Source organism: Rhododendron vialii, chromosome 8a, assembly GCF_030253575.1.
Source record: "Rhododendron vialii isolate Sample 1 chromosome 8a, ASM3025357v1".
Lineage (NCBI taxonomy): Eukaryota > Viridiplantae > Streptophyta > Magnoliopsida > Ericales > Ericaceae > Rhododendron > Rhododendron vialii.
In genome coordinates, this window is record NC_080564.1 from 27,028,787 (window position 1) to 27,169,322 (window position 140,536).

Below are 140,536 nucleotides of genomic sequence, written 5' to 3' on the forward strand. Positions count from 1 at the left end.
TATGTTTCTAATACAAAAAATTGCACGAGCCATTTTGGAGGGGAGGATATTATTGGATTGTCCATAGAAAAAATAATTAGAAAGGGAGAATATTAACTGAATATGGACAAAAAATCTAGTAAAAAGGAGAAGTAAGAAATAAAATCTTTTGACCATATTTTTCAGTGGCATACGCAAAATTGAAAAATCTAGTAGTAAGAAAAATGATATGTGATCAGAATTCAAAAATTTCTTCCAATAAAAATAAAAGTAAACAAATGTGTATCCAGTAATTTAATCCACGTTTATAGTTTGGAGTTTCTCATGAATTTGATATTACTCCCCTTTTCTAAATAAATATTTTAGATTGCAAACCTATGCTTTTAAAAAGATGTATTTGTTTCGCAAAGAATTAAATTTTTTCCATGAATCAATAAATATTAATGAGTTCTTTCGAATTGTGAAAAAGTTTAAATTTTTTAACTAAAAATTGCATGTTTTTAATGGCGTAAATTTACAGACCGGATATTTATTTATGCACTGAGGGAGTTTTACGTAAGAAATACTAAAAAATACTAGGAAACAGGTAACTCCTGATTGCCTGCCAGCCAGCCAAAGCACCCACCCACGACCCCACCTAGTATCATCTATCTTGTGTCTCATCTCTCCTTCTTGGCACCAATCCAACATCTCTCTCTCTCTCAAAGTCTATCCCAGACATGTTCCTTCGGAAATCTGGGACATGGGTTCTGATTTTTCTGGTGATCTCTCCCACCATCTTTTGCAAATCTATGTCTGCCCCCGATCCTCGTTGGGCAGCGAAGAAGAGACGCATGAGTCAGAAAGTTCGCAACATGTGAGTCAATTTCAATTCTATTCAAATTTATAAGGACTGTTGATTGATGATCTGTAAGATATAGTTGGAACACCGTCACCATCTGGCAGTTATATCTGAATTGTTGCTTTTCTGTTTCTTAGGGTTATATCTTGTTTATAGGTCCACTTTTCATTATGTCATTTACGTTAGGAACTCTCACAAAATTTTGTCTTGAAGGAGTGAATTCTCCTGTACAGACTCGGATTGTAGTTGGGAGTGTGTTGGTTCCATTTAATGGGCTTCTTCAAAAGACATTGTTTAAAACCCAAGATTTTTGGGTTTCGTTATTTACAACCCCCACTTGATTGCTGGGTTTTTTAGACATCGAACCTCGACTTAATTATCAGTTTATATAGAGTTCCTAGCGATCAAAGGAAATATAGAGTTCCTTGTTGACAACACTTTGGAAGCTAGCTGATAGAATAGCATGTTTTTTTGTGTGTGGTGAATATAGTGTTAAGGGTGTCAAAGGGGTCATTTTTTTTCCCATTTGGCGACTTGGAACTTGGAGGAAAGGAGTGTAATAATTAATTATTGTTATTAATATCTTTAATTGAAAACTAGTCTACTTTGTCTTTCGCTCGTACTATGTAGTAGTTAGGTTTTTGTTTTCTCAAGAACCAAACTGCCCTTGAAAACTGAATTGAGCTTAGGGGTCATACTGGAAGTCATTTTCTATCCGATTGCTCTGACCCTCTAATTATATTTTTAGTCTAATTGAGTACAAAACTGAGTAGACACTTCATTTGATTTGAATAACTCTGCTGGACGAACTCAAGCATAAATTTGAGAAAAAGCTTCATTACTAGGTCAATTTGAAAGCCCCAAACTAGCCTCTATAACTTCAAGTTGAGGAAGCATTTCCCTTGCCCTGAGACAAAAAGTGAGTAAAAGTAAAACTCATTTTGCTATGAGTTTGAGTAGAGGAGCAGGTATGGCTTTGGTTGGTTTTTACTCAGATTAAGGTTGAGTCAAGATGTTAGCATAGCGTTGGAGATGCCCTTAGTGTGAATTTTTCCAAGTAAAAGAGAAAAGGGTAGAAAACCTAGTGGCAAAAGCCGAAGAACAAAAATGGAGGACTAAAGAAGCATCTTTGTTGTTGATGTCTGGCATCTCTTTCTTAATTGATCAATGTGGCAAACTAACAGTATAGTGCTTCCTCCCTTTTCCAGGTTTTACCATGCTTATGACAACTATATGACTTACGCTTTTCCGGTCAGTTCAGGTTCCCTGCGACTGTTCTGTTCAAAAGTTAAACTTTCTCTCATTATGAAAAATATATGAATGTTCTATTTTATTTTTTCTTGTAGCACGATGAATTAAAGCCTCTCACCAAAACACACACTGACTCCCTAGTTGAGCTTGGAAATTTGAAGGTAACTAGTTTTTCATCACTGATGTCATTTGCACTAATAGCTTTAATGGATAGTTTACTTGTTTACTGTCTCATTTTTTAGCTAGAACGTTTGCCGCAAGAGTATAATGGATCAGCCCTTACACTTATAGAATCACTGTCCAGGTACTATATAGTTTTTGTACAGATAAGTTCATGGACACAACGACGTAGTTAATTTTTTTGTCTACGTCTTTATGTTCTGCCAAAAAATACTTATATTTTAGGATTTTCATATTATTTCTAAATTGAAGTGTTGTAGCAGAGATCACTCTAACACTCTCTCTCTTCTTTCTTCTTTCTCTCAGCCTTGTTATCATGGGGAACAACACAGAGTTCGAAAGGGCTGTTCTTTGGCTTTCTGATTATTTAACATTTGATGTTGATGCAAGGATAAATCTTTTTGAGGTAAAAATTTGTGAAATTAAATGTAAAATTTTAGATACCATGAACTTGTTTGACCCAAAGCTTCATCTAGCTTGGCTACACTGCTACTGGATGAAAGCTAGAGTCCGTCGCACTTTTTTTCTTTCTTTCTGTTATTTCCTCCTTTGAAGGAGTGGTGTTTATGGTAAATAAACTTGAATTTGATGTGCTTGAATAATGTTTAATGGTGTTTTCGCTATTGTGTAGTGCAACATAAGAGTTCTTGGAGGACTTGTTTCTGCTCATATTCTTGCAACTGATTCTACGAACAGGTTGGTCCAAGGAAATTACAAGAATCAACTTCTTAATCTGGCTGATGATTTGGGGCGGCGCCTTCTACCTGCTTTTGACACCCCCACAGGCATGCCATATGCATGGATTAATTTGAAGGTACTTCTTACATCATGCTTAATTAAAAGAATGCATCGTGATTCTTAATCAAGCAATTTTGAGGTATTCAATGTGTTTCATTCTTTAAAGTAGCTTTGAATTTCTTGCTTCCTTCATAATCCACATAGCAGTTTGTGCTTGTTGCTCCTGTGTGGTTTCTAATGTTCCCATCCTAATCCCTCATTGGCCTACAATTTAATTGGCGAACATGGGTTCTTGATGAACATATGATATATGTGCAGTAATTGCCTTATACCATGATAGTTTGAGAAGTAGAGATTAGAGGACATAATCAGCAGATTCAGAAGTTGACTAAATGCAAGTAGAAAAGATACCTATTCAATGTAATCAGTTTTCAGTGGAGATGATGAGGAACAAGAGATAGTAGCAAGTATACACAACCCGTCACAAAATGCTGTCAGGCTAGAACTCAATTTGTTTAAACTGATGAGATCTGTTTCACAATGGGAAAGGAATACCCTTTGCCGGGATCCTCTTACCTTATTTACATGAGGTCGCAGAAATAAAGATGATAAACCTGTTGAAGCATTCGCCTTTCGTTTAGAGATTTGATTTATTTCTTTTGACCTAAGCTTGTGTACCATACGTAACTCATGGCAAATCGACTAATAGGCAATGCATTGCTGTTGTGTTGTGCTTTAATGCTGGGACTTGTAGGCTGAAAAATGGGCCGACTTCAGGCTAATAGTAATTGTCACGGGCTGGCAATAAATAGCTTTATGATCACAAAATTGATACGAGTATTGGAGTTTGGTTTTGTACATTTTGACGCTATTTGAAACCCATTATCATGAACACCTATGGAGCTATTGTAAGAAATATTAAAGACTCGTGACGAGGATCCTCCAAATTGTCATCCATCTGTATTTTGTATGGTCATGTGTTGCTTTTCTGAACCTACTTTAGACTGGGAACATGCTTCAATTGGAAATATTTTGAATACAGTATACTCTTTTATCATATAGACCTTTCAATAGTTCCGAAAGGATGAATATGGTTTGTTTGGTTTTGTTTTAATAAGGATTTATGACACCACATCAATGCAAAATTCTGTGGACAGTATGGGGTGATGGACAATGAGACAACTGAAACAAGCACGTCAGGGTGTGGTGAGGAGCCCATTTTTTGCAGTTTGAATGAATCCTTTAGAGGATGTCCCCCAATAGGCTAATTTTCCGTTGCCGGATTCAGGTTCACTGATTCTTGAAATGGGAGCTTTGTCTCGATTAACTGGTGACCCTAGATTTGAGTCTGCAGCATTGCGTGCTCTTCGTAAGTTATGGAGCATGCGGAGTTCTTTGAATCTTCTAGGAACTACTTTGGATGTAGAAACTGGAGAATGGTTAGAGTACTCATCTGGCATAGGTGCTGGTATGTTCTTTCAGCTTTGATTCCTTCGTCATGATGTATTTTGTGCATAAAGTTCATAGATTTTTTTAGGAGCTTCAGCATTTCAGAATCCATTTTTTCAGATTTTGTTTTAAAGTTGGATCTAAAACATAAGCCCTCATCATTTTCATATTGTACTTAGGTTTTAGTGAAAATAATTTTCGAGGGTGAAACCATGTTTTCAAAAAAGATGATTTTTTTTTTAATAAAAAACCTTTGTAAATATGTTTTGAAATCCATCGGCCAGACATTTTTTTTAAAAATTTCTAGAATTGATTTTGAAGCAGTTGTACCAACAGAACAGACTGATCATCTTTCTTCAGTTGCGCTTGTTAGTCTGGTGTTTGGGACATAGTCTCTGTTAGTAACATGAAATGCTCCTTATTATTGCATATGCATTATTGCATTCCTTTGCTGTTTTTGATTCTGGGTTCCTTGTGGTTTCTTCAGGGGTCGATTCATTCTATGAGTATCTAATAAAAGCCCACATTCTTTTCGGAAAGGATGAGTTTTGGAGGATGTTTCAATCTGCTTATCTTGGGGTGCAGAAATATTTTAGACATGGGCCATGGTACAGTACAACTGATATTTTCCTGTTACAGTGTCAGTTCTCCCCCCTATAAGCTACTTCAATTCCGAAATGCTTGTTTATGTATATACATTTGTTTGTCCGTTTGTTTGTTTGTTTGTGTGTGTGTGAATTTTACTGAACTAAATCCATGTTTACAAACCTGGATCATCTGCCATCCATCGGACGGAAACCGATTTACGATTGGATAGTTACATTTGTCCTCTTCAAAGCTTCTAGTCTAAAGAAGCAATGGAATTTCTTTCCTTTTGGTTGATACATGAGTTTTATACTTCTTGTTTAGAGGTCAATGTGATTTGTGAAATCTGTCGAACTTTGAAGGGCATTCAAATTCCGAATTTTTAGCTTTTATGGTGTCTGAAAGTATTCCTGTTTTCTCTAAGCCCAAGTCTCAAATCATTGAGTTATTTGATTCACATTGGGTAATAAATCTCGAAATAAAAGTCCTCGCCTCCTGTTGGAGTGTTTGAAGACTTTCTAGTATTTTCGTAGCGAGGAGAAAAAATCTCCAATTTATTATACAAATTGGCCAAAAAAAAAAACAACCTATCTGGCAAGTTTAGGATTATTTGCTTTAGAAGTTATATTTTCTGCGCCTGCAAATGAAATTTATGATTATCCAGACCAGTAGTGCGCAATGTCCTCAACTCTCCGATTCAAGTTTTATGTTTGGCCACTTACTTCACATTTTCAAATTAAAAACACTTTCTGCATGTTTGTGACAGTCACTTTTTAAAGTATCTGGTATACATAGTACAAGGCTCATCCTCAGAGTAAAATTATTGCTGTTATGGCACAATCACATCGAATTGGTCCACTGGGCGGTCTACTAGATTTTGGGAGTGACATGGATCATTTCACTGTAATTAGGTACCATGAAGCTGATATGAGAACGGGACAAGCAACTTATTGGCAACTAACAAGCCTTCAAGCATTTTGGCCTGGTCTACAGGTAAGTAAATGAAAACCATTACTTGTTCGTGGATATGATTTAAAGGTAGAGTCCATTTTGATCTTCCTGATTGTAATTAGGTACTTGTTGGAGATATTACAGCTGCTAACTCATCGCACCGTGAGTTCTTTTCTGTATGGGAGAGGTTTGGAGTATTACCAGAAAGGTGTCCGGCTTCTTGTCCTAGTGAAGTTATCCCCCTTCAGCATACAGACAGTGGTTCAATTAGCTTACAGTGGTTGCCTTTTCAAATGTACTAATAAGAACCTTAAAAAATTATAGGTATTTGCTGGATCGTCAGATGTTGCACCCCACAGAAAAGTATTATCCTCTGCGCCCTGAATTAGCGGAGTCCACGTTTTATCTTTATCATGCAACCAAAGGTAAGCTCATTTCCTATTCTGATGGTGTCTGTTCATGGCTTCTATGTGGCAGCTTGAATCTTCAACTTTGTGTGACTAACTGGAAGTTGGAGGTGGTAGTTTTATGGCCTTCTTGGCTTGGTAGTACGTAAAACCATTATTCTGTTACTCTTGATGCACAAGAATTCATGTGGAAAACTCTGCGTGGACCTTCCTTAAGGCTTGCAAATCTGGCCATTTTGAAATAGAGACCCCCTTTCTTGCTTGTAACCAGTGTCAACTGATGTTTTTTTCTCTACATTTTCAATTACACATGTTACACTTTCAAAAAGGAGGTTTTAAATGCAATTCCTTACTCTTTCTTGTTCTTTCTGTCTCTGAAGAGTTTAAACCCTAAAGATACTTTCTCTTGAGCCTGAAATTGGTTCTGGCTGTTCCATTAAAAAAAAAAGGTGCTGGCTGCCAGTCTCTGCCGAAACCACCTCCTTGATTGAGGCCATCTTTCCTTCACCTATGCCACCATTCAGCTACCCATCCCAGCTCAAAGACATCACCAGTCCCTCCATATATCTCTTGATGTTGTTTCTACACTTTAACTCAACACTATGGCTGTGTAGTGCATAAGACTACTTCAGCTTCTCTCATTACTAATTCCTTCTTATAAATTACTACTCGATTGAAAGCCAAAATGGCATATTCCCAAAGCCCACTGGATAAAAATCAAATTTTGCAGAGCGATTTTCAGGGAACTGTTTTTGAAGCACACCCACATTGTTCATATGTTTATTTCGAGGGCGATCATTTTCAAGAATTATGGAAACACCCTTTCGATGTTGTCTTAATGTATGGTTCTTTTCCATAAGATTCTCAAAAACGAGTTTCAAAAACTGTCAAGCAAACAAGTTCTCTTATTATTAGAATTAAGTTCTCCTATTATTACAGGAAATGAATTCAGGAAACAGTTCTGAAAACTAAAAGCGTTTATTTTTTTAATGAATTGGATGATCAACTTTGGAAGTTTTCGTTCTCTCAATCGGGGACCCTCAAACAGTAGATTCCGGGAGACCTGGGCTTTTCTCTGCCCCATTCATATAATCCAAATGAATGCTTGCAAGGCAGAAATTGCAGAATCAGGTGGTGCCCTATTCTGTTAATTGGCTGTTGAACCTTGGTGAATTTTGTGTGTAATGGGATCTCTGGAATCATGCATTGAAGTCGTCTCAGTTTCATGTCCACTGCTTTGGTTAGGTTAGGACCTTCTTTAATAAATAGCATCTTTCTTGTTCTCACTTCTCAGATCCATGGTTCCTGGAAGTGGGTGAATCAATTGTAGATTCGCTTAATTTATACACCAAAGTTGAAGGCGGGTTCGCAAGCATTAGAGATGTCACTACCATGCAATTAGAAGATCATCAACATAGTTTCTTCCTTGCTGAAACGTGAGCATTCTGAAAGAACTACCTCAAATGCACATTTCGAATTGCATTTGTTATAATGTCTGCGATACTTTTGTAGGTGCAAGTATCTATTTCTTCTCTTCGATGATTCATTTTTGGTTGATGGCAATTATATTTTCACTACGGAGGGCCATCCTCTTCCGGTATTGAGCACTTGGCACGAGAGGCTCCCCGAGGCCTACATCCCAAGCAACTGGACGTTTGTCAAGGTGAGCTGTCTCCTTTTTGTCTGTTGTGTTGTGTTTGATGGTTTGAAGGTTATCAGTTGCTTTGTGGAGAATTCTCTCTTTTTCTCTTGGCTTTCTCTGTGAGCATCATGTCATCGTTGACAGTTATTTCAGCAATTTATGGTGGGTTTACCAACTAGCTGAAATCACACTGGAACATATTTCAATCTAAGAAATGAATGTCTTGGGGAAAGCTTACATTAGTCTTGTCAATACTCCTTTTGGTCTTTTCTGTGAAATGCCCTTGGCCGGTAGTTGGATGGTCATTTTAGATGACAATGGATCTTGCTATTTGGTGGCTCTGTCTGACAATGTTGATGTTTTCGTTTATTTACTCTCTTTTTATTTTGTTTATTTGTGTTGAAACAGAAACCATGAAAAGTTCAGAAACACTCATAGTTTTCAACAAAAAGGTTATTTTTTGTGAGAAAACGTTTAGAAATTCACATCTTTTTGGTAAGTGTGTTGTTTTAAGAAAAGTTCCTTGTAAGTAATTTTTCAATTTTAATTACAGTTTGTTGACAAAGTTTCTCTGCTACATAAAACAGAAAATGTTACCAAACCAGGCTGAAAAACTGAATGTTCAATTTCTGCCTGCATTGCATTATCAGGGATTTTTAATTGCTTCTTGTCCGCCCCCCGAGTGTTTCAGCGTTACGATGACACCATTTTTCACAGGATGAAAGCCCATAATTTTTGAGGTCTCTAAGTATTAGGTTTTTATTTCCTTGCAGAGTGAACAAGCAGCAAAAAGAACGAGTGCAATGTCTATGCAAGTCTGTCCAGCAACAACGTTGAAATATGGGGATGGAATTGAACAACAGGTTCAGAGTGCTTGCCACATCACTGACATTCGTGGCGACCACAGGTGTTTGGTAGATGAGGATTGTGGGGTCGATGCAATCACTTGTAGGCGAAGGTCTTGCAGCATGGCTGGATACTGTGGCCTATGGTTGTCCATATGAAACACTGTAAAACCCGATATTCTTTTTGCAAGAAGGAAATAAATGCTGTTTCTGAGGTCAGAGAGTTGGCGGGTATGTATTTTAACACCAGTTCTGTGAGATAGGGAAAGGAGAAAGAATAGACTTGTTGCACATATCCCCGATACTTAATACGTACTTTTGTTTACTCAAATCTGGTTAGATAGTATAGGAAACAGTTTTTTGGTTGTTCTGAAAAGGGTTTGTAAAACTGTTACTTGCATTCTGCTTAGATTAGCAAGCTCAGAAGAAACTAATTCAATGTGAGATCTGTTTTAAGGATTTATTTTTGAAATGATGCTGTGCGCTTCATTCTTTGGCTCTTGGATTTAGCATTTCACAGTATTTGGAAAAACAGATGTGTGTATTAAGACTATGTTTGGTTTATTGTATATTGAGTTATATATCCTATGCATGTTTAATTCGGGCTATAATGTTAACCAAAACAGGTAGATGGAGCCTCTTTGAATCTGATGTCCAATTCAATATTCAAAATTTGGAGGGGAAGAAAAATGCAGGGGTTGAGTGTTCTCTATCTTACCCAAAAATCAATTATCTATATTGTCTCAATCCCGTTAGTGGACGACAACATTGGTCCCTTAGAAAGTAATTAAGGTGCACATAAACTGTTTCAAGACACTTTGAGATGTGTAAAAAAAAAAAAAAAGATTCAAATAATGCGGAAGATTAACCTTTCCTTCCTCCATGCCCTTTCACTTCTCATCCTTTGTGTTGTCAATCAACTCCTTTGGGATTAATCAATACAAGGTTTTGCTCGTATTTACTGGGTTCCCCGGGTGGCTGGTGGGATTAATTCCTCAGGATTAATCGAAGTGCACGTAAGCTGGCCCGGGCTCTTAAAAAATTATGATTCTTTCAATTGTGGGGGAAATTAGATGCGACAGTGTGAAGATAATATTCAAGTACTCTTCAGAACAAAATACAACGTGATGGTCCAAAATAGTGAACCCTAGCTTCAAAAATTGTAGTAGCTCCTTTATTAGACAAGACGACAATATAATAGTTGATAAAAAAAAAAAAAAAAAAGAGGACAAGATAATCTGCATCATTTAAGGGCGGAGTTGGATAAGGATGGATTATTTCTCCATTATGTGGAGGATTAATTAAAACTAATTTGAGGGAGGGGTGGTATTAGCTTATTGTAGCTCCTTCCCAGGATTATCTCCCACGTCTAATGGTAAAAAATAATCCAAAAATGCTATGAGTACCAACCATGGGGGAGGGAAATCGTACCGCCGGCTGCCGGCGGGCAGTCTCCGGCTACCGGACGGCCGATCCGAGCCGTCCAAAAATTCTAAAAAAAAAACCCGATGGGGCTCACACGGGAATCAACAGCATCCGAGGTGTGTAGGGTGCTTGATCCGAGCACCCTTTTTTCGTGTATATATGTATATACGTGTATATACACGAAAAAGGGGTGCTCGGATCAAACACTCTACACACCTCGGATGCCGTTGATTCCCACCAAAGCCCCATTGGTTTTTTTTTATAGAATTTTTGGACGGCTCGGATCGGCTGTCTGGTGGCCGGAGACGGCCCGCCGGCGGCCGGCGGTATGATTTCCCTCCCCCATGGTCGGTACATATAGCACAACTCAAAATAATCCTCATCATTTTTATCTCATCTTCATTGCACTCTAATGAAACACGATATAACTAATTCAGTATTCCCCATCCATCATCTCGTGGACCCACGTGTACCCTCTATTCTCATCCTTAATCCCGTCTTTTCCAATCCTTTATAAAAATAATCTGACAGACAATCAAACATGCCCAATAATCGCTCATAAACGATACATGTTAGCATGAATTATTAATCGGCTACTCTTGCAACACCACCACATGATTTTTCAGGGATTTTTTTTTTTTCACTAAGGACTTCACCGCACAATGCATGGTATTGAAGAGTGTTAAAAGACCATGCAACGATGGACCCAAGGCTACTGAATAATTACTCGTAGGTTGCAAGTGACCTTTGAGAATTGAGACAAAAAAGGTACTGCAGTATATATACTAACTGGTGTGAGAAGGTTCAAAGTAATTTCCAACTATCTATCTAAAATGTTTTAACTAATTCAGTTGCCCATTGCTTGTGATCTTCATTTGATATAGTACTACTAGGTCGCAAGTCCCTATCCCAAGCGATTGTCGGCTGGTTAAGAGTAATCCAACTCTCGCTCTCTCTCTTGTCTGCTGGTTAAGAGTAATCCAACTCTCTCTCTCTCTCTCTAGATTACTGCCAAAACAAAAACTAAAGCCCTTAAAGCAAGTCCAGTGGTAGCCAATTGGGTGCTGCTGTACTAATAATTTTTTGGAACAAAAAAAAAATAGAACTTGGAGCTCCAATGGGGAGGCAAATTGGTTCTAAAAGGGCTTGGCTTCAAAATTGATAGTACCATATCTTGAAGGAAGCAAGGGAGGCATCCTTGCCACATCACCAATCCAATTGAAATTAACCATAAAAATCCAACACAGAAAGCTACCAAACTTCACACGGCATCGCGAAGCAGTATCACACTCCACCAACAATCTCTTCGATGCATGCATCACCAAACTTTATGGTTCATGCCCAACTATATATTCAAAAAAAACAAAAGATCATGCCCAACTTCCATACTCCATCACCAATCTTTACACGGCAACACCAATTTTTACACGGCATCACCACTCATTGTTACACCACTAGGAAGGTCTCTACACTAAATCGCTAAACTTTACGTGACATCACCAAAAGTACGACTTCACCACAAATGATGCCAAATGTACGACTTCACCACTAAAGTCATTACACTGAATCACCAAACCTTACGCCCCATTGTCAATCTTGAGATTGTGACCTTCCTGGTGAAGTTGGCGTGTAGATGTTTGTCATGAACTATAAAGTGTAGTTAATATTTAAAACTGTTTGAATCAAACCAGAAGAAAACCATGGGAGACATGGCGCCAAAATTTGATTTAAAAAAACACTTTTTTTTTTGTCGAATTATTGCATTGGCTATAGTCATTTTACATCAAACATTGGGCTTCCTCTTACATGTGATATAGAACATCACGTACTGGGAGGGAAACTGATCTTTCAAAGCCTCAAGCATGCACCTTCACATTTCGTGTATCGGGTTATCATGATCTTATATTTCTAATGAAACATTCATAGAATAAGATAATCACTGTTTAATTACTAATATCTTCTTTCTTGTAGTTAATTGCTTCTCCCTTTATGATTCAGAGCATGCTTGTTTTGGAGCCGGATTATCTCATTACGCATTGTGGTTTCGGAATTCATCCGTCAAAACATTATCGGAAGAATTACATTCAAAAGGAGCTTTTTGAATTCTCGTTATATATACTCTTAAACACTACTTGATTTTCCTGCCAAAGTTTATGATCTGAACATATTATTACTCAATGCTAATACAAAAATTATACTCCTACGTTGCCTTGTTCTCTTCACTTTTCAAAAAGAATTTTTCAAAAAATTCCCCCTAGATTCTCCCTACTTCCAATATTTTTCTCTCTATCTCTTTCCACTTATTACCCTTACTATTTTTCAAATTTTTTTTCAAAACCCAATCCAAACATAGCAGTAAAAAACTACTATAATTCAAACCCTTAAAACTTTGTTTTAAAAAAGAAGAGTGCTAGGTACCCCGAAAAAATATCCAGAAATTATCTCGAATTTGAAAATCAGTAGTCCAGATTCACTTAAAGTCAATCTGGACCATCGATTTTTAAATTTGGAATAATTTCTGAGTACTCTTTCGGGATACGGAGAATTTTCTTTAAAAAAACAAAAAAAAAAAACAAAATTGACTCTCAAAACATGCTGGCCCCAAGCCTTCCAAACTCCGTAGTACGTATTGTCCTTTCAACATGTACGTGTTGATGACACGGACGGAACCAATTATTGGTATGGTCCCAGTACTGCTCTTCTGAAATTAAACTATATCTACACTTAATAATAAATTAGTAATTAAGGAAAGCGCCGGGCAAGCACGAAACTATTCTTGAATGATACTCCACACCCATTATTTTAATAGGGTTTGCAACCTTCTCCACATACGTACGGTCGGACAGTTGAGAAACCGGGGTAGTTTAATCCCGGCCGCTGATCATCATCTTAATAATTAATTATGGTCTAGATTGTAAAAAGCATCTTATCTTGCATTGAGAATATCTTGCATTGATAAAACACCCACACTCATACAAATATATTACAAAAAACACAAAAAACACAAAGGTATGAGGACCACATAAACACAAGTTGAAAGACGGGCTGAGATTCATTTGATGTAAGGGCTGATGTGTACTCTCCAACTCTCTTAAGAAAACATCCATATTCTTACAAATATATTACAAAAATACCATCAGTTCTTTTTACCCATCGCTCGGCTTCTAGCGTTGGCATAAAAAAAAACAAAAATAGATTATAAAAATGACCATGTTTATGACACTACAGGGATACATAGTGCCGTAGGCACGAGCAAATACTAACGTGTGTATATATATATTCTTTTAGTTGCCAAGTTGTATGTTTCTAAGTAGAAATGTGATGTCATTTTAAAGGGTTTAAAATCTATAAGAAATGTTATATATGGAAAAGAGTAGTTGGTATTTGGACAACCACAAAATGTAGGAACAAATACGCAACTACGGATATTATATATATATTTTATAAACGAGGAACAGCTCTACAGCCGAGCCACAATTGGACTCGATTGCACAACTCAAACCTCGGAAGGAACTAGCACTGCCACACCAGTCACGGCTCCTCACTTACTATCAGGGTACTCACCCAGTGGCGATGGGGAATCGAACCCCTGATCAAAAAGAGTACTCTCAATGTCAGTCATTCGCCATTACTACTGGAGCAACCCCTAGGTGCGTATACACAACTACGGATATGGACTGTGCTATCAGATTGATCTAATTAAACTACTGCAATAATGATTTCCCTGATGCAATCAATAAAGTTAGGTACTATCAATCAAGACTTCGGCCTCATGTGCCTTGTTTTTTTGGAAGTCTTGTGTTCAAAAAATTTTCAAGTACTATCAACTCTTGAATGTAGGGACCGGCAATTTACAGAGGACTTTATCCCGATTTTAATCAGCTCACTCGCTAGTGGTGACGGAATTAGTCACTTAAAAATTAGTTGAGGTGCACATAAACTGTTATGAAAGAGGAGGAAAAATGGTAGGCACTACTAATAAAGATATAGAGTTTGGTGGTTCTGGACGGTAGTTTCGATGACGATCTGGTGTATTAGCTTACGGAAAATCGATTTTTCCCTATTGTCTGTTTCTCTTCAACGCCTAACATATATAAATTGGTTTGGATCTTGAATCTAGCAGTAAGAAAAGCCAAAAGAAACAATTGAAAACTACTCTATTTTGGACAATTTTGTGTCTGCCTTAAATAGTTAAGGAGGAAGAGTTAAGGTCATGTCTAGCGTAGATGACATGTCTACAATCTTTGACAGTCGAATCAAAAAAAGAAAAAAAAGAGAGTAAAGATTCGTTTGGAACTTGTGGAAAGGTAGAGAAATGAAGGAAAAATTAAAAAAATTCATCCCCCATTGTTTGGTTTGGAGAGAAAGAGGTGAGAAAATATAATTATCTAAAATTGTGAATATTACAATTTTTCTCTTATTTTATCTCATTTTCCCATATTTTTCTTTCTCTCACTATCCTCGAATTCCAAACAAAACATTGGGATCTAGAAAGTTGCTATGTGTCTCGTTCAAAGAGGTACATGAGCATTTGTCTATATAATGTAGTATAATACTCTATGCATGTTTGGTTGAATCGATTGGACTCCTATGAATGTGGACTCCAATCCATAGCCCGTGTTTGTGTTGTGCGATAAGCGAAAGACACAATGATTCAATCAAGCAATATCAATCTCAAATAACACGAAGATGAAACGAATGCAAAGAAAGCAAGAATCTAAGTACACAAGAACACAAAGAGATTTACGTGATTTAATATGAGGGGAAGAGACGAATCAATCCACTATAATCAAAGGATTATAAGCTTCAATCTCCTCTCAACTGTATATCTCTGTCTCTCTGGGTTTTTCTAGAGGAAAAAGGTGAGCCCGTCGATTCTTCGAGTGAGCAAATTAGTTCTTTTTTCTCCGGTGAAATTGTAATCATGCTTTTCCATTGGGTTGCTCTTCCTTTCTAGGGGGTACCCATCCCTTAAATTGGACCTTGCTACACATACTGACGGAGCCACCGATGGGCATGCGGGCCCACTCCGGGCTCCGCACGAATGATTCGAGTCATTCAATAATTAAAAAAAAAAATTGAGTGGGCCTGTGAAAAATCAGCTCAATCTGATATGAATAGTTGCTCGATCAAATCGTTCATTTTTTCATTCTTTTTCCGAATTCTTGAAAAACATGAAAGATTGGATCAAACACCTAAAAATATCGAATTAAGTTGATTTTTCACAAGCCCACTCAATTTTGTTTAAAAAATTATTAAACGATTCGGATCATCCATGCGGAATCTAAAGTGAGCCATGCATGCCCGTCGGTGGCTCCTATCGGTGTGCCTAGTCCGTTCCGACTTAGCGCCTTGAATTTGGGTTGTTTTTCCCTCATAGTGACTTGTCTTCCTTTTTCAGTTGGAGATTTTCCTTTTCAGAGACTTGTATCCCTCTTGGCATATTTCTACCTTAATCACCAGTCATACATGTGATGTTGGAGTTATTAATTAGCCAATTATTTTCCCTAAACGCGCTATCTATGGCCCCACGTGTAGACATCCCATCCAATCCTACCCAATCGAACCCCACCTCCCATCTTCATCCTCTCTCTCCGCCTACGGGCTGTGAACGGAGACTCATCTCTTTGCTGGCATGCGTAGACGACGTGCATCGATATACTACTAGTTGTTTATACACATGAATTTCTATATATACTGCGGCTGTTTACATCTTTTTGAGTAAATAGCAGTTTCTAGCTCGTTCCCCGTATACGACACCGTATGGTGGTCTCTTCTTCCCCTCCTCAACCACTTCATGCTTACAGCCACAGCCACAGCCGCCGCCGCCGCCGCCGCTTCTTAGGTTTTGTTTGTTTGATCACCTGTGATGCCGCAGAAGAGACAGCAGCAAAACGATTGCAAGGCTCCGTCGGACGGAAACCCTTCCGAGGACAAGCGCAGGAAACTCCCTTCTCTCAGAAAGTCAGTCTCTCTCTCTCTCTCTCTCTCTCTCTCTCTCTCTCTCTCTTGCTTATTATACACTCCCCATGTAGTGACACGTGTATTGGGTGATTTGGGTGTTTGTTTGTGCTCAATTAGCTATACCTGAAATTTGGGCGTGGAAACAGGATTGGGTGTTGTTTGTATACCGAATTTGTTGATGTGGTTTGCCCAATCGAAATTCGGTTTAATTCTGCTTGATTTCTAGGGGGACATTACCAAACCGAGCCTTGTGTCCCAATCAATTGGGGTTTGCTACATGAATCTATTTTTCCATTCCATTGAGCTGTGCTCAGAGCTACCTGGTAACCTAGATTTAGTAAACCCAAATCCTTTCGTCGTATCACAGCATCCAAAGTCAAAGTCAGTTTATCTTCCTCTTCCCCTAGCCCTGCTATCCACCACCATCATGTCACGCTTCTTAACTACTGCGTGTATGGTAAATATGTCCAAACCTCCTTAATATATTTTCTCCCAACTTATCATGTATAGGTACACTTCTACCGTCTCACAAATAGTTTCGAGGTAGAAATTATTTGATTATATGTTCTTGTTTATTAGAAGGGTCCAAAGGGGTTCCTGAATTGAGCGGGGATAGAAGGAAATAGGGTAAATTTGTTCTCAGTTGATTGGAGTCTCTTGTTTTGGTTGCAATTTGTCCGGAATTCATTATCAAGAACCCTTATTGGAAATGATATGTGAAAACAGTAACGCTTTCATTGTTTTCATATTTCGTTAATTTTCCGGTTTTCGAGAATAAGATTGATGTGTTCTCATAAATGCTTCTTTTTCCAAAAGGGGTCCTACAAAATGTAATTTCAAAAATCATCAACCAATTCTTTTTCTGCGTGACTGCTGGAAAATGAAAAATGAAAACGGATTCTAGAAGCTGGAAAAGTTGCAGGAAACTGCTTTTATAAGTGGGCATACTGTAGATGTTGGAATTTGCATAGTTTGGCATCAAAGAGCACATTAGTTTTCTGCTTTTATAGTTGGGTCAGCCAAATTGTCCCAAAGGTATTATGTGGCCTATGCTGAATTGGCTTGGTGTTAGTTTTGGAAGTTGGATTGGGCCATTTAGAATGATTGTGTGTCTTCAATTAATTGCTAGTGTGCAAACAAGACTTTTAGTTGCTTTCTAACTGTGTGTCTGATATTTGTAGTGTAATACTGGAGGTGATGAGTTTGCGCAAAGTCCAGCTTTGCGTGGAGCCGGTCCTGGAGCCTTTGATTCGTAAAGTTGTAAGTGCATAACCTCTTGCTTTGCAGTTGCGGTATGCAATATGTTTTTTTCCCTGTGCCAAACAGCCATATTTCTCAAAATTTGATATTCGGGGGGATGCCATTTTCGTAGTAATGTGTTTTCTTAGCACTGAAATAATCAACGAGACACATAGCTTTGATATTCTCCGGCACTCCTCAGTGATTTCTGACCTCTAATTAGGGCTGTAAACGAGCCAAGACAAAAGCTCGGCTCATTAAGGGAGGTTTGGTTCGATAAAGAGGCTCGTTTAGTAAATGACTAAGCTTTGCTCGTTAAGGGCTCGGCTCATAAGGCTCGAGCCGAGCTCGAACTCAAGTTTTTGGCTTGTTTAGTAAACAAGCCGAGCTCAAGGTTGACAAAGCTCGGCTCGGCTCATTACAGCCCTACCTCTGATGGAAGAGTCTTTTGGCTTCCCAACATGTAGCTGTTGTAATTGTTCTTATGTGTTCATGGTGAATAAAAACTTTGGATAGATGGAGGTCTCTGCAGTTCATTCTACTAGGATTATTATTGGAGCTCCTGGACTTTTAGTGCAACTTTGCCCATGTAGAATACTGGGTAACTACTATGGCTTGTACTATTAAGAGTTTGAAGCTAAATATAGGTTATGTTAGGGCTTCAAAGTAGTCTTTCAAGTTGGTTTACTTGTATTAGCTTTGGGTGTTCCTTTTGAGTGTTTTGATGAAGGATAAGGCTTCTTAAAGGAAGATTTCTAGTGTTCAGAACCTTCTATTAAGTTTTTGTTGTAGATTGATAGCGTGCCAAAATGGAATAGATGAAGAGAAGAATTGTAAACGAGAGTCTAGGCATATTTTCCGGAAACTTTTGCCTTCATTTGGCAAGGTTAGACCTTTAGGAATGGAAATATGACAAGCCAATGGTCATTACGTAATATATAGTGATATGCTGTTAATACAGGGACTTGTACATAGTGGTAGTTGTTGACATTTAATATCCAACTCAAAAGCTTATGCTATTAGGTGGAACTAGTGTTCTAAAAGGCGCTAGGCGCTAGGCGCTAGTCGGGCGGCGATCCACTGCCTAGTGCCTAGGCTGCCTTGGCGCCGCCTTGCAATTAAGTTTATTTTATTTTATTGGAGAGTCCAAACCCTAGCCGCCTAGCCTCCCTGAGCGCCTAAACAAACCGCCAAGGGGAAAATCGTGGCGGCAACCCGCTGCCTTTTAGAACACTGGGTGGAACTGTGGAGAGGCCTTAAGATTATATTAAGAAGTCCCATTCCATACCCCAAGTAATATCGGATTGTATGCCTTAACATACCCCTCACATGCAGCCATGCTTGAGGTCTGTCACGTGTAGCCGCTTCGGTCTAATATTGTGCGGTCTTTTGTTGGGTCTGTCATCGTGGGTATGGATTGCGCATTTTTAATATGTGGGTTGCAATGGGCATGGTTCTAATATCGTGCACTATTTAAATTGTGTGGAGATACTACCATAATCGGTAACTTTGTCTGTATGGTGCAATATATCCTACATAGCTGTTGCTGTATGGTAGCTTCTTGTATAGTTTTCATTAGAAGCATTTTACGGATATAGATCAATAGGTACTAACTTATTATGGCATTTAATGTCGCTCCATGGTGGCTTGATTGTGGCAGCAGCTTCCTTTATGTTAAATCTACTTTTTCTATAACTCATTAGTGGTAATCTGGATTGACAGGTGAAAGAAGAAGTTGAATTGGCTCTAAGAAAATATTTGAGCAATATGAATTGGTAAGTCGATGGACTGTACAGTATGCTTGATAAGTTAAGTTGACTGCCTTCATCACTCTTGCTTGATGCATTGTTGCTCTCATTGTTTAGGAATACCGTGAAAGAGAGAGAGTCTTTTGAATCAAGAAGCCTACAGTTGCAATTCTTACCCAAAATCTCTCTTCCTATATTCACCGGATCTCGTATTGAAGGAGAAGATTGTAACACCTTAACAGTGGCTTTAGTTGACGGTCTTACTGGACAAGTTGTTTACTTTGGGCCTGAATCCTCAGCAAAGGTGGAAATTGTAGTTCTTGAGGGAGATTTTGATGGTGATGAAAGAGGAAATTGGACTCTTGAAGAGTTCAATAATAATATTGTTAGAGAGAGGGTAGGAAAGAAACCCCTTCTTACTGGCGATTTATTTTTAGCTCTCGAGGCGGGCATTGGTTTAGTGGGGGAGGTTTCTTTTACAGATAATTCAAGCTGGACAAGGAGCCGTAAATTTAGGCTGGGCGCAAGAGTTGTCGATAATTTTGAGGGAGTCAGAGTAAAAGAAGCAAAGACTGAATCATTTATTGTGAGAGATCACCGTGGAGAATGTAAGTATTTTCATTGATTGCATTACTTACTACTTAGTCTATTGTTATCAATTTGGTGCTTTGAATAGAATAGCTTGAATCGATAATAATTAGGGGAAAATCCTAACAACTGCTTGAAGGGCGGTGGACCGGTGGTTATTGTGAACATGGTGTATCAAAACATCTGAAAAGCCTATCAAGATTGGTGGATATGTATTGATATCGGTGACATGCACTCTCAGATTCTAACTTTTTTGAAATTTTGTGTCTTTTATATTAAGCGGTGGTTAGCGAAATCTATAATATGATATTGCACTTCCTGATATGTTCTATGCACTGTTTTAAAAACTGTACCAGTGAGCGAACCAGAAAAGGACCCGGGTGGATGGTTCACTTGAACCTGAATTGAACTGTGATATCATAAGTCAAAATATATTAAAAATGTACATAAATTAAAAATATAGTGTAGAGAGTAAAGGAAATTAGTTAACTAATGTAAATTCTTATGTATATCTTATACGTTTTATCTTTTGGTTGACCACATTAAAAACATCACCACTAGTCCTCTATACTCATCACTGGTCCTCTTCACTGATTGTTAAATCTCCAAAAACACACTCACAAGGTGTGTTGGATCCACATACACAAGTACACCACTTGTGCGTGTGGACCCAACGCATCTTGTGAATGTGTTTGTGCATTTGTGTGTGCAAGTGTGTGATGTAGCACTACTCAAATCTCCAAATAGAGTCTAGATACAGTTGCTACCATTACGACTTTTTATTTGTACCTTAGTAGCAGGATCCTTCTAAAATGGGTGCATTCCCTAGACGGGAGCTTGAATCGGCGCTCCCAAGATGGGAGCTTGCTCCTAACTAAGATGGGAGCTTATTGGGCCGTTAAGGCAGTTATTCTCTTACTTTTAAGGGAGCCATGCCATTGTGGAAATAAGAATGAGTATCATATTAGTCAAGAAGTTTTGTAAATTGAGAATATATAACTTCTAATAATTACACTTTAAGATCAAATTTTTTTTAGTATGTATCACTTTTCCTTTGATGGTTAAGTTTTAAAGTTATTTTATGTACATATTTTTATATAATCTATATACGCTCCTTAGGCGCTCCCAACTTTAGGAGCTTCTAGGTGCCTCCGCTCCCCCGCCCCCGCTTCGTGCTACTAAGATTTGTACCCATATGTGTAAAGTGTAAAGAATTTCTACAGAACCGGACCGATCCGGACCGTGTGCAACTCTAATACATAGTCTATATATTTTGACAACAATGAATGTAATAATTATCAGATACAATATTAATTTTCCAAGAACAAATACTCTATTGATGCCATTGGCTTCATCAAAAGACATAGTCATCAGAAGTACATGTTGTTGGGTAGGAATGTCGAATTTCGCTTATTATAAAGGGTTTAAACAAACCAACACACAATTATGGATATATTGACTTCCAATTTTGGAAAGGTTCAGTGGGATATCATTCATTAGCATCAAGAGCATAGTTGTAGCAAGGCAAGATGGATTATAAACAGGGCCAATTTCTAGTTATTTCACTCACGCCCATAATGATAAACTGCTTTTAGTTTTGGGCTCAAAATCGAGGAGTACATATGATTTTTCCTTGAATAGGTATGTTGCATTCGCATAGTAGGAAGCAAACATTGTCTCAATTCCACTATAAAAAACGGTGCCTTCCAAACAAGGAAAGGCTTTAGTGATGGCATAGGTGGACTTGAGGTTATGAACACGAGAATTGTAGGCTATATGAGCACATTCCTTGCCTTTGAAGAGGTAAGCTTTACCTCTTTCCATATCTTCAAACGCGGCATCTACCTCATATTCGAACACCATCCCTTTGAAGAAAGGGAACATCTCACCAATTGTCATTGGCCTTCAATGGTCTTGAAATATTTGGTGTCTATTTTCTTCTCAAGCCATACACAGAGGTGTCCAGAGAAGATCACTGGTTCATCGCTTTGCATATAAGACATGTTCCTTTCTCCACCGAGCCGTTCATGTCCGTGTGTGGAGCATAATATGTAGGCTTCAAATCTCTTAGACGAACGGAATGCAACATTTATATAGCTCAGACACTTAACCACATTGTGAGCATACCAGTTTAAGGTGGAAACTCGGAGATTGTGGTGGGGAATCTAGTCCGTCTAGATATGTCTATTGCTTTATACTTTTTGTATCTCTATCCTTGTATCTCTAGCTATTGGATCTTGTGAACAAATGTGTTGTAACGTAAGCCCTCAAATTTTATTTTGCAATATATGTATTTGCTATCTCAATAGCTAGAGTACTATTTAACTTATAGACTTGAATTATAGAAAATGCCATCACTTACAAGCTAAAATACATATTAATCACGCATGTAAAGGGCACATTTGATCATGAAACTTTTTGTCACGCAAGACTAGAAATTTTACTTTATTTAATCATCAGCAAAGAATAGAAAAATGAGATTTAGAGGAACATGAGAAATCGAAGCAATTCAAAAAAAAGTAAGGAGGCTTACAATGAGCCAATTGAAGAAAGCTTGAAGGTTTGGATAGCCCGAATGTACGAACAGGCAATGCCGGCAACAAAGGCGACATCTTTTTGGTCATGGAAATTGTAACGCTTACCAATAAGTCTTTCCAACCAAAATGCCACCTGACACATATATCTCATATCGATAATATTCACCTTCAGTGGTTTGGGTTAATTCTCAGTTCCCAGTTCGAGTTGAGAGTGATGCTAACAAAGGCATACTTGGCTTGCCTCACGAAATCAGACCTACAGACGTCTCCAGATTGTAGTAGTCATTGTCCTTCGGAATGGATTCCCAACAGACGATCCAAGGAGACACTCCAGACAAGTACTACTACGATTTGGAGACGTACATTAATCGTGGCGGTAGGCCTGGTTTTGTGAGGCAAGCCACATACGCCTTTGTTAGCACCACTCTCAACTCGGACCGGAACCGAGAATTGACCCAAAGACTGAAGTTGAATATTATTGATATGAGATATATGTGCTGGGTGGTATTTTGGTTGGAAAGACTCTTGGTAAGCGTAATTTCCCTAACCAAAAAGATTACGCCTTTGTTGCCGGCATTGCCTGTCAATACATTCGGGCTGTCCAAACCTCCAAGCTTTTTTCAATTGGCTCATTGTAAGCCTCCTTTCTTTCTTTTTTTTTTGAAGTGCTTCGATTTCTCACGTTCTCCTAAATCTCGTTTTTTCTATTCTTTGTTGATGATTAAATAAAGTAGAATTTCTAGTCTTGCGTTACAAAAAATTTCATGATCAAATGTGCCCATTACATGTGTCATCCATATGTATTTTATATTGTAAGTGATGACATTTTCTTTAATTCAAGTCTATAAGTTAAATAGCACAATAGCTATTGAGATAGCAAATACATATATTGTTGCAAAGTAAAATTTGAGAGCTTGTATTTCAAAACGCTTGTGCGTGTGCACAAGATGCAATAGCTAGATACAAATAAGTATAAAGCCCTAGACATAGTGTATGATCTAGACAGGGTAGTTTCCACCACAATTCCTCAAGCAACGTTTACTACAAATTTTCACCTGTATGCTCACAATGTGGTTAAGTGTTCGAGATATATAAATGTTGCATTTCGTTCATCTAGGAGATTTGAAGTCTACATATTTATCAAGAAACAATATTTGTTGTTGAACTATGCTCCACACACGGACATGAACGGTTCAGTGGAGAAGGGACCGCGTCTTATATGCAAATGGTTTCCAACCATTGCAGAACATGGAACATTTATGCCTCTACAAAGTGATGAACCATTGATCTTCTCTAGATGTCTCTATGCATGGTTTTAGAAGAAAATAGGCTTCACAGATTTTAAGATCATTGAAAGCGACAATTGGTGAGATGTTCCCTTAATTCAAAGGGATGGTGTTCGAATATGAAGATATGGAAAGGTGTTCGAATATGAAGATATGGAAAGAGGTGAAGCTTACCTCTTCAAAGGCAAGGAATGTGCTTATATATTGCGTACAATTCTCATGTCCCCAGCCTCTAGTCCACCTGTGCCATCTCTAAGGCCTTTCCTTGTTTGGAAGGCACCGTTTTTTACAGTGGAGTTGAGGCAGTGTTTGCTTCCTACTATGAGATATACCTATTCAAGGATAAATCGTACGCACTCATCGATTTTGATCCCAAAACTGGAAGCAGTTTCATCATTGAGGGTGTGGGCGAAATAACTAGCAATTGACCTTTGTTTACAATCCTTGTGTCTCACTGTACTATGGTCTTGATGCTAATAAATGATATCCCACTGAACCTTTCCAAAATTGAAAGTCAATATATCCATAATTGTGTGTTGGTTTGTTTAATCTTTGTGGTAAGTGAAATTCAACATTCCTAACCAACAATAGGTACTTCAGATGACTATGTCTTTGGATGAAGCAGTGACCTCAATGAGTATTAGTTTTTGGAAAATTAATATCCGATAATTGTTATGTTCATTGTTGCCAAAATTTATGGACTATGTATTAGGGTTGCATACGGTACAGACAAAACATAAAACATGGGTTCGGTTGATGGTTCAACCAGTCAAACCCTCGTCCGGTCCGCTCCAGTTTTTAAAACATTGGTTCTATGGTTAGCAAACCTACATGCAAGTTCTAGGGGAGGCTCCTGCAGGGGGGAAGTTTAGGCGACGGTATGCTTAGTGGTATTTTTTTTTTCCCTATCAAATTTGCATTCTTTTCCTGGATCATCATGGCTTTTAGTTACTTAGACTACAAGGTGAAACCAAATATTGATGATCCACTGTCTAACTCTGTGTGCTTTTGACCACTTGTCGAGTGTCGTTAATGTGAGTGGGTTGTGGAACTCAATTACACTTCCCTACTCAGGCTCCTTGTATTTATATATTCATGTAGCTTTTCATTTAGGACAGTACCGTATGTTTAGTTGGTCTTTTCATTTCCTACTATACCTGTATGTCATGTCTTGATTTTCCTATTCTTTGGTTTATTGTTTCTGTCATTCTCTTTGGTGATTGTTGTTGGCATGCTATTCTTTTCGCCCTACTGGCTTCCATGCGTGCCTGTGAAACTAAATTCGTAGAAAGCCAAACCTGGTCTAGTGTTAAGCATGTAAGAAGAATGGTAACTCAGAGTTGCAGGTTAACCATTATTAAAAATGGACTTGTAGTTTAATTGTTTATGTTGCAGTGTACAAGAAACATCATCCACCATCTCTGGATGATGAAGTATGGCGGCTGGAAAAGATTGGAAAAGATGGTGCTTTCCACAAGCGTTTGAATCGGGAAAAGGTCAACTCTGTGAAGGATTTTCTGATTCTCCTGTTTCTAGATCCCACAAGGCTTAGAAATGTAATGCACACTGTCCCTTCTATCTTTTTCTTTCTGTACTATTCTCAAGTAGATACTATAACCGTAGATGTATCCTTATCCCTCCCCCTCTCCTTTTAGACATTGTACATGAACTATTGAGTTAACTTCATTTTGTAGTTTTACTCAACAGAACTCTACACACTTTCATAGGGTATATACTGCGTATTAAAGATGGTTTGCCTAGTGCTTGTCCTGCAAAGATAAGGCGGTGGGAGAGTAGGGCGGTCATGGTTTTGACCTCCGGAAAAATAGTTATGGCATTTGAAAGCTTGACATTAAATTTGTTGCTTGGAATATTCGAGATTCCGAGTCCAAGATTTATAGGTTGCTTTATTTGAAACCCCATGTACATGCTGGACGAGACCTCCATTTTATTTCTTTGCAGGAAACCTCATGCATCTATATTAGAATTCGTCGTAAATAAGTTTGTTCATGTCTATGAGAGGAACCTCATGCATCTATATCAGAGTTCGTCGTAAATAAGTTCGTTCATGTCCATGAGAGGACAACATTTCCCATCTCCTTTCACAATGTCAATCTCTGACAAGAATTATTTCTTTGGGTTTCTGTAGATCCTTGGCACAGGTATGTCTACTAAGATGTGGGAAGTTACTGTAGACCATGCTCAGACGTGCATACTTGATCCTAGGTGGTACTTCTACTCTCCAGGATCTCAGCAGAAAACTGGTGTGGTCTTCAGTGTTGTGGGACAAGTGATGGGACTTCTTTCTGAATGCCAATATACCCGTCTTGATGATCTGTCCGAAACTGAAAAGGCATTCTTCTTTAAGTGCTTGGATTACTTTCTTTACTTCTTTTTGTTGTTTCATTCTCTTTCTAATCCTTTCTTTCATCTTCTTTTCTTTTCAGGAGGACACCCATAACATGGTAATAGCTGCATTTAAAAACTGGGAGAAAGTTGTCTCTTTTGATAATGAGGCCTCACTTATCAATGCCTCAGCGCACTTTTTCAGTAACATTCTGCACACCAACTCAGCTGACATTAAGGTTTTAACTTCTCAAGAGATTGGCGGATTCGATTATCCCCAAGTAAGTGTATGTTCCCCAGATAACATTCCATCCATTTATTCTATGGGAAGTGTGAAAAGATTGGATGATTTTGGATTGCATGATATCGACCATTTGGATCTTAGATACGACGAAACTTTGAATTTCCATGGTCAAGTTGCAAACTCCCTAACCTGTGAACCCGAGTCTGTTACTCGAGCCTTCTCTGAGGATGAGGGTATGCAATATTTTGGTGCTGATGGTTCCTTTCAATCTGGGAATTCTTGTTTTGAGTCGGATTTACATAGTGCTGTCAATGGATTTCTACTATCTCGTTCTGCGTCTTTTGCTCAGAGGAGATGGACGATGGTATTCAGCGTGTTGAAGTGGTTCTCAATACGGAGGATTGTGGCCAATAAAACCCATGTCAGAAGATTTTGTTGATTGGCAACCCAGAAAATGAAATATTTTCATAGAAAAAATGTAACTTGCTTTGTAGTATGTGCTGCCCGATATCGTGTGCAGTTGTAGGGTCAGAGGGAGTTTTTCGCTTGCTGTGTAAAGAGTATGCTGTACAACTAGTAGTTTAAGGCATGTTTACTGTTGGTTTGTAGGTGGTTTTGGGCTTGAATTGAGCTGTAAAATGAGATAATGGAGCTTTCATACCATATCTTCAAATTCAAGGGAAGGATATGTTTTAAAGAAATTATGTCAATTCCAAACTTTTTTCGCTTTTTAAGTTGAATCAAGATTCGATAATGTCCTGCTAATATCAAGTGTTTGTATCACGGCGAAGAGATTTATGGGGTGAAAAGATATGTGACAAACGAAGGAATACTGTTTAATTGGGTGCATCAACGATAGGAACGCTGGTTGTCCTTGGGAGATCAGGGCTTTGGTGGAAGATACTATTAGATTCTGGGCTACTTCGTTTAATTGATCTTTCTCGTTGTGTTGCCGTGAAAAGAATCGAGCAGCTCATTGGGTGGCATCAAATAGTTTGAATGGGATTTGTTTCTGCATGTGGGAATATATAGCCATTGTTAAATTCCGCTATATCTTTCCTTTGTCGTGGACCGTGCTGCTTCTTCCTCCTCTTCGTCTTTTTGCTTTTCCTGGATCAAAAATGCAACTTAATGTGTTAATAAGTTGCTCTAATGTATGTCGGTGTATCATTTTAATCTTTGTACTCTTATTCAAAGATTAATAAAATATAAATAGTTCTGTCGGTTCGAACCCAGTATCTTATCTATAAAAATCAACTTTAAGAGAAAAGATGCAGAAACGTTGCCCTTGCGACCCAGCAGCATCATCCAACGGCTTAGGGGCGCTAAGGGATGGTAAGAAGCGAAATCCCATAAGAATAGATTTCGTGGGGGTGTTATATCTCAATTATACTTTCTTCTTTGTTCACCGAAAAAAAGGAAAATTTCCAAAAAAGGACATGAACTTTTCACGTATTCTCACAAAAAAACACAGACTTTAACTAATGATAAAAAGACACCTGAACTTATCATTCCATTAATAATTAGGCTCCAGTCGTCCAATTCCGTCAATTTGTAACGGATGGAGCTAACAGAATGTGTTAACCTTTTCTTTTTTCTTTTTCTTTTTTTTTTAAAACTTTTTACTTTCAAAAATTACTTTTAACTCTTTTTTTTTTAGTAGTAAATAAATATGTAATAAAGTTCTTTTTTTCCTTACTATTTATCACAAATTACTTTAATCCCATTTTTTTACTATTTACAAAAATAACTTTGAGCTCTTGTATGTATGAGAAGCTTCTAGATTCCTTTTGACTACTAATATTCCTTTTGACTCCTCTACGCTAGCTCACGACCTGTTCCACTTTCTCAAATAAATACTTAAAAAAATAAGGACATATTTTCAAGCTTAAAAATAATAGATTTACAAAAATAATTTTTCAATTTTTTTTTGCAAGGTTTGATAGATCTTATCGAAATTTATCAATCAAGATCCATATTACATTTTATTTATTTATTTCAGTAAGCCTATTATTTTGAAGTTTGAAAATCGTAAATAAATACTACTCCTACTTTTTTTTAAGGAGCAAAACTGGAATGCACAGCCTAATAAGTGGTCATTGACGGTTCTAACCATTGAGCAGTGACAAGATTTCGGTGTTGATGAAAGGTGTCCCAAGAAAGTTGTCACTTCCCTTGCCTCACTCGTCTTGCTAGTCATGTTGTGGGTGTGGGCAGGGCCGGCCTTAATGTTTGAGTTGCTTAAGCCCGACTCCAAGCTTAGTTGTCCATTTACTATTATTAAGTTATAAGAAATTAAAATACATACAAGTGAAAAAAAACAAAATCAATGTTACATTCTGCTTTTAGTTGAATTACATCAAAAACTTAATTTAAAATGTAACCTCTGTTACAATGCTTTATGATTAGTATGATCCGATTCAAAAGAAACACATTCTCATTGCATGCAAAAATTGGGACTAAAGCACATTAGTGACAAAGAAATTGTTGTCACAAGGATATCATTAAGAGAGAGTGACAATTTTCACCAATGTGTCTCTTGTTAGCTTTAGAACAACATAAATGCATGTTGAACAAGTATTGAACCCCTGACCGTATAGGATCTTAAATGCACGTTGTTGACCAACAAGCTAGCTACACATTTTATGTTATATTTTCGTCAAAATATAAATATATACATTAACATGGAATTTTTTTTGGTTACCTAGTTTGGAGGTTGTCCAAATCCACGGGCTTGTGGACCTTATCCCGAGCCGGCCCTGGGTGTGGGTGAGGGGTGTGGGTGTCACTTTTTTGCTACGCTTTCAAAATAGGTAGCCACGTCACTCGTGCACCCGAGGCTAGCCCGCCATTGACTTGTATCCGTATAGTACTGTACAGTCTTGTCTATGAAAGCTTAATAAATACGTACATGGAGGATGATTGGATGTAATACTACCAACGCCGATCGTCGGCCTCGCTCGCTCTCTCTCCCTGTCTCCACTGAAAGGTGAACTTTCCTTCAACTCTTTCTTTCCTCTTCTCATTTTCTGTTTATCATTCTTTCTGTTTTCGCTCGCTTTCATCCTTGAGTAGTATAGTTTCTGGCATACTCCGTTATTCATATGGTGCTTTTGTAACTTGGGAGTATTTTCTTTGTGACTTTATGATCCCGTTCGTTAAAGGGTTTTGGATTTTAGATTCTAATCATTATCCTAGTTTCCTCCGACCATTACCCTCAATTTTCTCTCTATCTCTCTAATCATTACTTCTATTTTCAATCATTAATCTAATCCAAATCCAAAATTCCAAAATGAACGGGTTTCTTTTGCTTGGCGAAAGTTAGTATTGTTAGGATTGTTAGATTAGCACCTTAGGGGAGTTGATCAACTCGATCCTAACCTGTGTACTCCTAGCACCTAAGTGCACCCTGATGCCGTTGGGTCAAAGGGCTCTTGGTTTGTGACTTTATGGGTTTGTATCAGGGTTTGCAAGTTTAATTATGTGAGTTTGCTGTGTAAATGGTGGGTTGTATGTTGGTTTTCTAAGAGCATATCTCCAACCATACTTGATTTCTTTGTTTTTGTTCTTCAAATCTTTATTTTGGAGGATTTCACTCCTCCAAACATACTTCTCTTTTGTTCATCAAATTAAAGAACCATTTTTATTTTTCAAATATGAAGAACCATCCCTCCAAATGAAGAACATTCTTCTAATCAATTGGCACTATTCACTTTATCTAGAATTCCCACTTCATCCAATATATCATTTGACATCCCAAATCTATTACCAGCCCAATCCTTCGTACTTTTTCCTTATTTTTATAAAATACATGTATTCTTCAGATTATTGCTTCGTTTTTCTTGTTATAATCGGTACCAATGGTAATAAATAAACAAAACCTACAAAATGAGATTAACATTGGGTATACTAAATAAAATCTGATGTAGGCAATTTTAGAGGTAAGTTTGGACAGAAATTTTGGAGGGAAGATTATGGAGATAGTGAAAAAGTAGATGCTACTGCTCTGCTGACAGGCAATGATTGCAGATGCTCAAACATAATCACTGGCAACACTGAGCAAAAAATCTATTTTTGCCGTTTTTGCGGTTTTGGCTACATCAGTATAGATCACCTTGGACAAGTCTCTGATCTATTGCCATCCTCCAATGCATAGTTTGTACGAACTTTTGGCAGCATAAGTATGTTTTTTAGCAGCTTGAGTTGCTTTAAAACTTTCAATCTTCTGTGTAGATTATGTGAAGCAATAAGTGACATGCTTGATAATATTTTCTCTTATTGTGATTAATAGGATATGAACATATAGTTTTATGTTAGCTCTTACTCTTAATTATGCATTAGTAGAGGTATCTTCTTAGATTTCCTTTTGCAAATCTTATTATCTACACCAAAATATAACTACTTTTTTTTTTTTAGCTCGGCAAAATATAACTACTTAAGAGCCATTGTATTAATTTCTCAAAGTAACGAACCACCCATTGACGGTTCTTACATCCACGTCATTTACATGTCAAAATTCTAAGCTAGTCAAAGGTTTTAGAGTGGCAAAAATGCCGCAGAAATAGGCAATGTTCAGTCGGAGGAAGGAAACAATAGTTCAAAGGATAGGCAAAAAAGCCTGCTTTAAGAAGGTGATCTATTTCCTTTCTCTCTTATTCTTCTTCTTATGTAACCTTTTTTCTTTTGGGTAAGTACTTTGGTATAGTACATAGTTGTCACTGACACTATTTTGTTAAAGAAATGGAAAAATTGAATGAGAAACGAGGTGGGTATCTTGAGAATTTCAATGGGTCAATCTCTGAATGTGTTGGGCAATATTTAGATTATTGGAATTTCAATGGGTTTGATTAAATTGACATTTTGACAGAGATGAGTTTAGTTTTGGATTCTTACCCTGTTTTTTATGATATTTCAGTGCAGGATCAGAGGTTATGAAGTTGCAACCGGATCTGCTTTCTGTGGAGCCTAAATTAGAGGGCTTGATTTGTGAAGTAACTGTATGCCCCTCAATTTTTAGTTGCTTCTTAGAGAGCTGCCGTTTAATATGATTCTTATCAATTTCGCTGTTTAAGATTGTGTATAGACTATCTGTTCTTTTTTCTTGCCTTGCTGAATCTGTTTTCTTGAATGGCTAATTCTATGGTGGCCCACTGAAAAACTGTTTGGAGTGCTACATATTCCCTATTTACACACTAAAATGGTTTTTGTTAAGGGTATTGCAGTCCTGCGTCAAATGAAATACCACTCAAATCTGATAAAGAAAAAGAGTAAGGACTGGAGACTAGAGTATAAATCAAAGTGGTGTTGTTTATATACTTGAAGTGGTGGTTAAAAAGTACATGGGGTCGGCCTATGGTCAGATTAAAATGGGTCCTGACTTGTTTATTTGGCTTTGTGGTGTTTGGTTATGTACCGAGTGGCTTTATGTGACGATATGGTTGGACTTGGGGCCCTGGGGCCCAAACTAGGTTTGTTATGAATGAAAGTGGCTAAAGATCTCGGTGCATATGATTTATGAATGCACCCTTTTGGGTATGTGCTCTATAACACTTGCTTTCTTGAATTGTTTAGTATTATTGGAGGCTGATTCATTTAGCTCTTAACTTTGGTCTAGTTGTGGATTCTTTCCTCCATGTCAAACCCTGTATCTGCCTGCAAGAGTGCTATCGAGTTTGGGAGTTTTATCAAGATAGATATGAAATAATTATCTAAGAGTGACTGGAATCCATCATATTAAGATTCCAAGTCCCAACAAGATACATCTCTTCTAGCTCTAATCCATCATAGTCATCTTCGGGCTACAATGGGCCATACGTTTAGCCTTTTTATGATTTGGCTGCTAAAGACCAGGCAAATTAGGTCAAGAAATGGAAGAATGCCACATCACCAACCAATCATTGGGGTTTGGAGAAACAAACAACTTGTCGGTAAAATAAAGATGATATTTTTCGGGGTACATTGGCTACGGAAATGAATAATTCGCCTGGAATTACTCTCATTGAATATTAAATCCCTAGATTTAATACAAACAAATCTCCAAAGGGAGCCTGAAGTACAATAATTTTTTAAATCAGAGTGAGACCGAACAATTGCAATTTGGGGCAACTACTAGTGCACAAACTCTATAGACACCTCAAACTAAAAACAAGGAGGAGAAGACTGCCGGGCTGAAGCCTGACTAAGCGTGAGTCACGCTTCGCTGACTATTTGGGGTTAGGTCGCGGGGGTTCAGGGGCGGCACCGACGGCCAGGGATGGGGCGCCCCTGCAAAACCCACACTTCATTTCCAGTAGGGGTTTGAAGCACATCTCTTTTTGATGACAAGTAGAGGTACTTTCCTTGGAGGCACTTCCTTGCATCCAAAGTGACATTTGTTTGTTTTTTTTCTTTTTTTTGGTGGCTTAAGTGCATAAAACTTTAATTGTGTAACATGCAGCCTTTAAGCTGTACTTGCAGATCAAAAAAAAGGAAGCTTTACTTGGATCAAGGATTTGTGGATGGGTTTGGGATGAAAACAGAAGGCAACAGGGGATTCCCTTCACCTTTTCTTTTGCCTCAACCATCCTCTCCACAAACGCTTGATCCATGCACAGCCTTAAAGTACTGTCATGTTTCTTTTATAGTTTGAAGAGGAAGATCTCTTGCATGTGTTGTAGTTCCAAAAAACTGTATGTCTTGGTGTCTATGCATTGTTTACGCTGTAATGAAGTGTACATAAGTTGAATGGTTCAGAAAATTCTGAAGTTCTATTGCAAGAATAGTGCACATAAATTGCATGTGCTGTTAAAAACTGGTGATCTATTCCATACAATATTATGCTTCATAATTCATCTAGTCTAAGAGATAATGTTTGCATATGTTTTTTTTTGCTCGACTAATGTTTGCATATGTTGGTAGTATAGGCATAGCCCTTGTGATAACTACGTTATTTGAAGAGTTCTTACTGTAACATTGTTTCGGGCCTTACCCAACCATCTTTAAACTAGCTGTATGGAACTATGAATACAGTTTTCCAGCTGTATACTTTGATGTCCAATAAATGGTACGGTGGGTTGTTTGTTTTCTTGGTACGGTGGTAGTATGCACCCAACTACTATATGTAGAATGTCAAATGTGATCTCCCTGTGGATTACAGCATTAATTAATTGCAATTTCTTACTAATGTCCGGAAACCATTTCACTTCTTCCCATCAGATTACATTCTTCTGTTTGTGTCTAGTAACATTTTCCTGATGTTGCCTGGTGTCTCCAGATAAATAAAGAAGTTGAACTGCCACTCACAAAACAAATGCAGTTGTGTAATGAGAAACGGTGAGAGAACATAATGTTAATGTCACTCAATCTAATGATCCCCATTTAGAACTATTGTGTTGATGCCACATCCTTTCCGATGCTTGTTCAGGTACTCTGGGATCACGGACCCTGGGCATGAGACATATCTTTCTACATCAAGAAGTTTACAACTACAGTTGGATAGACTCTCTCTTCCAATATTGACCGGAAAAAATATTACAGGAGAGAATAAAACCCCTATTGGAATAGTTTTATATGACGTTCGCACAGGACAAGTTGTTGACTCTGGCCCTGAAGCCTCAGCTACTGTGGAAGTAGTAGTTCTTGAGAAAGATTTCTATGGTCATGATTGGTCACTTGAAGAGTTCAATAGTAAGATTGTCTGGAAACGGGAAGGAGGAAAAACTCTTCTCGTTGGAGATGTTCATGTTAATCTTAAGGAAGGTGTTGGCTCCATTGGCGACATTCACTTCAGCCATACCAAACGCTGGATGAAAAAAATTGAATTCAGGCTTGGTGCGAGAACTGTGGATTGTGCTCTTGGACACAAAGTAAGAGAAGCAAAGACAGAGTCTTTCTTTGTTAGGGATCGCCGTTTAGAATGTGAGTATTTCTTGATTAATGTGGTTTCTGTTTTTGTATATGATGTCGGGTGGATCGCGTCCACGTTCCTTGATCGGTTGGACCGTTCGCGGTCCAAGCGTCGTTAGTCCGACGTTACGTTCACAAAACAAGTCGGAAGGTTTCGATTGACTACAGATTGATAATCCGATCGATCTGTTGGTCAATTCGTCTAGTCCCACACAAGTCAGAAGGTTTTGATTGACTGCATATGCAGTTTTTGCCATTTTTGGAAATAATTGATTTGCTTATAACTTTTAGTGGGAAACTCCGTTTTGGTTGCCGTTTGTTTTGGCATTTTTCTTATTTCACCTAGTATTTAATTTTTGCAATTTATTTTTGAATTACCATTTTTTGTTGTCATTTTTGTGATTTCTTTAATTTCGGCTTGATTAGTAAGTTTATAGTTGGTCTAGGGTTTCTTTGCCGTATAAGTATCATTGTAAGCCGTACGGCAGAACTTGGTTGTTATTGAAGAAAGAAAATCGATATTTATCTCCTATTGTGTGTTCATAGAGGGAGTACCTCTTGTTCATACTTGTTCGTGGTTTGCTTGTGCGAATAGTTCCGTTTGGTCATATGCTTCCCTGCATCAGTATATCTTTGTAAAAGACAACAGTTTTAGTAGTATATTGTGTTTGAGGTCAATTATGGGAGGGGTGGAAATTGATCGTGAAATTTATTCCAATTGGTGTTTCCAGAGAACGTAATATCATTACGCACAGGATACCCTAGTTCTGAATATCTTGTAGCTATTTAGTAAAAGAAGAAACTCCATTGGAACTTCTGGTTTTTGTTTGCAGTGTGCAAGAAGAACCATCCCCCATCTCTATCTGATGCAGTCTGGAGATTGGAAAAGATTAACAAAGATGGAGCTTTCCACGACCGTTTGAGCAAGGAAAACATTAATACCGTGAAGGATTTCATGACTCAGTTCTACATGGACCCTCTTAGGCTAAAACAGGTAACAGTTGCAGGACATGTCTGGATTGTTACCTTTCTAGTAATATGGTTTACTTGTTCCTCTATCTGTGCACCATTTTGAGCTTAATACAGCTCCCCTCCTTCCATACCCAGTGTTTCTTGATTTATTGATAAGCTTGTGACCATTTTGCTTACTTGCTTAATTTAGATTTCATCAATTCTGTTAAGGCATCCAACTCAAAAGCAATTGGCAAAGAGCGGAGACGCCGCCCCGGCTTATATAGTAGTTTTGGATTTTAAAATTGACTACAAGCTCTAACACTCCTCCACGCGTGCGACCCCTAATCCGCCCATGGAGAGGTAAACAAAGGACCCATAACATTGGGGATCGCAACGAAATAAGGTGCGCTTAAGGCACAAACAATGGGGCAATCAATTAAGAGAGTTTTGTCCAAAAGTTTCCAAAAACCTAGCTCTAATATCACGTTAAAACATCCAACTCAAATCCAATCGGCAATGAATAGAGAGGCCACTTAGGCTCGTATGCTATTAAGTATTAACGAATGTGGGACAAGCTCTAACTGATGCTTTGAAAAATTGTTGCTCCTCCTTTTCATTAAGAGGCCATGTTTTTTAATTGTTGCACAAGAGAACACGTTCGAACATGAACTTCTGTCACTTATGACCTGACAGTACTTCTTGGTTATTTTTTTGTGTGACTAAGATTCAGTTGGCACTCAATTGGATACTATTACTGGAGATGTGTCCTTACCCCTCCCCCTCTCTTTTACCCCCCAAAAGAAGAAGCTGTATATGAACTCTGAGTCAGAACTCTAGTTATGCTTTCATAGTATATATACTACGTATGGTTTGCCCAGTGCTTGTCCTCCAAAGACAAGGCAGTGGGAGCATAGGGTGGTCACTGTGTTGACCTTTGGAAAAATGTTTATGGCATTTGAATGCTCGATATTAAATTTGTTGCTTGGATATTCGAGATTCTGAGTCCGAGATTTATAGGTTGCTTTATTCGAAACCCCATGTCCATGCTGGACAAGACCTCCATTGTATTTCTTTACAGGGAACCTCATGCATCTATATTAGTTCATGAAACTTCATGATCGTAAATATTTTTGTTCATGTCTATGAAAAGACAACATTTCCCTCTGCTCTCAAAATGTCAATTTCTAACAAGAATTGGTTTTTTTGGTTTCTGTAGATCCTTGGCACGGGTATGTCTAATCCGATGTGGAAAGTTACTGTAAACCATGCTCAGACGTGCATACCTGATCCAAGGTTGTACGTCTACTGTCCTGGATCTCAGCAGAAAACCTGTGTGGTCTTCAGTGTTGTGGGACAAGTGATGGGACTTCTTTCGGAATGCCAATATACCCGTCTTGATAAGCTCTCTGAAACTGAAAAGGTACTCTGGATAACTTGCTTTGCTTCTTCGTTGTTTCATTCTCTTTCTAATCCTTACCTTCTTTTCTCTTCAGGGGGACGCCCATAACATGGTAATAGCTGCATTTAAAAACTGGGAGAAAGTTGACTCTTTCGATGATGAGGCCTTGCTTATCAATGCCTCAGCACACTTTTTCAGTAACATTCTGCACGCCAACTCAACTGACATTAAGGTTTTAACTTCTGAAGATGTTGGCGGATTCGATTGTCCACAAGTAAGTGTATGTTCTCCAGATAGCAATCCATCCGTTTATTCCATGGGAGGTGTGAATAGAAGGGATGATTTCAATTTTCTTGATATCGACCATTTGGATCCTGTATACAACGAAACTTGGAATTTCAATGGTGAAGTTGCCAACTCCCTAGGTGCTGGTTATTCCTTCCAATCTGGGAATTCTTGTTTGGGGCCTGATTTACAGAGTGTTGTCGATCGATTCTCTGTGGCTTTTGCTCAGAGGAATTGGACGATGTTATCCAGCGTGCTGAAGTGGTTCTCAATACGGAAGGATTCTGCCCGAGAAAACCCATGTCAGAAGAAAGCAAAGACTTTGTTGATTGGCGGCCCCGAAAAAATAAAATTATTTTCATAGAAAATTGCAAGTTTCTTTGTAGTATGTGCTGCCATAATCGTGTGCATTTGTAGAGTCGGAGGAAGCTTTTTGGTTGCCGTGTAGGATATATAGTACTCCTTCCGTCCTTTTTTAAATGTCCTACTTCGTAACTCCAACTTATTAAAAAAATATTATCATTATACTTTTCACATCAACTTTTTCCTCCACTTTCCCTACTTATCCATCATCATTACACTTTTTACTCACTAACTTTTCAAAATGGAATATACTTTTAGGGACAAAATAGACAATATACCAATTTTTACTCACTAACTTTACCAAATGGGCACTTATTAAGGGACAGCCCAAAATGGAATACTGGACTATAATAAGGGGACGGAGGGAGTATACTGTACAACTAGTAGGTTAAGGCATTTTTAATTTTTTGGATGGTCTAGATTTTAAAAAAACTATTCGCTGGAAGAGTTTTTTTAAAATCCGGACAATTGATTGCCGAAACGGACGGCTGAGATTGCGCGGAGCCATGAATAATAACTTATTCACGGCACTCCTCATATAGTGCTAAACAGAATTACATTTTCCTTAAAAATCTGTCACTTACTTTCTGCTCCTTCCTCATGTTTTCTATTCTTTACACAACTTTCGAACATACCTTATACTTCAAAATAATTTTTGCACAAGCTTTCACTCGCGCGGAGAGTGATCAGAAGAATTTTGCTGTTCGTGAGAGTCAAACTAGAGACTGTGCTCATAAGTCACTTACTTCCCCTCTCCTTACCACTGGAGCTAACACTTAGGGATCTGGTCTATGCCTCTTTGAAGAAAACTCTCCTCTGATCATGGGTTTTTTTTCTTCACGTTAATCTGTTAATAAGTTAGATACTACAAAAAAAATAAAAATAAAAAATTGATATTACTCTATCAATTCGAACCTAGTACCTCACCCTTAAAAACCAACTTCAAGGGAAAAGATGCAGAAAGGTTGCCCTTGTGGCCAATTAGCATCACCCAAACCTCTCTTTGGGCTTATGGGCAGATTGGAGTACTAAGGGATGCTAAGAGGGGAAATCCCATAGGAATCACTGACACAGTCCGCACGTGACCTAAGTTTGTAGGCACCATATACCTGCGTGCCCAAGACCAATGGTCAAATCTCACTAATATCAACAACTAAAGTAAATTGAGATGTCATTGCCAATACTAAAGTAAGTTCTATAGTAGTTAATGATTGTTGGCATTGGCCCAGAATTAGAAGCTCTGTAACTTCGTGCATCATTGCCAATACTTCTCCAAATCTTAGACCTGATACTGATTGTGAAGACTCAATCAAATGGATCTTACATCCTAGTGACCCTTTCACTACTAAATCTGCTTGGGAAGCCATAAGAACTAAAGCTCATGGTGTTCCTTGGCACAAGGTAATCTGGTGCTCCCATTATGTCCCTGGATGGTCCATCATTCTGTGGATTGCCTTCCTAGGCAGGCTATCCCGTCTGTGGTCCATCAAAGACGGGATCCTTGCATGGGGGGTTATCTCTGAAGGCATATGTGGGTCGTTTGGTGTGGTACTGAGCAAAAAACACGACTGTCTCCTTTTCAAACTGTGATTATTCTGCTGTAGTTTGGTCTCATTTCCTTCAAGCAAATGGTGTTCTGAGGGGTGGTTTTACTCTACGAGATGAGATAGCTTGGATGTGTCAGCATAGTAACAGTTCCAGCTTTAAAAATTCTGTTTTGAAGCTTTCTCTGGCAGCTGTGGTCTATGGTCTTTGGCGTGAAAGGGATTGTAGAGTTTTCAAGAGACAAAGCTTCAACCATAGGGACCTTATTATCAAGATTGCAACAGATTTGACGTGTGAATGAGTTATCTCTAGTCAGTATCAACTTTGGAAGCATTCACCAATAATAAAGAGCAGTATGTGAATAGTACTTTTCAACAACAATAATGAAATAAAGTTCTGATAGAAGAGAAGCAAAGCATGTGATGATGGGGCCCCCAAAAGCGTACCCTCTTCATTTGAGAGCTTGCTTTATCTCATGGAGAAGGGTCAAAAAATCAGATGAGAATCGTCCGATATGCCAAGCTTGGCACATCCCCTCAGTTTTTGCTTAGACTCCTTGATTTTGTTCTTGGTGTTCATGTACTTGATGGTTTTGTTCCTGTTTCCTTATAAGCTAGTCAGTAACTCGCTCTGCTTTGGATTTCAAGGGCATTCCCTTGGTCTTTTGATCTGGTTGTTTTTTTTTCTCAATGAAAATTAACTTGCCAAAAAAAAAAAAAAAACTTAACATTAACAAAGTAACTTACTTCTTGCATGTCTTAAAATAGAAAAAGCTAGACAGGTAACTTTTTTTTTCCTTTTTCACCTAAAAACTAGTTGTTTCTTTCTTTTGCCTTATTAAGAGGCTAACTTGATTTACCCAAAAAAAGAGAGGCTAACTTAATCCTCACAGGATCCTTAAAACACCAACACCCTAGTGCATGTCTTCAAGGCCTTCTAACCTTGCCGAGCAAAAAAAAAAAAAAAAGGCCTTCTAACCTTCTTTCTTTCACGAGTTCAGAACTCAGATCAACCCGGACTACAAAATGGACGTCAATTACACTTATGTTAAATGTAATGCATTCCAAGTAATGCAGATGCACTCTTGAGTCTTTCAGGGAACTTGGCTTCGGAGGTTAGTTCTTCTTGCATATAAACCTTGCCGATATTATTATTTCTTCTTGCATAAACCTTGACACAAACTGGATCAGCTGTCACTGAGCAAACTGGATCAGCTGCCATTGAGCCAAGAGAAATTACAAAACATAAAGAAAATGAGCCAAGAGAAAACTTAAACGGAAAGCAGCGTAATGAAATTAGAAATCAAACCTAACAAGTACAACTAAACATCCAACGGGTAGCACCTACCAGCAACATCCTCCACCTGATCACTATCTTCTGAATTATGCACTGGGGGAGGACACATGTCGTTGATGCAAAATCCATCATCGTCACCAGAAGCGGAAAATTCAAAGTCTTCACTCTCAAAACATATGAAAACATTGTGCAGAAATCAACAATGACAGTCCAAGGCAAGTGCAGAAATCAACAATGGCAGTCTAAGGATAGTACTGAAAAGATTTCATTCAAATGGTTCAATTACTTACCTTCATATGGTTCAATTGGTTTAGATGGGCTTCTCTCACACAAAACAAAATACTAAACTGATTTGGGCCTAAGGCTTATTTAATTTATATGTCAAACTCCACTTTTTTGAACAGTTTTGAACATCTCCGATTGGTATCAAACTCCAGCTTTAGTTTTTCCCTATCCACGCAAAAGATGAACTGGATATAGATTGGATAGAACATCCACAAAAAGAAGCCAGCACAAAACATCAGGTGATATAAAACAGCTAACCAGAAGTGGAAAATCTAAGGCAGTCTAAGGCTAGTGCAGAAGTCGACAATGGCAAAATGCAGAAATCAACAATGGCAGTCTAAGGGTAGTGCTGAAAAGATTATAATTACCCATAAATGGTTGAAGGGGAGTAATGTAAGTGGAACTGGCTGCAACTTCTTCATTCGTAACAGGACCATAATTGGAATACAAATGTGGGTCCATTGGTGGTTGTTCGGCTGCCAAACTGGAGAGCGGTTGTGGATTGGAGGAGCTCGGAGAGTTTGCCTCAGAGGAGGCACCTTGGAGGTCATCCATTGGTGTTTGTTCGGCTGCCAAACCGGAGAGCGGTTGTGGATTGGAGGGGCTCAGAACGTTTGCCTCAGAGGAGGCACCTTGGAAGTCGATTAGAAGACTGCCTGTTATTCCATTCTTCATTGAAAACTTTATAGCTCCCGTGCATAGAGCAATCCTTTCCCTTTGGCCCTGACCGACTTGTTTGACCACTTATATCAACCAAGGCCTCCCCCAATGTACACTCAAACTCTTTTGCCAAGCCGAATTGCCTAGGGCAAAGATCGGGACGGTGGTATGCAGCCTTTTCAAAACACAAGACAATTGTTCTGGACTTCCCCACAATAGATTGTCCCCTAAAAACTCGGGAATACGGTTATTCAGCATTAGGTACGGCTGCCATTCAACCTGATCCTCCTTAATACCACGGAGAATTCCCGACCAATCAATAGCTTTGTTGTGATTGTTCTTTAAGCGTTTCTCAAGAAGATTGGCCCAACTTGAAGCCAAAGGAAAGTCCCTAGAGCTATCCACTTGTCCTTTAGAAAAACCAAATGCTTGCGCAAGTGGAGGGAGATGCTCAAGAGCAAAAACATTAGAACAAAAAACTGAAATATCAGATTTGTCATCTCATACTCAACAAAAAGTACTTGCGAAAAAACTGAAATGTTGCTTACCGTCAAAGCAAAATAGAACCCGGCTCCATCCTTTCTCTGTTTCGCCGCCACCTTGTTGAAAGACGAGCAAATGTGCCAATAGTGCAGCGCCCCGGGCATAACTCTTAATCTCAGTTATATCTTCCAGTAGCGGAAGATAATGAACCGAGACATGAGCCCCTGTAGTGCTGGGCGAAATTACACAGCCAATGAGAAACAAAACAAATACCCGGACATAAACTTTTATGTCATCGCTTTCTTCCGCCACCTCTTGAGGAACTTTCATGAAGTTCTCTTGCAGCCAATTTAGAGACACAACAGGGTTGTATTTCTCACCTTTCAACTCACAACCATTTTTACCAAGAAGCCTCGCACAAACCTCCTCAGGAGAGGTTGCTTCAACCCCGGTCACAGCCTTCCCATCTATAGGAAGTCCTGTAATAAACATAACGTCTTCCAAACCGAAACAAATATCCTGCTTTAGTTCCCCACCAATCGAAAAAACATACCTCCTTTCGTCAAATAATTCTAACAAAGAACGTATTAAAGACTTCTCAACCCTAAAATTTCCCAATGGTAAAGGATTATCAAATCCGGACCCTTTTAAACGACGACGGACTTTATCATCAAGAGTCCATTGTTTCAACTTGTTACCTCTGCTGGTTACGTGATTCTACAAGGAAAAAAGAAAAACAAAAGATTTAGTCTTCATTCACACTTATGTTACTCGGACTACAGTATCGGTATGTGTCTAAAAATTGTACTCCGTATGGTGCTTATCAAGCAACAGCAGCGCACAATGTGTCAAAATTAATGTCAGAAATGCAATACCAATCAAGAACATTAACAGATAAGAGAGTGTACAAACCACATGCAGTCTCTCCTAGCAAGGGATGGATTTTCGAAACCATCTGCTTCATCTAAACAGATCTTTCAGTGTAAATTAAAGCCAGCTAGCGGCATTTTTGAATATTAAGTCGAGAGAATGAGCGAAAATTGTAAGTAAGAGAACTCCAATATGTCAAACAATAAAGCAGTGAATCTAGAACAAGAACAAGAGCATGTTTCGACGTTGAAAGCCAACTCATGAAAAATGAAGGGCAGTTCTCCATCTAACAACTTCACCAGAGGCCAAACACAGAAGTGTTTTAGTTCCCCAAATCTCGTCACATGTTTTTTTTTGGGCAAGTTAAATCTCGTCACATGTTGCCGAAACAAACAAGGACAAATCCTAGCAGAACTGGCATTCAACTCAGAACCCAATACAGAGAGGAAGGTTTAACTAAAATAGGGATGCATATTTACATTGAAACAAAAGGGAAGCACATTTTGGAGGAAAAGCTACATCGGGCATAACCAAACAAGGCTTATTACGAGTTTAGAACTCTTGAACGACCACACACACATGCACGCATGCTTCCAAGAGGGAGTGCCATCATAAATTAACACGAAGTCGGAGGGGAGGGGAGGGGAGAGGAGAGGGGGATAATCTCTGCTCTTTCTTGATAAAGTAAGTTTGGTCTCCATTGAATAAGAGAGGAGTCCAGATCCCCAATCCGGACAAGGGCCTGTTTCACCCCTTAGAGCCGTTGATTTCGCAAATTAATGGCTGAGATGTGCCAAACACTTTTTGCTCCAAAACGACGTCGTTTTGGCTTGGTACATCTCAACTGTTGATTTGCGAGATTAACGACTCCGAAGAGTAGGACAGGCCCCTGGCCGGATTGGGCTCGTACAGAGGATCCTCGGTGATAAGAGGACATGCACGTAAACATTCATCCAGTCTCTCTGCAACCCCTGACCAGAGTATGGTTTCCTGCTAACTTTGTCCGAGATTGGTATCTTGGAAATTCTAAGAAGATTTGTAGAGAATCATGCAAAGAAAAAATGCGTTTGGATTTATTTCGGATCTTACAAAAATTTTAAAAAATATTTATAAATTTTTTAATATTATTTTATAAGGCCTCCGTAAAAAATCAACTCTAACGAATATCAATAAATATTACTTTTAGATTCGTAGAGAGAAACTGTTCAGTTCATTCCTATGAATTTAAAAGTAATACTTATCGATGTCCGTTTAAACTATTTTTTATAACGTCTTATAAAATAATAATAAAAAATTTATGAATATTTTTCTAAATTTTTGTAAGGCCCGTGTCCAAATGCATTTTTTCATCTCATCTCTTGGTATCTCTCCGCGCGAATAAACTCCGAAAGTTGACTGATGTGATTGAAGCAGTCATCAAAGTGCGGGATCACCACTTCCCGAGAATTCTATTCAAGCGCAGAGTCTTACCAAATTGATAGTCAAAGTCTCCTCAAGCGAATAGTACTCTCCAAATTGATTACTCCATCTCCGTACATATTAAAAATGGGCCCTGTGGAGACAGCAGTCATAGTTTTTCAAAGGGTTACAATTTTCGACACGACACGAAGTTAACGGGTTAGGATTGCCTATTTCTGACACGAATACAAATATGACACGACACGATAACACAAAAGGTTAAACAAGTTGGGTTAGAATTGACAGAATTCTAACATGAACACAAGATGACACGATACGAACACGACACGAGAATTTATAAAAGGACACGATAACACGACATGAACCCAACACGAAGTTAGCGGGTTAAGGTCGGTTATTTTTGACACGAAACATGAATATGACACGATACGATAATACAAAAAAACTAAACAGGTCGGGTTATGGTTGAAAATTTTTTTTGACACAAACACGAAATGACACGACATATATGATACAACACAACACTATGTCCACCCCTAGTTTTTCCTTTCTTCTGGGATTTTTGGGTGGTATGGTGACGACGGTCGCTCTTCTATTCACGTCCCCGTTGATGCATGGTATCTATGTTGGCTATTATAGTATGGAGTATTACGATCCTAATGTTCCACATCAATTAAATATGGGCTTGGCACATTAAGATCGTTACATATTATTCGACTCCACCTTATTTGAATCCGGACTACACTGTACAATTAGTAAGTTTATGTGAATAAGTGGCCCTTGACAGAGCTCAATGGAGGAAAATAATTTATATAACCGACTCCAAGTAATTGGAATATAAGACTCGATTTGATTTACCGTTGGTTCTTTCCCGATGGAATTTATGGGGTACAAGATAACAAGACAGTGAAGTAACAAATCAAGGAATACTGTGTTTTTTATATGCCCGGCAATGAAGGAGTACCGTTAATCTACTTTTTTTCACACTCCCTTATTTGATGAATGCATTTCGCATTCCTTACTTTTTCTTTCCTGTTTATTCTTATATTATGTATAGAAGTATGATGGGGCAACTATTCATTTTGAGGATGAGGACATAAGTATTCAAAACTACTAGGATGTGCACCTAAATAAGTCCTCCAACTAGGATGGCTATTTAATTTCTTCTTAATAAAAATCATTAAACAGAATTACATTTTCCTTAAAAAAATCTGTCACTTACTTTCTGCTAACCCCTCACGTTTTCTATTCTTTACACAAGTTTCAAACATACCCTGTACAACTTCTGCTTCTATACACTTGGAAAGTTGTTCTAGTTTGTTTGTCACTACTTCTGCTTCTGGACAAAAAAAAAAAAAGGTTTTAAAGCTGCTTAATTAAAAAGTCTGTTAGGAAAAGTATCAATTTTCTTGATTTTCAAACTGAAGCTCCCTTCCAAAGCTTTTTCGCACACAAGCTTTCACTTGCGGGGAGAGCGATCGAAAGAATTTTTCTCTTCATGAGAGTCGAACTAGGCACTTACTTCCCCTCCCCTTACCACTGGAGCTAACACTAACACTTTGGATAAGGTGATGGTGCAGCCAGGTAACACCTTCCACGGGAGGCCACATGATCCCACGTGACCCACATGTATATGTATAAAAGGATACAAGGTGATGGTGCAGGAGCCAGGTAACATTTTCCTCCTTCACCTAAAAACTATAGTTTCTTACTTTTGCCTTATATGTCAAGAGGCTAACTTTGATTCTCAGAGGGTGCTTAAAACACCAACCCAAGTGCCTTCAAGGCCTTTCTAACCTTATTTCTTTCACGAGTTCAGAACTACTACTCAGGAGTACTACAAAACGGACGTCAATTTCACTTATGTTAATTATGTACGTTAATGCGTGGAATGATTTATATAAGTCTTCTTGTGCCATCACAGCTATTTGTTGGCTTATTAATTGATCTAGTCCACCAATATTCATGATCAGTAGTTTATCAGTCTTCAATCAGTATTGCTACACACACAGCAATCTGTGCGCAGATTGTGCACAGATTTCGTTGTGGGGTCCACCACGGGTCCCACACAAATCATCCGAGCCGTTCATTAAATGTAAAACATTTTTTCAAGGATTTCCGTATAAAAATAAGCCCAATCCAATATCTATAGGTGCCTCATCCAACCATCTAATTTTTCATTCAGATTTTCGGATAATGAAAAGTTATATGATTGGATCGAGCACCTATAGGTATCGGATTGAGATTATTTTTTACAAGAACCCTTGAAAAAATGTTTTACATTTAATGAACGGCACGGATGATTTGTGTGGGACCCGTGATGGGTCCCATAATGAAATTTGTTCACAATCTGTGCACAGATTGTATGTGTATGTAGACTTTTTGGTCTTCAATTTCCTTGGGCAACAAGGATCACATAGTTAGGTTCTTAATTTATTCTCTGTAACAGAAGGTAAAACTTTTATACTTTTTTTTTTTTAATGTAGGATGTCTCGGGTCAGCTTGCGCGCACCTCGGACTAATACCAACAGCCCATTCCACAGCCTTCACACGCTTGCGCGCAGTGGCTGGGGGTGATCAGGCCCTGAGAGGTTTTAACAAGAAGAATCGAACATGAAACTTTAGGTGGGAACACACCCTTAAGTCATGTGCCAAGAGTACCATACCAACCCCTTTGGGTTATAGCTAAGATTAATGTTCTCGTAACTGTACACTAACTATTGCGTGGATGTATTTGACTTTGAGAGCTTTGACCCCTTCTAAAGGAAGACGGCCATTAAAAAAAAAATGAGGCAATAGTGATGAACAAAAAAATTGTCACTGAGCTAACATAAAAGTATATAGCTAAAAGCTTTCAGTGACAGTTTTTCACCTTACTGTTTAGTGACAGTTTTTCACCTACAGTCACTAAAAACCTTTAGCTACACATTTTTAGTGATAGTTTAATGATAATTTTTTTGTCATTATCGCTCATTTTTTTTTTGAAGTGTTTTTTTTTTTTTTTTTCATTCTTATACTATATCCTAAGGATCACATGCTTTGGCCCATTAATTCAAAGTCTCAGTAATGGAGACCGGAAAGTTGTTTACTACCTTCCAAATTCTTTGTATTCAAATTTTCTTATTGCGGTGTTTCGATGCATTTTCAACCATGAGATCATAGAATCTTAGAGCATCCGCAATGGGAATAATCAAAATCGATAACCAAAATGTGCCACGTCAGCATTTGATTATCCATTTAGTTCATAATCAAACCTAACAAACTTGATCTCCACATTGGTTATTTTTGTATCCCTATAAAAAAATCCCCACAATACGCAATGCATCTATATCCAATTGCAAACGAGTTCCAATCACGCACCCGACCACACCAAATTATTCGTCTCGATGAGACGATTCTAATGTGAGGTGTTTTTTAATTTTTTAGTTTTGAATTTGGTTATTGGGTTTGGTTATTGAGTTTTGGTTATTGGTAAAAGTTATTAAGTTTGGTTATTATTGGTAAAAGTTGTTAAGTTTGGTTATTCAAAGGTCAAAATTTGATGAGTTGCTAAGGCCATCCACAGTGGTATAATCAAATGTCAATTGTTTTTAAAGTTAACAATGTTGATGCAAAAGATTACTCACAATGGTATAATCAAATTTAGCAACATTCTTAGAAATAATCAAATTTTGAGTTTTGGATAACCAAAACTAACAACCTTTTTCAATAATCAAAATTTGTGAATACTACACCACATAAGTTAACTAGTTCCAAAATTTGTATACACACGTGTTTCAACTAGTATTTTTTTTCTTCCATTCTTCGCCCACTCTTTTTTTTTTTTGGTTAAAAAAATAAAATTGAAGAATAAAAATTTTATGTAGCCAAGCTTTTTCGGTACTCTATATCTTTTTCACTTCGCCAACAAACTATTTCTCTTTCTTTTCCTCCAAAAGTGAAACTCATATCTCTCGATCATCTACAATTCAATTCATCGTCGCCGGATTAAGGTATTTCACTCTTCTTTCCTGTTTCTACTACCCACCCCCGGAAAAAAAAAAAGGGAAAAAATCATAATATGAGGTAAGGAAGTCACCGATTTTTTTTTCAAAATTAAAAGAGGGAATCGATATATTTTAACTCATAAAAAACGAAAATGGAGGGAAGTGAATGACGGGAAACAGGGGAGAGAGAGAATGAAATTGTAGTTGACCCCATATTTTGATTATGGACTAGAAGTGACCATAGTGAAGCTTAACATTGTTAAGCTTAGCAACCTCTTAAGTGAATAATCAAAAGCTGATGTGTCAACTTTTGGTTATCCTTTTTTGATTATACCACTGTGGATGGCCTAAGAGGTTGCTAAGTTTGGTTATTACAATATGAGCATTTTTTTGAGCAAATATTGTTAACTTTAGCAACCATTTAGTTTTGATTATTACATTGTGGATGCTCTTAGGAAAATGCCACCTAACCCAACAATTGAGAATACACGAAAACGCTGGTACAAATTTGGGCAAAGACGATTTGAGCTTTTTCTTTTATTGGCTAATAATGTAAAATGGTGGGCTGAATTGGACCAATGTAACAACCCCCAATCAAGAAACTCACCCAATTTAGAATGTTCAAATGTGTTCGAATGTAAGTCATAACTCATCCGACCAGGAGAAATATTGATCAGTCATCACGACGCGGACTCTGATACCATGCTCGGAGATTATTTGGGCTCTTGCATGCATCAGATGCTTCTAGACTCGTTTTGACTACGATTCCTGAATTCCCAGCCTTACGCACTATCATAGCTCAGCACGTGACATCACCTCATTCTTCAATAAGCAAATCATGCACGACATGAGTTGGATCCACTTCGAGTGATTAGGAAAAAAAAGGGGTAAAAAAAGTTTTTCCCAAGTATCTGAGTTTAGGTGGTGTTCCATTGACACTTTTTTTAAAGTTTACTTTAAAAAAATTTACATTTTATTTTTATTCAAATTTTTTATTTTTGCGTTTGAGAATTATAATAGGAGTATACCCGGAAAGTTCTACTCACTAAACTATTCCGATTATTGTCGTGGGTCACGTCGGAGCCACATGGCCAAAACTGGACCAGACCGGATAACCACCACAGTACATCCTTGGCCCGTTAACAACGTTGTACGATATGACAAAGGCAAATATTTGTGGGGCCCACCTTTTGCAAAACATGAGGAGTGAAAGATTTGGGTGCTGGGAGCGTGGGTGAAGTAAACCACGAAAATGTATGGTGACTGTGAGTCTGTGACCTCTTCGTTTACAAAAACACTACAGCCACCGAACCCAAAAGCGGTGGTCGGCCACCGCACGCATATGGAGTCCATTCTGAGCCTTGCACAGATAATTCGAGCCGTTCAATAATTTATAAAAAGAAAAACCAAGCAAGACCCGTGAGAAATCACACAACGTCCAATACATGTAAGTGCTCGATCCAAACTTTCAAAATCAAATGATTCGAGCCTCTCAAAAGTGAAAGATTGAATTAAGCACCTAAATATATCGGACAGGGTGATTTCTCACGGGTCCCACTCTGTTTTTTTTTTAAATTATTGAACGTGCGGTGGCCGGTCACTGCTTTTGGATTCGGTGGCTGTAGTGTTACTTTTTCGTTTACCAATTACCGTTGACGTGACGGTTCTAACTCCTACGTCAATTAACACGCCAATAGAATAAATAAGTTCTACGCCAGTCAAAGGTTTTAGAGCGAGAAGACGCAGCAGAATGGAGAAGAGGGAAGAAATAAAAGCAATGTTCTTTCTTTTTCTTTGATCATCAGAAAATGAAGAAATAGGCAATGTTCAGTCGGAGGATAGGCAACAAAGAAGGGTGCCTGATTATTTTCTATTTTCCGATCTTTCTAATTCTTCTTCTTCTTCTTATTTGGTACCTTTTTATTTTTTTTATTTTTTATTTTTTATTTTGGCAGGGGGGGTGGGCGGCGGTTAGAACTAAGGTATATACAGTCCATAGTTGTCACTGTCACTATTGGATGAAAGAAATGGAAAAATTGAGTGAGAAACGAGGTGGGTATCTTGAGAATTTCAATGGGTCAATGTCTGAATGAGTTGGGTAGAAGAAAATGATTCAGAAAATGAAGAAAATTCGAATAATGATGAGAAGGTCGAAAAATGGAATGAAATTTTAGATCGTTTCGAAAACCCTCTATATAGAGAATCTGAGATTGATCAAGTTTTCCAAGAGAAACTCATGAAACCCGATTCTACAGAAAATTCCCTCAAGAATTTTCTGTATTTTTCGCATTATTTGATCTTTACATTCTTGGAATTTCAATGGGTCTGATATTTTTTTATTTTTTATTTTTGTCTTTTTGAAAGGAATTAGGATGAGTTTAGTTTTGAAAGGAATGAATTTCAATGGCTTTGATTAAAATGACATTTTGACAGGGATGAGTTTAGTTTTGGTTTGGTTTCTTACCCTGGCTTTGATGGTTTTTCAGTTTAGTATCAGAGATTATGAAGTTGCAACCAGAGATGGGTTCTGTGGAGCCAGAATTAGAAGGCATGATTTGTGGAGTTGTAAGTGCATGCCCCTCAAAAATTTTTTTTGCTTCTTAGAGAGCTTCGTTTAATATCATTCTCATCATTTTTTGCACTTAATGATTGGGCATATGCAATCTAGTTCTATTTTCCTCTCCTTGCTGAATCTGACACTAGTGTTCTGGAATGGCTAATTCTATGGTGTCCCATGTGAAAAATGTTTGGAGTGCTACATATTCCCTAGGTATACATTAAAATACGTTTCGTTAAGGGTATGCCAATCCTGTGGCAAATGAAATACCACTCAAATCTGATAAAGAAAAAGGGTAAAGGGCTGGAGATGAGAGTATGAATCACAGTTGTGTTGGTTGTATACTTGAAGTGGTGGTTAAAGTAAACAGGATCGGCCTATGGTCTTATTAACATGGGTCCTGACTTGTTTATTTGGCGTTGTGGTGTTTGGTTATGTACCGTGTGACTTTTTGGGACGAGATGGTCGGACTTGGGGACCAAACTAGGTTGGTTATGATTCTTATGAACGAAAGTGGCTAAAGATCTTGGTGCATTTGAATGCAAACTTTGGGGTATGTGCTCTATAACACTTGCTTTCTCAAATTGTTTAGTAATGGAGGCTGATTCATTTAGCTCCTAACTTTGGTGTAGTAGTGGATTCTCTCCTACACATCAAACCTTGTATCTGCTTGCAAGAGTGCCTTTTCGTATCACGCTCTTGCAGTTTATTCCTCCGGTGATATTAAAGGCATTCTGAAGTTGTGAACAGCTTTGTCATTAGAATTTTGTTGCTTCAATTTGGCTCTTTGCAAATGTTGCATTTACAAGCGACTCTCATATACTTCATTTCCAGTAGTGGGTTGAAGCACATTCCTTTTGATTAAAAGTAAAAGTACTTCCTTTGGAGGCACTTCCTTGCATCCAAGTGACATATTGTTTTGTTTTTTTGGTGGCTAAAGTGCACAAAACTTGAATTGTGTAGCATGCTATCTTTAAGCTGTATTTGGATCAAGGATTTGTGGACAGGTTTGGGATGAAAAGAAAAGGTTGGGAATTCCCTTCACCATTCAAAGTTATTTTCCCCTTCACCTTTTCTTTTGTCTCAACCACCCCCTCCACGAGCCCTTGATCCACGCACAGCCTTAAAAAACGGTCATGTTTCCTTTACAGTTGACGAGGAAGATCTCTTGGATGTGTCGTAGTTCCAAAGAACTGTATGTCTTGTTGTCTACTTATTGATTACGTTGTAATTAAGCGTACATGTGTTGAATAGTTCATCAAATTCTGAAGTTCTATTGCAAGAATAATAAGGATGAATTGACATGTGCTGTTAAAAACTGGTGACCTATTCCATACGATATTATGCTTCGTAATTCGTCTAGGTATAATGTTTCCGTATGTTTGCAGTTTAGCCCTTGTGATGACTATGTTATTTGAGGGGTTAAGCTTTCTTATCGTACAGTGGTTTTTGTTGGCATTCTTGAACTAAAAAAACTACTCCCTTAATTATCCTCCTTCTCAAGGGACCTAGTTGGGGCTTTTTGTTGTAGGTAAAGTTTGCTATGGTGGATGCCCTTTCTTTTTGCTTTCTTACTCCATATGCCAGTATAGCACTGGAGTAGGATTTATGCTTTCATGTCAATCAGGGGACACTTTTTTCCTATTTGTCAGATATTACTCGGGTTTTTATCAATAACTTTTGGGCCTTACCCAACCGTTTTTAATCTATCTGTATGGAACTATGAAAACAGTTTTTCAGAGTGCCTCCTGGTCTACCACGTCAGCTTTTTTGTTTTCTTGGTGCGGTGGTACTATGCACCCCTCTTCTATACATAGAATATCAAATGTGATCTCCCTGTGGATTACAGCATTAAGTGCAATTTCTAACTAATGTCCTATAAAACCATTTTCACTTCTTCCGACCAGATTTCATTCTTTTGTTATGTTTCTAGTAGCATTTTCCTGATGTTGCCTGGTGTCTCCAGATAAATAAGGAAGTTGAACTGCCACTTGCAAAACAAATGCAGTTGTGTAACGAGAAATGGTGAGAACAAAATGTTGAGGTTGTTGCATCGAATGACCCCTATTTAGAACTATTGTGTTGATGCCACATCCTTTATGATGCTTGTTCAGGGACTCTGGGAATGATACATATCTTTCTAAATCAAGAAGCTTACAACTACAGTTCTTGCATAAACTCTCTCTTCCAGTACTGACCGGAACAAAAATTAAAGGAGAGAAAAACACCTCTATTGGAATAGCTTTATATGATGTTTTCACAGGACAAGTTGTTAACTCTGGCCCTGAAGCCTCAACAAAGGTGGAAATAGTAGTTCTTGAGAAAGATTTTAATGGTTATGAGGGAGATAGTTGGTCACTTGAAGAGTTCAATAGTAAGATTGTCAGGGAGCGCAAAGGAGGAAAAACTCTTCTTACTGGAGATGCTTATCTGACGCTTAAGGCAGGTATTGGTTTCGTTGGTGACATTTGCTTCAGGCATACCAAATGCTGGATGAGAAGGAATGAATTCAGGCTTGGTGCAAGAACTGTGGATGGTGCTCTTGGACTCAGGGTAAGAGAAGCAAAGACAGATTCTTTCACTGTTGAGGATCGCCGTGGAAAATGTGAGTATTTCTTGATTAATGCGGTTTCTGTTTTTGTATATATTTGTTAAATGGCGACAGTTTTAGCGTTATTGCGTTTGAGGTCGATTATGGTAGGGGTGGAAAGAGATCGTGAATTTTATTGCAATACGTGATTCCAGAGAACGTACTATCATTACGCACTGGATACCCGAGTTCTGAATAGACTTATAGCTATTGAGTAAAAGAAGAAAAGAGTAAAAGAAGAAACTCCATTGAACTTCTGTTTCTGTTTGCAGTGTACCAGAAGAACCATCCTCCATCTCTATCTGATGCAGTCTGGAGGTTGGAAAAGATTGGCAAAGATGGTACTTACCATATCCGTTTGAGCAAGGAAAACATTAATACGGTGAAGGATTTCATGACTCTACTCAACACAAACCCTCAGAGGCTAAAACAGGTAACAGTTTTTTTTTTTTTAATCAGATAAAACAGGTAATTGTTGCTGGACATTTCTTGATTTTTACCTTGCTAGTAATATGGTTTACTTGTTTGCTCTCTCTTTGCAACATTCTGAGCCTAATACAGCTCCCCTCCTTCCATACCAATTGTTTCTTGATTTATTGATAAGTTTGTTATCCATTTTGCTTAGCTGCTTAATTTAGATTGCATGAATTCTGCTAAAGCATCCAACTCAAAACCAATTGGCAATGATCGGAAAGGCCACCCCAGGTCATATATTAGTTTTGGAGGTTATAATTAATAAATTTGGGACAAGCTCTAACACTCTTCCACACGTGCGACCCCTAACCCGCATGTAGTGAGGTAAACAAAAGGATTCATTACAAGGGATCACAACGAAATAAGGTGCACTTAAGGCACAAACAACGGGCCAATCAATTAAGAGAGTCTATTGACTTCCTGTTAAAAAAAGAAGAGAGTCTTACCCAAAAGCTTACGAAAGCCTACCTCTGATATGATGTTAAAGCATCTAACTCAAAACCAATTGGCAATGAGTGGAGAGGCCGCTCAAGCTCATGTACTAGTTTTGGAGGTTATAATTAACCAATTTGGGACAAGAATGCTATGAAATATTGTTGCTCCTTTTTGTCAAGAAGCATGTTTGTTAATTGTTGCACAACAGAATACGTTCGGTCATGACCTGAGAGTACTTCTAGGTTATTTTTTTTGTGTGACTAAGATTCAGTTGAACCCGCTTGTGCTCGGACTATTGTTACATGTCAGTTTTAGCTTTCTGAGGACTCCATGTTGAACACATTTCACTAATTCCAGACGGGAACATGATTTTACTTGGGGTTATAGTTTTCCACCTGTTGATGTCTAGCACATTAAGGTTTTCATGATATGATGATATGAAGTAGTTAATCGAGGGTGTCTTGACGTAACAATTATATTGGCTTCTGGGGATGTCTGCAGATCGTTGGTATGCCTACTAAGATATGGGACATCACTGTGAACCATGCCCAGACGTGTGCACTTGACAAGAGGGCATATTTATACTGCTCTCCCACCTCTCAACCAAAAACTGCTGTGGTTTTCAATGTCGTGGGACAGTTTATGGGGTTACTTGTGGAACATGAGTTCATTCCTGTGGATAAGCTGTCCGAGACAGAAAAGGCACTTTTCTGGTTCCTTACTCTTTATTTCTGCCCGTTTTTGCTCAGGTCTGACTTTTTTCTGATTGATTTTGGTATCAGGCTACTACCGACAAGTTGGTAGTTTCAGCATTTCAACAATGGGAGCAAGTAATATCAGTTGATGATGTGGCATCTCTTATGGCAAGCTCTCAGCAGCTGACTAATGCTCATCATCACCCTTCAACCTCGACCACTCTTGAGAGTTCTAATGGTGGCTGTAACTTTGAGACCTCTGATACGTTTGATAACCATTCAACTGAAGTCAGTTCACTTGGGGGTGCAAGTACTTTGGATGACTTCGCCTCTCTTGGTTTTGAAAACCTGGATAATATTGGTGGAGTTGACTTGGAATCTGTGGGACAAGATATCACAGATGAGTATCTAAACCTGGATGGTTTTGGTGATCTTCCTAGTGTTTTTAACCAGTCAAACCCTGTAAGTACAGGGATTTTTGATGGCCGTGCAATTGTAGCTTCTCACAACCTTGCCAAATTTGATAATCCACAACTGGATGTCTCTTCTCATGAGATCATGTCATCCCCATGCGATATCGATTTCCTTTGCGATTATGAGTCCCAAAGTATAGATGATATCAGTAATAGGTATGAACAAACTTTGACTTTCACAAGCCCAGCCGCCAGCTCTTCACTCTGTGATACCGATTCCATGATTCAAGCCTTCAGCAAGTGTGACCATCTGCAGATTTCTGATAATCACTATTCCCTTCAATCTCATGACGCAACTTCTGAATTACAGGGTGGTCCACACAATGCTGTTAATGGCATTCTTGTGGCTGGCTCTTCAGATGTTACGATGTATAAAGCTCAGATGTATAAAGCTCAGAGAAGGTACTTGTCTAAAGCAAATGCTCAGAGAAGATGGAGGATGTTATTCAGCGTAATGAGGTGGTTCTCAGTCAGGAGGAATGTGAATAGAGAAACACTTTTGGAAGAGATGCATAAAGATCCAAATGCTTCTCCGCAGACCAATGTACAAAGTGCGGTCAATGACATTTTGTTTTCCATGAACAAGGCTAAGAGAAGATACTTATCGAAAAAAGACAAAGCAAAGAGGAGATGGAGGATGTTATTTAGCTTAATGAGATGGTTCTCAGTGAAGAGGAAAGTGGCCCGAAAATCCCCATTCAGGGAAATTCCAAAAAGCCTTACTCCCTCTCCTGGAGACATCACATCTTCCATCTATTCCAAAGGAGGCATGAATAGCTTAATCTATGACCGACCTTTGATTTTCCCAGTTTGTGACATGACTCAGACGTTCAGTGAGGATGAGTGTTTGCAACTTCTGGATAATAGTTGCTTCGTCCAATCTCAGAACTCAGAGTCAGAATCACCAGCCAACATACACAGTGCAGTCAATGACGCTCTGTTAGTTTGTTCTCCAGCTGTCCCCATCAATAAAACTCACAGAAGACACCTATTAAAAAGAAATAAAGCTCAGAGAAGATGGAGAATGTTATTCAGTGTAGTGAGATGGTTTTCTGTGAGGAGGAATGTGGCCAGAAAAACCTCCACTGAAGAAAACCCACTTACACTGAATGGCTTGGATAATGTTGGTAGTTTGCAAAGTACTAACTATACAAATTGTAGTTCTGAAGAACCTATGCCAGGTCAAGTCACCAACTCCTTGATCTGTGACATGGAAACTATGACTCAGGGATTCCACAATAATGGAAAACTACAAATCTTTGATACTCATGTTTCCCTCCAATCGCAGAATTCAAATCCAGAATTGCAGGCCAGTGCCAGTCTACATGACAATATCAATGACATTCTATTGGCTTGTTCTAGCTCGGTTGCTATGAATAAAGCTCAGAGAAGATACTTGTCAAAAAGAAATAAAGCTCAGAGAAGATGGAGAATGCTATTCAGTGTGGTAAGGTGGTTCTCTGTGAGAAGGAATGTGGCCGGACGTAGGCATGCTATAGATATGCGAAAATTCTGCTAATGGGCTATTATGACAAGCTGCTGTTCCATTTGCCTTGGTTTGCACTTGGAGTAAGATAAGATGCCTGCAGAACCGGTAGTTGTGACCTCTGCCTGATGGAAGACAATAGCCGCCTCTCTTTTCATTTTGTTGTTGTATATTTTAATTTTTTGACTCTAGAGTATAAGTTGTAAGGTTTAAAGGTGCTGGCTAGCCTAGTAGAAGTTTCTTAGTTGTCCTGGTAGAGGCTAGGGATCATATTGTTTCCTAGTCTGGCTTCGGAGGGACTGCATGAAGCTTAGTTGATGTCTTCCTGATTGTCATTAGACTCATCCATATAAAATCATTTATCTACTGATATTCTTGTAAATTATATTCTTTTTTATTAGATTGTATGCACATGACTTCATTTCTCCAGAACTGTATGTTTCTGCTGTTGCTTATCCTTCTGCATTCTCTATTGGACATACGCTAGAAAATCTTTAAAAAAACATCCTCCTGCTTGAAGTCGGTGTTTCTGAGCTCCTCCAGGTACGTGCGACCTTTTGGTTGGTTAATTCGTAAGTTACATGATGGTATTATCGTATTGTCTAACCACGTAATCATTATGCAGAACTAGAGACTTGGAAGGGTTTGTGTAAACCATAAAGAACAAACTGGGTGGTGCACAGATTTCTTTCACAAGCTTTAGAGATAACTACACACGTTATTTGTCTGTGGTGGATTTTCTGCTGTTCAATGATGTATTATTTCTTGTGAACTGTTCAGAGATAAATGTGCTAACTTTGCATGGTCGCCAAAGGGCTCAAAGCCACTCTTTCCATCATCCGTAACAGTATCAACTCCATCCATGTAGAATCTGTAGGGTCATGAGCCTTTATCTGGCGGCTGCGATGAGGGTGGCTTTAGCCAGGCCCCAAATCTGCGAGCCTTCTTGGAGTCATTCAAGACCTCCGGTTTGATTGGTGGATTAAATATCTCAAGAGTAAAAGAGAAGAGCCTTTATGTGTAAACCAATCAAATTACAAATTTGAGCTGCGTCTTCGCAATTTGGGCAGCCTTTAGCTAGAATGCATTCGGAGGCCAACAATTCCTTCCCTTTTGACAGTGGATCGGTAGACAATTAATGGAATACATGTGAGGGAAGCGTTTTTTTTTATTGGTAATGAGGGCCGGACCATCTTGCTCGCACCTTAAACTAATTTCTACAGCTCATCCCTTTATATTTTTATTTATTTATTATTAGAATGGAGCAAACTTCTTAATCACAGGTCGAGATTACCACGTGAACCCCGCGGGGCTATGTGAGCGAAGTTTTATCTTTTGGTTCTCTCTCTCTCTCTCTCAACATTATTTTCGAAAAATTGTTTTAAAAATTTATTTTTTTCAAAAGCAGTATTTACAGAAAAACTATTTTTTTTCAAAAGAAAATTTGTATCTACACAAAAAAAAATTTGTTTTTTTCATAAAACTTTCCAAAACTGTTTTATTTTTAAAATTGTTTTCCAAACAATGCTCCTACAAAAAAAACTATTTTTTCGAAAACCATTTTTCAAAAAAAAAAAAAAGTTCTCAAAAACTGTTTTTATTTTTTGAAAAATTATTGTCTATCTCTAATAAACAGTTTTTATTAGTTTGAAAGTTATTTTAAAAATATGTTTTCTATGTTAACAGTTTTTAGTTCTTTGTAGTTTGAAAATGTGATATGGCAAATTTTAGTTATCCAATCTTGATTATGCTAAAATACATTTGCATAGTATATTGACAGACAGACAAACAGACAGATAGATACAAAGCATATCAAACAATTTTGAACAAACAAAAAATTCATTTGAAAATGTCAATTTTGTGTGTGTGTGTGTGTGTGTGGGGGGGGGGGGGGGGGGGGGGGGGGGGGGGTTGGGTTTAAATTTGGAAATAACATTTAACTAGTTTTCATGTCTAAGCTTAATGTGTAACGCCCCGCTATTTTCTAAAAATAAACTCCAAATACATTATATTTCGAACACTTCTCGGTCCCTATTTTCTCCATAAATAAATTACATCACCAAAATAAACTTAAGCCGCCTTCTAAATAATCTTCTAGATTGTAGAGACCCGTAAATTATTATAATTTCGGTAATTTTAATGCACGAAAGAAACATATTATTAATAAAGTTGTACGTTTGTTCGTGGGAGTGTACAGATATACATCTACTATTATGTGTCGAACACTCGGAGAATAGTAAAATGTGAGTTTTGATGTTGTAATGATGTTTGGAAGTGTTGGTATCGAGTAGGGTTTGATTTGGTGACCATTGACAAAATTTTATTTTTCTGTCCAGTCAGTACAGGTATTGCATTTTTCCAGTACCGGTATCTTATGTATAGGTACTGCATTTTTCCAATACTGGTACCTGTCGTCCAGAGTTGATGCATTTTGGCACTTTGGGTTCCAGTACCTGTACCGCATTTTTCCAGTATCGGTACCCGTTGTCGTTTTTCAGAAAATTCAGCACGCTTTTTGGACCACTATAAATACACCACTTTACCATTCTTCACATCCAAACCCACGAAATAACCCTAGAAACACCCCCCCTCTCACCCGCCCCACTCCAATCTCACTCAAAACTCTTGATTTCAACTTCAAATCTTCAAGATCCAAGAGATTCCTACCTCAAACTAGCTTGAATCTTACATTTGGTGATCAAAGGGTAAATTTTGTGTTCTTGCTCTCACTCCTTGACCCTCTCACGTTTTTCTCTCTCTCGTCTTAATTACTTGTTGATCCTTGCTTGTTTATCTTGTTTTTGGGTTGTATCCTCTCTAGATCTTGTAGCAAAGCTTGGGTGGAGTTTGTTTTTGGTGGATTCAAGCTCATAGCACTTGGTGTACTTAGGGTTTTGCTTAAAACCCGTTGTGGTAAGCATTTCTTACTCTTGTTATATATTTATGTACCTAGATCGTGCTTTGTTTCGTGCTTAAGGTTGGGTTTTAATTTTGGTCGAATCTGGAAATTTTGCCCGTTTTTTAGTTTCAGCCCAATTTCAAACGGCCATAACTTTTTCATCCGATGTTCGTTTCATGCAAATTTTATATCGATTCGAAGGCCTTAAAGTCAGCTTTCATATGCGGCTAGAATCACCTAAAAACTCTTAGTACACAAAAAGATATGACCATCTGAGTAGAGGTGTGTCGATTTGTCAATATCGGTTGGTTATTCCTAAGATTGTTTCATTCCGTGTTATGACTCCCTATATAATTAGAATGTATTTAAGTCACTCTCGAATATGATTGCTTGTGTCTTAATAACTCGTATACTCGTGCCTCATCTTGTAGAGCTTCATATGTTTCTTTGGCGCTCGTTCTATAAGATTCTCGTTTAGAACCTAGCGGGTGGTGTGTCAGGAAGTCGTGGGATTGGTACGTGACGTAGGGCGTCGTGATAGACTTTTAGGGATAACGTGAACCTAAGATATTTAATAATGTACAAAAGAACATGTTTGTGAGTGGGTAATACATTGAATGATGATGAACGAAAGACTGTGACCTTGGGAAGTATTGTCTTCTTGTATTCGGATTGTTAATGCATATGTGTTTGCATGAGTTATGAATTTGAATTGAGGGTCCTGCAACACAAGGTGTGGTAATGCGGAGACTCTAGAGGGCCCGCAACGCAAGGTGTGGTAATGTGAAAACCCAGGTGGAGAGAATTCATTGTAACACAAGGTGTGGTAATACACGGTTGAATGTCTCGCATGATGAAGGAAGTTATGATTGATTATAGAAGTTCGTGTTGTTGTTTGAATTATTTGTTGCTTGAGATGACAACTATCGAACAAAGGAATAAACGATCGATTTTATTAAAGTTTTGAAAAGAAAGAAAATTGGTTTTAGAAAAACGATATTCATGAAAAATACTCATGTATTCTTAAGAGAATCAAGGTTTCGGTATTTGGACACAAATCAACGGATTCCGGTATTTAAGCAAATCAACAGAGCTTGACCCGTGAAGGTCGAGAGTTTTCTCAAAGTTATTTTGGCAACCAAAAGAAAATATTTTCTTTTTATAAAAGAGGTTTGATGGTAAATGGTAAGAAATTAGGAAAATAAAGGTGACAGTCATTCGAGGAATCTTAAAATGATTTGAGAAACGGTATTGGGTTGATTAGATTGATTTATGCATAAAGCTGCTCCTAGTTACGGTACAAATGGTTAGGGATATCTCTAAGACATGTTGAATTCCATAGTCATTGTCCGTCAGTTCATTATGGTGCCCATTTGTATCTCTTATTCGTTTATTGAAAATCATTCATTCTCTTTGCATGCTTCATCGCATTTTCATATAACTTGAGTATAGATTTCTCTACTGGGCTAGTGTAGCTGGACCTATCATTTTCAGGTACCAAACAAGGAAGTTGGCATGGTGTGCATTTCGTGCTTGTTGATCATGGGTTTTCAAAGGTATAAAAGAAGCTACAATTGGCATTTGTTTTGAAAGTAGTATTTGGAAGGATGACAAATGTAAAACGGTAATATTATTTGGAATTGATAACTTGGGGTTTCGAGCCAAGTTTGTATCTTTTAAATTTAAGTTCGTAAACAGGAGAAGAAATGTCATTTGGATATTATCGGTACTTCAGTAGAGATTCTATTTACTGTAAATGATTATTATTTATATTTAAAATCTTGAGCGTGACATAGATGCTCAAAAATTATCAACTCTTTCAATATCTCTCCAAATTAATCCTTATATGCTCTGATTCAATTTTCACTAATCCAATTCCATACTTGAAAAAGAAATTATCCAGGAAGTATAAGATACAACAGAATAACAAAGCTCATGTTCAAGTGGAATCAATAAGTGATAATCGACCACCAAGTTGAAGTAACAATCACAAGGGACCTTATACCATGTCCTCCTTAGTACATGACCAGTGTCTCTCCCCCAATACCTTCCTCACCGAGTCATCCTCGACCCATCCTGGATATTGGATAGGCTATTGGTGCATGAGTTCACTCGGTCCCTGTACTAAAGAGTTCTATAGTACTCAGCCAACAACATCATATTCGATACTAATTATTTCACTTTCCAATGATATCCACAAGATTGAACAAATATCACGAGATAATCAAAAGAAGTACAAAAATGAAAGTGAAGAAAGGATTCCGGAAGTGGGAAGCTTATCGTATATTCTCCGGATTACCTCAAATATAACCGGCCATTTTATCTATGAATCAATGCCTTAAAATATATTTGGACTAAATACATCACTAGCTTACCAATATCCACCATTCGAAACATCACTAATAAATTTTCAAGCTTTTTCCTTCTTCTCTTTCTCCCTTTCTATTCTCTCTTTCTTTTCTCTTGGTAGTGTGTGGAGGGGAAGGAGGCTTAGTAGGAAGAAGAATCTAGATCATATCTAGAGAATCAAATCAAATCTAGATCATAATCGTATATAATCTTATAATAACTAAACATAATCTTATATAATCTAATAATATCTAACAAAATTTATATAATATCTAATAAAATCTAATCTAATCTAATCCCATCTTAATATATCTTATAAAATCTAGGGATATCTAGTACCATTCTTTCCAGATTGTTCTTTGGACCTTATGGCTTTCCGTCTCGCGGGGGCTCTTGCCTCGCACTCCCGTGCTGCAATGAAGTTTTAGAGGTTTGAGACTATATCGATAATCTTAGAAAATATGCTAATTCTAACGGTAAGTGGGCCACCAAGTATTAACTCCCTATTCTTTTTTTCATCTTATTGCTTGTAAAAGTCGGGGTGTTACATCCTCCTCACCTTTAAAATAATTTTGTCCTCGAAATTAAGATGTACGTAGTCAAAATCATATAATCAAACTATCATACAATTTGCAAAAGTTTTTTTTTTAAAGGAAATAAGTCAAAATAAACTCAAAGTTCTACCATTGCATAATCTGAGTAATTCCAATGCCCTAATAACCTCAAATTCATCCTCTGGATAATAGCCTATAAAAAAAAATTTAACCACGCTTTCGCTGTAAACTCTGATAAATTTCTAATCCTCATAACCTCAAACAATAATTTCTAATGAAATCCCCTCCCAACCAACACCTCTAGATTATACCCAAGGTCTTGATTACTCCAAATTTCCTCCTCTAATAAATCTCAAATAATAACAAGGATCTTATCCCCGAGTGATAAGTGCCAAAATATACATATTTTGGCCCTCCAATTTATATTTACTAGTATTTTATATTTGTTAATTGGTATTTATTATGTGTTTTTACGTTTATAGGTCGCTCGAGCTCGATTTTCATAATTTTGGAATAAAGATGGAAGTTAACAAAAGTTTTGGATTGAAGTGCGAAGTACATTAGAATTTTGGTAGTCAATTTAATATTAAACAAAACCCAAAGAACCACCATGTGATTAATACCTTCAAACCCTATAAAACACTTCATCCTATTGACTTCAGTCGGCAGCTTTTAAAAAAATGGATTTTTCGACCAAAGAAAAGAAACAAGAACGGGGCTGCCGACTGTGGAACTACGGACGGGGCTACCATTAATATAGTTTAGTTTTTCTTCCAGCTCTCTTTCCGTCATGTTTTTTGAAGTTTTGTTCAATTATTTGCATTCCAATAATTCGTATTGATTTTCGCTTTTTATCAAAATTGTTCGTTAGTTATTGTTTAACTTAGATCCTGTGTTTATTTTATATCCCGAGCAATAGAAACATATTTCAATTTAAGGTTTCCTTTGTTTATTGCTTAAATATGAGTGAGTAATCGTATAGGTAGGGTCGCGGGGTGATTAGCACACCGTGACCAGTTCGGGCACTGCTTCTATTTTTAAACGATGGAAAAACCAGTTTTAGATTGAAAAATACTTCCCGCGGACGAACCCAGGCATTGTCGGAGCCCATGTGAACGAGGGGATGGGGGTCCAAAACTCATTCTCCGCTGCGCATGGGTATACGGCGACCATAGAGTCTCGCATCTTGCGGGGTATCCTTATCAATCTAAAATTAAACGTTTTTAAGAACTCCAAACAGAGCAGGTTAATCCAGACTGGTTGCGAGTGCTATAAACCCTACGACCGTACCTCCTTTTAATTATTTGAAAAGTACAATCAATTTCGTAGGTTTTAGTTAATCTCAATCAATTGTCAAGGGGTGGCTACCTAAGAGCCAGTTTAAATAAGTAACAACCCAAGTTTTTAGTCAGCACACATTACCGTCTTTGTGGATTCGAATCCGGACTTACTGGATATTATGCTACGTCGGTCTCCGCCCTACGCTTGGAGCAACCCATTAATTTAGGATTAGGAAATCGTCAAGCAGCGAGCGATGTGAAACTCACTCTTCCGGTCGAAACCCGCTCTGATACCATTTGTAACGCCCCGCTATTTTCTAAAAATAAACTCCAAAATACACTGTATTTGGATCGAGCACCCTACACGCATTGGATACCGTTGATTCCCGCGTAGCCCCCTCTCTTTTTTTATATAGAATTTTTGGACGGCTCGGATCGGCTGTTCAGTGGCCGGAGTGGGCCCGGAGAGGTCGTCGGTACGATTTCGGTCCGGTTGCCGTCGGTACCAATATCTTTACGCCTATGAAAATATGATGCTGAATTCTCTTTGCAAAAGAAAATTGCCCAAAAAACAAAACATTGTATGTATGTTACGATCGTCTAATGGTATATGGAATTCACATGTTGAACGCTCTCACTGGAGACGGTTGCCCCACAAGACATATGGCTCAAAGATACTACTATGAGGTAGCTAAAATCCATTAAAATGTTTTTTTGTTGGTGTACTTGAATCGATAATTTAAGTACGTTGGTCCACTAATGGATGAACTAGCTAGTCAAAAAAAAAAAGAGTCCCCCGTAGCATATCTTTTTTTTGGTCTTCCCCCATAGCATATCTACTTCATGGAAAAATTCAAAAAGTTCAACATGTGGTTTCTCTCTCCTCGACCTTACAATATATGTGGACCTTGGCCGCCAACATTAGTCGCCCACCTCTCGCTACCTTTGCTTGAACAATTATTGGGGCATTTTCACCGTCCATTTGTATAGGGTCCATACAAAGTGTATGAAATCCACGTAAGCATGGTGCCCCAAGACCACAAAATACATACTCCCTCTCGTCATTGTTGGTGTCCATTCCCAACAGTCTAACCGCTAAATTTCAATCTATCTCATTTAGATTGACTCTTAGATCTTTTTCTTCATTCCATTATTACAAACCACCAAAAGGGAAAAATTCTAATTATGCCTCTTTAGTTCTGAGTTGATTGCATTAATAATTAAAGTTATTGTACTTTTCAAAGGGTGTTTTTTAAAATCTAAATACTTTCCAACAAAAAAGGAGTTTGCGCCAATACATTAAGGGCCCGTTTGATAAACCTCCAGGGGGTTGGGATTGGATTACCAATCCCAACGGATTATTAATACTGTGTTTGGTAATCCAAAATGGGTTGTGTAACGCCCCGAATTTTGGGAACGTTAAATAGACAATTTTATTGAATGTCTAAATAAAGTCTGGCTCATTATTACATCATAACCTCCATAGAATAATCCATACCCACTAACTCTTAACTCACAAGCAGTAGATCACAAAATTAACGATTTCCACATAGTATATGCATATCTAACTGAAACAGTTAATAATGAAACATCCATATTTATTATTCAACTATCGTTGGTGTGCATAATTTCTGAGTTTCTCCTACGCGTCATTTCGTAGACCATGTCACTGGTTTCACATTTCATTTACCAAATCAACATTCTCAAAATCGTTTTAACACACCCAACTTCGGTTCTGCCGTTCCGGTCTCTCGAGTATCCTCACAATGGTTCCGCCGCACCGAGTTTCCATTGGCACACAAAACTTTACATTAGCTCCTCTCTGCGGATAACCAAGCCATATTACCAATGAGGCTACCACGTCTAGCCCCATTGGCAATCTTCACAATGGGCTACCAAATCCGGCCACATTGCTAGTTTTCATTCACACAACAGGCTACCAAGTCTGGCCACGTTGCGGTTTTCACAATCCACACGATGGCTACCAAGTCCGGCCACATCGTGGTTTTCATACACACAATGGGCTACCAAGTCCGGCCGCATTACGGTTTCAAAACATGTCTTGTCATTAACATACCCCAGGTGTCATGTCTCTACTTTCTCGATTTCTGTGTCTCGTTTTCATGCAAAGACTCCGCGGTAGGATCTTTCACATATGTAATCATAATCATTCATTGTAATCTTGAAACTAAACTAGCAAGATCATCTAACTCTATATTACTTTATCATGCTCATATCACAACTTAAAGTATAACGCCACATGTACGGACGCATTTGGAGTGGAAACCACTTATACTTTGTCACACATTAAACCAAGTAATTCAAGTAATTATGTATACATGCTCATAACCATCTTAAAGATCAAATACAAATACTTTCAATCAAGTTTATGTTTTGAAAATCCGTTCTTTCTTCCTTTTAGGAAAGTTCAAAACAACATATGTTTTTCTAGAAAATAAATAAAGTTATTTGACATAGTCACATACATTTCACATAATACAAGCATCAATAATTTTACTTTTATACTTTGAGTTAAGGAGTAAGATCATTCTACCGTTCTTCTTGGCGGTAGGTACGGCTACAGAAAAAGGAAGTACGTCAGACAGAGTAACTTCCTACAGTGAGCTTCCGATAGCTTCGAAAGAGAAAGGTTTCTCTCGAAACTAGTTCTTGACCAAACTACTTAAACTTTTTGGATCGAAAGGGTGGTCGAGTGGTGGCTTGGTGGCGGTCTAGGATGAGTTTCTGGAAAAACTCAAGAAGAAACGCAAGAACACCAAGAACAAGGAAGAACAAAGTAAGAACACAAGGATTTCTAGAGAGAAGTTGAAAGGTGAAGGTGTGAGTTGAATGGTAAGAATGTGATCCTATTTATAGTAAAACTAACTTCTATTACCCAACGAATAAAACTTTCCTAGCAATTATTGTCCAATGGTTAAGAGGACAATTATGATAAGTATGGTCTTGTCTTGTCATAGGAGGGGCTGCTTCCAAGAAAGAACAAAATAAAAGGATAGGATTGTGTGCTTGAAAAAAACTAGAAATGGGTTGTCACATTGTACTTAGGCTTGAGTGTGAAGATGATAAAAGAGGTAGCTTGCTTGAGTGACCAAACACATGAACACACTTCACTCTTTCTATCACTCTCTCGGCCTCCCTCACACTCACACACACACACACACACACACACTCTCTCTCTATCTCTCTCTCTCTCTCTCTCTCTCTCTTATACTATGTATAAATATATACATACATATATATATATACACACACACACACAGTGGTTTTCCTATCCAGGATACCTGACTTTAAACAAAATCCAGACCTGGATTGTAGGCCGTTGGATTAGATCCAATGGCTGTCAATAAAAAAGCCTTCCCACAGATCTAAAGAGACCTGGGTCAGTAGTATTCATGGGTTGGAGGAAAATGGGTCATTACACACGGGTCAGAATAAATTCCCTAATTCTCCCACTCCCATTCCCATTTCATTTATCGTTCCAGAGAGAAAGAAGAGGCGACGAAGAAGAAACGATCGAAGAAAAAAAAAAGAATAATCGATCGAAGCAATGATCTTTTGACGAAGGTATCTCTTTCTCTCTCTCTCGTTAGACCCAGAAACGGTGTGATTTCAAAAATTTCTGTTCGAACCTGAAATTAGGGCTCAAACGTTTGAACTAGAACAACTCTCTCTCTCTCTCTCTCTCTCTCTCTCTCTCTCTCGATCTCTTCGTTCTATGCATTTGATCGCAAAACTAGAAATTAGGGTTTCGATTTTCTGTTGAAATTTGGGTTTTTTTTTTGGGACAGCCCTGTTATAAGGAAAAAAATGCAGAAATTAGGGTTTGAACAAAAAAAATTTGGTTTTCTCTGTATCTCAATCTATTTAGCTGATCAATTGTTTCGAACAAAAAAAAGGGGCTTTTTTTGAACAACCATATAAGAAGATTAGGGTTTTGATTTCAATATTTGTTGTTTTTGTAATTTTACCATTTAGCTGAAATTCACGAATATTAGTTTAGCTGAATTATTGGCAAAAATATATAGGGGTCATGCTCATATTTGGGTCTTTTGTTATATGTGAAAATGATTCATATATTCTTGAGTTTCCCAAATCTCATTTGTGGACACTTTTTCTTTGAGCAGTCTAAAAGAAAATTCACTGGCTACCCATTTTTTCCCTAATCTCAGTACAAATATTAGTAGACCATTCCATTGTGTTGAAATATCAGTTGTTATTGTTAGGGACAAGAAAATATATGGGGTCCAGTTTTGTCCTGCCAACTCCATACGATACATTTCAACATTTCATTAAGAAAGTTAAGATTGATTTTTATTTTATTTTAAAGTAGCCATGGCTGGAAAAGGGCTCTATTATATTATTTTTGTTGGAAGAGTCCCTGATATATATCGAAGTTGGGTAACTTATTGCGAACAAGTGAGTAAATTCTCTGGGGGCTGTGTATAAAAGCTATTCATCATTGGAAGAGGCAAATGATACTTGTAGGTAGGGCGTATGTTGATTCGTTGAAGCTGTGTCCAATGTGCAATTGCCGCCTCAACATGAAATCATTACCAATTACCCACCTTTGCTCGTACTTGTGCAATCAAACATGGATGGCCATGGTGGTTCAAATAGGTGGTTCAACATTGCTTCCTATTTATTCGGAGCAGCAATATTGGGATTTGTAATTTCATTTTTGGACATGTTTATTTTGTACAAGACTCTTATGTAATGCTTAACCGTTAGGAAAGAACAATTATCAACTTCAAGCAAGTTCTATTGCTCTAGTCCTACTGTATCCATTTTGAGGCTAGAAAAACCAATGTTGTTTTTGTTGGAAGAGCTCTATTACGTAATGCACATGCTTGTTATGCGTTCAACTATGAACAATTATTTAATGGATGAATTGCTATGACTTTTATAGTGGTACAAGCCTATCATAGTCATTTCCTTAAGTCTTGCCATGGTTGATGCAAAATATGTAGTGATTTCTCTATCTCATAACTAATCATTCATTGGTCAATATAGTGTCATAAGACCAAAGCAGACAGGCCAAGCAGTTCTAGAGCTGTAGGTCATTTAAACAGATTTCTTGATCACTTGGGAGGATTACCATGATTGGAAAAAATCTGAATGTTGGCAGTTTATAATTGAATGTGTATCCAGATTACCAAACGTCATCCCACTTTTTCATCCACATACATTTTTACCACAAATTGCATGCCACAAAATTGCTAATGAGATGCAAAACTGGTAAAAAAATGAGGTCCAAAACTGAATTAGTTCTTACATATGGTGGCAACATAAAAGCCATTACTAACCATTAATACGAACACTGCAAGTTCCACAACTTCATTCCAGTGAGGAATCTCTCTCCTCCCCTGTTTTTTCAAACTCCAAATCTAGTAAGAAAAAGGACAACAGTGCCAAGTCCTAAACAATTACATAACCAACTGACATAACCAAATACAGCTATCTTTCTATTGCCTTGCACAAGCTACCTTCCAAAAATAAATTACAAATCAAACCAAATGTATTTAAATTACAGTTCAGCGATCTCCCAAATGTTTAAATACAACCTCTAAATAGTTTAAGTCTCTCTATTGTTGCCATTTTCTCCATCTCCATCTCCGCACGTTGCCATCGTCTCGTGAGTTGTTTTCCCATCCTGAAACGAAAAAAGACAACAAGAAATTCATCATCATAATATGAAGAAAGCTACAAAAACAAAAACAAAAAAAATCAGCCCCCTTTTTTTTAACAAATACTTACATTCATCATCATAGTTGAAGTCGTCGTCGTCGTCATCATTCAACCTAACATCTTGCGAAGAGCTAAGAAAAAAAAATAATTAAAATGTAAATAATTCAATTTAAATTACAAATGAACATAATTAGATGGATAGACGTATATGTTTAGAAGTTTTGGACAATTTCTTTTGTCATGCGACTGCCCTGTTAACCCACAACCATTACATTTTCTACTCTTCTTGATGGCCTTCTCTTTTCCACCCTTCAATCATTTACCACAACCCTTTGCCCTAGCTTGAAGTGATTCTTTGTAACTATGTTGGCTTCCAAGGGAAATAGGCACTTGTGTACAACTCGGTGAACCATCTTCACGAGAACTCCTCATCATTGCAAGTTCGTTCTTTGCGAGTGATAGGTACTTGGATACCACTTTAGTTCCTTCTTCATCTACTACAGCATCATCAATCACTTCAGAAGCAAGTTTGAAGAGACCATGTCGCCTCACTAAAATCGAACTCTCACATATTTCTTTTACGGCACTGCCCAAGTCATCCATAACTCTACCCACTTTTGCTGATTTAGTCCACCCCGCAAGATGTAATTTGTAGGCAGTACCGTAATTTGCATTCTAGTAAAGTATGCTAACATGTGCCGACACGGAATTCCATCAAATTCAAACATTTTACAACTACAGCTAACATAGTTTGATGACTTGTCTACCGATATCTCACGACTTCTTGATCCTTCCACTTCTATTCTCTGAACATTCCACAAACACTGATGTTCATCCTCATGTCTTATCGTAACCACATACGCACCAATTACATAAAATTCCTCTTAAAACTTGTAAAATACATTTCGTGTATATAATTCACCCATTCTCTTTTCCATCAACCACGAGGATTTCAAGACTGGTTTCTCATTTACATCTTTGTGATCAAAATCCAATTCATTATGTCGTATTTTGGAAAGTCCCCTATTGAATCGCGTCATAAAATCCAACATTGAATTTTCTTTAGACACATACCTCTTGAAGAATGAATGAGAAATTTTAGCTCGTTGACTACTTGTCATGTGGGCAGAAAAAATATTTTTCGAATATGCAGGAATCCATCTGTCACGAATGTCGTACATGGCTTGCAACCATTCATTGTTGGTCAACTTAGCTCTTTGTACAACTTCTGCCCATCTTGCTTCAAACTCTTGAGGGCTCTCAGAATTCCATATACATTTTTTGAAGTCGTCATAATGTTCTTTATATGCCAATGCACCTATCTTTTCAGCAAATTTATTCACAATGTGTCAAATGCAATATCTGTGAAACGTAGTTAGCAGAGCAGAAGCAATACCTTTGGTCATTGCTGGATCTTGATCAGTTATGATGATTTTGGGCAGTGTTCCAGGCATCGCTTTCAAGAATTCCTTGAAAAGCCACTGAAATGATTCACTTGATTCATCGCTTAAGAATGCACACCCAAAAAGCGTTGTCTGTCTGTGGTGATTAACCCCTAATATAGGTGCAAAGATCAAAGAATATTTGTTTGTGTTGTATATAGTATCAAACACCACCACGTCTCCAAAATACTGGTATGACTTTCTACAGGTCGCATCCGCCCAAAAACAATGAGTCATCCTGTCCTCATCATCTTTCTCGATTGTAAACATGAAACTAGGATTCTTTTGTCGTTTCATCTCAAAATGCTCATACAACAGGTTAGCGTCGTGTCCATCTACCAGTTTCCTCATATCCCTTTTATCATTATAAAGATCTTGTCCCCAGCTTGCACTTCTAAAATACTCATTTGTTGATAGGTTGACACATTTGCAGCTGCTAATTGTTGTGTCAAAGCTTTATGTACATTTGACATTTTATGATGAGATTTCAAGAAATGCCTCTTCCTTGGCGTCGTAAAAGGGTGGTTATGACCCTCGACAAATTGGAAAACAACAAACCCTTCACCTGACCGATTCTTCACAACAGACAGTTTTGCACCACACCCCTCTCTAGTTAAACCCCTTTTCCGTTTAGTAGCCGTTGGATTTTTCCTCACCCCTTCTTTGTAACAAACATATTCCTTCCTAATGGTTTCACCATTCTTATTTGTCTTGCTAGAATTGATTCGAATACTTAATCCAGCTTCTAAAGCATAACTGTTGTAAAACTTCTGAACCTCCTCTAAGTTGTCAAATTGTTGTGTAATTTTCGGTATCACTTCGTTTTTAACTTGAGAGGAGTGTAAACTTGTTGACAAGATGATTCAGACGGTTGAGATGGTGACAGTGAGAATATTTCTATATCATCCAAAGACTGCATTCTACAAACCAAAAGAGACAACAATTTTCCATTGTGATTTTTTCATATGATTCACATGTTTGAAGATGCAACAAATTTATGAGAGAGGGAGAGATACCTTGGTGGTGGTGGTGCTTGAAATAAGGGAGTTTCATCAACACTCGTTAGATCTTCTTCTTCCATAACCTTTAATTCAAAAATCCACTAAGTTCTGCAAAAATAAATACAATCAAAAAATCAAAGACAATAAGATGAGTATAAAAAAACCAATCACAACGTTCTTAAGCTTAAACAAAAGCAAGTTGGATTGGGTTCGTTTTTTATTCAAACCCTAATTCAAGAGTTGACATGTTGTTGAACATGACGAAGGTAAACAAAGTTAAAATCACATCCAACAACATCTGAACCTTTTTGATGAGGGAGCCTAAATTCCAATTTCTTCCAAGAGATTTATGATCTTTATTTATACAAACCAAAATGCACAAATTTGGAGACACACAGAGAGAGAGAGAGTTACAAACTACGGAGTAAAAGGTAATGCGGTCTTAAGAAAAAAAATTCTAAAAAAAATAACCCATATCAATTCTTGTGGTGTACCATCCACCAACAAAAAAACATCAAATGCAGAGCCCACTTCCACATTCAAACCAGGGAAAATAAATCTGAAATCAACCCCAAACCCAATCGTGTCTGGATTGGGTTCGTTCCTAATTCAAACCCTAATTCCATCCGATTTCAGAAACCCTAATTTGAACCCATATTCATCTGGGTTGAAACTGAGAGAGAGAGAGAGAGAGAGAGAGAGAGAGAGAGAGAGAGAGAGAGAGAGAGAGAGAGAGAGAGAATCGACCTTGGTGCGTAGCAGTTTTCGTCATTCTGGTTTGATCGATGTATCTCTTTCGTAGTTCTGGTACTCTCTCTCTCTCTGGAACGCGTCGCTCTTTTCTCCTCTCTCTGTGGAACGCGATGTGGAAGTGGGAAGCTGGATGACCCGCATGTGTAAAATTACCCGAATACTACTGACCTGGGTCTCTTTAGATCCGCGAGAAGGCTTTTTTATTGACAGCCATTGGATCTAATCCAATGGCCTACAATCGAGGTCCGGATTTTGTTTAAAGTGAGGTATCCTGGATAGGAAAACCACTGTGTGTGTGTGTGTGTGTGTGTGTATATATATATATAAATCATATATGTGTACTTAGAGAATCTAGGAAAGTAACTTTGGTGGGTAATTTTAAGATTAGGACTATAAGTCTTAAGTTTGTATGCATGACAAGGCTAAAGTTGCTTCTTTTAGAAGCAAAATAATGACTTTTTTTGGTATGACTTGTTTTGTCAAATATATATACACTTTGGTAAGTATAGTCTTCATTATCCAAGGGATAAAATTTCCCTAACATTTGTTATCCAATGGTTAAAGAGGTAAGTAAGATTGATATGACTAGATTTACTTCTTTTAGAAGCAAAGTAATGGCTTCCTATGGTCCAAGATTCCTTTACGACTTGTCTTGTCAAATATATATACATAATGGCAAGTGTAGTTGCTATTATCCAAGAGATAATATTTTCCCTAATATTTATTAACCAATGGTTAAAGGGATAATGGTGATAGGTATGAGTTTTGAATAACTAGTCATGGGGTATAATGATTACCTCTAATGGCCTAATGGTTCAATTAGGGTTGGGAGGGGTTCACAAAGCTCAAAGATGGTAAAAAAGGTCCATCTAGAGTTAGAGAATTGTAACTAGGTGATTTAGTAGTTCGGTTCCTCTAACTAATCGGTTGAAAACTAATTCTACTTGCCATGTAAGATTTCTAGTTAAGAAATATAATTTTTAAGGACTTAAATCTAATTATGACGGATTATAGAAATTAGAAAGGAATTTTAAAAGTAATACCAAGTAATTCAAATAAAATTCAAATATTTAACGAAATTTTTATTTACCGAAAATCAGGATCGTTACAGGTTGGGATTATTAGTCCTTAGGACTAGCAAGGTGGGTATTAGGGGGGATTGAGAATGACCTCTCTCACTTGGTATTAACAATCCAATCCTCTCTTTGCCAATGCATAAATAAGAAAATAACTTTCACCAATTTCGTCTCCTTATCAATCATATCCCATGTGAAAGGCAAAAACAGAAATGTATACTATCAATCCAATCATATCCCAAGTGAAATAAACATGATATTAATAATTCTATCTTTTAATCTCATCTCAAACAAATATTCTCATCACCAATCCCATCTCCTTACCAATCTCTTCTCATTACCAATCTCAATTCTAATCTCATCTTCTTATGAATCACAACCATCTATTACTGTTATCAAACGGGGCCTAAGAGAATTTTCTTAATGAGCAAAATAAATTGAGATGGAAAAGTAAGAATGAAAAGAAAGCAGTAAAAAAATACTAGGAAAAATTCATACAAAAGTTTGGTCGAAAAGGGCGAAAAGTAAGGGATCCAAATCCTCACCCCATATTCCTCACCAATCATCTATCACAGCTTTTAATCCTAAGCTGCCAGCACATTAATCAATAGATCGGACGGTTGATATGAAGTCAGCATCACCGATCCCCAACGTTTAAACAGCATGACACCGTTTGTTTTTCCTTCAAATGGCAAATTGACACTGAACCATTCTTCCGTCATACAACCCACTTCTCTCTCTCAACCACTTTGATATTATTTTTCTTAGCCATTTTTACGCTCACAAGTTCTCTCTGTTCCGATCCAAAAAAATAAATTCTCTCTCTCTCTCTCTCTCTCTCTCTCTCTCTCTCTCTCTCTCTCTCTCTCTCTCTCTCTCTCTCTCTCTCTCTCTCTCTCTCTCTCTCTCTCTCTCTCTCTCTCTATTTGATTTTACATATATGCTCGTGTTATGGTGATTAATATGGTTGTTTGTGGTTTTCAAACAGTTCCCATCCAGTTAAATTTGAAGGAAATACTACTCATTCCCATTAGCCGCATGGAAATTGAAACAAAATCTTATTCTTTTTTCATGTTTTCAAAAGATCTTAACAAAATCTCAAATTATATAAAAATGACAGCAAAAACCCATATTTCTTTTTTCCAAACCCACCCCAAGAAAACTAAGTCAATCGGAGATTTGAGATAGACAAATATTTTACCGCTGTGGAGATGAGGTTGAATCATAGCAATCAGATTTGCCTTAGCATCAGTCCCGAACTAATTGAACGGAGGGCTTGGGCTTGAGCTTGAGAGGTGATTTTGCATTTGGGAAGATGAGGGCTCTGCTTTTTGTTTCTGTGTGTGTGTATATATATATGTATGTATGTGTGTGTGTCGGGCGGTTCCGAAGACAACCAATTAAACACCCCAAATCTCAATTTCATAATTTTCGATCAAATCTTTATGATCCGAACCGTTCAATGTGTACAGAATGTGATTTTAAAGGTACCCGCGAGAAATTAGCAAAAAATATGACCGGAAAGTGCTTGTTTTGAGTAGTTTTTAATTGAACGGTTGATCAAATCCAAGCTAAAAACTGCTCAGATCAAGCTATTCCCAGTATTTTTTTTTTGCTGATTTTGTTGAGGGTACCCTTAAAATCTCATTCTGATCACATTGAGCAGCTTGGATCATTAAAATTTGATTGCAAACAATGAGGTGTTTTTTTTTTAGAGTAGTAATTTTTTGTGTACAAGGCAAAAACTCTAATTAACTACTACATCAGAAGGAATTTCAGATGGGGTGGATGAGATTTGAAAAGTTTCTAAAATGCACTTCTTCTTTTTTTACTCAGGTGTCCCGGAAAACTTATGTGCACTCGCCTAATCTTAGGAGATCAATCTCACATCCCAATAGCGAGCATTGCAATTTTTCTTAAGAGCATTTCTAAAATGCACTTTTTTTTTTTTAACTCAGGTGTCTCGGAAAACTTATGTGCACCTGCCTAATTTTAAGAGAACAATCCCACGTCCCAATAGCTACCAATGCAATTTTTCTTAAGAGCATCAAATGCACGTATTGAGTGGACAACGGTACTTTCATTGGTGCATTTGACGCTCTTAAAAATCTATTGGGAATTCAATTTTATTTGGGAATGATGATTTTGATCATTTTTTTGCTATAAATTCTGATCATTTTTTGCACCTTTTTGCTTGGTTAGTTGGTGGAAGAATAATATTATCCTGGGTAAGATATCAATATTGGTTGATCAGTAACCGTCAATACAAGAATTTGATTAGAAATCCTATTTAGTACATTACATTTGTATTTCTTTTCGTTACTGTTTACTTGGTTCATAAGTACCATATTAAACGTACTTGCTAAATTTAGATAGTTTTGTTGTTCTTGACTGACATAGCTGTTCTTAACGTTCCATAGTTTTAAGGGACATCTGGTGAATCATGGGTGGTACTTTTTTTCTGTTTCATGTACAGGTTTGAATATATGGACTGTGTTTGATGTTTAAATGAGAAAATAATTTTTGGGATATTTTGTGTTTGTTTGCGGTCACACCAGATAACTTTGGTAATGGACTTTTTCCTATTAACTTTATTTTTTTCCTTCCTGAAATGATTGGAGTTGATCAGTGATTTTTACTTTCGGTTAATTAGATGTAGATGATTTGTTTCTCCTTTGAAAGTGGAGAAAGGGGGCGTGCATTTTGATGCACATTTATGCTATGATCATTGCTTTGGTGTTGAACCTTTTGGTGTGTGCAATTTTTGTTTTGACCATTTCATTTTTTGCCAAAATTGCACACTCCTCGACTAAGAAAAAAAATTATGCACTCCTCGATAATTCATTTCAGTCGTGTTCAAAAATGTGACAATTTCTAGTGGAAGGAAATGTTGTAACAGTGCAACGTCAGGCTGCCGTTTGTGGCTATCATTAGAAAGAAAAACAAAACGGTGTCATGTTGTTTAAACATTGGGAAGTGGTGATGCTGGCTTCATATCAACCGTCCAACCATTCATTAATGCACTGGTTGCTCAAGATTAAAAGCTGTGGTAGACGGTTGGAGAGGAATATGGGAAGAGGATCAGGATCCGAAATGAAATGGATCGGATCTTCGTAATCTTGATTTTTTGCTTCGTCACACACTAGTTGGGAAAAAACGTCAGCACCAGGTCCACCACGGACTCACTGACCACTACAAAAAGAGTGTTGGTCAGAGTGTTGGCGGGGGAGTAGTATAGTTTTTTAATCCTACGCCGCGTTGCTTGGGGGGCCCATGAAGTTTTCCGGTCAAATCTTGACAAGTCTTTACATCCCTCCGATGATCGGATTCATTTGATTCGCCATTTGGAGTTACATACACAGTTTTGCAACCACGAAACCCTCTCTTCCCTAAAATTTCCTCTTCCCTAAAATAGAATAATAATCTCATAGTACTGCTTTTGGGTCCCAAAAGAACAGAAAAATGTCTCAGAATCAGCTGGTGGAACTAGAAGATGGCAATTCAGAAGAAGGGGAAAGAAGGGTTTCTTTAAGAAAGTGAGACGTTTTGCTTTTCTTCTCCTTCTTTGGAAATATTACCCACTGCTAAGCTGTAAATAAGAAAATCAAATGAGAACTGAACTGGGTTATATTAGGTGTTGCTTGTTTTGTGGGAATTTTTTGTTAGACTTCTTCTAATTTTGTGAAACTTTTCTGTGCGATTTGTTTGGATTAATTGCAATTGTTTGAAGTTATCTCTACGTTTTTGGGTCTATTGTCCATTTGTTCGGGTTTTATTTCTATTCTCCCTGGCTTTATTGGTTTGATCTCTTTGTCTTTCTAGTTGCTTCTTGGGGTCCGAGTGGCATTTTTGTCGTGCTCTCTTGCCTTTTAATCTTTGTATATTCATTACAATTGATTAATAAAATCTTTTTTTTGTTCAAAAAAAAAAAAGCTCTACTTTTTCGTCTTCTTTTACGGGAAAGACATGCACTGCTAAGCTACACTTGGAAAAATCAAATGAGAGTTGAACAGGGTCTTGCTTATTTTCCAAAAATTGTAGCTTGAATTGTTCTTCTCTTGTAATTTTGACCTAAGAAGCACGGATACGGATACGGATACGGGATATGGATACGATACAATACTGATACGCGAATTCATGATTTTTTCCAAAAAGAAGGATATGATATGTTAGGGGATACGTTGAATATAAAAGTAAATTAAAAATATATTATGTATAATTTTTAATTCCTAAAATTTCATTAATGATTAAGGTTTTTCATTACACAAGTTCACCATTTCACATGTCGAGAGATATATTCACATATAGTAATATATATAATTGTATCTATATAGTTATATATATTTACATACACACGAGAGAGAGAGAGAGAGAGAGAGAGAGAGAGAGAGAGAGAGAGAGAGAGAGAGAGAGAGAGAGATGAGAGACTTACAAAGTTGTTGAGAGAGGATATTGTTGGTGTGTTTCTGGAGTCGATTGGTGGAGGAAAAATAAAAATATAGTCCTACTTGCAATTTTAACTCATATATTTTAAGGAATAACATATTTACCCTCGCGCGTATCCGAAACATATCCGAGCGTATCCGACACGTATCTGCGTGTATCCAAAACGTATCGGATACGTATCCGGAGTGTATCCGAGAGTATCCGCACGTATTTGAAACGTATCGGGATACCCAAAAATAATTCTAAAATCAGGATACTTTAAAAAGCGTATCGGATACATATCCGGAGAGTATCCGAGGGTATCAGTATCCGATACGGATACGATACGTGATATGGATGCCAAAATAGAGTATCCGTGCTTCAGAGATTTTGACTGTTCTTTCTTTATTTCTTGCAATTGTTCTTCATTTGTCAGGAAGGAGCTGGAGGTTTTTATGATCCCAATTGTCGACAGAAGGATCCACCAAGTTCTGGAGGAGACCATTGTTCCTATGTTCTCTAGAATTGTGAGTCCAGTCTGAGTTACTTATGTGCTCAAATGATGACGCATACATGTAGCCCAATATCTATCAAGGGATTACATAAGTGTGGCTGCACATCGCATCTGTATATAAGCATATGTAATGAACTCGATATACAGGCATATGTTTATGTGCATATCCACAAGTCCATACATAGGAAATAATTTACTCGCAGACACATGTAAATGTTCCTGTGGGTTTGAAGGCCTTGATTATAAGTTATAACCCAACTTTGGCAACTAATCAACCATTTGAAGAACTTTTCTTGCATAGTAATGAACAAAAAACTGTCAACTATCCATGTCTATTGCTGTTCAAAAAAAAACTATCCATGTTTATCTGCCATTCTTTTCCATGGCTATATCTGACTATATGTTTGTGCCCATATTCACATGAAGCATAAACACCCGTATATTTTTCTGAATATTATTCCAGGCATGGGTGTGCGATAGTATTGTGCAATGTGAGTTTCTCAAAAGGTCCAGTTGGATAAGAATTGAGCTACTTGAGTATGTTGGGTGGTTTGGCTGTTTACGATGTATTCATGACTAATCCTACTTTGTGTTTAGTGTTCTTTGTGCTTTAACATGGGTGGCTGAAATTATACTGCCATGCTACCTCCTTGTTTAGCACCGCCTAGTTGAGAAGACGGAGTACAAACATATTCTAAAAAATTGGGGGCTTAACTCATGTTCTTAAGTTCTTTTGTGCTCGAAATGCCCTAGCACACAAATGGTATATAGCTCGGCCCTTGTTCCACATGTAGTTTGTGGGAATTTGATAATCTTTTGGCAGCAAAAATAGGCTTATTACTTATACAACAAGGGTGGTAGACTCCAAGTATTATGCCCCTAATTAATGTGAGACTCAGATCTAGGCGATTTGAAACCATGAAATTCTACCTTGCAGTGTCATTCATTTCACTCCTGTCACCGGAGTGGAATGTTAAGACCAACGTAATCCAGTTCTTTTGTTTTTGTAATTCCCATTAGAGTGCTCATTCTCCACATATTGTTCACTATTGATGTGATATCCTTGTCCGCAATTAATTTCTATTTCTTAAAAATGTTTTTCCTTGAATTGCTCTGGTCTAGAAGCTGAAGCACCTTTTGAGAAATTTTATAAAACCTATCAATGGATGAGTATTGTTAAATCATATAAATGTATTCTGCGCAAATTAATGGCGTATATGGACTGCAGAGAGACTACAACTTGTAAATCTCTTATCTATTCTATCCACACGAATATCGTAGAAGTGATATGCCAGGGTCAAATGATTAATTACGGAAAACTAATGCGGGGAACACATTTTATGTAAATTCTATCATCGCACTTATAGTATGAATAATCTGCAGAGTATACTTGAAAATGCCTGGTGATGTTACAGGTCAATGAAGCAGTTGAATTGGCAACAGAAAAGTTTTTGGCTAGCTCGATGCAGTAAGAGATAATATTGAAATAGTTTTAAGTTTTATCCCACTATTGACGTAATTTTGTAGCTGATAGATACATCCTCGACTTTCTCATTCAGTAATTCTGGAAGTGGACTACGCTCTTCAGAATCAAGAAGCCTCCAACTAGAGTTCATGGACAAGCTCTCCCAGCCAGTATATACTAGTAGACTAATTGAAGGAGAAGGTCCTACCTCTTTGAGAGTAGCTTTAGTTGATGGTATTACCAAACAAGTTGTTAACTCTGGGGCTGAAGCATTTGCAAAAGTTGAGATATTAGTCATTGAGGGAGATCTTGACAGTGACCAGTGGAGGCCTGAAGAATTTTACAATATGATTGTCAGAGAAAAGGAAGGGAAAAAGTCTCTTCTTACTGGAAATGTGTATCTGAATCTGGAAGAAGGCATTGGATATGTACCTGATATTTCTTTTACTCATAATGCAAATTGGATGAAGGTCTGCAAGCTCCGTCTAGCTGCGAAAGTCGTGGACAACTTTAATGGGACTAGAGTAAGAGAAGCAGTAACAGAACCATTTGTCGTTAAGGATTATCGCGTCACCTGTGAGTTCTTCTTGCTTGTTATTTTTCTGCTATATATTTGTCAATATCTGATTACTTGAATAATATCTTGAGCATCAAAGACGATAATGATAATGCTGCACAAAGCTTGAGTGGTTAGCGTATTCAATACATTAGATATTTGGTTTGACATATTTTTACACGGGGGTAAAACTGCTGGTCAAATTTGAATGTTAAAAAGTGTTTTGGGGATTTAAGTATTAGATAGATTCATTCCCGATAGAATAAGAGTTTGTATCTAGTTTGTGTGTTGTTGGCATGTTGCTAGGGAGATCCAGATTAATTGTGTGTACCAAACAAAGGTGATTAAATTTTGTTCAGGCCCTCATATCTTCTGATGGCTGAGTTCCACCGGAGCTTTTCACGTTTTCATCCTGCATGGCAGACTTTGTTATGGTCGTGCCACACTGAAACTCCTCTTTCAAAACAAAGTTGATTTGTCTCAATGGAATCACTAAGGAAACAGCTGATCACAGAATATTGATCTGAATGTATGCCAAGCGAGAACAAAATGAAGCCTCCTGCACTTCCTCGATATGCTGATTATCTAAAAGTAGAGAAAATGTGAGTAATTGCTTTAAGTATTTGCATGATTTTAGTCATGACTAGGAAAACTACATTCTGGTGACATGAATAACTTGCCTATTTGTGTTACCTTCTTGCATGTGTAATAATAGTCAGAAATCACAAAGTGTCTGATATAGATAGCAAGTTTTCTGAATAACTCATCAGTAGAAGAAGAATGATAAGAACTCAAATGACAGTTTTCTGTTTGCAGATAATGAGAAGCACTACCCACCTTCTCTAAATGATGAGATTTGGCGTTTGAAAAAGATTTGCAGAGATGGTGCTTTTCATAACCGTTTGGTTACTGAAAACGTCAAAACCGTGAAGGACTTTCTGACTCGGTACTTTATAAATCGTCAAAGCCTCCAAAATGTAAGCACTGTGGTTTACCCAGGGTTTGATTGCCAAGAATGTCGTTGTCATTATACCACCTTGTCCTTCTCTATGCTTATTATTCGTTCAATAAACTTGTTTTTGTAAACTGTAAACTGTGAGAGAAGCTTCGTAGTTTAAACATTGCCAATACAAAATATGCTAACAATATTGTTTGTTGAGACTTGGTTGCCAGATCCTTGGGACTTCTAAAACGTGGAAAGCCATAGTGGACCATGCTCGAACATGTAAAATTGGTAAGAGCTTGCATCTCTATCCTCCCATCAGCTCTGAGACAAAATCTGGTGTGGTTTTCAACATCGTGGGGCAAGTGATGGGATTAATTTCAGAATGCTGTTATGTCCCAATTGATAAGCTCTCTGAAGACCAAAAGGCATGCTTTTCTCTAACCATGTAAATCCTCATTCTTTAAGTGTGTATTCGGTTCAAGGAATTGGGTAAGGATAATAAAATAGCAAACAGAAAGCTTAAAGGCTCTAACAACAGCTCACAACTGTTCCAAATCCTTGACCGAAATACAGCCCAAGTGTTTTCTCTCGTGATCGTTTCCATCTCATTTTCTGATTGATTTCTAATCAGGCTGTCGCCAACAACTTGGTGGTATTTGCACTTGAACACATGGAAGTTGTTATGTCTTTTGCCGATGAGACTCATTTTCATTCTCATTTGCAGTCACTCAACTATGCTTACCCTTCAAACTCACCGAGGTTGGAGAATCCTAGCCACTATCACTGTGAACCTTCTCATACCCACTATGGACATGACCATACACAACCAAGTACTTCTTCCCACAACAATGAAGTAGTACCTTTCCACTTATCCGATGCTGCTAACCCTGCAAATATTCCAACCACCGATTCTCTGGGCATAGTGTCATCTAATCCATCTTTTGAAAATGCAAGTCATTTGAATGAATATGGCTTGCAAAATATTGGGGAGGAGGATCTTGGCTCTGTGATTTTTCCAGGAAATTCATCTGATGATTCCTTTCAATATCTGCTCATGAATTCTGAAGCACCAGATCTGAGCAGTTTAATCAATGACTTTTCGTCATCTCGTGCTGCTGATGTTGCTAAAGCCCAGAGAAAATGGTCAATGTTATACAATGTGCTGAAGCCTAAAAGGAAGATTGCCGCATTGAAGCTTGTTTCTTCAAAAGCGGTGCCTGCTTCAAAGAGGCCAAAAAACTACGAAGTGTAGAAAATCATTAGTTATGTACGTTTATATTTCTAGGAAGTGCTGCCCAGTTTAAGAATTTGTGCAGTTTTAGAAGTATGATAAGTTGGAGTTTTCGGTCAAGATACGCTTAACTGTTTGTTGTAGATTTTGGGTTTATAGCTACTTGGAAGTCGTGTTCAAATTGGTTAATTAACTTTGAATGTTTTGAAGATGAATTTCAATTATTGAAGCTTTCGCAATGCAACTGCCTAATCTGTCATTTACTTTTGCTGTATATGTAACATAACCATTTGTCAATGGGGAGAAGAGACAGTTTCCTAAAGAATCAGGCTTGTCTTTTGGACTGCAGAGGACAGTTCGCATTACCAAATCGTCCAAAAGTGTTTTTAATGGTCAAGATTTACTTAAAGTATCCCACAAATAAGACTTGTCGTATCGCTAGGATACTTTGTGCAATCTAGACCATTAATTGCCGGCCGTGATTGAACTGCACCGGCTTCTTTGCAGTTGGTCCAACTATTGAGAATCTGGATCCTCTCTGAAAAGGATTTCCCTTGGATCAAATTGATCAAATCCAGACAAATGTGTACCTTTCAAATTCAATTGGGGCAGTCCTTGTGAATGCTGAGAGCTCGTTTGGTTAGTCACCTTATTTCTTACTCCTATTTGCTACTCTAAGTAAACAACTACAAACTAAAAATCAAAATAAATAGACAATTTAATCATTACCAATATCGATTAATTAAAATTTTCATGCACTTGTAGTTTTCAACGAGCTTTACAAATTGATTGGATCGGATCATGAGGTTATAGCTAGAGAGGATGGGGATCTCTTTCCTTTGATATTGCTATAATCCTTGCCAGATCTTTCCTACTATCAACATGACTGAAGATGGTTTGAAGACTGTTTTTGTTCTCACTTAAGCAGTGTTTCCTTTCTATTTGAGTTTCAGCAAGCTCGTTCTCACTTCCTGCTGCTAGATGGCTGGTGGCCTCATTCTTTGTTTTATAGCTATAGATGATGGGGATGCTTTTTCCTGAAGTCTGCTATGTTCACAGCTAAGTTTTGCAAAGATTCAGTTGGACATTGTTTTATAGCATCATGATCTATTTCTTGCAGTAGATGATGGGAACTGGTTTCTTTGATAATGCTTAATCTCTGCCATTACTGCCCGATTCTCATCAGAGTGCCAATGATTTGCTTGTCCATGAAAGTGATGTCAATCAAGAGGATTGCTATTTCTCACTGTCAAATTTTTCCAAGTCAAAGAAGTTTTTGAAGACAGTCATGAGGTTTACTGTTCCATTACTTTGAACCTCCAATGTCATTGAGGTTTGACCCTTGTCCTCTGAGCTCACTTGGTCTCACGCGAAGCGGGTTCAATGAAGAAGAATCTGCTCCTTTTTGCCTGTTGGGAATATGTGCTATGATATATCAAGAAGCTGCTTGGGCTCATGCCGTCAAATTTGCTCAGATACTTTGGGTTTGGTCACATGGTGTACCCAGCTCAGTTTTCACTCGGTTTCTGCTTTGTGCTTCTGATGTACTCCCTCTGTCACCCTTTGTTGTGTCTGTTTCCTTTTTGTCACCAAATTGTTTATATCTCACGATCTATAATTTTTTTACAATTTTGAAAACTTTGTTTAAAGAATTAATTGAGATCTATTAAACAATATCCATATTGAATATATAAGGTATTGTAAATCAAGAGATAGATAATTTTTTGAGACGTCCAAAATAAAAAAGCAAGCACAATAAAATGGGACGGAGGGAGTACTATTTAGATTGTTTAGACCGTTTCCTTTTTGGGTTGGCTTCTCGCCATCTTTTCTCCTCTCTTGGTAACGGGTGGCATATGATTGTCTTTAGCCTAGGAGCAAATATAGTTGGGATGTAGGTTTTTTTGTTGTGATGCGGGTTTTTCCGTTTCCTTTTAATCTTTGTACTTATGGTTCTGAAATTAATAAAATTCTTCTTTTGCAGATCAAAAAAAATAAAAATAAGAAGTGTTGATTTTTGTTATAAAGTAAACAGGGTCTATGTATAACATTGCTACGTGTGTAAATTTTATCTGCACCCTGGAAGGATTTTCAATCGAAGAGGTTAGCAGTGTCCACCCGAGCAAGATATGGTTCCAAGTAGTTTGGGTCAATATCAAGGTATATGTCACGCTTAAGTTAGTAAGTGTTTTGACACGAAATTAAAAAAAAAATGACAACTCAAACACGACAAGACACATACAAGATGCCCACAAGACTCATACAAGATGCCCATCCCTAATTAATGTTTTACGGTGAAGTTATGAAATTAGTGAAACTGTACAATAATTATGCTGTAGCAAGAAGATATGGAAGAATCTGCCAGAGCAGAGCTGTGGCACGAGGAGCTGATTGGAGAGATAGAACAGAAGGTTGGAGGGCTGAGAGAATTGGAAGAGGCTGGGAAGAAGGGACAAAAATGTTGAATGCTCGATCTCTGCATTTGTTTCAATTGTGCTCAATTGATAAAGGTGTACTGTATATACCTTGTACACCATGAAGTTTCACTTGATTTTATAGGTGGAAATGGTTTGAGACAAATGTGGTTCTCTTAATCTGGCCTCTTGTTGATTGATTTATCATAAGGTCATGTTTAATTAATTGGCCAATTAGATGGAGTATGTAAGCTCCGAAAAGCTGAGACTTTTATGCATCTCTTTTATCGAGTTATAGTTCATTTTACGTATTGATGAGTCGATTTCTGATGCGTTTGATCTTGCTAACCTGGAAAGAAAAACTTGACATCGGTGTGGTGCCTACCAACACTCCTCCGACGCCTAAGTCAGATTGTTTGTGGAAAGAGGTGCGCATCGCACCGATTTACCCCGAGAGCCTTTCCTAAGATCCTTGGGAATGTTGGGGTGGAATTGGAGCATTTAGGAGTTATTCTAGAGGAGATTGTGATTTCTAAGGAGACTTCTTTCATGCATAGGAATCTCATTTGGGATGTATACCTGAAGCTCAAAGTTATCCGGTGTAACGGGGTACTTTTAGTCTGAGCAGATTTTTGTCCGGACAAGGGCTCGTGGTCGATGGTCGCGATTTTATACCTATCACGTAGTCTTTTAGAGAGTTTGGTTAGAGACAATCATATCGTGGAGCATGATGACGTGCATAACACCTTCATACTTTGCTCCGAAATTAAGATGATGCCTATTTGCGCGCACCTCAAATTAATTTCTACAACTCAACCTTTTATGTGTTTTTTATTTATTTATTAGAATGGAGCAAAACTTTTTAGTTACTGGTCGAGATTACAACGCCAACCCGTGGGGTTATGTGAGGGAAGTTTTTAACTCTTGGTTATGTAAGGTAGCTAAAAAGAGAGCTACTTTTCCCAACCCACCCTCCCTCCCTCCCTCCCTGTCAAGAAAACCAAAATGCCCCCAACTCCCACCCTTTTAACTAATTTTTTTTAATTCTTTAATTCTATTATCTTATTTAATTTATTTATTTATTTATTTATTTTTAATTTGGTTAACTCAAATAATATTTTCAACTAAATATGTTTTTTACATTTAAATTTGACTTTATATTTAAGGCTCCGTTCTCTTGAACTTAACTTAAATTTGGAAACTGTCCTTATTTGAATTTTTTTTTGCATTTATTAGTTTTGCGTTATTGATTCGTCTTGACGAGAAGAATTGAAGAAATAATTTTTTATTTATTTTTACTTTTACCCAAGTATTTTGAGAAATAATTACTTTTTAGCAAAATACTTAGGTAAAAGTAAAAAAAAAAATAGTTTTCCGATTCTTTTTGTCGAGACGAATCAATAACCCACAAAAGTTTAGCGCAAAACTAATCAATGAAAAAAAAATTCAAATAATAACAATTTTCAGATTTAAGTTAAGTTCAAGAGAATGGGGCCTAAGAACTTTATATTATTTAATTTGTCTTAACAATGAATAATAAATAAAAAAATATACACCGTTTATCTATGAAAATTAGAACATTTTTGGTTCAAACGGAATAAATACATCGTTTATATATTGCTCCAATTTTCAATTCAGGTTAACCGGTGCGAAGATCTTACTTTTTTATCATTTAATCCTAAATGGTCGTAATAAATTTTTTGCTCTAAGTCATTTCAACGAGCACCCTAAAATACCTTATTTAGTTTCCGGACTCTCTAAGGGTGCCCATTGAAAGGTTTTAGAGCTAAAAATCCATTATGACCATTTAAGATAAAATGATCAGAAATATAAGATCTTTACACCAGTTCAAACATATTGAAAATTGAAACACTTAATTTCTTAACTACTCCCTCCGTCCCTTTTTAAATGTCCTATTTCGTAACTCCAACTTATTAAAAAAACATCATCATTATACCTTTCATATCAGCTTTTTCCTCCACTTTCCCTACTTATCCATCATCATTACACTTTTTACTCCCTAACTTTTCAAAATGGAATTTACTTTTAGGGACAAAATAGACAATGTACCAACTTTTACCCACTAACTTTACCAAATGGACACTTATTAAGGGACAGCTCAAAATGGAATACTGGACTATAATAAAGGGACGGAGGGAGTATATTTTTTAATATATAAACTATGTAAAAAAATAAGTGTTCCAATTTTCAATTCGTTTGAACCGGTGCGGAGATCTTATTTTTCTTATCATTTTATCCTAAATGATCGTAATGAATTTTTGGCTCTAAGGCTTTTCAATGAACACCCAAAGAGAAACTTGAAACTAAATTAGGAGTCTTAAGGTGTTCGTTAAAAGGTTTTAGAGCTAAAAATTCATTATGATCATTGAATATAAAATGATTAAAAAATAAGATTTTTGCACCGATTCAATCGGATTGAAAATCGAAATACTTAAATAATATTAAATAAATAAAAGAGAAAAAAATATAAAAATTATTAAGTAAATAAAGGAGAAATAAGAGAAAATGGGCTTGGGGTATTACTAGAGCAGGCTGAGGTGTATTTTCGGAAGCGGGGGGGGGGGGGGGGGGTCGGGGTGTGTGTGTCAGGAGTGGGGAAGCAATTTTCCAGCTAAAAATTGCAAAACACTAGTTACTCCATCCATTAGTGGAAGCAATTTTCCAGCTAAAAATAGTACTCCGTATCTTACACATGGGTATTTGTAAAAGCTCGTACGGAAGGGATAATTTGCTGCAACTCATTTCTAAAGACAAAAAAGTCATCCACCTAACAGTACATTTGGACCATGGCTGCCGACATGTGCTCTATATCTTATGCAATTATTCAATAATTTTGGAATACCGTCACGTGTTGTCCTAAAATTCTTATCAGATCGGAATTTTTCATTTGTATATTCAATACTAATTTGAATTTTCTCGTCATTACTATCAGTAAAAATATAAAAATATATTTAAACCGTTGATCACATCAAATGAACGGTCCGATCAGGACGGTCTCCTACGTCCAAACATTTTCATCAATGATTTTGCTTTCGTCACACACTAGTTGAGCTTAAAGGTCACCACCAGGCCCCCTGCCACTACTACAAGAGGAGTGTTGGACTGAGTGTTGGCGGGCTTTAGTTTCTTTTCTTGTACGTAGTGGTAAATGAGTAGTTTTTTAGTCTTCCGCCGCGTTTCTTTGGGCCCCATGAAATTTTCTAGTCAAATCTTGACAAGTCTTTCCTTCCAATTATTAGATTCATTGATTCAATAAAAAAATTGGAGTTATATTCAGTTTTCAATGGCGAATCAAAAAAAGAAAAAATCAGTTTTGCAACCACCAAAACCTCCTCCGCCTCCCTAAAATAAAATTAGTAATCTCACAGTTCTCCATTCTGATTTTGGGTCCCAAAAGTTTTCGGAAAAATGTCTCAGAATCAGGTGATGGGAGATGGCAATCCAGAAGAGGAGGAAAGAATGGTTTCTTTAAGAAAGTGAGACCTTCATCTTTTCTTCTCCTTAATTCTTCTTTTGAAATGTTACCCCGTGCTAAACTGTAATAAGAAAATCAAATGAGAACTGAACTGGGTTATTGGGTATTGCTTGTTTTGTGGGAATTTTTGTTAGAATTCTTCTAACTTTGTGAATTTTTTTATTTTTATTTTTATGCGGGTTTGTTTTGATTAATCGCAATCATTCGAGTCCATCTCTGGGAAATCCATGGAGTGCTGCAAAGTTGAAATAGGATTTGCCCAATAGGAAAATCAGATGAGAATTGAACTGTCTTTCGCTTATTTCTGAAAATCGTAGCTTGAATTGTTTTTATCATGGGAAAATTACCTACTTCTAAGCTGTTGGAAAATCAAATGAGAACTGAACTGGGTATTGCTTGTTTTGTGGGGATTTTTTTTTTTTGGTAATTAAAGTTTTATTCACAACAAACAGGATACAAAATCAAAGGGGCATTCTCCAGTGAACCAAGCCAAAAAATTGCTCAGCAGAGCACTCTACCAACAATCAACAATCAACAGAAAAAACAACTAACCCAAAACCAGCAACTATACAAGCTACTCTCTAATACCTAGAGTCAAAAATACGAGTAAAGAAGCGCCAACGAGAGCAGAGGGCCTGATTAAGTCCTATTCTCTTCACTCCTCTCCAAGAACTAATACAAGCTCTAACCTCTGTGCAAATCTGAGCTTCCAAACCCCGCACATCCAAGCCTCTATGCTGTTGGTAATTTTGTGGGGATTTTTGTTAGGATTCTTCTAATTTGTTAGCTTTTTCTACGCGGTTTGTTTGGATTAATTGCAATTGTTTGAAGCTCTCTCTTCGTTTTCTTCTTCTTCTCCGGAGAATCTATGCACTGCTAAGCTACAACTGGAAAATCAAATGAGAATCTAACTGGGTTTTCCCAAAAACTGTAGCTTGAATTGTTCCTATCATGTGAGACTTTTGACTATTCTTTCACTTCTAGTTCTCGCAATTGTTCTTGATTTGTCAGGAAAGAGCTGGAGGTTCTTGTGATCCCACTTGTCGACGGAAGGATCAACAAAGTTCTGAAGGAAACCATTGTGCCCATGTTTTCTAGAATTGTGAGTCCAGTTTGAGTTACTTATGCGCTCAAATGATAATACATACGTATATCCTGGTATCTATCAGGGATTACATATGAGTCGTCTGTATATCAGCATATGTAATGAACTCAATATACAGGCATACGTTTATGTGCATATTCACAAGTTCATACATAGGAAATAATTTACTCGCAGACACATGTATGTTTGAATGTGTATGCAACGTTCCTGTGGGTTTGAAGGCCTTGATTATAACCCAACTTTGGCGACTAAGGAACCAGTCGAAGTACTTTTGCATAGTATTAAAAAAACAAGCCGTCAACTATCCAGTTCTATCTGTCATTCCTTTCCATGGAGTATATATTTGTGCCCATATTCGCATGAAACATAAACACAAGTATTCTTAGATGATTCCAGGCTGGGTGTATGATAGTATTGTGCAATGTGTATTTCTCAAAAGGTCCAGTTAGATGAGAATTGAGCTACTTGAGTATGTTATGGTTTGGCTGTTTACAATGTCTTATGACTAATCTTACTTCGTGAATATTGTTCTTTGTGCTTTAACATGGGTGGTTGAAATTATACTGGTGTTCTACCTCCTTGTCGAGCACCACCTATTTGAGAAGGCAGAGTATATACATGCATATACTAAAAAATAGGGGATTAACTCATGTTATTATGCTCTTTTGTGCTTGAAATGCCCTAGCCAATAAATTGTAGTATACAGCTTGGGCCTTGTTCCACATGTAGTTTTTGGGAATTTGATAATCTTTTGGCAGCAAGAATAGGCTTATTACTTATACAACACGGGTGGTAGGCTCCCCAACTCCTAGTTAAAGTGACACTCACTTCTAGGCGATTTGAAACCATGAAATTCTACCTTGCAATGTCATTCAGTTCACTACTGTCACCAGAGTGGAATGTTAAGACCAAAGTAATCCAGCTTTTTGGTTTCTGTTATTCCCATTAGAGTGCTCATTGTCCACATATTGGTTTGATATCTTTGCCCACAATGAATTTGATGCCGGTCAAAGTCCTTGAAATTATTCAAGAAGTCATTGCGTCAATTGAAGAGTCTTTTTAAGTTTCCAAGTGGTTTTTGATGTTTTCAAGAGTCAAACACATATATCAATTAGTCTTTGGTCAAGTCCTTTTTAATTTGTGTCTTGAAAGTGTAAGTGTCTTTTCCTATTCTTGGAGGGTTGTTCCAAGTAGCTTATAAATAGTTTATCTAATGAATGAAATGGTAGTTTTGAGTGTTGAATTAATATAGCCTTTGGCTAGTGAGAAGTTTATCTTCTTATTTCGTTTCTGTATCTCTTAGGTGGATTCCTTAAGAGTGGTGAGCGATCCATACGCCCTGTATCCCCAGTTAAATCCTCGGGTGGTGATATCTGTATCCCGTTGATTCCTAACTTGGGTGGTGAGCGATTACCCCTTTATCCCTTTTACCTTTCTTCCGTCCCATTTGAAAAATCCGCCGTCAGAATTTCTATTTCTTAAAAATGATTTTCCATGAATTCCTCTGGTGAAAATTTATAACACCTATCAATGGATGGATGAGCATTGTTAAAACATATAAATGTACTCTGCAAAAATGAATTGCCTATATGGACTACAGAGATACTACGACTTGTAAATCTCAAGCATTTCCATCCACATGAATGTAATAGAAGTAATATGCCAGGGTCAAATCATTAACTACGGAGTAAACTAATATGTGAAACACATTTTATGTAAATTCTATCATCGTACTTATAGTATGAGTAATCTGCAGTACTTAAAAATGCTTGGTGATGTTACAGGTCAATGAAGCAGTTGAATTGGCAGCAGAAAAGCTTTTGGCTCACTTGATGTAGTAAGAGATAATATTGAAATAGTTTTAAGTTTTATCCCACTATTGAACGTAATTTTGTAGCTGATAGATACATCCTCGACTTTCTCATTCAGTAATTCTGGAAGTGGACTACACTCTTCAGAATCAAGAAGCCTCCAACTAGAGTTCATGGACAAGCTCTCCCTGCCAGTATATACTAATAGACCAATTCAAGGTGAAGGTCCTACCCCTTTGAGAGTAGCTTTAGTCGATGGTATTACCAAACAAGTTGTTAGCTCTGGGGCTGAAGCATTTGCAAAAGTTGAGATATTAGTCATTGAGGGAGATCTTGACAGTGACCAGTGGAGTCCTGAAGAATTTCACAATATGATTGTCAGAGAAAAGGAAGGGAAAAAATCTCTTCTTACTGGAAATGTGTATCTGAATCTGGAAGAAGGCATTGGATATGTACGTGATATTTCTTTTACTCATAATGCAAATTGGATGAAGGTCTGTGAGCTCCGTCTAGCTGCAAAAGTCGTGGACACCGTTAATGGGACTAGAGTAAGAGAAGCAGTAACAGAACCATTTGTCGTTAAGGATTATCGCGTCACCTGTGAGTTCTTCTTGCTTGTTATTTTACTGCTAGTCAATATCTGATTACTTGAATAATATCTTGAGCATCAAAGACGATAATGATAATGCTGCACAAAGCTTGAGTGGTTAGCGTATTCAATACATTAGATATTTGGTTTGACATATTTTTACTCAGGGGTAAAACTGCTGGTAAAATTTGAATGTTAAAAAGTGTTTTGCGGATTTAAGTATTAGATAGATTCATTCCCAATAGAATAAGAGTTCGCATCTAGTTTGTGTGTTGTTGGCATGTTGCTAGGGAGATCCAGATTAATTGTGTGTACCAAACAAAGGTGATTAAATTTGGTTCAGGCTCTCATATCTTCTGATGGCTGAGTTTCACCGGAGCTTTTCACGTTTTCATCGTGCGTGGCAGACTTTGTTTTGGTCATGCCACAGTGAAACTCCTCTTTCAAAACAAAGTTGATTTGTCTCAATGGAATCACTAAGGAAACAGCTGATCACAGAATATTGTTCTGAACGTATGCCAAGCGAGAACAAAATGAAGCCTCCTGCACTTCCTCGATATGCTGATTTTCCAAAAGTAGAGAAAATGTGAGTAATTGGTTTAAGTATTTGCATGATTTTAGTCATGACTAGGAAAACTACATTCTGGTGACATGAATAACTTGCCTATTTGTGTTACTTTCTTGCACGTGTAATAATAGTCAGAAAGCACAAAGTGTCTGATATAGATAGCAAGTTATCTGAATAACTCATCAATAGAAGAAGAATGATAAGAACTCAAATGACAGTTTTCTATTTGCAGATAATGAGAAGCACTACCCACCTTCTCTAAATGATGAGATTTGGCGTTTGAAAAAGATTCGCAGAGATGGTGCTTTTCATAACCGTTTGGTTACTGAAAACGTCAAAACCGTGAAGGACTTTCTGACTCGGTACTTTATAAATCCTCAAAGCCTCCAAAATGTAAGCACAGTGGTTTACTCAGGGTTTGATTGCCAAGAATGTTGTCGTCATTATACCACCTTGTCCTTCTATATGCTTATTATTCATTCAATAAACTTGTTTGTGTAAACTGTAAACTGTGAGAGAAGCTTCCTAGTTTAAACATTGCCAATACAAAATATGCTGACAATATTGTTTGTTGAGACTTGGTTGCCAGATCCTTGGGACTTCTAAAACGTGGGAAGCCATAGTGGAACATGCTCGAACATGTATACTTGATAAGAGCTTGCTTCTCTATTTTCCCGTCAGCTCTGAGACAAAATCTGGTGTGGTTTTCAACGTCGTGGGGCAAGTGATGGGATTAATTTCAGAATGCTGTTATGTCCCAATTGATAAGCTCTCTGAAGACCAAAAGGCATGCTTTTCTCTAACCGTGTAAATCCTCATTCCTTAAGGTTGTATTCGGTTCAAGGAATTGGGTAAGGATAATAAAATAGCAAACAGAAAAGTTAAAGGCTCTAACAACAGCTCACAATTGTTCCAAATCCTTGACCGAAATACAGCCCAAGTGTTTTCTCTCGTGGTCGTTTCCATCTCATTTTCTGATTGATTTCTAATCAGGCTGTCGCCAACAACTTGGTGGTATTTGCACTTGAACACATGGAAGTTGTTATGTCTTTTGCCGATGAGACTCATTTTCATTCTCATTTGCAGTCACTCAACTATGCTTACCCTTCAAACTCACCGAGGTTGGAGAATCCTAGCCACTATGACTGTGAACCTTCTCATACCCACTATGGACATGACCATACACAACCAAGTACTTCTTCCCACAACAATGAAGTAGTACCTTTCCACTTATCTGATGCTGCTAACCCTGCAAATATTCCAACCACCGATTCTCTGGGCATCATGTCATCTAATCCATCTTTTGAAAATGCAAGTCATTTGAATGAATATGGCTTGCAAAATATTGGGGAGGAGGATCTTGGCTCTGTGATTTTTCCAGGAAATTTGTTTAATCCCTCTATCTGTTATACAGAGTCCACTAGTCAGACCTTCTGTGAGAATCAGCATTTACAGTTAATCGATATTGATCGTTCTTTTCATTATCAGTCCATGAATTCTGAAGCACAGGATGATCTGAGCCGTATTATCAATGGCTTTTGGTCATCTCGTGCTGCTGATGTTGCTAAAGCTCAGAGAAAATGGTCAATGTTATATAGTGTGCTGAGGTCTAAAAGGAAGATTGCCGCATTGAAGCTTGTTTCTTCAGAAGCAGTGCTTGCTTCAAAGAGGCCAAAAATCTATGAAGTGTAGAAAATCGTTAGTTGTTAGGTGCGTTTACATTTCTAAGAAGTGCTGCCCAGGTAAAGACTGTTTTGCAGTTTTAAAGTATGATATGCTGGACATTTAGTGCGAGATACACTTAACTGAATGTTGTCGGTTTCAGGCTCATAGCTACTTAGGAAGTCTGTTAAATGATTGGTTTAGTAACTTTTGAATGTTATGTAAATTAAGTTCAATTATTGAAGCTTTTGCAATGCTACTGCCAAATATGTCATTTGCTTTTGGTGTATATGTAACATATTCATTTGCGAATATGGAAAAGAGACATATTCTGAAAGAATCCGGGTTGTCTGCAGTCCACTTTTGGACTGCAGATGACAGTTCGCATTACCACAGCCGTCCGAAAGTGTTTTTCATTGTCCAGGTTTGCTGCAATCAGTTCAACTACCGAGTTCAACTGGCGAGGAGCTATCCTTTCTGAAAAGGGTTTTCCTAGAATTGAATTGGAACTCTGTCCAAAAGGGTTTTTGTTCGAGTTGCTTTCAATTTAGGGAGGTCTCTTAATGCCAAGGTCCGCTCCATTATTGGAAACATTAGATGGAAGTGGCCAAGGACTCAAGGAGTAGGAGTGATGTTAGCAAGGAAATAATTGGTGGTACTTCTGCAGACTTACTGCGTGATGAAGATAGAGAAGTTAGGGTCATCTGGACCTTAAATCCAATGGGACTTGCTCTTCTAAATCTGCTTGGATGGCTCTTAGGAGTAGAACTCCTATGGTGGAATGGTATGGCATGGCCTGGCATAGGAAGCAAGTCCCTAGATGGGCTTTTATTCAGTGGGTGAGAATCCTTGGAAGGCTCTTAACTAACGACACATAATTGTGTGCTTGGGGTGTTATTACTGATTCGGATTCCCATCTTAAATGAAGTATGTCCTTAAATATAAGGAGATAAATTGAACCATAGTTCTAAATATATATACTTCGGTAACTATTTTGATATATATACAAATTAACTACATACTTAGCGTAACTATTTTGGGCTTTACCGTATACCCGTATTCGTTATTTCATCCAAACATATACGTATTTAATATCATGACATATCATGACAGGCAAATAATGAACTAAGAAATATACGTACAATCCTTTAAAACTAAACCTAATAGGATCATAAGACGAAGGCAAGCCAAAGAAACTGAGCCACATGCATAGACTTACGCTGATGCTGCATAACCTAAACACATTCTTGATACAACTATATCTATACCTTCAAGATCCTCCTATTGCGTAACTAACTAAAAAAATGTGTAACATACCCAAGGAAGACGTGTAACGCGCATAGATAATATTTCTATTGTACGTATACCGGACATAGATAGTATTTCTATTGTATGTATGAGAGAGTTTTGACGACAAGGAAATCAATCTTATTCTTTCGCCTTGATTTTCTGGACTGCTTTTAGGAAGATTATTCCAACACGAAACCTATACGAGTAATCTCCCTCAAGTCAAAAAGCCACACACAAGTAGAGCAAAAAATCATTGGTCACAAGTCTCACAACTACAACGGGGGTGTGGTGGTTTTTGGTTTTTTAATTTTCTTCCGCGTTTTTTCTTTGGGCCCCATGAGACTGCCTTTGTCAAATCTTGACAAGTCTTTATATCCCTCCAATTATCAGATTCAGCTGATTCACCATTGGAATTTGGAGGTATATCCAGTTATCCAACCTCCAAATATACTCTCACGTAGAAATAGAATAACGACCTCTAGATCTCAGGGTTTCCTATTCTGCTTTTGGGGTCCCAAAAGAGAAGGAAATGTCTCTGAATCATGTACTGGAAGATGGCAATTCAGAAGAGGAGGAAGGAAGGATTTCTTTAAGAAAGTGAGACTTTTACTTTAGAACTTCTTCTTAATCCTTCTTTTGAAATGTTAAGCTGTAATTGGAAAAATCACATGAGAACTGAACTGGGTTATTGGGTATTGCATGTTTTGTGGTTATTGTTGTTAGAATTCTTATAATTTAGGGTGTGTTTCCCCTAAAAAGTTCATCTATAGCTTAAGGACTTTACATAAGTTCTTCCCGCTAAATGGACTTTTAATTTATGTATCATTTATGTAAAGTGAATGACCTGTCTCGAAATCCATGTTTATTTGGGCTTTAGGCTGTTTAGTCCGTTTAGACAATAAGGGCAACTTAGCCTTAGTATTAATTGCTAACTGTTTGAAGCTATCTCCTCTTCATATTCTTCTCTGGGAATTCTATGTGCTGCTAAGCTACAATTGGAAAGTCAAACGAGAACTGATCAGGGTTTTGCCGTTTTGCTTATTCTCTGCAAATTGTAGCTAGATTTTTTATTTTTTTTGGTTCTGTGAAAATTAAACTGCCCTTTTGCTTTTATATCTTTGCAATTCTCCTTGATTTGTCAGGAAGGAGCTGGAGGTTTTTGTGATCAGAACCGTCGACCAAAGGATCCACCAAGTTATAGAGCAAAACATTGTGCCTATGATTTCTAGAATTGTGAGTGCTGTTTGGGTTAACTATGCACTCCAATGATTACACATACGTACATAGAAGTGTCTATATGGGATAATTCATGTATGGCTGCATGCACGGTTGTATATGTGATGAATTCAATATGCCATAATTTTTCTTTTTTCTTTTGTGAGCATATACAACCTTCAGACATATATAGATAAGTAAGTTACTTGCACATATTGATGTAGGACAAAAATGGATAGTTTCTATATTTTATATTTATTATTTTAGAATAAGATTCAATTCTCTTGTGAATTCCGCCGCGTCCCATATATACCGATACATGTCTGCATGAACGTGTAAACATCTTAACATCCCTGTGGATGTGAAGACTTGAAATTCTATGTACTTTTGCCCAGTTTACACATAACACGAAAACTTGTATTTTTGGAAGAAGCTAGTGAGCATGCATGCGTCTTAATATTGTGAGTTTCTCAAAAGTTCAAGTAACACAAGAATTAAGGCTGTGGATTTTGCGGTTTGGCTTTATACCATTCGTTCATGAGAAATAATACTTCGTGTATGGTGTTCATTGTGATTACCATGGAGGTTGAAACTATATTTAATGTCTACCTCCTAATTTAGCGCCCTAGTTTTTTTTTTTTTTCCTTTTGGTCATCAGAGCCACCTTTTTGAGAAGCAGAATAGGTCATCAGAGTCACCCATTTGAGAAGGCGGAAACACAAATTCATATGTTATTAAGGCCTTAACTCATGAAATTGTCTTCCTCTCGAAAGAAGTACTTGAAATCCCCACCAAGTAAATACTACTTGTCTCGACCATTGTCTCACGTCGTTTATTGGAGTTGGATTACCTTTTGGCGGCAAGAATCGGCTTATACAACAAGGGTGGTTGTCTAACCAGTTGTAATAATCCCCCTACTAAACTGAAGTGAGGCTCATTTCTTGGTCTTTAATAACCATCAAACTTTTCCTTTGGCCATCATTTGTTTCAGTCCGCCACAATAGCAGAATGTTATATCCAGATTAACCCAGTTTTGTATGCCATCACTCATCGGTGTCCTTCATTCGATGACACTTAAAAAGACATGCTAATCTTCATGTACCGTGTAAGTATTTGTTTGATACTCTGGATTTTCTGTTTGTTTGCTCTATAAAGTGGTTATTTACCAAAAAAAAAACTCTCAAAAAGATTTTCCGGGATCAATTAGGTTTCGGGAACTCTACACCTTTTTAGAATTCAGAAATCTCTAGATGGATGGATCATTGTTGTTATCAATAGATTATTGCCTATGCCTTATATGTATATTGTGAAGTTTAGAGACTTACTGCATATAGGGACTATAGTCACAATTGAGAGACTAAGACATGTAAGTCTCTTATCCATCCATGTCTTTCATATTCACGTATAGCTACTTCATTTATGAGCAACCCATAGTCTTGCAGTAATGCCTCAGGATATTACAGGTCAAACAAGAACTTGAATCGGCAGTAGAAACGCTTTGGGCTAGATTGAACCAGTAAGAGATCATGCCGTAATAGTTTAATTTACAGGCTTACTGCCACTATCGATCACAATTTTGCATCTCACTTATCCTTGTACTTCTCATTCAGTCATTCTGGGATTGGAGTACAACCTTCGAAATCAAGAACACTCCAACTAAAGTTCCTGGACAAGCTCTCCCAGCCAGTACTTACTAATCAAATGATTAAAGGAGAAGGAAATACTCCCTTCAGAGTAGCTTTAGTCGATGCGGATACAAAGCATGTTGTTACTGAAGCATCTGCAAAGGTTGAGATAGTAGTTATTGATGGAGATTTTGACTGTGAACATTGGACAGTTGAAGAATTTAACCAAAAGATTGTCAGAGAATGGGAAGGGAAAAAATCTCTTCTTACTGGAAATGTGCATCTGAATCTGGAATCAGGTGTCGGTTTCATACGTGAGATTTCGTTCACGCATAATTCACATTGGATGAAGGTCTGTAAGCTCCGTCTAGGCGCCAAAGTTGTGGATAGTTTCATCGGGGCTAGAATAAGAGAAGCAGTAACAGAACCCTTCATCCTTAAGGATTATCGCGAAATCTGTAAGTTCTTCTGGTTCGTTTTTATTCGGCTATATTTTTTTCAAGATCTGACTGTTTGAATAATATGTTGAGCATCAAAGAAGATTATGATAATGCTGCAAAAAACCTGTGCAGTTAGCATCAATTCATTTGATATTTGGCAAGAAATCTTTTTACTCGGGTAAAATTGCTGGAAAAGTAGAATGTTAAAAAGTGGATTTGGATTAAGGTATTAGATAATTGTATTTTCAATAGAGTTTGTATCTAGTTTTTATGTTGTTGCTAGGGAGGATCCAGATTAATGGTGTATACCGAACAAAGGTGATTGATTTGGCTCAGGCTCTAATATCTTCTGATGGTTTAAAGACACCGACCTTATCAAGTTTTCGTGATGCATGGCATACTTGTGTTATGGTCATGCCTCTTCCAAAACAATGTTTATTTGTTTCTACGGAATCACTTACTGCTGATCATAGAATATGGTTCTGAATCGTATGTCGAGCATGAACAAAATGAAATCTACTGCACTTCCTCAATATGCTGATTTCCCAAAAGTAGAGAAAATGTGAGTAATGGCCATAACTATTTCCATTATTTTTGTCATGACTATGTAAACTGTGTTCTAGTGATTTGAATAACTTCTCTAGTTGCGTTGTTTCTTTTATGTGTAGAAGCTTATGAGTCATAAAACTCTGAAGTCTGATAGAGATAGCGAGTTCTCTGAACCTCATCACTAGATGGATAATGATAGAAGCTCAAAAATAATTTCAGTTTTCTGTTTGCAGATAGTAACAAGCCCTCTGCGCCATCTCTAAATGATGAGGTTTGGCGATTAAAAAAGATCCGCAGATATGGTCCTTTACATAACCGTTTGGTTAGAGAAAACATCAAAACCGTGAAGGATTTTCTTACTCAGTTCTTTATTGATCCTCAAAGCCTCCGAAATGTAAGCATAGTGGTTTACTCAAGGTTTGATTGCAAAGAATATTGTTGTCACTATACCACTTTGACCTTCTATATGCTAATATTTCTTGAATATACTTGTTTGTGTACACTGAGAGAAACTTACTAGATTGGAAACTTAGCTGGTACAAGATATGCTAACAGTATTTGTCTGTTGAGACTTGTTTGCCAGATCATAGGGACTGCTAAAATTTGGGAAGCCACAGTGGACCATGCTCGAAAATGTGTTCTTGATAAGAGGTTGCACCTCTATTTTCCCATCGATTCTGAGAAAAAATCCGGTGTTGTTTTCAATGACGTGGGGCAAGTGGTGGGATTAATTTCAGAATGCTGTTATGTTCCACTTGATATGCTCTCTGAAGATCAAAAGGCATGCTTTTCTTTATCGATGTCAATCCTAATTCCTTAAGGCTGTATTTGGTTCAAGGATTTGGGCAAGGAAAAGAAAAAAAGGAAACAAATAAGTGAAAGGCTGTAATGTCTCACAATAGTTCCAAATCATTGATCCAAATACAGCCCAAGTCTTTTCTCTCTCGGTCATTTCCAGCTCATTTTGATTTCTGATATCAGGCTGATGCCAACAAGTTGGTGGTATCTGCACTTGAACCCACGAAGGAAGTAAAGTCTTTCGATGATGAGATATGCATGCATTCCTATTTGCAGTCACTGAATGATGCTTACCCATCAAACTCACTGAGGTTGGAGAGTCCCGGCCACTATTCCTATGAAGCTTCTCAAACTCATTACGGACATGACCATACACAACCAAGCACTTCTTCCCAAGACAATCAAGCAGTACCTTTCCACTTACCCGATGATGCTAACCCTTCAAACATTCCAAGCACCGATTCTCTGGGTATCTGGTCATCTGTTCCATCTTTTGGAAATGCAAGTCATTTGAATGAATATGGCTGGCAAAGTATCATAGCAGAGGATCCTATCAATGAAGGCCCTTTGCTCTCTCTGGAAAATTTGCTTAATCCCTCATTCTGTTACACAGAGTCCACGAGTTTACAGTTAGTTGATATGGATCGTTCCTTTCAATATCAGTGCTCGAGTTCTGAAGCACAAGATGATCTGAGCAGTATTGTGAATGGCTTTTTGTCAACCCGTGCTGCTGCTCATATAGCTCAGAGAAGATGGTCAAGGGCCATAGCTACTGTGCGGTCTGTAAGGAAGATTATTGCCACATTTAAGCTTGTTTCTTCAGAAGCGGTCCTTGCATCAAAGAGGCCAAGAATCTATTGAAGTGTAGAAAATCTTTAGTTGTTTATGTGCGTTTATATTTCTAGGCTATGCTGCCCAGTTAAAGACTGTGTGCTGTTGTAAAGTAGGATTAGTTGGAGTTTTCATTCTAGATACGCTTAACTGTACGTTTTTCAAAGATTTAAGGGCCATAGCTACTCAGAAGTCGTGTAAACCGATTGGTTTAGTAACCGTGAATGTGATGAAAATGAAGTTCAGTTCTTTTTAGATTTTGCAATGCAACTACCTAGTTCGTATATGGTCCGATAGGCTTTTGGTGTAAATGTACGTAACTTTTAGTTCAATTCACTTTTGTGGTATATGAAACAGAACCATTTGTAGATAGGGAAAAGAGAGGATTTCTGAATCAAGGGGTTCTTCAAATATTGACGCCTTAAATGCTCGGGAAGTAGTAAGGGAAAATCATGAGATTTCAGAGGGGAACATTAGCAGCAGAAATAGCAAATGAGTTAAAATACTTTCAGACAGATTGGAGGAACTCGCATGTGGGGCTGCAAACGAACCGAACTGCTCGAGAACAATTCGAGGTTCGGCTCGGCTTGTTAAGGCTCAACTCATTTAGTAAATGAGCCGAGCTTGAGTTTGAGTTTTAGGCTTGCGTAGTAAACGAGCCGAGCTTAGCACTCAAAAGATCGACTCGGCTCGAAAAAGCTAAACTCGACTGTAAATACTCGGGTCGTTTATAGAGGCTCGTTGAGAGAAAAATGAACTGAGCTCGTGAGTTACATGTAGTGCCGGAAGCCAGAAATTGATTGGTAATGGGGTCAAATATCTGGGGCCATCAGGGTTTTGTGATGACAAAGGGCAATGATGGGTGTTTTGAGAAGGTCTTCAGGATAACAATCCGACTACGCTTATCGCACGCTTTCATTGCATTGTTTTACCACACGTCCAATCTCACCATTCGTCTCGGCAATCAATGATTCGGATTTTAAAATAACATTCCCATAATTTTTTTTTTGTTTTGTAATTTGGACCGTCGACCGTCCAAAACACTTTTAAACGGTGCAATCGAGTGCGGTAGGGGAGCAATAAAACTGTGCGGTAGGCGTGGACTTAATGTCAGGATAACTCTTCAATATTTGTGGGATCAATCTTAACCTTTAAAAATTCAAAAATGCTACACACACAACGGTTGTGTAAAACACAACACACAACCAATCTTTAGCCGTCCATTATTGTAATAAATGCTCAGGATTCACTCAAACTATTTTCCATAAAAGTTAGACTATTTCTTGGAAGAGTGTGTTTAAAATCTAGACCATCCAAATACATCTGGACGGTCAGAATTATGCACACAACTAACACAACAGTTGTGCAAGTAGCATTTTTTTAAAAATTATAACTACTGTAGAGATTTTTTTCAATCTCAGTGGAGTCAAGTAGCCGCACTTGACTTGTCATTTTATGAGAATTTGGACCACTCTTGCGGTGATTAACTTTGACTCCAACACTGTATGCTTCAATAACGTTGCTGCTGTAAATTGAAAGTGCATTGTCATCCGTAATCAATCAATCAATATCTCAAACCAAAGACGTAGGATAGTCTTCTTTTTTCTTGTCAATGGTGAAATTTTTTATTCATCGCCAGATAATTGGAAATTTCATGAGGGGCAATATGAAAGTTCACAGATCGGACCAACCATTGAAAATACCTTTTTGAGCACAGATATGTGCAGTCCGATTACATCCACATTTAATGAAATTAAAATCACAAGAAATAAATTGACTCTTCAAAATAAGACAATCATGTCATGTGTAAGCACCGCAATGTCAGAAGGGGAGACTTGTGAGGCCTAGCAGCTTCTCACAATTGCTTCCGCATCAGATTCGAGGTGCACCTGTGTAAGGTTAAGGGCCATTCCCAGTTTCAATCCATCACGAATCGCAAGAGCTTCCGCAATTCGTGAAAAGTTGATTCCGGGGTAAGCAGTTTTTTATCGTCTGCACCACAAGCAATAAGTAACGGAGTGAAGATGTTAATAGTCATGAAGACTAAAAAATAACGAAAGGAAAGCACATATCATGCTTATATTACTGGAAGAAAAAAAAAATTTATTTTCACATTTTTTTTTAATAGATGAACTCCACCTCTTGTCTTTTAGTGAAAAAAATTACATACACAGTATAACAGTTTGAGAAATGCTAGGGGTATAACAGCCCAAGTACAGCAGCTACGTATAGATCCGTTTTGCGCCTGTCTCAGGTCTCACAAAGATGATCGGAGCCGCTTATTTTGTTCAAAATATGTTATTTAAGGTCTCTATTAAAAAACATCTCAATTCGAAATCGGTAAGAGCGTTTACGAATCATATAATTTTGCTTCAGAATTTCAGGCCAAATTCTCGAATTACACCCACATCTCGAGGACAACAACTGTATACGCACCTTGAAGCATCGGTTAAACCTCTTCGTGTTTATCCTCTTTCTTACGCTCCTTCGACAAATTTACACCCACATCTCTCTGGGGGAGTTGGCCACATTTCGGATAAATCATTAAAAAATAAATATTTATTTATAATTTTCAAACTTAAAAATAATAGATTTACTGAAATCAAAAAATATGTAATATGAACCTAATTTTATAGATCTTGATGAGATCTATTAAACTCTGTAAAAAAATTAAAAAATTTATTTTTGTAAATTTATTATTTTTAAGATTAAAAATATATCCTTATTTTTTAAGTAATTTTTTTAGGATGTGGAAACAGGCCCCGGTTTGATTTTTCTTCGACACGCTATTTGACTATTCGAAAGAACAACGTCACGACCCAGTTCCCCCCCCCCCCCCCCCCCCAACGTCACGACCCAGTTCCCACACACACACACCCCCCCCCCCCCCCAACACTACAACAGGAGTGGTGGTCTGGGTGTGGGGTGAGTGGCGAGAGAATTTTTTTCGGTGCAGGTGAGTATATCTCATGTGGTGTCTGCTCGGCACTCCAATGTAATTCGATGCACTTTTAGATGGCTCAAATTGAAATCATCCGCTCTTTCCAAATTCAAACAGTCTAAAAGTGTATCGGATAGCTCGGAAATATCAAGCAAAAACCACGTGAAATATTCCGGCTTGACCCTGAAAAATTTCTCCGTGGCATGGCTTATTTGTGTTTTTTTAATCCGTCGCCGCGTTTCTTTGGGGGCCCGTCCGTACGTGGACTTGCGTCTTCACTGTATCTCACTCCAACTACCAGATTCCTTTGATTCGCCGTTGGAATCATCATTGATTATCATATCAACCACGGCATCTCCTCCCACCTAGAAATAGAATACTAATACAGGACTAGCTAGATTTACCACTTGAGTTGTTATATTCAGTTTTCCCAAAAGAAAAGAGAATGTCTCAGAATAATGAGGTGTTGAAAGATGGCAATTCAGGAGAGGAGGAAACAAGGGTTTCTTCAGGAGGGTGAGGCCTTTTACTTTGCTCCTCTTTAGTTCTTCTTTTACAAATGTTACCCACTGGTAAGCTGTAAATCGAAAATCGAATTTTTTTATTTTTTGGGTATTGCTATTTTTGTGTAAGAATTCTTCTTTTTTTTGAACGGCAAAACAATTTCTTTAATCTTTGAAATTATTACTGTACAATTCTTCTGATTTTGAACTTTTCTCTACGTGGTTTGTTTGGATTAAACTGCAACTGTTTGAAGCTTCTCTTTCGTCTTCTTTTCTGGGAATTCTATGTTAAAACGAAAACTGACCAGGGTTTTGCCGTACTGCTTATTTTCTGAAAAATTGTAGCTAGATTTATTTTATTTTATTTTAATTTTTGTTCTGTGGAGAAATATCACTACCTCTACTTTTATTTCTTGCAATTGTTCTTGATTTGTCAGGAAGGAGCTGGAGGGTTTGCTGATCAGAAACGTCGACGGAAGCATCCACCAAGTCATCGAGCAAATCGTCGACCGAAGGATCCACCAAGTCATCGAGCAAATCGTCGACCGAAGGATCCACCAAGCTATAGAGCAAAAAATGGCGCCTATGATTTCTAGAATGGTGAGTGCCGTTTGGGTTAATCATGCACCTCCAATGATTACACATACATACATACTGTTAGAAATATGTAAACCTAATTTGGGTAGTATTTCTTTGTTTTACTTTTTGGGGGGCTTTGATGTAATGTTTTTATATTTTTGTCCTTAGTATGTAATAAGTGAAGTGAGTGATACCAAGGGGCTGTGTGTCTTTGTTTTGGGCGCCGCTATTCGCAGCCCTCTATTTACTCCCGTAGCCCACTAAATTTCGGTAAATGATTGTTGAAAATCATAAATAACATTTCGGTAAATTGCTGTTGAAAACAAGATTATATTTCGGTAACTACATATCGAAAATATGTTCAACTTTCGGTAAACAACTGCCGAACATGCATTTTCGGTAAACATCTGTTGAAAAAAATATTATATTTCGGTAATTGGACGTTGAAAATATATCTCAATTTCGGTAACTAACTGTCGAGTATAATTGAAAATTTTTAACGGGCTATGAGAGTAAATAGAGGGCTGCGAATAGCGGCACCCTTGTTTTGGGAGCGACTATTGCAGCCCCGTATTTTCTCCCTTAACCCACTACATTTCGGTAAATAGTTGTTGAAAATCATACATAACATTTCAGTAAATTGCTGTTAAAAACAAGATTATATTTTGGTAACTACATGTCGAAAATATGTTCAACCTTCGGTAAACAACTGCCGAACATACATTTTCGGTAAATAGCTGTTGAAAAAAATATTATATTTCGGTAATTTTATGCTGAAAATGTATCTCAATTTCGGTAACTAACTGTCGAGTATAATTGAAAATTTTTAACGGGCTAGGGAGAAAATACGGGGCTGCAAATAGTCGCCCCTTTGTTTTTTTTGTAAGAAAAGAAGGAAAAAAACGTAGAGAGAAAAAAAAGGAAAGGGTTTTGTGTGCTCTGTTTTGGAAGTGAAAAGAAGTTTTGTAAAGCTTGGATTTGTGACAAGAAATTCAGTTTTCTTGTGCCCAGATAAGTCTACTTCCTCCGCTGTTTTATCGCTGAAAAAAACTGCACATTTGTAGCTCATTTGTGTGCTGAAAATCTGCTCTTTAACTGCTGCGTTTAAGACTGTTTTTTGGGTGATATTTGTGTGTGAATTTGGGCCCTTATTTCCCCCAACACATACATACATACATATATACAAGTGTCTATTATGTTCGATAAATCATGTATGCACCTCCAATAATGTATCATACAAGTCTCGCAGTAATACTTCAGGATATTACAGGTCAAGGAAGAACTTGAATTGGCAGGAGAAACGCCTTGGGCTAGATTGAACCAGTAAGAGATCATGCCCTAGTAGTTAAACTTATAGGCTTACTGCCACTATCCATCACATTTTGCAGCTCACATGTCCTTGTACTTCTCATTCAGTCATTCTGGGATTGGAGTACAATCTTCGGAATCAAGAACACTCCAACTAGAGTTCAAGGACAAGTTCTCCCTGCCACTAGTTGCTCGTCAAACGATTGAAGGAGAAGGAAATACTCCCGTCAGAGTGGCTTTAGTCGATGTAACTACAAAGCAAGTTGTTACCTCAGGACCTGAAGCATCTGCAGAGGTTGAGATAGTAGTTGTTATGGGAGATTTTGACGGTGACAATTGGACGGTTGAAGAATTTAACAAAAAGATTGTCAGAGAAATGGAAGGGAAAAAATCTCTTCTGACTGGAAATGTGCATCTGAATCTGGAAGCAGGTGTAGGTGTCGTACCTAAGATTTCTTTCACGCATAATTCAAATTGGATGAAGGTCTGTAAGCTCCGTCTAGGAGCAAAAGTTGTGGATAGTTTTAACGGGGCTAGAGTAAGAGAAGCAGTAACAGAACCCTTTGTCCTTAAGGATTATCGCAACACCTGTAAGTTCTTCTGGCCCATTATTATTCAGCTATGTGTTTTTAAGATCTGACTGTTTGAAGCATCAAAGCAGATTAATGTAATGCTGCACAAAGCCTGTTTGGTTAGCATCAATTCATTTGATATTTGGCAAGAAATCTTTTTACATGGGGGTAAAATTGCTGGGAAAAGTAGAATGTTCAAAAGTCAATTTGGATTTAGGCATTAGATAATTTTATTTTCAATAGAGCTTGTATCTAGTTTTTATGTTAGGGAGGATCCTAATTGATGGTTTATACCAAACAAAGGTAATTCATTTGGCTCAGGCTCTAATATCTTCTGATGGCTGAAATTCACCGACCTTTTTCATTTGAGTCATGCCACTTCCAAAACAAAGTTCGTTTGTTTCTACGGAATCACTAACTGCTGTGATAGAGTATTGTTCTGAATCATATGTCGAGCATGAGCAAAATGAAATGTACTACACTTCCTTAATATGCTGATTTCCCAAAAGTAGAGAAAATGTGAGTAATGGAGATAACTATTTGCATTATTTTAGTCACTACTATGTAAACTGTCTTCTAGTGATATCTGATGTGAGTAGCTTGTCTAATTGTGTTCTTTCTCATTTGTGTAGAAGGCTTCTACACTTATAAGAAAGAACACAAATAGAAGCTTATGAGTCATAAAACCCAAAGTCAGATAGAGATACCAAGTTTTCTTAACACTCATCACTAGACGGATAATGATAGAAGCTCAAAAATAATTTCTGTTTGCAGATACTAAGAAGCACTTCCCGCCATCTCTAAATGATGAGGTTTGGCGATTACAAATGATCAGCAAAGATGGTCCTATCCATAACCGTTTGGTTAGTGAAAACATCAAAACCGTGAAAGATTTTCTTACTCGGTTCTTTGTTGATCCTCAAAGCCTCCAAAATGTAAGCATAGTGGTTTACTCAAGGTTTGGTTGCACAGAATATGGTTGTCATTATATCACCTTGAACTTCTATATGCTAATATCGCTTGAATACTTGTAAGAGCTTTGCCAGTACAAAATATGCTAACTACATTTGTCTGTTGAGAATTGATCACCAGATCCTTGGGAGTGCAAAAAGGTTGGAATCCATTGTGGACCATGCTCAAACATGTATACTTGATAAGAGCTTGCAACTCTATTTTCCCGTCAGCTCTGAGAAAAAAGCTGGTGTGGTTTTCAATGAGGTGGGGCAATTGATGGGACTAATTTCAGAATGTTGTTATCTCCCAATTGATAAGCTCTCCAAAGATCAAAAGGCATGCTTTTCTCTTATCACGTAAATCCTTATACCTTACGGGTGTATTTGGTTCAAGGATTTGGTAAGGAAAAGAAAGGGAAAAGGCAATGGTAAAGGGTGTAACCACTCACAAAGGTTCCAAATCCTTGATCCAAACGCAGCCCAAGTGTTTTCTCTCTGAGTCATTTCCATCTCATTTTCTAATTGATTTCTGATACCAGGTTAACGGCGAGAAGTTGGTGGTGTCTGCACTGAAACACAGGGAGGAAGTAAAGTCTTTCAATGATGAGACTTTAATGCGTTCCTATTTGCAGTCAGTGAATGATGCTTACCCATCAAACGTATCGATTCCCAGCCTCTATTACTGTGAACCTTCTCACACTCAAAATAGACATGATCATACACAACCAAGCACTTCTTCCCACGGGAATCAAGAAGTACCTTCCGACTTCCCCAATGAGGGTATCATGTCATCTAATCCATCTTTTGAAAATGCAAGTGATTTGAATGAATATGGCTTGCAAAATACTAATGTGGAGGATCTTATCGGTGATGGCTCTGGGATTTTTCCAGGAAATTCGTTTAATCCCTTCTGTGAGAGTCAGTATTCACTGTTAATTTATGATGATCATCCCTTTCAACATCTGCTCATGAATTCTGAAGCACCAGGTCTGAGCCATTTTATCGATGACTTTTCGTCACCTCGTGCTGCTGATGTTGCTAAAGCCCATAGAAAATGGTCAATGTTATACAATGTGCTGAAGTCTAAAAGGAAGATTGCTGCATTGAAGCGTGTTTCTTCAGAAGCAGTGCCTGCTTCAAAGAGGCCAAAAAACTACTGAGTGTAGAAAATCGTTAGTTATGTACGTTTATATCTCTAGGAAGTGCTGCCCAGTTTAAGAATTTGTGCAGTTTTAGAAGTATGATAAGCTGGAGTTTTTGGTCGAGATATGCTTAACTGTTTGTTGTAGATTTTGGGTTCATAGCTACTTGGAAGTCGTGTTCAAATTGGTTAATTAACTTCGAATGTTTTGAAGATGAATTTCAATTATTGAAGCTTTCGCAATGCAACTGCCTAATCTGTCATTTACTTTTGCTGTATATGTAACATAACCATTTGTCAATAGGGAGAAGATAGAGTTTCCTAAAGAATCAGGCTTGTCTTTTGGACTGCAGAGGACAGTTCGCACAACCAAATCGTCCAAAAGTGTTTTTAATGGTCAAAATTTACTTAAAGTATCCCACAGATAAGACCTATCGTATCGCTAGGATACTTTGTGCAATCTCGACCATTAATTGTCGAGATGAATAGCGTGATTGAACTACATCGGCTTCTTTGCAGTTGGTCCAACCATTGAGAATCTGGATCCTTTCTGGAAAGAATTTCCATCGTATCAAATAGATCAAACCCAGACAAATGTGTATCTATCAAATTCATTTGGGGCATTCCTTATGAACGCTGAGAGCTCGTTTGGTTAGTCACCTTATTTCTTACTCCTATTTGCTACTCTAAACAACTACAAACTAAAAATCAAAATAAATAGACAATTTAATCATTACCAGTATCGATTAATTAAAATTTTCATGCACTTGTAGTTTTCAACAAGCTTTACAAATTGATTGGATCGGATCATGAGATTTCGATAAAAGCATACTAACGGGCATTACATTCAAGTAGTATATTAGCACACTATAGGAATCCCTCGTCCATTTGATCCTCTTGCACTCTTCTTTTGTTTTTATTCATGTAAATATAAATTAAATTTTCACATATGAAAGGCATTTTTATCATTTTCCTTTTATCACGTGGATAAAGACATAAAAAAAGAAAAGAAATGAAGATTGCACGTGAGAAAAAAATGAAGTGCAAAATCATTTTATGTTTATTTGCTTTTTTGGAATTAGCTGTGACGCGATAAAAGTGCCATATTATCATTTGGGTATTCGTATTTTGACATCTGAATTTCTTTGCCAACAGAAAGTCTACCACCATTGTTTTGTTTCATTACTTTTCCAATCGCTTTCAATCTCACTATCCAGAGTGTTTTGGAAACTCTTTTTTAGAAATGTTTTTTTAAATCCGGACCATTAATTGTCAAGATAGATGGTGAAATTGAGCGATGCGGTGGGGGAGCGGTGAAACAAAGCAGTAGGGTAGCATTGCTGATTTGCCAAAGCTGAGACCTTACCGGGTCAATTTTGATATTCATACGAACTATAGGGGGTTCCAGCGTAAAAACAATGTATGTTGCTTTTCCTTTTGCCCCCCATTTTTTCCTCGGATCAATTTCTGGGTAGGTACTAGGTAGCTCTATACTCCATAGCCGGGTGCGTTGCTCTCTCTCTCTCTCTCTCTCTCTCCTCGGCTACGATGGCGTTCTTACTCAACAAAACCAATATTCTCTCTCATCTAAGGTCTCATCCTCAGGTATCTCTTCTTTTTCTCTATCCACAGCTGTCCACGGATGCATACATTTCCAGATATACTGCATGAATCCATGGATCTCCTTTGTCTTTTGGCGTTTCTACTTGATTGTTTGTTTCGCTATAGCTTTCTATTCTCTCCCGTCCTTTCTCTCTAAGCATTGATTTCGATTGATTAATTACGAGCAGAACACGGACGAGTCGCTATCCCGTCGGGGATTCCACGTCGAACCAGGGCCTCGCGAGAAGGCGGTGAGTGTTGTTGCTTCTACTATTTTTTTTTTTTTTTGCTTAAACCCTAATTCAATAAAATTTGGTTCATCTGAATCGTATGTCGTCAAATCGAGAGATTAGGTCAAAGTAGTTGGGATTGGTGTATAAAGCTGGACTATGCAATGGTAAATGGGTATTTTGAAAATAGAAAATGACATTTCTGAAGCCTCTTCATCCAGTTCATCTGTTTGGAATTTCTTTGGTGATTTTATCTAACTGTACGAAAGAGGCCAAAGGAAAAAGGATTGTAAAAGAAAGAAAAGGAAATTAAGAGAGGAGCAGCTTACCGTTGTTCCACTTCCCTAATTTCTCTGAAATTTATGGTGATCAGAATACAAATAAGCTAATCAAGCTACTTGAGTTAGAGCTCTTACTCTGTCTCGTTAACAGCTTGTTTGAGATCGGCTTGTTACATATACAAAATAAGGTTGAATATTTTTTGGGAAAATGACGGCCAAGGACGTGTTTTGATAATTAATACCCGCCAAGGACAAGTTAAGAACATTTGTTAATGCTGAAAATGTCCTTGAAGGGATTATCAAAACACATCCTAGGCCGTCATTTTCCCATATTTTTTGCAGCTCGTTAAGCTTCCAAACTAAGCTTGAACAAACTATTTGTCAGCTTGATAAGCTTATAGCGTTAAGGAATTCGAGCTACTCGAGAGCTCATGATTGGCTCGATTAAAGTTTGCCAACCTTGAACGTATATTTAAAGTTCATTAAGTTTCCAGACAAGCTTGGACACTGCCTTGTTTGTCTCGTTCACTCGTTTGTCAGCTCTAGATGATCGCAATTTAGGGGCATAATTTCTACCACGAAGTACATGATCATCTTCTTTATTAATCTCCCCGTGTGAACTGTAAATCAACACAGAGTTTGATATTCAGTCCGCTCATCTTTGTTTTCAGTCTGTGATACTTAAATCCTTTCACACCTTTTGTGATATGAACAATGGTAAGTTCTGGTGTTCGATATAGGTATTGTTTTTGGGTAATTAACCTTTCATTAAGCACAACAAACTCAAATCCAGAGGGTAAAAACCCGTAAACAAAATGAGCTACTTAACGCTAGCAAAGAACAAAAACCCCAAAGGGGAAAAACAGAAGCTAAGGACTGAAAACAGAGGGGCAAATTTCAGTTCCTAGCCAAAAGCCTATTCTGATCAGAATTTTTGAGATTCCGCCTTGAGCATAAGCAAGCTCTAATCTCCTCTTCTACTCTGCCACAAAGAACTGCAGCATCAGACTTTTTACCTTCAAACACACGAAAGTTTCTTTCCCTCCAAAGCCAATAGAATTGAAAGTAGTATGCAAGCAGGACTTGCCAGGTCTATTACTCAGCGCTTAAGATACTACTCAACGTGAAAGTAGTATGCGAGGTCTATTAAGCAGACGAGGATCCCAGCCTATAATAATTCTAGCAACACCACCGCCTGCATTATAAGTAGACAGCCATAAGGCTGGAAAACAATGCCCCACAGTCACATTAATATTCTCCAGTCTAACTTTAATTTCAGTTTTCCAGTGCTACATACGTGACTTTAACGTCGATAATTCTGGTGAAATATGTCACATTTTGTGTCTAATGTGTATCGTGAGTTGTATCTAACAAAAGTGTGCTGAATCATGCTATGAATGAAGATAATAGTGACAGTGCCCTTGAGTAGCCAAATACTGAAGATAGGTTTGAGGTTTCTTCTATACTCTTGCTTACTTCTTGTATAGCATTTCATGCATGACATAGTTTCCACATTCAATTCAGATATTCCTTCCATTTTCTCTTATCTCTTCGAACTTAAATAACATTTACCACAGCGCGTCTATATTGTGTTACAGAACTTTAGTTATCTAATCCTCTTCCGAAGTGATGGTTTGGCCTTGAATTTTATAAACCGCATGGGTAGAGTTTCAATCTGACTGCGAATTACTTGGTTGTTATTTTGGGGGATACTGATCATTGGTGCTTCTTGCTAGTTGTTTTATATAATGCTTAAATTATTGACAAGAGTAGCTAGGGAAATTTAGCCTACACAAACCGTTATTTTTTTAATAACCGATAAATTTATGGAAAAGGCATCAAAAGGGAATTTGAGCCTACACAAACAAAATTCATGGCTTTTTAATGGATTAATTTCTGACCTTTGGAGAAACTGTTGGAATCTTGACCTTCGAATTTTTGCCTGCAAGCTGTGTTCTAGTTTCCTGAATTTCTAGAATTGGGTATAGAATCACTTGAACTAAGCTTATCATATTGCAGCTACTAGCAGAGGATCCATCACTGAAGCGGTTCAAATCACATAAGAAAAGTGTGTGGCGGCTCAAAAGAATCGGAGATGTTCTCACAATTGTTGTTGTAGCTGGTAAGCTAATGTCTTAACTGTGACTTGCATACACTGTTTTTTTCTATTAGTTTTGGCGTATGCAACTGCCCCAATGAAGGTAAAAGCATATGTATCCAGATGTCAGAAACTGACAATTTTAGTGTGCTGCCAAGGTCTCTGTTTTCTTCCTTCTGTAAAACTAAACAGATAACAGAGCTGTGAATTTGTGATGATTGGTGTTTTAAGTAATTAGTTTTACCAATTTTCACTATTGGCTCACTATGTTACAAGGACTCTGCTAAATGTATGGAGTAATGTGTGGAACACTGTGAGTCTGTGAGGGTAGGGGATGTGCCAAGCACGTGTAAGCGGGCGGACACTCCAGCAAGGATATTTAGTTATCTGGGTTTACAATGTAACTATGCGTAAAGCTGGCAAATTTCACATGGAAGCCACCTTGCAAACACCACTTCCCAATAAAAGGATTGTTATAAAAATAGATGAATACGGATAAGTTGTTTTTCTGTGTCCCAAAGTCCTCGGGCACTAGAACTAGATAAATTCAACACTTGTACTCCTTTCACCCGATTCTCAAACCTGAGTCGGCATAAATGCTTAATATAGTTGGTGGGCTAATTACTTGGAAAAGGAAATATTACAGTTCTATTTCTAGTTCAATATCTGTAAAAACAATGGAATCTTCTGCTTTTGCACTGAATTATGGAGTACCGGTAAGTGCTGACCAAAACTAACATATAACGTTAAGCAATGGATCTGGTTTTATGTATGAGTTCTCCTTTTCATACAACATCATCTTTACACGCCTGCGCACGCATCGTCATATTGATAGAAGGCGGCATGAAAGCAGGATGGAGCCGGTGCCCAGCTTCACCAACTGGGAGTTTCTTATTGTACTCTAAAAGCAGTTTGCATGTGTTTGACTCTTGGTGCATCATTTGATATCAGAAAACTTTGTTCCTGGACGTCTACCTATTTGTTTGGAACTGTTTCGTATCTGGGGTTTCATCATTGTTTGGCTAAACCACTTGTGTAATGTTTCCATTGGTTGTTTTATTGTGCTATTGGAAGTGTTTTGCATATTGCTTCCTTGCCACGGCCAAAAGATGCGGTGTTACTTTTTTTCCTCTCAACGTCATCTGTGATTCTGGCCTGTAAACGGGTGGCAATAATACAATATCTACCCGTATAACTGCTGATTTTTATTATCAAGAGGGTGGATATTCTCACGTTTCCACCTTCCTTGTGTCTCATAATGAGATTAATTATGTTTTAATCTTGTGATTTGGTTATTGCTGTGTCCAGTATCCACATCCCGAGGCCTTAATCGTTAGTATCTTGAACTTCACCTGTGATTAATCTTGCTTGTTTTCTCCTTTACCCTCTTGTACAACCGATTTGTGTAATCATTGCCAAGATTGTTGAGAAGTATATCTATGTTTCCTGCCTCTCAAAGATTGCACTCTTTGCTTCGCTGTTGGCGACAATTTTTTTTTATTGAGTTGTTCTGATGTTTGTTGGCTTCAGGGTGTTGCTATGAGATTTATGTCAGAGCAGTAATGCGAGAAGAAGCTCGGAAACAAGCAAGTGGGAGTGCATAATGAAAGTTTGTTTCTGCAGCAGTACTTCTGATTCTGTTGGCAGTGATATCTAGTTCTCTTGGGATTTTGTTTTGCCTTAAATAAGAGTGAAGTGCTAAAACTTTATGCATTTGACTTGTGGTAGATTTCCATTTCAATAATAGCAGTCATATAAATGTTTGTATGGTGATGATGTTGATTTTTTCTCCAATTTCTGAATGATGTTTGATAGGCTGCAAAAGTGTCTTATAGGAAGTCTTTGAAAATTGGCAGGAATTCGAAGAAAATTGATTTTCGCGCTCCATTTTTTACTGATGGCGCTCCACTTTTAACGTAAAGTTACTAGTAACTTCATGAACAAAGTGAAGCGCCATCAGTAAAACGTAGAGTGCAAAAATCAATATCCAATTCGAAATGAATGTTTCATTCACTCGAGTGTGTGGGACCAATAGTACTTATGCCTACATTTTTCATTAAAACTGTTGCAATCTCACGCCTTTTTTTTTCCCTTCTTTTTTTGAATGGCAACTGGACACTTATACACAATTTTATTATACACCAAAAAAACTAGACTATGGTTACATCATACACCGGAGTGTGACGTGAGACTTATCTCGAGATCCTGCACACTAATAAGGGTTGTTTAATTTATTTAAAACATATTTTTAAGAGTCCTTGTATAATATCAGTCCATTTGAATATTGGTAAGATATATCAATTTTCGTCCCCGAATTAGTAAGGCAAAAATTAAATGCATTGATCTAGCTCTTTCCGATATTTAAATGAGAAGATTATGTGCAAGGACCTAAGAAGATTTTATACAAATTACGTGGTTCAAATCATTACTCCAAAATTAATTCAACGCAATTTAGTGTAAATGTTATGTACACCAAATGGTGGTGTACCCATAAGTGGGGATCAACGTGCACTGCACCACCGGCAGTGGTGGGGATGTACCTACCCCACCAGTGTGTGTATCTACCCCAGCATGACATGGCAGGAAGTGCTTGGTACTGACTGTAGAGATTGGATGAGTTGGTCAAGACGTCAAGTACTGCCTTGTCCGGGGTATATGGCCCAGTGGGAAATGGCGCCCATAACACATAAAAAGGTACAAATCAAGACGCTAAATGCTATTGGTACCGATAGCATTTGATTTGAACCGATGGACAGGCGGGATCCATTTTGGATGCTACATGGATAATTAGAACAGTTTAACAATTTAAAAAAAAAACCAAGTGGACCCATAAAATCTGAATGAAAAAATACAAACTTGGATGGAGCACTTACACATATGGAAGAATGGATACATATTAGATTCAGCAGATTTTTCATGGGCCCACTTGATTTGTTTTTAAATATTGAACGGCTCGGATCATTCATGCGGGACCCGGAGTGGGCCCCGTATGCCCATCGGAACCGATTCGAAAAATGGAAGATTGGATACATATCAAATTGAACTTATTTTTCATGTTCAGATGGGCCCACTCAATTTTTTTAAATATTGAACAGCTTGAATCATTTAAGTGAAACTTGAAGTGGGCCCCATGTACCTATCGGTTCTCTATTGGTCGGTAGCAAGCAGGCCTTCTTCGCCTTACTTGACTCTTTCTTTTCCCACCCTTGCCTCAAAGAATCAAAGAGCTTCTCTTCTGAGTTCTGACTCAATTTCGCACTACTACTACAATTAGAATAGAATACCTTCTTACATAGTAGGACTCAATGAAGACTCACACTGCATTTCAAGCCCCGTTTGATAACCCTCTTAAGCTTTGGGATTAGACTATCAATTTCAAGGGGCTCCTATATAAACTTTTGTTTGATAACCCAAATAGATCCGATCTAATAATTCCTTGGGATGAGTAGCGTGGCCTTTTAAGGGGGATTCATAATACCCCTTGGGACGTGGTATTGATAATCCAATCTCAAGTAGGTTGATGCCAAAGTACAAAGTTGCCCTTGGACTAGTAATGGAAGCTACTTTGCATGAGGGCAAAAATGAAAATATATACTATCAATCCAATCCTATTCCATGGAAACAAATATGGTATTAATAATCTTATCATCTAATCTCATCTCAAACAAACATGCTTATTATCAATCCCCTCTCATTACCAATCACAATCCTTGTTACAAATCTCACTCATCTATCACTGATATTAAACGTGAGAGAATAACAATGAAGTCATTTTTGTTTATAACGCAAATAGAGTACTGAAACAATTTACTAATTGCACGGTAAACAGCTAAATAAGCCATTTGACTTCTTTTTTTGGGGCGACTATTCACAGCCCCGTATTTTCTTCCTTAGCCCACTACATTTCGGTAAATGGTTGTTGAAAATCATACATAACATTTCGGTAAATAGCTGTTGAAAATAAGATTATATTTCGGTAACTACATGTTGAAAATATATTCAACCTTCGGTAAACAACTGCCGTACATACATTTTCGGTAAATAGCTATTGAAAAAAATATTATATTTCGGTAATTGTATGCTGAAAATGTATCTAAATTTCGGTAACTAACTGTCGAGTATAATTAAAAATTTTTAACGGACTAAGGGAGAAAATACGGAGCTACGAATAGCCGCCTCTTTTTTTTTATTAAAAAAATTGCATTTGTTAAGTTGCGACCAACTTGAACAAATAATGGTTGCATATACCGCACATTACTAAAACTATGCATAATATTGAAGAGAGAGAGGGGGGAAGAGAGAGAAACTGGACGCTATCAACTCCCTAATTTATGTTAATTGGCTGAAATTGGGGATTTTTAGCATGTGAAGTGAAGAGCAGGTCAGATCCATCCACTTTAGACGTGCTTTTGTTAAGCCATCCAAATTGGAGTTGTCGACAATGACACATACCTTTCTTTGTTTTTTAACCAAAAAAAAAACAAGATTTAACAGCGGTAAAGCGGATTGGAATTTTGTTGTTGTGGGTGGACAATAGGTGTGCCCCCAATAAAAGTTCGACATGTTGTTTAGAAACAAGTGCATGTTTATTCCTCGGACGGTGCCTTTTTTTTTTAATCCATGCTAAAAGTATATCTTGTAAACAATTGATCAATGTTCGATTCTTGAGGTTAGACCGCAAGAAAGTAATTTTATGTGAATTCTCTAGTTACGATGTGGATGGTGTGCCTTTGACCGGATCAGGAACGAGATTAGTCAAGGTGCACCATGCACGTAAGCTGGTGCAGACACTCTGCCCAGCGGAAAAAAAAAAAAGTATATTTTGTTTTCAATGCCTGCCAACTGAGACCATGGCTTTTCCTTGTTTTGAATTAAAAAGAGGACGGTGGGGGTTTGTGTTTTCAGTAGGAGACTATTTGCTTTAATTTTCTTGTGAATTAGGAAGATAATTATTTTTGGTGAAATTACTTATAAAGCAAACGTCATATACTTGAGATTGTCTTAAAGCTAGGCAAGAATATGCAGAGGCAATTGATAAAGAAAACGTGTGGTCATTATCAGGATGTATTGTCAATAGCAATAGCAAAAATTACTTTGGAAATAGCTCTGATTTAATATGTTGATGACAACAATCTCTTTAATATCGAGTAATAATTGTACAACGTCTTGGCCCAACAGCATGAGGAGTATAATTAGGTGTCAGGAATAAGAAGGTCAAAAGTTCAACTCTTTTTTTTGCATTGTGCTAACCTAACCATTCACTGATAAACAAATCGAGTGATTATATGGCTACTTGCACAATGTCTCTTACAATAAGTTATCAATTCTTTTTATTAAAATACTCACGACCTGTCGAGAGATTCACATTACTATTATTTTCTTATGAGGAGCCTAATACTCGTAACCCGGATTACTAAAATAATGAAACGCATCATAATTCTTAATTCATCCAAAAAAGAAAGAGGATAAAGGAATGGCTATTCTTATTATAGAAATTTATTTAGCCCTTCACCCCTCAATCAAATTTGCACAATCTTACATTTGGTTGCAACTTGACCACAAACTTGGAAAAATAATTATGTATTTGGTCCACCTTTTATTCAAGTGCCCTCCACTCAGATTTTGAAATTTTGAACTTTGATTGTGTTGACAAATCGATAGCCGCTCCTCCAAAGTCGTACAATACCACTATTTTAAGGAAAGCTTTGTTGAATTTTAAGGAAAATAGCTTTCAATTCAACATGAACCATAGAGTTTCAAAGAACAATTCATAACATTTGTTTCCAAAATTAATCTAACCGGGCTTACCTCAGTTGGTCACCCATGTACATTTCTAGATAGTTAGGAAATCTGACGGTTTATTTTTGCCAAAACGAACATTGATTACTTGTTTCCATGAATGTGAGCTCTTTATTTACTTATTTCTTCCTTAACATGGTTATCAGTTGAAATTTGTATAATTTAATGTAATTCAGATACTTGTATTTTTGAACCATTAATAGTTTTTTCTTTTCTTTTTTTGTCTCTTCCAAAAAAAGTTAAAATATTTTTCAAATTTACGTAAATACCCCAAATTATGACAGCTCCACCATATGTCCTTCATTTTTATAATTTTGTTATAAGACCAATTATTAGCACCTAGCAGGTGTGGTAAGACATATATGCTGCCTCTCTGACAATCTTAGCTGTGAAAACTCGATTCAAGAGAAAGGAATACTTATACAGATATAGAAAGAACAGATTCTTCTTATTTTGCAAGAAATTCTCTGGTTTGTGAAACTGTGTTTATTGGGAGATCAGAGGAGAAAATGGCAACTTATGGAGGGACAACCCAGAAGTGTAAGGCATGCGATAAGAAAGTTTACTTGGTAGAACAGCTCACAGCTGATGACAAGGTCTTCCACAAGGCTTGCTTTAGGTGCCACCACTGCAAAGGAACCCTCAAGGTGATAAATCCTCTTCTTGGCTTTTCTTTTCTCTAGATAACCTAATGTCCGAGCCAGCTTGCGCAAACTTCGCTAATTTCAGGGCCTTGAAGTTAATAATCAGGCAAAACCTTAGGTGCACTAAGTTTGAAAATTTTGGCCTACGTGGGATTCAAACATGCGATCTCATGGACAAAATCCCAAGTGATGAGTATATATAAATTTGGAATTGTGTCTATTTGTATCTGAGATTTTTGCATGTTGTCATATTGCTGATTGAAATTCTGATGTGGGTTTGATTCAAGATGATCATGACTAGCATCTATGGATCATTTTCTTGATTTCTCTATTATGGGATTTGTATAAATTGTGTTTGTTCAATTGATAATGAGAAGAGTTGCAGGTTTTGTAGTAATGGTTGTGAGGAATATGATTATGACCTCTAGGTTGAGCTTTTGGGTTGTCTACATATGTGAAGTATGGTTTTTTATCCAATTGATGATTGTGTATCTGATATAGGCTTGGTTAGAATGATCAGGACTAGCATCTATGGGACATTTTTCTTTACTTCTCGCACGGAATTCATATAATTGAGTTTGGTTGATTATAGGTAAAAGTATGCAACTGTGTACGTATATGTATATATGAGATTTGTGCATGTTTTCAGGCTACAAACCGAAATTCTGATGTGGGTTTGTTTAAAGATGATCATGACTAAAATCTATTGAATTTTTTTTCCCCTTAAGTGATATCAACTTTGTTCAATTCAGTTTGCATGATGATGGATACGATAGTAGTCTTTAACTTGAGATTTTGGATCCTGAATTTCGCAATCTGAGAGAAATTTAGGAGTATTATCTATTGGCTACATCAAATCATGGCCCTAAGTTGAGTCTCAACTTACTTAGGTTGATATGGGTGATCAGATTCATAGGTGTTTGACGGAAAAACTGATCGCTCTGAGATTTACATATCATATAGATGGATGCTTTTGTCATATGAGTTTCACCCTTTTGTACACAGTTGTGCTCATTATGCTAACCGAAGTAGCTTACAAGCTTGTCAATCAATATCAGTGGAGAAAGTGGTAAAAATTTGGACAGATCAACTTGTGAATTTTCCTGTGTTACCATTAACTAAATGTTGAACCGGGATCAGAAAAGCAAAGCAGAATGTTTTTTCTAGCATAATCGAACATATCCGTAAAGATGCTAGTCATGATCATGCTTGGCTTCAATCATCAAAAGGTGTTAATGTTCTTGGGACTTTATCCTGTGAATGCCGTGATCTTAACTTGTAAACTCACATGGAGTTTGCTCATATGAAGCAAATGTTGAACTTTAGAACATCTTAATTCAGCTCTTCAAAAGCAACAGATATCTGCTATTCTACGGTTTTTGTTTTGTCATAATTGAAAAGCATTAACGCCAGGGTCATGTGTATCTGTAATACTCTGCCTATCAACTTTGTAACTTCCTATTAGTTGACATACGAATTATGGTTCCATTTAGTGAAAGTGTAACTTTCCTCAAAACTAGATACGGAACCTCAGTAAAACTAGGAGAAGATCAACCGTCGTAAGTTTTACCCTGTCAAGACATGTTGGGCTTGCTTTTGGAGACTTTCAAGATGCGGACAGATACCTTAATCTGACAACAGCCACTCCTATCTGCCATTGTAGTTAGAGATTCGGCTATGGATTTGAACTATTGAACCTGTTACCCGGGACAAAATAGCAAAATTCTCTGTGCTTTAGTGTGTCTTTCAACTTTCTTCCATTTAGGTTCCAAGATGTCCAACCTGTGATACAGTTACCTAGCCATTCCCCAATTAGTCCCCGGGATGTATATCTCGTGTATTGCCTAACCTTTCTCCTTTCTTACAAGAAGATATAACTTTCCAATCAAATGATAAGCCGTGAATCCTTGATGAAGCGGTGATTGGTTGTCAATGAGAAAAAAAAATCAGAAAATGGAGGACTTGAAAATTTTCAAACCGATTAAAGCTTCAGTTTTCTGTATTATTTTCATACAGTATTGACTCTGCGGACTGTTTCATGTTTTCTCATATTTTCTTGAAATCATTGATTGCACAAAGATCTTCCATTCTTCCTTAAAGATTATGAAATTGGTTCCTTCTCTTCCTTTAGTACTCATAGATCAACATTTTTGTTACTACATATGTTATTCATTGCTAAAATTACTAAAGTTTTTATTTCGTTCTTTGCAGCTGAGTAACTATAGCTCCTTTGAGGGTGTGCTATATTGTAAGCCTCACTTTGACCAACTGTTAAAGATGACTGGAAGCTTGGACAAAAGCTTTGAAGGTAGCAATTAGCTTCGTCCTTTTATGATATCTCTAATTCACTTTTACTCTTCCATTTACATGTTTGATCTGATTAATAAGTCAATGTGTGTTTCCCTTATTTTTTTTGGCCTTGTAGGTGCTCCAAAAACTGTTAGACTGGACAGATCAGCAAACCAGGTACTGATGAGCAGATTTTGGAACTTTAGCCTTTAAAAGCAATTGTTAGTGTATGTCAAAATTTTCCTATCAAAAGATTTTGGAGTTGTGGGAATCCTTACAAAGTTGAAAAAGTGGTCTAAAACCTAAGTTTAGAAAAGCTTGGTTTGGGGTACTCTTTGGACCAGATTTTGGATTTTTTAAGGAGCTGGTTTTCAGCTTTTAATAGTAATTAGTAAGCAATACCAACTTTTAAAGCAGCTTAATTATAATTTCGCAGCTATAATAAATAAGTTTAATTAGGCTACTACTCGAATCCAAAATCTATAATTTAAAGCAGAATATAAAGTTATAATCTAAAATCTGTTTCTACATATCTGTTGCAAACAACCTCTAAATTGTGCCGAGTTTGATACACCGTTTCTTAGGATTTGATACTGACTGAATAGAAAGTTTATGTATCTTGTTTCTTGCTATGCTTATTGGGACTCAAATTTGCACAGGGTCAAACCAACAGTAAAGTATCAAGATTATTTGGTGGAACTCAAGACAAATGCGTTGCTTGCAAAAAAACTGTTTACCCAATTGAGAAGGTACAGATTGGCACTTTATGTTCACTAAAGGATAGAAACATAGAAGTGGTTATAGGTTAGCTAGTGATGAACTTTGCATAAAAAGCCATCATTTTGTGTTCAAAATATAGGGAGGGAAATGGCTTTTTTTGCTTAATTCCAGTCTAGTGTCCCGACTCTGGGACTCCCATTGCTCTGTGTGTGTGTGGACACTTATGTGAAGCTTTGCAAGAGATATATATCTGGGATAGTTTTGTTCAGTTGTGAAGTAATAGTAACAATAGAGTTCGCACGTCATTTATCCTTCCATTTTAGTTAGGAGTTCACCAAAATACCAAATGCCTTCTTTTAAATTTTCGAAGAAATTTATGCACATATCTTTTCAATTGCCACCACTTTCTAGATCTCCATGGTATTTCTCATTCACGATAACGAATATGTGAAAACAAAGTTGTGAGAAGAAAGATTGTTGGTGTTGGTTCGATATCCAGCATTGTCTCGATATCTAGCATTGCCTTTTTATCATAAGTTGCACTATGTAGGCTATTCAAGTTACCGGAATCTTTGCAATTTCTCTTGAAAGGCCTGCGTACCATAGTTTTTGTTGTTGTTGTTTTAGGTGACAGTTGATGGCACGTTATACCACCGGGTTTGTTTCAAGTGCGCCCATGGAGGTTGTGTGATCAGCCCATCAAACTATGTGGCCCACGATCATCGAATCTACTGTAGGCACCACCACTCTCAACTCTTCAAGGAGAGGGGGAGCTTCAATTTCAGCCACCTGGTAAGCACAGTCAAGTTAGAGGGGTGACAGATGGAAAAGTGTGCGTCTTGATGGTGGCATCCGGTCATCGTGTCAATCTCGGGTCTCTAAACGAACCCTGTCGAAATTGATCAACTGTTCAAGTATACAAGTTTAGATGATTCAGCCGTCTTGTGTGTGTGATTTGGAGAAGATTCTTTTGAGTGAGTTTGTTTTAGATTCTCGGTTGTAATTTTTTTGAGAGTGAGTTTTGGAATAAAGTTTGGGAACTGGGGTGGTGGTTATTATTATTTATATAAAGTTTTGTTAGCCAAAAGATTCACAGAAGTTTGAAAGGTTTTTTTTTTCTTTCTCTGAAGTGGGAAAACCAAGAGATCAAGAGGGATGAATATTATGGCTAAGGTGGATTTCTACATGATTTTTTTTTTTTTTAATTTTCAAAAAAATGAGAGAGCATGGTGTGCCACACAAATGCTTAGTATATAGAGAGTTACGTACTAAGTATAGTGGGAATTTTGATTAAGAAAGAAAACTTGACACCGCCCAAACCCTACTTTGTACAGCAGTGTTACACCGACCGCACGATTTTACCGCTCTCTCAATCTCACCGTCTGTCTCGGCAATTATTGGTTCAAATTTTAAGCAAACTCTTCTAGGGATTCCCTAGAAGAGTTTTTTAAAATCCGGACTGTCCAAAACACTTTTGGACGGTGAGATTGAGGGGTAGGCGTAGACTTTTCGTACTATGTGTTCCCCACTTTGCGTTCAGTTACCAAGACTGTGACACCACCCAAATCCTTTTGTTTGCACCATATTGAACGCCTCACAGCAATCCTGTCACAGGAAACACAAAACGAGCAAAACAACCATAGTATTTTTGTGGTAAAGCTGGGTGCATTGTTGTGGTGGTTTCTTTTAATAGTGTCCTCCTTTCTTTGGTTTCGTAGTTTAGTGTCCCACACAAAGCGCAAGAATTGATATTAGTCGTCCTCTGGAATCCATTTTCTCACCCCCGGCTACGTGTCCTTTGGACCCATAGCCCGCCCGCCACAGCAAAAGCTAGCCCCCTTATGTTGGTTGATCGGGTTAGATTTTAAGGTGAAGTCAAATGCCGATCTTCAAGCTCCTAAATTAGAAGTTAAAAAAGAAACGGAATTGGAAAAGGAAATGAAATACAGTATTAGAAAGACACATTAACTAGCCTTGTATAGAACACTTTCGGTACAAGGAAAGGGCACCCAGTTTTATTTTTTAAAATAAAAAGCCCACTAGAAAGAAGTTCGCACTTTCTACTTACAAGGAAAGATCGGCTGAACTTATTTTGTTCGGTCATAGGTTAATCAAAGAACGTGAGTTGGCTCCGTTAGGGGATTGAGCCGAATGACAAATTCATAATTATTCGAGTCATATGTCAACTTAGTTAGGATATATAGGAGTACACTCTTTAACAATAAGACTACTTTTCAATCTCTCTATCAACAAAAGCAAAACACCACAGCTCTCACACCATATTCTTCCCTCATTCCAGAGCCCCAAATGCTTGTATCAAGATCCAAAACTAAAGACCTCTCACTTCTCATCAAACACTTGCAACTCAGAAAAACTTGTCTTTCTTCTTGTTCATCAACCCCCTTTCCCTCCATTTCCATTCCAACCAACACTAACCCATTTTTCCAACCAAATCCACAAACACTTTCCCGATTGCTGAACCAACGCCCAAGCATCTCTCACCTCAAACAAATCCATGCCCAAGTCATAAACCTAGCATATCCACTATTTCCTTCCATTATTGACTCTCTCATTCACTGTTATATCTCTACTGAGGACCTAACCACTGCAAGAACCTTATTCAATAGGTATCCTTTGCCTTCACCACCCACTCTGTTATGGAATATCATGATCAGGGCTTACTCCAAACTCCACAATTGTCAAGAACCCTTCAACTTATTCCGTCAAATGCTCGCTTTAGACCGCACCCTACTTGTTTTTCCAGACGATTATACGTTCACCTTTGTGATCACTTCGTGTTCGCATCAGATGTCTGTGGTATATGGGGAAATTGTTCATGGGTTGGTGGTGAAAAATGGGTACGAATCAAATTTATACGTAGGCAATGTTGTGATTAATATGTACTCTGTTTTTAAGAGAATGCAGGCTGCCCACAAAGTGTTCGATGAAATGTCTGAACGAGACGTCTTCTCCTGGACTAGTCTGCTGTGTGGGTATGCAAAACATGGGGAGATGGATAGAGCTTGCGAGATTTTCAATCAGATGCCAGTGCGTAATAATGTGTCTTGGACCGGTATGATTTCGGGCTTTGTTGGAGTTGGGAGGTATGTCGAAGCCCTTAGCTATTTCTGCGACATGCTTTATGATGATAAGGTGCAGGCCAATGAGGCCATTCTTGTTTGTGTGCTCTCCGCTTGTGCTCATCTTGGAGCCTTAGATCAAGGGAATTGGATTCATATGTACATCGGTAAAAATCGAATTTCGGAGAGCTCAAATATTTCTACTGCTCTTATTGATATGTACTCAAAATGTGGGAGGATAGATAGTGCCTCTCGAGTTTTCAACGGAATCTTAAGATGGGATGTCCATAATTTTACAAGCATGATTTCCGGCTTATCAATTCATGGACTTGGTAAAGAGGCTTTATGTGTTTTCTATCAAATGTTAGCTGAAAACATTAAGCCGAATGAGGTCACCTGTCTAGGGGTTTTAAATGCATGTAGCCATTCCGGTCTAGTAGAGGAAGGTTCTTCAATATTCTACGATATGGAGAGCTTGTGGGGCGTTGCACCCAAGATTGAGCATTACGGGTGTCACATTGATTTACTTGGGCGTGCAGGTTACTTAGAGAAGGCATTCCAAATTGTCAAAACCATGCCCATGAAGCCTGACATTGTTATATGGAGGTCTTTGCTTAATGGATGTAGAATCCACCGTGATGCTAATCTTGCACGGTGCATTATAAATTACGTTGGGCAAATGAACTCTCAGGAATGTAATGGAGGTGAGGTGCTACTTTCAAATTTGTATGCTTCGCTCGGTATATGGGAAGGAGTGACTGAAGTGAGGAAGCTGATGGGTGAGAGAAGGATTGAGTCTGATCCTGGGTGCAGTTGGATTGAGGTGGATGGTGTTGTTCATGAATTTCGAGTTGCTGATAAGTTGCATCCACGAATAATAGAAGTACGACAAAAGTTGAATGAAATTTTGAAAAGGGCAAGACTAGGAGGCTACGTTTCAAATACAATGCATGTTTCTTTTGATCTGAATGAGGAGGAGAAAGAACAAGCAGTGGCATGGCACAGTGAAAAGCTAGCTGTTGCTTTTGCCCTGATGAGTACTCCACCGGGCACCTCAATTCGGATAGTAAAAAATTTAAGGACTTGTGAAGACTGTCATCTGGCTCTAAAGGCCATTTCCAAAGTTTATGGTAGGGAGATCATTGTAAGAGACCGTTCTCGTTTCCATACTTTTAAAGGAGGAGATTGTTCATGCAATGATTACTGGTAGTTTTCTGCTGTTTATGTTCTGGTTCTTTAATGGGAGAAATGCAAGTTGAACTCAGATACAACAATTGAGATCATTTATTTTATTACCGACAACTGAGTCATGGGCATCCAAAGTTTTGCGATGTACCTCCTGTGTTTGCCAACGACAAAGATGGTCTGAAAAATCGAATGGTTTGACGGTGTTCAGGGAACGTCGAGTACTCTGTTGGATAAGTATACAGTGCTTGTGTTTCTTAAAACAAATAAGAAGTATTCTTGCTGCACCAAAAAAGCGTGAAAGCGATGAGGATATTAGGAAAACAGCCTGGAGCAAGTTATTCGACACTACAGCAGTGCCTTCAATTCGAAACTTGATAAGCAACTGAGGAAGTTGATCCAATGATTTACAGAAAAGAAGCTAAAAGTAATAAATGTTCACAATGCATCCTATAAATGAAGATACCAATTATACTCTGCTTTAACAAGTAATAACCCCGAAATATAACAATTATATAATAGTACACCCACAAATAGCTAAACCGTGCTATTTTCTCTTCTCCATACAGTGAGGGAGCAAGATTTCACCTGACCGCGTTATATCTCAGCAATGCCTAATCACACTGATGGGAAATATTTGTTGAGATTCAGGGGCAGTGAATAGAATTCCTCACTTCTTGTATCTGTCTTATAGTACCGGAATTTGTCCCACCAATGCTTACCACGGTCTTTTCTAATAGAGCCATCTCTCTTGTGGATTGTGTTGTCAAGGAAATATGCCAACACACCCGCAACAAATGCTTCCGACGAGAATGGAACGTTAATCATGTCGTTGAACTGCCATGTAAGGAAAAGTGTTACAAAATTCTATCAAATTCTCATATTATGCTGAGATTTAGAGATGATAGAGTTTTCAGCATACCCATCTTCCACTTGAGTGAACCGGGCCGTATCCACTGATCACAGTGTACTCATTGAAGTACTGGGGTACAGATAAGCCCAGAAAGATAGAGAAGCCCAATATGAACTTTGTTCGGAAGCTGTTGAGATTGCAGAACTGAAGGAAACTTAAACCTACTGAACCTGTACGTGCATGATGAAACAAACGACACCGTTAACTAAAACAGATCATGTGACAAGTTTTCAGTGATGTCTGCTAGCTAAATTGCCACAATATGGATACCTACCCACATAAGCAAAGAAAACGCAATATAAAGCAGCAACAATGGGTGCCGGAATGGAAGCAAAGACTGCTCCAAATTTCCCTGAAAAAGTAGATTAAGTAGATAGTTGACAAAATAATGTTTGTTCACTAACCAAAAAAGCTGAAAACTATTGTTTTGTTGAAACAAATACCAAGAATGGAAAAGAAAATCATGAAGCCAGCAGATATTTGCACAACCCTTCTACTGCCAACACGAGTCAAAGCTAAAAGACCAGCATTCTCACTGCAGTTAAACCAGGAAAAGTCATTTCTATGTTCGTTCTGTCTCAGTTAATAAGCATAGAAAGCCAATTGATTTATGATCATAAATGTTTTCGGTGTTGGTTCTTACACCGACACGGAGGATCCATTCACAGTTCCAAACAATCCAGACAGCAAAATGCCAACTCCCTGTGACAATATATGAATTAATTAGTATGAAGGCAACGGATATTCCCTATTCACCGATATAAGGGTTGGGTAAGGGAAAATACAAGGAGATTCCTCTTAAAGGTTCATCCTGGGCAATTCCAAGGATGAATCTTTACCGCCCCTTCCTGCTCCAAATCAGGAAGAGGGAGATTATGATAATTATGCATCGGCTTGGTGGTAGACTCCATAGAGATGTGTGGCTATACGGCTTTCTGGAGGTGACATACAATATGGCCATATATGAAGTGTGTGGTGGAAACACTATAATGATTATAATGATTCCCTAGAAGAATATGTTAAAGATTCAGATGCATCTACCACTCAGAAATTAAGGATGGAAACCTTAACCATACAACTAAATTAGTATGATCGACAGTGCAAACGTATTTTTAGTTTAATTTCTTTTCCATGCTCTACGTACTTCTTATCTTAATCAGCACATGATCGCTGAATGCAGGCTATTTGAAAGCATCTAAGAAAATATTCTCACATCAAGTTGAAGCAAAGAACAACCTAACATTCTTCAAATCTTTCCTAATGTTGAAATAAAGCAAGCAACACGTTGCCATGTTACCTGCCAACCAACGCCTCGGCTGAGAACAGAAGGCGGCATAGGTGTTGCACTTGCATATCTTGACACAGCAATAAAGGCGCCAGTGGACTGCTTGCATCAATTGAAACAAGAACAGAAAAAAAAAAAAAAAAAAAAGCTATTTAAGGTAGGTTATATACAGAAGAGACCAAAACATGGAAGTTTGAGTTTGAAATAAAGGTAAAGTAAAGATGCAAGAGAAGTATAACATTATTTAAACTGTAAAGTATGTCTGCCTGCTCATAGCATGTATCAACCTATACGGTGTTTCAAGCCATTTAACACAAAACGGTTGACTTTCCCACCAACAGGCAACAACTCATTAGCGAAGTATCAATATGCGCAGCAAAGAAGACGAACAAACCTCTACAAGAGCAACAAATGAAGTGACCATCATGGCAAAGGCTTCACCGGCATCAAATGAAGGCGGTCCCCATTGAAAGGGATAGGGAAGTCTTATCCTGCCAGTGTGAATACCAATGCACAATTAAGGAATGTTCTTGTGCATCTTATACCAAAATACAGAGCAATGTTTGATTTAGAGAAAGTTAAGGAGACCCAAACATAAGTCTCTTTCCAGACAGAATGTGGTATAAGTTGCTGTGCACATAATATGCAAGCATTGAAAGATAACTAAGAAAGAAACTTCGTTTTAACGTCAAACAGAACTAAAGAATTAGAACGTAAAGTATGGACTATGGTTTCTTTCTTATGGAGCCTGTGCTATACTTAAGATAAGTACTAAACCCCCACATATGATCAGAAAAAAGGAAAAGATATTCTTATGGACACAAAATAAGTTATTCTTCTTCTTTGTTGGGTGATGAACCACTTGAGCTCACTTTCCCGTATTAACTAACAAGAACTCCTGATGCAGTTGCATAAGTGTCTTGTGGGAAAACCAAGTCGAATGAACTGACAAGAGTTCAAGAATACAGCAGCATTATCTGTAATTGTGGAATTTAAATAAAACTAATCCTGAACAAATGCTAAGCCAACTAGTAATAGGGACATTTGCTTACCAAGGAGCACCATCAATAAGTCCAGAGCGATCAGTGCGACAGTTTGCCTGTGTTTTTGGCGCTTTATCATCGTAGGCCCCACCGACAGTTAGTAGGTGAGCATAAATCCATACAATGACCACAGTAAATATTACAGCAAACCGTTCAAAAACAGAAACTTTTCTTCCTCTTTTCAACACATGGGATAGATACTGCAGATGACAAAATAAATTGCTAAGTTTAGCTATAAGATTTAAGATTTTCTATGAGGAACGAAGAAAAGAAATTGGTTATGAGAAGTTCGAACAACAAAATTTTGTACTTTATCATATGACTTTACCTGTGAGAAAAACACTAAAAGGATAAGTTGTGGCAGTCCAATTTCAATGCATTTAGCAACCTGGGGGACAAAGTCAACAGTTGATATCCGGTAGAGAGATGATGACAAACCAAAAAGAGTAAAACCCAGGAATCCATCCAAGTGCAGTTAAATAGTACATACCCCAGGGAAACCAAACTCGTAGAGCCCAAAACCAGCAAGAGCAACCAAAGGAACAGCTGAGAGTGGACTCAAGAACCTGAAACGGAAAAATAAAACAGTGATTGGCACATGTTCATGTGAATGTAGTAAACTATTGTACCCAAATTTGCTGCTGCCCGGATAGAGCAAAGGCAGGATTGGGCAATTAACGTTTGTCTGATGGAAAGAAAAGAGCTATCCTTCAGAACCGTATTGGCTCAGAGCAATGCAATTTATTCATCCACTGTAAGCCAATAATAATAAGGCCAACACGAAATAACGTTGAACTTCTACTATGAACTTCTACTATGAACTTCTACATCATTAATCCATACTGCAGGATGCTCCAAAAAGTCGAACCAGCTACATACTGTCAATCATTACAAGACTGGAAAAAAGAAAGTCCAATTAGCGTAAATATAGACAACAGTTTCCTGCATTATGTGGATGATGAGCCTACCTTGTGACATTACGCCAAAGGCCACTGAAACCCAGGACAATTTGAAGAGTTGAAGCAACAATGAGTGCCCCCTGGATTGCCTGCATTGTCTGTTTGAATCTCTGAGGGGGAAATTGACAATTATCACACGGTTAGAACCAGATATCAACAAGATTAATCAAGCATTTAAGTGTGCAGTTTGTCTCTTCCTTTCGGTGCCTTCTTGTGAATTAGATCGATAAGTGTGTGTACTTGGTGCGTGACCATAAGGACCCATTATTGATGACAAGAAAATGCGGGTTCATTTAACATTGTGCAAGGACTTTCAAATAGTTTTAGAAGTATAAGGCAAATGAAATTTCATGTCCAGCGGTATAGAAAAACAGTGAAGGCAAAAGTATTGTGGCCCCTACCCTTAACAGGAAAATAAGTAAAGCCCAATTATGCACACCTTTAAAATCAATAACTATTACCCGTTAATATACAATTCAGTTTGTGATACAGATATCTCTAAAAATACAAAATGGTATCCAGACCATAAACCTCTATAGGGTTTGGATCATTGAAGCGACCGGAAAGGATAATTGAGATTGTGGCTGCAACAAATGTATAGGACCCTCCAATCACCGCTGGCAATCTAGTCCCGAAATATGTCTGCAGTAACGTGTTCAATCCAGCAACAAAGAGTAATGTCTGGATCACCTTTGCTTTCTCCTCCTAGAACAACAGTAAATTAGGTTTCGGAAAGATTGTTAAACATCAGTTGTGGGCAAAAGAAACTGTTTTCAAATATGTGCTTTTGTTGTTAACCCATACATTTCCTCCTCCCATTTGGGGAACAAGAGCCGTTGGTATGATAACTGCTGTGCCAAGCACCACCAGGTAATGCTGAAACCCAAGGAGGACAGCCTCGGCTGCATCATAAACACACCACAAAGTTGAAAATTTAGGTGAATACGGAACACCACAATCATAGGCAAGCGCACAAGTTAACGACCTTCAAAATCATGAAAAAAGTAAAACAAAAAAAAAAAACTCAAAGCTGCTTGACCAGATAAGAATGCATCCAGAATGGTTATACGCAATTTTAGTTAACAATGATAGATAGTAAAAGAAGTCTGCAGAATAAAGCATTTCCATGTAAAGTTCATGATTCCATTATTTCCATGACGGGTGAATTATATGCGCTTCTGTCCTTCTTATCTAATGTGTGGAACTCAGTTCCATATTTAATCCCCAGTATTCAGTAGTCTGGTCTACACATTATTCACAAAACTTCTTTAACCTAGGGAAATTTCCAAGCATGGCATATAATAATTACGTATTGTGAAGAATTTTTAATCTAACAGGACTAAAATCTTTATAACAGAGAAAAATACAGCTGCACTTTTGCAATGTTGTCCAAGGAGAGCGGTGTAAAAGGGAATTTAACAGGGCTTATAATTATCATTATCATGAAAATGTTAACGGTAATCCTGCATGGAAATTTGTATTGGGGAAAGTAATCTAGTAAATGCAGAAAACCTTTTTGGAATCAGAACTTTGTTTTGAGTCAATAGTGGTTGAAAAAAAACAGAGAGGAAAGTACGATTTAGCCATACTTTTCCCAAAAGATTCAGTTTTGTATATAAAAGGGACTCTAATAAAGAGAGAAAACACTTCAAGCTAGCTTCTATTAACTCAAAGACAAACACAAACCTTAAGGTTAACCGGGCGGGTGATGCCCCAGACACCCTCATCAGCCACAAAAAATGGAGACATAATGAGGAGGACCATCAAACAAGACCCGTAACTTCAGTTACAGGACATCGAAACTGGCCCAAAACTAATCCGTAAAAAGACGTGACAACTGCCTTTCCCTTATTTTTTCAAGATTACAAGTAAAAGGGTTATTTGTCTTGCCAAGAGGTCTTTGGCCCAATGACATCAGGATGCACTTAAGTGGTAAGGGTAAGGAGGTCAAAACTCCCCCGAGGTCTTAATCTAAGCATACTAACAATACTAACTTTTTCGCCGACAAAAAAAAAAATGAAGATTACAGGTCTTAACAATAACTCAATCGTAGCCATGAAGGTAATGGGGTTTTGTTCATTCTTTTTGTCGAGAATTACAGTTCCTCGGTACGAGCATGGAAAGAAAAAATAGGCACCAGTGAGGGGGGGGGGGGGGGGGAAATTTATGAACAAGAAGAAGACATGGATAAAGAAGACACTCAGAATGTATGGACAAAAGGAACTACAACTTCCAAGAGAAACAACCAGTGGAGCCAATTGGTAGCTAAGTAGCATTAAGTTCTTCACATTTCCAAGTAAAACCAAACAAGAAATTCCAAGTATCAATTCATAGAATCTAAAAGCAAAAGAACATACGCCATGGGGGAGGACTGGTAATGCAGTAGGAGACATCGGGAAGTTGATCCTTTGGTGGGTGTGGTGCTGGCTCATCCGACTTTGCTGCCATTCCTCCCTCCCTCTCTCTATCTCCTTTCTCTTTCTAAAAGAGTACCAAGAGACACTAATCTCAAAACTTTAAAACCCAAATCTGCTCCAAATTTCTTAGAAAACAATGAAAATGATAAAGAAATTAAAGAAATGCTCAAAAAAATTAAACACCCAGGAAGTTCAGTCACTGAGAGACATGAACCATAGAAAGTTAGTGACAAGCCCCCCACATGCCCTGCCCTCTATTATATTGAAGAGAAAAGCACAAAACGGAACTGTAACAACTGACATTATAATGTTAAAAGCTAACAATACAGAAAAGTAATTCCGTGATTTTGGGGCACTGTCACGTGATGTTTAAAATCTTTTTTCATTACGGTGGGCCTTCGTACCAAGTGTATTAACTTCACCGAAATTTGTGATTGAAAAGGGAGTTAGAGCACCACGTATCGGTACCTCGAGATCACTCGATAACTAATCAACATAATTGTAATTACAGAAAGAAAAAAGAAAGTTCATTCGAAAAATCCCATAAAACAACATTGTGACAGTAAATATTTAGAAGCAAAATCAGGTGGGAGAGCATCAAAGTCATAAATCACCGACCCCACCCCATAAAAGTTCACAAAAGTAGTAGGGAAAAAGAGAAAAGGAACTTTTGGTGAGGTACAGCCCTTTGAAGCGACTGTAATCACCTCATTGTCTCCCTCTCTAAAACATGAGTCGTGCTCTAACGAAAATTATTGTGCAGAGAGAACAATACTTGATTATGGTTTTAGGAATTTTCTCTTCTTTTGGTAATAAAAGTTTAAGGAATTTTATCCCATTTTAGTTTCTTTGAGTAGTGAACGGGACAGCCATTTGATAAACGGAAGTTCCACACTAAGCACAACCATTGGATGAACATAAGATCCACACAAAGCACACACGAGACCCACAAATATCGAACCGCTCTAAACACATTTTCAGATTTTGTCTCCGAACACGTGTTCTAAGCATTTCCTTCTGTCCTTTTATCTCTTCAAATTAAACTCCACTCATTATTACTACTGCTCTCACAATATAAGATATTTTTCCTATTAGTGTTTTTAAACAAGCAGTAGGAATATACAAGTATCAAAATTACATCGCACTAAAAATAAGTCCACAATCACTATACCAATAGCCTCGTTAGTTGGGATGCTCAAAATGATAGACAAGGAGGGAAAATAAAGCACACCAACTCTTTCTTTTGTCTCATTAAATTCACATGTTCTAGCTATCAAAAAGGAATACCATGCACATCTGTAAACAAATGGTTTTCTTAATGTATCCAAGTATACACTGATATTGTTCCACATGTGAATTGTCTCACATGGTTTCTATTATCCATTTAAGATTGGTCTATGGAGTCTAAGGATTAGGCCTATCAATGGACCGGATTCGATCCGGATCCGATCCGAAAAATCCGATCCGGATCCGATAACGTCGATCCAATAATCCGATAATCCGAATCCGGTAATTCAATACGGATCCGGATCCGATCCGATTAAATCCGTTATCAATCCGAATCCGAACTTTATTTTTTAATTTTTTTTTTAAAAATAGTAAAAAAAAATTTTGAAAAAAAAAATGTTTAAGAAGTTGTAATTTTTTTTTTTAAATTTTTTTTCGGAAATTTTTTTTTGAAAAAAAAAATTGTATTTTTTTGAAAATTTTTTTTTTTTTTTTTGCTAAAATTTTTGAAGTAAAAAAAGTTTCAAAAATCGGATTCGGATTTTCGGATCGGATCCCGATTTTTCGGATCCGAATTACTACTATCGGATTTGAGTCTTATCGGATCCGGATCGGATTGGGTCTTATCGGATCTGACCCATTGACAGGCCTACTCAGGATTATCCACCTATTCATCATTGGTTTTGAGTTCAACGTTTAATTAAGATGGTATCTTGCGTCTTATTGATCTTGTGAGTTAGTCTCTCACCATTTCCATTTCTCGTATCTTGTCTATTTCTCTATTTATTATTTTGACTGGTAATCACACTACACATGCAAAAAAAAATTTGTTGAGCTTGTAACATTGTCATTAGCATTAAAAACAATACACTCCGATATATATAAGATATCATAACAAGTAATGAATTCACCCCTCAGGGATGGCCAGGTGGGCAACACTTAAGACAATTTGCTCCCTTCTAAAGTCTCACGTTCGAAACCTTCCAGATATTATCAACTCCTTTGGGGCCAGTCCATATATAAGGGGCATCGGCCACATAAGTTGGTCCAGACACCTGAGTTATAAAATGGATGTTAGTATGAATTTAGAAACTTACCTATCTCCCTTTAAAAAAAATTAATCCGGTAAAAGGGTACTTACTACTTCACTAAGGTACAAGAGGAGTGGTGTTCAAGCATGCTTCCAAACACCAAAACCTTCAAGAATATTTTGAACCCCTAAACAAAATTATTTAAGAACAATCTCAAGGACAAGCAGAACCAGTGCAAAATCTCAACCAGAGTGTTCCCTCCCTAAATTAACCATAGCCCTCAGCTCTATAGTCACTTTTCACTTAATTACTCTTTGAAATATATGCATATTCACATAAGTAATAGAAAAGTGATGAGCCCAACATAAATTAAAATCATCATTGTCATGTTGTAGATTGGCTTTAAATGTAGAGAGCTCATAAAACAACACCCCTGAAATTGTGACGGCAAAAGCAGATATCATATTCATGGAATACAATTCACTTTTCAAGATATCCTTGGTGCTGGAATAGTATACGTGCGAGACTCGGAATCACGTGCTAAAGATCGAATACAATTCATTTTTTAAGATATCCTTGGTACGTGCTGAAATAGTAGACGTACGAGACTCAGAATCCCGTACTAAAGAGCTCATTGTATGTGTTATTCAATAAGAGATCTCGGTTCGAATAGGTGTATTCTTAACAACAAAGCAATTACAATTTACTACCATAACCCCACCAAGATTTGTGTGATTCTTTCAATTATTTTGTATCCCAACTAAACTTCCACATGATGCTTCCATTATGCCATCTTGAATATTAGTTAGGCGGCCATAATGCTTCTTCATTGGTCCCATACCTTTTCGTCATTTTATAAAGTAGTGATAGAAGGATAACAAAGCCAACTTTTGGTGGGAAAAAGTTGGAGATGAAGATCTCAATTTTGAATTCATAAGATTTCACCATAGGGTCAATAAATTAACATATCTTTATAAGATTTTAAACTTTTTGGGATTTAAGTAAAGGTTTTTTATTTGAGGTTTCATGTCATTGATTCAAAATTGAGATCTTCATCTCCAACTTTGAGGTCAAAGTTTGAAGTTTGTATGTATGGATTCATTTACTTCTAACAGTGGGCAAAAATTTAGTGTTACTTGAGCTCTTATCTAAATTTTTTTTATAGCTAACACCTACGCAGTCCAAGGCATTTTAAGCTAGTAGAAGTACAATAATAAAACGGGTAATTTTACACTAGGCTGTTCGTTTTTAGAAATGTATTAAGGTAATGAAATTGAATGAGAAATGGGTCAATTTTTTCTAGTTCAAAATTGTTAACTATTATTGATTTTCATACGGAGTACTACTCTTTTTACTATTTGCGTCGTTCCCCCCTCCCCTTATGTCCCCAACAACCCACCCCCCTTCCTTATGTTTATTCATGTGGATTTAGAGCAATATGCTATTTCATATATGGAAGAATTTAACAATTAAAAATATGAGATTGTAATTTGTATACCGTGAAGAAGGGTAAAAAGGAGAGACATAAAATTTATATCATCTCCCGATTAACCTAACAATACTATAACAAAAATTCTACCGACACAGACGGATCTGAATGCGCCCGAAATCGACTGGTATGCAGGGGCCGCATCTCATCTATTGTGTAGACTCACATATACAGTACTTCGAATGATGTACACTAGATCCCTGTGGAAAAGCTGATCACTTGCTCTTTTGATTTGTCTTGATGTGCCAATGATGAGATGTCAAATACCTTTGTGGTGCAAAAAGGATAAAGTAGCAGTGCAAATACAGATTCACTGCTACAAGATTACTGAATAATCACTCCAGACGCAGCGTGTCGCGAATCACTTGATTTTTTTCTTCATCTGGTCAAACAGGATTATGATTCTTGGTAGTTAGACGTAATAAGGATAAACAAATGGAAAAAGTCTGATTCAAATGCTACTTTAAGTAACCCGAAAGCGAATGTCAGTAATGAAATTAGTAGTAAAGAATCTAACAACAAATGATGGGAGAATTTGAAGACAAGAAGAGAGAGAGAGAGAGAGAGAGAGAGACAGTGAGTAGTGTGAGAGAGAAGAGGACAAAGGGAGAGAACGTGGCCGTTGCTTTCCTTCCTTTTAATATACGTTAAATAAGTAATAATTTTTAAAACCAACCTCCCAATAATTCAAGAGTGGACCATGAACTGTCCAATCAGATTTTCTGGCCTTATTCCTACCCTATGCCCCAAGGGATAGGCTCCTTTTGGAATTGGGAGATGGTATTGTGCAGTGATATGAGTAGTATCGTGCTGCGTACTTTTGAGCCGTTGGATCGTATATTCGATGGCTCAGATGTCATCTCGACAATGAACGGCTCTTGATTATTGGTTGCTGAGATGAGATCCGAGCCGTCTGATGCACAATCTAACGGCTCGAAAGTGCACAACACCAATCACAACACCAACCCGAAGTCCCTCCTTTTGCCCCTATATATATATAGATACGATGGATATACTGATATGCATATAAACACATGAGTTATCTGATCAAAAAAAAAAAAAACACATGAGTTAGCATTTTTTTAGTTTTGAGTAAATTTTTGAGGATTTTTTGTTTGTCTCGACAAGATGAATTGAAAAAGTAAAAAAAAAATGACTTTACCCAAATATTTTTGAAAATATCCAAGATAAAACTCAATCAAAAAATATTTAGGTAAAAGTCATATATAAGAGCATCCACAGTGGTATAATCAAAACCAAAAGGGTTGCTAAGGTTAACAACATTTGCTCAAAACAGAGCTCACATTGGAATAACCAAACTTAGTAACCTATTAGCAACTCATCAAATTTTGACTCTTGAATAATCAAAACAAAGCTCACATAAGTTTTGTGTGTTGTTTACTGCTGTCTCTCGTTTTTTCTGGTGTGGTGGCTTGATGGAGTCGGTGTTCGGTGCTTAATCTGGTTGCTCGGTGGTCCTGCGGCAGTTGGAGCGGGTGTTGGTGGTGACTAAATAAGGTTCAAGGGCATGGCCCTAGGCATGATTCGTCATCAGCAGATGGGGTGATCGGCAAGGGAGATTCCTCAGCCATCGGCGTTCTGTGATCGGTGATCGGAGATCCTGCCCAGAATTCCTACTTCGATCTCCGTGTCCAGAGCCTGTCGTGCCAGCGTAGGTTTGCCGGAGATGTTTTCTCCATTCCTTTTGTTCGAGATTAGTCGGTACCTCCATCATCGACACCGAGTGGTTCCTCTCGGCTGGAGGCGACCGGCGTGCTTGTGGATTCCATCCATAGTGGTCGTGTTTATCTTTCTTATCTATTATTACTCATGTTTCCATCGGCTTGTATAGTTTATCTCTGATAGGGTTTTTTTTTTTTTTTTTTGCAATAACAGTTTTTTTTTTCAAAACTGTTTTTTTTTTTTTTTGAGAAAACTGTTTTTCCCATAACTGTTTTTTTTTTTTTGCAAAAACACTTTATTTCAAAACAATTTTTTTATTAAAACTTTTTTTGGTCAAAACTGTTTTGGAAAATTTGTTTTTTATTTCACAATTTTTAGATTTTAATAAGTTGAAAAGATAATGTGGCAAGTTTTGGTTATTCAATTTTGATTGTACCATTGTAGATCTTTACATTGCTAACCTTAGCAACCCCTTAAATGCATAACCAAAAGATGATGTGGCAACTTTTGATTATTAACTTTTGGTTATTCCACTGTAGATGCTCTAAGTTTTTACTTTTTCAATTCTTCTCAACAAGACGGTACAATAATTCACAAAAATATGACACAATGCTAACAAAAGCGGAAAAAAATTGAATAAAGACAACTCAAAAAGCCTCTAAAGCTCTTAGCGGAACAAGGAACATACAAACACTCAAAAACAAAAAACACCAACAAAGATGTGGGCCCCACATGCGTTGGAAGTGCGTAGTGTGTATGGGTCTCACATGCCTTGTAAGTGAGTGCACGTTCTTGGCTAGAGCAATTCAGGTGCCTTTATGCATTGCATATATTTTTGTACCCTCCTACTTATTTTATTGTGCTAACAAAGAAAGAAAAAGAAGACAACCAGTATAATTTTCAATGAAATGTACTATTTTTGAGGAATTCGACCATCAAACGGCGAAAATTTGAAAAAAAAAAACACATTACTAAGAGTAACTCCACAATTAGAACCGTAAACATTTCCAAAAAAAATTAGAACTGTAATGTGCGGCCCAAATCTAAGAACCAGCCCATAGAAGCCCATATTTTCCTTGACTTGGGCTCATGCTCATTGCTGCCTCTCACATAACTACTCTCTTGCTAGAGTTACATTAATGACATACCAAACCAAACAAATCTCTAAAATCTAATTAATATTCTTAGTTGAAGGTTTACCTATTATGGGCAGCTGATATTTATTTCGATGAATTAACTGGATGAACTTAATTAAACTTCTCAAAAAATTACGAAAGGTAATTCATATCATTGGTGTGATAATCGTGGGATGGGCCAAATGCCCTAAATTGTGTGGCCGTCAATTAATATGTAGTTTTTTTTTTTTAATAACTTATATAGATGTCCTTGTCGACTTACGCGTATCTTGACTAATCATGAGGAACCAATCCCCACTACCTACCTACTTGCAGGGGTTGCGCTTCAACTCATAGTGAAGCTTTGTATGGACACATGCTAAAATGGCAATATGAAACATGTTAAGATCACAATATTTTCTGGTTCAAACTAGGATGCCCAAATTATTAGGTTGCTCGTCAATTTCTCTTAATT

At 37.6% G+C, this 140,536-nt stretch overlaps 12 protein-coding genes and 1 pseudogene across 23 annotated transcripts; 11 read left to right on the forward strand and 2 right to left on the reverse strand.

The window, feature by feature from the left end:
• The first annotated feature begins 634 nt into the window (after window positions 1–634).
• Window positions 635–9,340, forward strand: LOC131336213 (alpha-mannosidase I MNS5). The gene is made up of 15 exons (XM_058371959.1): window positions 635–835; window positions 2,029–2,071; window positions 2,167–2,232; window positions 2,314–2,375; window positions 2,558–2,657; window positions 2,883–3,065; window positions 4,147–4,195; window positions 4,278–4,457; window positions 4,926–5,046; window positions 5,935–6,016; window positions 6,097–6,182; window positions 6,299–6,399; window positions 7,676–7,817; window positions 7,894–8,044; window positions 8,797–9,340. The coding sequence occupies exons 1-15, from the start codon at window positions 699–701 to the stop codon at window positions 9,025–9,027; spliced, it is 1,734 nt and encodes a 577-aa protein (XP_058227942.1). The 5' UTR covers window positions 635–698; the 3' UTR covers window positions 9,028–9,340.
• A 6,476-nt stretch (window positions 9,341–15,816) lies between these two features.
• On the forward strand, window positions 15,817–26,946 carry LOC131336054 (calmodulin-binding protein 60 A-like). The gene is made up of 7 exons (XM_058371679.1): window positions 15,817–16,257; window positions 17,439–17,517; window positions 19,219–19,271; window positions 19,362–19,852; window positions 25,051–25,211; window positions 25,805–26,008; window positions 26,103–26,946. The coding sequence occupies exons 1-7, from the start codon at window positions 16,163–16,165 to the stop codon at window positions 26,682–26,684; spliced, it is 1,665 nt and encodes a 554-aa protein (XP_058227662.1). The 5' UTR covers window positions 15,817–16,162; the 3' UTR covers window positions 26,685–26,946.
• Window positions 26,947–29,138: 2,192 nt separating this feature from the next.
• Window positions 29,139–37,301, forward strand: LOC131335588 (calmodulin-binding protein 60 A-like). Of its 2 annotated transcripts, none has more exons than XM_058371021.1 (7): window positions 29,139–29,234; window positions 31,161–31,242; window positions 33,498–33,556; window positions 33,648–34,141; window positions 34,963–35,123; window positions 36,300–36,503; window positions 36,577–37,301. In XM_058371021.1, exons 1-7 carry the CDS (start codon window positions 29,164–29,166, stop codon window positions 37,129–37,131), a joined length of 1,626 nt encoding a protein of 541 aa, XP_058227004.1. In that variant the 5' UTR covers window positions 29,139–29,163; the 3' UTR covers window positions 37,132–37,301. The 2 variants fall into 2 exon arrangements, with proteins under 2 accessions (XP_058227004.1, XP_058227005.1); XM_058371022.1 differs by lacking the exon at window positions 29,139–29,234 and adding an exon at window positions 30,782–30,876.
• LOC131335587 (uncharacterized) lies at window positions 31,304–56,811 on the forward strand. Of its 4 annotated transcripts, none has more exons than XM_058371016.1 (7): window positions 49,347–49,529; window positions 50,161–50,239; window positions 52,198–52,256; window positions 52,346–52,836; window positions 53,094–53,254; window positions 54,232–54,432; window positions 54,513–56,811. In XM_058371016.1, exons 1-7 carry the CDS (start codon window positions 49,498–49,500, stop codon window positions 56,415–56,417), a joined length of 2,928 nt encoding a protein of 975 aa, XP_058226999.1. In that variant the 5' UTR covers window positions 49,347–49,497; the 3' UTR covers window positions 56,418–56,811. The 4 variants fall into 4 exon arrangements, with proteins under 4 accessions (XP_058227002.1, XP_058226999.1, XP_058227000.1 ...); XM_058371017.1 differs by lacking the exon at window positions 49,347–49,529 and adding an exon at window positions 49,589–49,726; XM_058371019.1 differs by lacking the exons at window positions 49,347–49,529; window positions 50,161–50,239 and adding an exon at window positions 31,304–31,322.
• On the reverse strand, window positions 39,461–40,931 carry LOC131335589 (uncharacterized). Its single transcript, XM_058371023.1, has 3 exons — window positions 40,625–40,931; window positions 40,023–40,130; window positions 39,461–39,889 (listed from the first exon to the last, which is right to left on the reverse strand). Exons 1-3 carry the CDS (start codon window positions 40,929–40,931, stop codon window positions 39,723–39,725), a joined length of 582 nt encoding a protein of 193 aa, XP_058227006.1. The 3' UTR covers window positions 39,461–39,722.
• A 19,856-nt stretch (window positions 56,812–76,667) lies between the features above and the next one.
• LOC131335064 (calmodulin-binding protein 60 A-like) lies at window positions 76,668–82,823 on the forward strand. Of its 3 annotated transcripts, none has more exons than XM_058370240.1 (7): window positions 76,668–76,980; window positions 78,306–78,396; window positions 79,799–79,851; window positions 79,943–80,424; window positions 81,221–81,381; window positions 81,578–81,775; window positions 81,982–82,823. In XM_058370240.1, the coding sequence occupies exons 1-7, from the start codon at window positions 76,907–76,909 to the stop codon at window positions 82,600–82,602; spliced, it is 1,680 nt and encodes a 559-aa protein (XP_058226223.1). In that variant the 5' UTR covers window positions 76,668–76,906; the 3' UTR covers window positions 82,603–82,823. The 3 variants fall into 3 exon arrangements, with proteins under 3 accessions (XP_058226223.1, XP_058226224.1, XP_058226225.1); XM_058370241.1 differs by having other exon boundaries at window positions 82,075–82,823; XM_058370242.1 differs by having other exon boundaries at window positions 76,674–76,980; window positions 81,578–81,638; window positions 82,075–82,823.
• Window positions 82,824–88,258: 5,435 nt separating this feature from the next.
• LOC131335066 (calmodulin-binding protein 60 A-like) lies at window positions 88,259–94,474 on the forward strand. Of its 2 annotated transcripts, none has more exons than XM_058370243.1 (7): window positions 88,259–88,492; window positions 89,503–89,593; window positions 91,381–91,433; window positions 91,526–92,007; window positions 92,797–92,957; window positions 93,154–93,351; window positions 93,558–94,474. In XM_058370243.1, the coding sequence occupies exons 1-7, from the start codon at window positions 88,425–88,427 to the stop codon at window positions 94,254–94,256; spliced, it is 1,752 nt and encodes a 583-aa protein (XP_058226226.1). In that variant the 5' UTR covers window positions 88,259–88,424; the 3' UTR covers window positions 94,257–94,474. The 2 variants fall into 2 exon arrangements, with proteins under 2 accessions (XP_058226226.1, XP_058226227.1); XM_058370244.1 differs by having other exon boundaries at window positions 88,364–88,492; window positions 88,944–89,593.
• Window positions 94,475–95,608: 1,134 nt separating this feature from the next.
• LOC131335068 (calmodulin-binding protein 60 A-like) lies at window positions 95,609–101,229 on the forward strand. 4 transcript variants are annotated; one of them, XM_058370249.1, is made up of 8 exons: window positions 95,662–96,113; window positions 96,659–96,749; window positions 98,195–98,247; window positions 98,342–98,814; window positions 99,579–99,739; window positions 99,929–100,126; window positions 100,327–100,765; window positions 100,829–101,229. In XM_058370249.1, the coding sequence occupies exons 1-8, from the start codon at window positions 96,046–96,048 to the stop codon at window positions 101,002–101,004; spliced, it is 1,659 nt and encodes a 552-aa protein (XP_058226232.1). In that variant the 5' UTR covers window positions 95,662–96,045; the 3' UTR covers window positions 101,005–101,229. The 4 variants fall into 4 exon arrangements, with proteins under 4 accessions (XP_058226231.1, XP_058226232.1, XP_058226234.1 ...); XM_058370248.1 differs by having other exon boundaries at window positions 95,609–96,113; window positions 100,327–101,229; XM_058370250.1 differs by lacking the exons at window positions 95,662–96,113; window positions 96,659–96,749 and adding an exon at window positions 96,769–97,836 and having other exon boundaries at window positions 100,327–101,229.
• Window positions 101,230–104,248: 3,019 nt separating this feature from the next.
• On the forward strand, window positions 104,249–109,218 carry LOC131335067 (calmodulin-binding protein 60 A-like). 2 transcript variants are annotated; one of them, XM_058370245.1, is made up of 7 exons: window positions 104,249–104,431; window positions 104,856–105,018; window positions 106,268–106,320; window positions 106,414–106,895; window positions 107,652–107,812; window positions 107,970–108,167; window positions 108,370–109,218. In XM_058370245.1, the coding sequence occupies exons 1-7, from the start codon at window positions 104,361–104,363 to the stop codon at window positions 108,988–108,990; spliced, it is 1,749 nt and encodes a 582-aa protein (XP_058226228.1). In that variant the 5' UTR covers window positions 104,249–104,360; the 3' UTR covers window positions 108,991–109,218. The 2 variants fall into 2 exon arrangements, with proteins under 2 accessions (XP_058226228.1, XP_058226229.1); XM_058370246.1 differs by lacking the exons at window positions 104,249–104,431; window positions 106,268–106,320 and having other exon boundaries at window positions 104,573–105,018; window positions 106,386–106,895.
• Window positions 109,219–110,405: 1,187 nt separating this feature from the next.
• On the forward strand, window positions 110,406–115,006 carry LOC131336531 (succinate dehydrogenase subunit 7A, mitochondrial-like). Its single transcript, XM_058372409.1, has 4 exons — window positions 110,406–110,576; window positions 110,762–110,824; window positions 113,104–113,206; window positions 114,713–115,006. Exons 1-4 carry the CDS (start codon window positions 110,520–110,522, stop codon window positions 114,784–114,786), a joined length of 297 nt encoding a protein of 98 aa, XP_058228392.1. The 5' UTR covers window positions 110,406–110,519; the 3' UTR covers window positions 114,787–115,006.
• Window positions 115,007–119,247: 4,241 nt separating this feature from the next.
• On the forward strand, window positions 119,248–123,721 carry LOC131298099 (LIM domain-containing protein WLIM1-like; annotated as a pseudogene).
• Window positions 123,722–124,848: 1,127 nt separating this feature from the next.
• On the forward strand, window positions 124,849–127,511 carry LOC131335596 (pentatricopeptide repeat-containing protein At3g62890-like). Its single transcript, XM_058371029.1, has one exon. It carries the CDS (start codon window positions 124,942–124,944, stop codon window positions 126,922–126,924), a length of 1,983 nt encoding a protein of 660 aa, XP_058227012.1. The 5' UTR covers window positions 124,849–124,941; the 3' UTR covers window positions 126,925–127,511.
• LOC131335597 (nucleobase-ascorbate transporter 6-like) lies at window positions 127,238–134,050 on the reverse strand. Its single transcript, XM_058371030.1, has 14 exons — window positions 133,457–134,050; window positions 131,904–132,001; window positions 131,631–131,804; window positions 131,109–131,209; window positions 130,631–130,706; window positions 130,469–130,528; window positions 130,150–130,340; window positions 129,492–129,588; window positions 129,110–129,196; window positions 128,456–128,514; window positions 128,256–128,347; window positions 128,087–128,164; window positions 127,822–127,982; window positions 127,238–127,736 (listed from the first exon to the last, which is right to left on the reverse strand). Exons 1-14 carry the CDS (start codon window positions 133,545–133,547, stop codon window positions 127,518–127,520), a joined length of 1,584 nt encoding a protein of 527 aa, XP_058227013.1. The 5' UTR covers window positions 133,548–134,050; the 3' UTR covers window positions 127,238–127,517.
• Between the last annotated feature and the right edge of the window lie 6,486 nt (window positions 134,051–140,536).

Coding starts and splice junctions, on each gene's coding strand:
- LOC131335588 (XM_058371021.1), top strand. CDS start 29,164: ATGATTGGATGTAATACTACCAACGCCGATCGTCGGCCTCGCTCGCTC. Junction 29,235..31,160: donor CTCCCTGTCTCCACTGAAAG/GTGAACTTTCCT, acceptor ATGATATTTCAG/TGCAGGATCAGAGGTTATGA. Junction 34,142..34,962: donor TAGGGATCGCCGTTTAGAAT/GTGAGTATTTCT, acceptor TTTTGTTTGCAG/TGTGCAAGAAGAACCATCCC.
- LOC131335587 (XM_058371016.1), top strand. CDS start 49,498: ATGTTCAGTCGGAGGATAGGCAACAAAGAAGG. Junction 52,837..53,093: donor TGAGGATCGCCGTGGAAAAT/GTGAGTATTTCT, acceptor TTCTGTTTGCAG/TGTACCAGAAGAACCATCCT. Junction 53,255..54,231: donor ACCCTCAGAGGCTAAAACAG/GTAACAGTTTTT, acceptor GGATGTCTGCAG/ATCGTTGGTATGCCTACTAA.
- LOC131335066 (XM_058370243.1), top strand. CDS start 88,425: ATGTCTCAGAATCAGGTGATGGGAGATGGCAATCCAGAAGAGGAGGAA. Junction 91,434..91,525: donor CTTTTGGCTCACTTGATGTA/GTAAGAGATAAT, acceptor TTTCTCATTCAG/TAATTCTGGAAGTGGACTAC. Junction 92,008..92,796: donor TAAGGATTATCGCGTCACCT/GTGAGTTCTTCT, acceptor TTCTATTTGCAG/ATAATGAGAAGCACTACCCA.
- LOC131336054 (XM_058371679.1), top strand. CDS start 16,163: ATGCCGCAGAAGAGACAGCAGCAAAACGATTGCAAGGCTCCGTCGGAC. Junction 19,853..25,050: donor GAGAGATCACCGTGGAGAAT/GTAAGTATTTTC, acceptor TTTATGTTGCAG/TGTACAAGAAACATCATCCA. Junction 26,009..26,102: donor ATCTGTCCGAAACTGAAAAG/GCATTCTTCTTT, acceptor TTTTCTTTTCAG/GAGGACACCCATAACATGGT.
- LOC131335589 (XM_058371023.1), bottom strand. CDS start 40,931: ATGAAGAATGGAATAACAGGCAGTCTTCTAATCGACTTCCAAGGTGCC. Junction 40,131..40,624: donor TCCCCTTCAACCATTTATGG/GTAATTATAATC, acceptor TTGAGAGTGAAG/ACTTTGAATTTTCCGCTTCT. Junction 39,890..40,022: donor TCAGGTGGAGGATGTTGCTG/GTAGGTGCTACC, acceptor GCTCAATGGCAG/CTGATCCAGTTTGCTCAGTG.
- LOC131335067 (XM_058370245.1), top strand. CDS start 104,361: ATGTCTCAGAATAATGAGGTGTTGAAAGATGGCAATTCAGGAGAGGAG. Junction 104,432..104,855: donor ACAAGGGTTTCTTCAGGAGG/GTGAGGCCTTTT, acceptor TTGATTTGTCAG/GAAGGAGCTGGAGGGTTTGC. Junction 106,896..107,651: donor TAAGGATTATCGCAACACCT/GTAAGTTCTTCT, acceptor TTCTGTTTGCAG/ATACTAAGAAGCACTTCCCG.
- LOC131335068 (XM_058370248.1), top strand. CDS start 96,046: ATGTCTCTGAATCATGTACTGGAAGATGGCAATTCAGAAGAGGAGGAA. Junction 96,114..96,658: donor GGAAGGATTTCTTTAAGAAA/GTGAGACTTTTA, acceptor TTGATTTGTCAG/GAAGGAGCTGGAGGTTTTTG. Junction 96,750..98,194: donor TGCCTATGATTTCTAGAATT/GTGAGTGCTGTT, acceptor AGGATATTACAG/GTCAAACAAGAACTTGAATC.
- LOC131336531 (XM_058372409.1), top strand. CDS start 110,520: ATGGCGTTCTTACTCAACAAAACCAATATTCTCTCTCATCTAAGGTCT. Junction 110,825..113,103: donor CAGGGCCTCGCGAGAAGGCG/GTGAGTGTTGTT, acceptor ATCATATTGCAG/CTACTAGCAGAGGATCCATC. Junction 113,207..114,712: donor CACAATTGTTGTTGTAGCTG/GTAAGCTAATGT, acceptor TGTTGGCTTCAG/GGTGTTGCTATGAGATTTAT.
- LOC131335597 (XM_058371030.1), bottom strand. CDS start 133,547: ATGGCAGCAAAGTCGGATGAGCCAGCACCACACCCACCAAAGGATCAA. Junction 132,002..133,456: donor TACCAGTCCTCCCCCATGGC/GTATGTTCTTTT, acceptor TTTATGATGCAG/CCGAGGCTGTCCTCCTTGGG. Junction 131,210..131,630: donor ATGATCCAAACCCTATAGAG/GTTTATGGTCTG, acceptor TTTCCCCCTCAG/AGATTCAAACAGACAATGCA.
- LOC131335596 (XM_058371029.1), top strand. CDS start 124,942: ATGCTTGTATCAAGATCCAAAACTAAAGACCTCTCACTTCTCATCAAA.
- LOC131336213 (XM_058371959.1), top strand. CDS start 699: ATGTTCCTTCGGAAATCTGGGACATGGGTTCTGATTTTTCTGGTGATC. Junction 4,458..4,925: donor CTCATCTGGCATAGGTGCTG/GTATGTTCTTTC, acceptor TGGTTTCTTCAG/GGGTCGATTCATTCTATGAG. Junction 6,017..6,096: donor CATTTTGGCCTGGTCTACAG/GTAAGTAAATGA, acceptor GATTGTAATTAG/GTACTTGTTGGAGATATTAC.
- LOC131335064 (XM_058370240.1), top strand. CDS start 76,907: ATGTCTCAGAATCAGCTGGTGGAACTAGAAGATGGCAATTCAGAAGAA. Junction 78,397..79,798: donor TTCCTATGTTCTCTAGAATT/GTGAGTCCAGTC, acceptor GTGATGTTACAG/GTCAATGAAGCAGTTGAATT. Junction 81,382..81,577: donor ATCGTCAAAGCCTCCAAAAT/GTAAGCACTGTG, acceptor CTTGGTTGCCAG/ATCCTTGGGACTTCTAAAAC.